The 112,770-nt window shown below is 42.3% G+C and overlaps 3 protein-coding genes across 14 annotated transcripts; all 3 read right to left on the bottom strand.

Moving 5' to 3' along the window:
• Positions 1–3,183: 3,183 nt before the first annotated feature.
• On the bottom strand, positions 3,184–38,247 carry IGSF5 (immunoglobulin superfamily member 5). Of its 6 annotated transcripts, none has more exons than XM_005511345.3 (9): positions 37,931–38,247; positions 35,006–35,129; positions 26,970–27,290; positions 25,622–25,930; positions 20,952–21,083; positions 20,399–20,423; positions 17,236–17,348; positions 15,550–15,626; positions 3,184–5,348 (listed from the first exon to the last, which is right to left on the bottom strand). In XM_005511345.3, the coding sequence occupies exons 2-9, from the start codon at positions 35,061–35,063 to the stop codon at positions 5,280–5,282; spliced, it is 1,104 nt and encodes a 367-aa protein (XP_005511402.1). In that variant the 5' UTR covers positions 35,064–35,129; positions 37,931–38,247; the 3' UTR covers positions 3,184–5,279. The 6 variants fall into 6 exon arrangements, with proteins under 6 accessions (XP_005511402.1, XP_064924224.1, XP_064924231.1 ...); XM_065068152.1 differs by having other exon boundaries at positions 4,268–5,348; positions 20,952–20,984; XM_065068159.1 differs by having other exon boundaries at positions 4,268–5,348; positions 20,952–20,984; positions 35,006–35,208; positions 37,931–38,208.
• Positions 38,248–47,685: 9,438 nt separating this feature from the next.
• B3GALT5 (beta-1,3-galactosyltransferase 5) lies at positions 47,686–82,096 on the bottom strand. 6 transcript variants are annotated; one of them, XM_065068202.1, is made up of 5 exons: positions 62,832–63,056; positions 59,832–60,106; positions 56,909–57,059; positions 53,518–53,674; positions 47,686–52,843 (listed from the first exon to the last, which is right to left on the bottom strand). In XM_065068202.1, exon 5 carries the CDS (start codon positions 52,841–52,843, stop codon positions 51,887–51,889), a length of 957 nt encoding a protein of 318 aa, XP_064924274.1. In that variant the 5' UTR covers positions 53,518–53,674; positions 56,909–57,059; positions 59,832–60,106; positions 62,832–63,056; the 3' UTR covers positions 47,686–51,886. The 6 variants fall into 6 exon arrangements, with proteins under 6 accessions (XP_064924274.1, XP_021155462.1, XP_021155460.1 ...); XM_021299789.2 differs by lacking the exon at positions 59,832–60,106 and adding an exon at positions 54,825–54,902 and having other exon boundaries at positions 51,161–52,843; positions 62,832–62,998; XM_021299787.2 differs by lacking the exons at positions 59,832–60,106; positions 62,832–63,056 and adding an exon at positions 81,941–82,096.
• Positions 82,097–84,034: 1,938 nt separating this feature from the next.
• SH3BGR (SH3 domain binding glutamate rich protein) lies at positions 84,035–112,292 on the bottom strand. 2 transcript variants are annotated; one of them, XM_013370075.3, is made up of 7 exons: positions 112,124–112,292; positions 106,236–106,421; positions 99,723–99,803; positions 92,561–92,686; positions 87,956–87,985; positions 85,810–85,938; positions 84,035–84,527 (listed from the first exon to the last, which is right to left on the bottom strand). In XM_013370075.3, the coding sequence occupies exons 1-6, from the start codon at positions 112,166–112,168 to the stop codon at positions 85,852–85,854; spliced, it is 555 nt and encodes a 184-aa protein (XP_013225529.2). In that variant the 5' UTR covers positions 112,169–112,292; the 3' UTR covers positions 84,035–84,527; positions 85,810–85,851. The 2 variants fall into 2 exon arrangements, with proteins under 2 accessions (XP_013225529.2, XP_013225530.2); XM_013370076.3 differs by lacking the exon at positions 99,723–99,803 and having other exon boundaries at positions 84,423–84,527; positions 112,124–112,288.
• Positions 112,293–112,770: the final 478 nt, after the last annotated feature.

Raw genomic sequence — 112,770 nt, 5'->3', positions numbered from 1 at the left:
GCTGAGATTGATCTGGTTGGCTTCTCTGACAAAAATATCTCAGTATTGTTTTCCCTGGATTTTGGCATTCTTTCCCCAAAACAAAAACAAACAGAGTGTTTTCCTGGAATACAGGATTTAAAAAAAAAAAAAATAATCACTTAGTGTAAGCCTCATTTGAGGGAATGATCATACCACAGTGGAAAATAAACAATATAAATAACATCTGTGTGATGTGAGTTCTGCTATGAGAGCTAACACCAAATGCCACTGGAAGCTCCCAGACACTAATTCTCTGAGCTCAAAAGGAATAGTCTGTTGCAATATTCCTCTGTGCCAGCAAATTTCCATATTCATTTAAATAACTATCTGTGCTAATCTAGCATAAAGCACCCGTGGTTTCCAGGATAACATAAAGGAGTTGTTAACAACATGCACCTCCCAAAGAACAAAGAGCAAGCTGAGGAACAGGTAAGAGAAAGCTGAATTCCTCAGGGCAGAAGGGCAGGAACTTTATTCAGAGCTGCAGACAAGGGCAAGTGCCAGATTTGGCACCTGGAATATGCCGAACTTTGCTGTACATTCAGAGTGGGGGACTATATGCTGGAGAGCAGCTCTGTGGAGAGGGATCTGGGGGTTCTGGTCGATGGCAAGCTGAACATGAGCCAGAAGTGTCCCTGGCAGCCAAGAGGGCCACCCATGTCCTGGGTGCATCCAGCACAGAGTTGCCAGCTGGGCCAGGGAGGTGACTGTCCCGCTCCGCTCTGCACTGGTGCGGCCTCACCTGGAGCACTGTGTGCAGTTCTGGGCAACACAGGATAAAAAGGATATAAAGCTGCTGGAGAGTGTCCAGAAGAGGGCTATGAAGTTGGGGAAGGGTTTGGAGGGGAAGCCATATGATGAGCGGCTAAATGATGGATGGAAATACACAGCTGTCAGTGTGTGTGCACAGGCTGGATAAAGTTTGCAGGTAAAGGTATTATGGTTTATTGGTTCAACTGGTGTTGCTGGAAGTATTAGGTAAACTTTCAGGTATGTAAGCCCTTATTTAGGTCTGAAAGAGAAGCAGCAGTTTTCAGAACTAGATACAAGCTGAGAACAAATGCTCAGATGTTAGTTAGGTATGTGGCAATTAGGCCTTTGTTTAAAGAAAAGATATTTGGTAGCTGTGGAGAGGAAAGGATGGTAAAGAGGGAGAAAACTGAGAAACAGTGGAAGTCAAAGTTAAATGAATCTGCTTATGACCTAGGGCAAAGAAAAGACAGGTAGTTTATAGCCTGGGGAACAAGAGCTGATCGTGGTGAGTAGGAGGAGAGTCTAATCATAAAAGTCATATCTACTGAGAGCGTGCTCTTCCACATCAAGTGGCTTTATGAATTTCAATTCTCAACCTCATCTTTAGAAAGGGTTTTTGGAAGCTGTTCTTAAAAGAAGTATTAAGATACCCAATATGTTTGGGGATAAATGTGCCCCTATTGGCAGTTAAGGTTTTTTGTTATAGCTTGACCATATGAGACCATTTCGGTGCATACTAATTGCTTCATTTTTATTACACAGTTACCATGGGGTCACTGGATTAATTATATTCTCTTTCTGGGAATTTGGGTGTGGGATTTCACGAAATTCAGGGAGAGAAGGTTGGGGTTGGGCCCCATTTTAGATGGATAAGTCCTGTTTGGTTGCAGAGGAAAAGGTAATAAGATGAGTTATCTGCAACACTTTGTGGGGACCATCCTGCAGTTTTACAGGAGCTTCTGCTGAGGAAGCTTCTGGGAATCTGTGTCCTTTCTGCCTCACACAGGGTCCTTTCGAGGAAAGAGGTAGGGAAGCCCATAACCAAAGATCTCCCATCTCTGTCACAGGGAGGTCCAGATACTTGAGAATGGTGTATTTTAGGTTAGCAGCACCATGTCTTACATATTGTACCAAATAAATATTGAACATAGAGGTTCTATTCAATCAGATCAGGAAGAAACTGAATGTTTCATCAATATGGTGAGTATCCTTGAGTAAGAGTTCATCTGTTGATTCTGCTCAGCTCACACAAACCTGAGGGTCTTGTTTACTGTAAAAAGAAACCTCCACATGGAGCCAGTGTATTTTTAAGTGACTTTGTGCTAAAGGTAGCCTGAATTTTCTGTGAAATATAAAACTGGTGATACAATTTCTGGAAATCTAACTGCAGAATGAAATACTTTTTATCTCCAATGTTTTTTTTTCTTGCATATACATGTCTGGAATCCAAATTAGAACATTTTGTAAAGAAATGCGGAAGGGTTTTATACTATCAAACTGTGCACAGTCTGTGAGTGGTAAAAAACTAGATGTTTCTAGATCACTAAAATGTCCCTCAAGTCATAATTATACATTGATATCCATGTGTACAAAAGATTGGTGTCTCCATAAAGTGCCTGAAATTCAATATTTTTAGTCTACTCTGTCTTCTGAAAGTGTCTGTATATTTTATGTTCCCTGTGTGCTAAAAATTGTCTCTGTATTTTATGTATTGTTGTTTGTAGAGCTGTATTTGCAAACATAAGTAACAGCTAGTACTGGAGATGATATACAGGCTGTATAACATACCTGCAGAAAACAAATCTGGAAGCATAGAAATGCTCCCAACTATAAATTTTGAGGACACCATAAGAATTTTCAACCTCATGCTAATGTTGTTGAAGAGTATACCATAGCTGTGTGGGATGCATTCTTGTAGCTGGCAGGAAGGAAAATAGCTCCAGACTCGGGTTAATGTGCACTCTTCCATGGTTGTGGTACGTAATTATGCAAAAAAACTTTGTATTTTCTAGTCAGTGGGATGAGCAGTAAGTGTGGTGTAATTTCTGTTGTTGCTGCATGTTGTCCACTGGCAATCATCTGCTGGCAAGTGGTCCCCGAGGTCAGTGTGGCACGCTGGAGAACTCCCGGCTCCCAGGCAAGACACACAGCTGGAGGGTGACCTGACTGCACACCTCTGATGTCCGACCGCCCCAGCTTGGAGCTGCCAGCAAGCTCCCACACGGTTCCCAGATTAGGGGTCTCACATCAGCTCGTTCACTCAACAGCAGCGCCAGGAGGTGCTTTTGCCCAACCACAGGGTGAAAACCAGCTTGGGAAGCACTGTTGGTGTCCTCTGAAGAGCCTCAAGCACCAGGTAGCACAGTGTGGAAATCAGAATAGGGATTCCCCAGAATGGAAGACGCCATATTGGTGACACAGGAGTTTATTTTTTGGCTCAGAGCATGTGTCCTTTTGCCCATGTTCTCAATATAGCCATTTTTTATTAATGTGGAAGGATATAGATTAATTAGAGAGAAGTTTTTCTTCAGTTCTAGGTTGGCTGCTGAATATAACACCAAATAATATTGAAGCAAAGCTTGAAATAAAGGGTTTTGAGATAAACACCACAGTAGAGTTTGTTTCCTTTTCAAAATACATTCTACTTAATCATCATTTTGTGCTGGGGAAAAAAACTGCCTTCAGGCCGTCTTTTGTACCACAGGGTTACTTTTCTGAGAGCCAAAAGACGTGCTAATCATGCATGTGCATAGAAAGCCAAAAGTCCCTGTTTTTCACTCCCAAGTCACAGGCTGCTGTATCCCTGGGCCTGTTTCTCTCATGCCATGGACATCCTTCTAATAAAGTGTATTTTTGTTTGCAGTTAGGTTACAATGAGCTGCAGCAGTAATAGGAGATGTCAGCAATACCAATACTTCGGTCAGAATAAGGTAGGTGTTTGTTTCTGTCAGTGGAGGGTTATTTCAAGGAAAAACACAAATATTCCACAATGTAAATTGCTTGTATTTTCTCTGTAAAACCCTATAGCTATCTACATACCATTCTGCTGGTACAATTACATTCAATGGGAATGAATTTTGAAGGTCCTCCTTAACCAAATAAAACAGAAAGAGTGTAGATGGCCAGCATTTGAAACAGCTATGTAAACAATTGCACGTGGCAGACCATGAATTGGCCTCAGCACTTATTCTGACAGACTGACTGAAAATGCGACTAGCAGTACAAAAATCTGTCACAATTCAACGAGATGCCAAATGCTAAATATGCAAAACAACTTATTTTTCCTGAGATCAGGTTTCAAATTTCTTATTTTTGTTGCACAGATTATCACTGAAAGTAATTCTATGTAGCAGCTTCTTTCAGCACTGAAAGAGTACCTGCATTGTTTCATACAAAAGATAGACATGCAAAACACTGAATAATTCAGAATTCTTTGAGTGGGTAGAAAGACGAGTACACTGAAAATAACTTGTTTTTCTGGAAGAAGTTTGCCTTTTTGTAAAAAACTAAGAAGATTGAACTTTTTATTATGAAATACAAAATTTTAGACAAAACATTTCAGCTAGAAATAATATTTTTTAGATTGGGAAGGCATGTATAGTGTCCGCATGTCAGATCTGCTCTACTGACTAGGTTGCCTAACTAAAGGGCGTTTGGTGTGGTCATTACCAACTCTGTCCCTGACGTCCATCATGAATACCAGCAGCTGCCATTGCTGAGACCCAAGCCATTTGGCTGTGAAACTTGGCCCACGAATAGAAGAGAGACAAACAGCATTCAGGCAATAACCTTAAAAGTCAGGAATTTCAGATGCACATTTTACAGCTTCAGATTTTCACATTTCAAACAAAACAGGATTTTTTTGGCACATGAGTGATTGGTTTTTACTTAACACTGGAACACTGGATTTAAGATAAATACCTTTAACAAAAGAATGTATGGAAATGAAACAAATTCATTTCTGATCCAAAGACAGTTTGGAAATTTCAGAATAACCCTCAGGAAAACTTCCCTTGATTTTATTACAGAACGGAAATTGAAAAATGTTGTGGATCTATAATCTTGAAATGATCAGCTGTACATAGAGTACATTAAAAAGTAATTCATATGGTATTAACCAGTATTAATTATTAACCATTTATTCTGAACTAATAAATGTCTTGCAGCTCTAGTCACAGGTCCTGCTGTGGATAACCTCACATTTCTGCCTGACAGGAGTTTTGCTGATTTTCTTGGGACCCAAAGCACATATTCTTGCTCTTGTAGAGTCCCATCAAATTCATTGTCTATGAAGTTAAGGCTGTCATTTATGTCCATTATGTTGCTGAGATAGCATATGCCTCATTATGAAGGTTGCAATTTTATTTCATTACGTGAGAAAAGAAATAAAAATAACTTAGAGCTTACACTGAGAGAACTGGTGTTAACCTTTCTCTGCTGCAGGAAGCCAGCCACATGTATAAAATGCAACAGATTAACAGAGAAATTTCCTGGAGAAGTCCATCCTAAACAAGTGTCATGTTTCTAATTTTCTTTGGGTTGATCGGATAATCAGTAGGTCTTTGAGGCTGCACCTATGGGAGAGAAAAAAGAAGTTACAGAACTAAAAGAAATCCTAGAAAAGCAGCACCACAAGGGTCCTCAGGAGGTCACCTGCCAACTTGTCACCCCCAAGCATCATACCAAAATGAAATCTATCATCAGCAACCCATTGAAAATCTAAATACAAAGGAAAATATGAATAGCAGAACAAACTAAAAGCTTTACATGCAGCACACTTGAGGCGGTTCTGGGAACACATTAGTTGGTCTTATGCTGTCTGAGAACTTCTTGTGAACTCTGAAGTCTGTATTCTTTTCAGTAAAATATGATGTTGGGCTTTCCCCCTCTGGGTCTCTTCAAGAAACTACCCATTAAGCTGCAATAAAAACTTAATATCTGACATTGCTTTCCTAATACATTACAAATTGCAACAATAAGTACAGGACCATTACAGGACCATTTTATTTACCTGAAAGACTGCTCTCAACATCTCAGTGTTTATCCAAGGCAGGCTTTTTTTTAAAGTTCCCATGACTGGCATGATTGCACTTCCACTGACAGCAGCCTGTTTTCAAACCAACCCCAGTGGGATCTGCGTAGGCCAAATGCTAAGCAGTTCTGAAAACCCTATCCTCATTTGAAATCAGTGTAATGCATTTTCAGTACTAATTGCTTATGCACTTTTACAAAATACCATTGCAGAGGAAACAACAAAGAAAAATTCTCAAATGCATCCAAGAAACATATGCTGTGGGTATTTAAAGGTAGCGGTGAGATCTCAGATAGATAATTACAAAGTAGCTCTAATGAATGAAAATTTCTTAAACCTGTATCTTCACATAGCTTCCTAAATGAAACACTACAATTGAATAGTTTGCTGTGGCCAGACCCAGTGTTGGTTTTATCTTCCTCCAGGTAGATGGTATCTGCTGGCTACTGTTCATCACGACTTCCCCACTTGGTCTCAAGCATTTGGAAATCAATGGACATTTCAATGTTCTTCCTAGTAGAATTTTTTATCAAGCCCAAACTCTTTCCCGACTATTGACCAATCTTTCTGTAGTTTGTTTCTGAAGCATTAATCATGTACAGTCTGTGTTGCCTTGGTATTCTTCAAGTATTAAACATCTTAAATAATGCATTTGGTACATATACATTATTGAATAAGCAACAGAGGAAAATGCTAGATAAAAAATGTGGACAACCTGTCTCTGGTGTTTAATGAGCCCCAGCACCTCAAGGAAAACCATGGGATAAATATAACTATCCTAGGAACATTTCGTATGACAGCTGCCTTCTGCTTTAAACACAACTCTCTCCTTCCCAGCCCCCACCCTGTTTTGTTGCTAGAACATACTGCTGTTTTCTAAATTTACCCTTCTTTACTGTTTATTTCTGCAGAGAAGAGAGGAGCTCTGGGAAGTAACAGGGTTGCCTGTCTCTGCTCAAGAGACGTTTTCCGAGATCTCTCTGCTGCACTTAGTTCCTTGCAGTCCAGAAATGGTCCAAAGACCTGACGGGTGCTCAACAGAGACATCACTCACTCATTTCCAGAGCACATCAGAAGTTTCCTATGGTTTGTGTTACCCTGGAGATTAATATATGATGAGATTTGCTCCATTTATGGCAGAACAGTTATTTGGCATTTCCTGATCCCTAAATTACAGGTCTGCTATGGCAGGCTTTCTCACTAGGGCAGAGGTTTTGAGAAGCCCTCTACTACTGCTCCCCCCACAAAAATAACAAATGTACAAGTAGAATGGAAAAACAAATCTGGAAAAGCTGAAGGCAAGCATTACGTTCATGGAAAGCATGTATTCCCAGATAATGTGGACTGTCCTTTGAGTATAAAGCACGTCAAACTGGTCAGCATATTGAGTAACCAGAAAGTTTCAGAAGGAGTCCAAGGGCACTTCACAGAACGCTGTCTCTGAAACTTCCTGAAAAAGGTAATTATTTGAATTCCATGCTTCGCAAAATACCAGGGTAGGAACATCTCTCAGATTTTTTTGCATGAAAATACTGTATTGCACCCAAATTTACTAAAGGAGAAAAGAAGCTAATCAGAAAGTTCATCAAGTAATATTGTCAAAAGAAACAGTGCTTATGGCTACTAGTAGGCAATACTACTGAAGATTTTTCTTTGTGTCTGATTTTGAATGGGAGGGAGTAAGAGGATTTGCACCAGCTGGATCTAGACTGCCCTATTCTTCCCTGACAGCACTGCAGAAAATGTAACCCAAGCAGGTCTATTTGTTTAAAAAATATTATCTGCATGAATGAACCATCCATTTCCTGCCCTATCACGCCATTTCTCCTCACCACCAAAGGAGGAACCGAGCAGCAAGTTTGCTCCTGGGATGGGGACTGTGTCCACGATGGCCAGATTCCCCTCTGCCTTGATGCATCTTTCATAGCTATTTGCTTTAGAACAAATGCCCTGGGTTACTTATATTTTATTCTTACTGTGCTCTGATATCAATTAATGAATAACTGGTTGAATTTCAAGCAACTCATGCTGTGTACTGGCCCATTTTCAGTGGAGCTTTCTCTAAAGTAGCACAGCCTCACTGAGACTGCAGTTCACTGGATGTAACTTCACTGAAATGGAGGATCAGTGACCTAAAACTCATTTTCTGATGCTATAGGAGATCTCAGATACAAGACATTGCAAATACAACACAAAGACGAGGAGGACTACCACAACCATTTCATATTTAAACCTTGATAAACTACAGCTGTTAGAGACTTTGCTTGGTTTTGACTTCAAAGTTGTTTCTTCTTCAGATTAATTCAGTGCTCTACTAGTCCTGCCAGTCATAGTCTGAGAAAAAGTAGTTTCATTATTCATTACGTTCTATACAATGAAAGGAAAAAACGGCTCTAGTGGCTTGCTGCACAGCCCAACATTACAGGAGAGACTTTCTAAGGTGGTCCCCTTTATCAATAAGGATATAATATTGTCTGCTGACAGTTTTAGATCTCTGTACTGTCAGCTTGGCATCTAGTTAAACACGGATATTTGACAGTCACATGTTTCAAAGTCTGCCTGTTGACTTGATTTATCTGCCCCGGATGCCTTTTTATAGGGATTCCTATAAAGGGACTACTACACTGGGAAAACCTTTGCATAGTTTGTTGGTTTGTCTGGGGAAACAGATGTCCAAATCTTGCCATCTCTTCCAGCTCTTCTGCCAGACAAAAAGAGAGCTAGCAATACATGGATGAATCAGAAGGTAAAATGAGGGTGTGTATCAGCTGATTTCAGGGTTTAATCCTTCAGTGATGTTTTGAATATGGATCTTCAGTCAATGAAAGAAGGACTTCTGCTATTACAAGCATGTTTTAGTCTTTTCTGCCACCTATATAATGTCAGTGATATGAATGATGAACACACATCTGGCTGGAGAGTTGGGCGGGGAATAACCTGATGAAATTTAACAAGGGAAAGTGTAGAGTCCTGCATCTGGGCAGGAACAACTCCAGGTTCCAGTATAGGTTGGGAAATTACATATTAGAGAGCAGTGTAGAGGAAAGGGACCTGGGGGTCCTGGTGGACAACAGGATGACCATGAGCCAGCACTGTGCCCTTGTGGCCAGGAAGGCCAATGGCATCCTGGGGTGTATTAGAAGGGGGGTGGTTAGTAGATCGAGAGAGGTCCTCCTTCCCCTCTACTCCGCCCTGGTGAGACCACATCTGGAATATTGTGTCCAGTTCTGGGCCCCTCAGTTCCAGAAGGACAGGGAACTGCTGGAGAGGGTCCAGCCTAGGGCAACGAAGATGATTAAGGGAGTGGAGCATCTCCCTTATGAAGAAAGGCTGAGGGAGCTGGGTCTCTTTAGTTTGGAGAAGAGGAGACTAAGGGGGGACCTCATTAATGTTTATAAATATATAAAGGGTGAGTGCCATGAGGATGGAGCCAGGCTCTTCTCGGTGGCAAACAATGATAGGACAAGGGGTAATGGGATCAAGCTGGAGCACAAGAGGTTCCGCTTAAATTTGAGAAAAAACTTCTTCTCAGTAAGGGTGACAGAGCACTGGAACAGGCTGCCCAGGGAGGTTGTGGAGTCTTCTTCTCTGGAGACATTCAAAACCCGCCTGGACATGTTCCTGTGCGACCTCACTTAGGCGTTCCTGCTCCAGCAGGAGGATTGGACTAGATGGTCTTTTGAGGTCCCTTCCAATCCCAAACATACTGTGATACTGTGATTATGAAACAGGTTTCTGATCTTTAAACTTATCTGAGAGATGGCAGTTCCTCAGACACTGATGCTGTGGAAATGTGTGATAAACTGAAGGTTTTGCCTACTATTAGCCAGGAAAAAAATAAAATAAAATCTAACTCTAATTGCATTAGAACAAATTGCTGAGATTAATGTGGTAGGAGTGCTTCCAAATGTATCTGCATGCATCAAAACTTTCATTTCTGGAACAGAAAATCAGAGAGACACAGCTTTCTGCTTCTGAAGGTTATTTTTCCCCCTGCCTTTAGTTTTTAATTCTCATTCTAAATTCACTTCATTTACAGGAAAACACCTGCCCAAAAGTTCTGGATACCCTAAAAATAATTCAGATACACCATTGCTTCAAATAGCAAACTACAGTCAATACCCATAGTCAACTTTTAGTACACTCAGCACATTTCCCTGTCCATCAATAGACAGACAGTCTGGAAATTCCTTCTCTTTTCTTTATGGGTTAATCCCACCCACAAAACTCCTCCCCTTCTTCCACAGACATCTTGAAAAACTACACTATAAACTGCACCTGTCTTTTCTATATCTGTATCATCAATATTTACGACTCTCTTGATCAAGATATGCTGACCAATGAATATCATAACATGACGTACTCTACAGTACATTTCATCAGTAGGGGTAAAATTATTTGCTGTCATCCATTTATATTTCTATTTTATTGACCTTTTGATTCAATTTTGATAGCTTAATTTTTCTTTTCAAACAATCCTCAGAGTCAGAGCAGTTATATACAGTGCAATAAATGCACGTACAATTCATCATTCATTTCCTTCCCAGTATAAAACCACAACCACAACTAAATAATATTTTGAGTTTATAGAGTGTCATTTGGAGTAGTTAAGAAGAAAAATAGATCCTTCCCCATTAGCGGAGCCGTGACTCACTCTGGACTAGAAAGGAGAAGTGTGGCTGTGGTGGCAAGTGCCAGCCTCATGCGGCTGTGCTGAAATCAGCTGAATCACACCAGGGGTGAATCTGGTCCACAGTGAATGACCATTTCCTCTTATGAAATGGTCTTTTGATTTGTCATGGAGACATTTATGGCATAGTAAATGGAATAATTCTGAAGCTTGTGTAGGTGACTGTCCATTTCTGCAAGATGCTGAGTCCTTAGAGCTCCTTTTGTACCAGTGGAACTTGAAAAAATGTAGTTCCTTGGAGGTGGAACTGAAGACCTAGCAGAACTGGCCCCATGGCCCTTGTTCAGGTTAAACTGCCTACAGGACTGCCCCAAAATCTGCTAGAGACAAGGTAAAGCATCCTCCTCATTGCACTTGGCTTTTGGAAGGAGCTCTGCCCAAGGGTCAGAGCATGAGAAATGGCCCCTTGGATGGGACCTTGATCCCTAACACTCATTTGGCCTGGAGCTCAGCCCTGGGACTAGGAGCAAGGATCACTCTCCTTCCTTCGCTGACAGTAACAAAATACGCAATTAAACAGAAGCCTGTAACTCTACTCTCCATTTGACCTTTTCTTGGCTAATGTAATCAGAATGAAGACCTTCCAGCACCCCTGACTAATGCTCCTGGCCTCCCTTCCAGTGCCTGGTAATTTTTTCCTCAGCTCAATAATGTAGTTCGATATTCATCATTTTTTAAATGCCTCACACACCTTTTTTTTTCCCCCCTTCTTCTTCACTGAGGTATTACTTTTCCCTAAGACGATTTGCCAGATCTCTTGTTCGTGTTGTGAATTGATCACTGTAATTTCTAGGCAACATTTATCTTCCATGAACATTTTGCATTAATTTCTGATTCAAAGAGCTCGAATGGCCAGTAGCTGACCTAAGCGATTTTTGGTTGTCACCTTTTTCAATGAGATTCAGCAGGTATTTCAGAATTTGTACCTGGTTAGCTCTGTGGGCAAGGACTTCTGAGTAAAGAAAACCTGTGATGCAAAGTCTCCCCTAATTTCTCAGATCATTTAAAATTGTAACTCTTTACATATGGAAAAGGAGGGAACAAATTTGAAGCTGATACCCTCAGAGACCCAGGAAGACTTCTTAGTGCCTCTGATCTGTGCTGAAATTTTCCATCCAGTTTTCTCCTGAGACTGGGAGGAATGGTCTGTGTAAAACATAAGATCATCTCTTTTCAGTCAAAATGCTAACTTGAAAAATCTTCATTCACTGCAATTGCCTTGCTTTGCATCTCATTCCCACATCCATGAGCTTCTTTAAATTTTAAAACTCTCTGTTCAAACTTGGCCCATACAGACCTATTTTCTAGCCTTGTGCTGTGGTTAATCCTAATCCCCCAAGGTGACAAGGAAGCCAAACACAGAAATCTCAACATCTTTCACTTCGCAATGGTGGAGAAGGCTTTAGGACTTCAATCTCTGTGACTCCACCAGTAGATGGTCTCTTTGTTCCCTCCCCACTCTGCTCCTGATAGAGGACTTTGGCTCTTCACTTCTTCCTCTTGACCTCCACAGAAGCACCGCAAGGACGTTTGCTTGTTTTTCTTGATTATCCAGGGAGAGAGAGGCAATTTGCTGCAGTCCACTCCTTTATGACCTCCTTCACTATGAAAAAATTCTCTGGATAACTTCTCTTCCTCCTGGTTTTTGTTTGGTTTTTGTTTGCATGTCGTTTGAGATTTGGAGGTTTTTTAACCCCCCTGTTTCTCCTTAAAAAGTCCAGAAGAATAAAGATGAAAAACTTTTGGAAATATTTCCAGTATTCAGGCAAGGAAAGCCAACTGAGAAACACAACTTTCGGTCCTTAGAAAATGCAGTGGCATTAAGGCAGGAGTTTTCTGAAGAAGTTTTTCTATTCAGCACTAATTAGCAAACACTTAAGTGGCTTGACATCCGATTTCTCCTACTCAACAATAAATATAACGAATGGCCACCACAAGTTTTATTTTGCAATATATTGGCAAAAGTGGTGATTGGACTTTATTAGAATGCATCCAGTAACACTGTCAGAAAACCTCTACTATGCAGTTAACAGAGAAGGTTATGAATGTAAAAGAAAAACACTTTTTTGTCTGGGAAATTTTTTACTACTTTGTGTGTAATGCCACGAATATAAATCACGGACTGAAAATCCACAATTTAAGGTAAACCTTCATCAACCTTTGTCAGCTCCTGCATATACATGGTGGGGATATCAATACATACTGAGAAGCTCTGTTCAAAAGGAGAAATAGTTTGTCTTCACAAGCCATTTTTAGATTTCTAAAAATTCCTCCAATATATGGAAAATAGTTATAAATAATTTTCACCTCTAGATTATTTCTTGGTATTTTTCAAAAACGTGCATGCATTTACTGATGCTGCCAGAAGCCGCTTTAGCAGACTAGTACCAAATATTGTCCAGGAACAACGGGTTTAACAGAAACAGTTCAACTTTATGCTGTGTGCCTCTGTGTGCAGGGGGCTTGCACTAGATGATCACAGAATCACAGAATGTTTGGGATTGGAAGGGACCTCGAAAGATCATCTAGTCCAATCCCCCTGCTGAAGCAGGAACGCCTAGATGAGGTTACGTAGGAAGGCGTCCAGGCAGGTCTTGAATGTCTCCAGAGTAGGAGACTCCACAACCCCCCTGGGCAGCCTGTTCCAGTGCTCTGTTACCCTCACTGAGAAGAAGTTTCTTCTCAAATTTAAGTGGAACCTTTTGTGTTCCAGTTTGCACCCATTATCCCTTGTCCTATCATTGGTCATCACTGAGAAGAGCCTGGCTCCATCCTCGTGACACTCACCCTTTATATATCTGTAAACATTAATGAGGTCACCCCTCAGTCTGCTTTTCTCCAAGCTAAAGAGACCCAGCTCCCTCAGCTTTTCCTCATAAGGGAGATGCTCCACTCCCTCAATCATCTCTGTTGCCCTGCACTGGACTCTCTCCAGCAGTTCCCTGTCCTTCTTGAACTGAGGAGCAATGATCTTTGAAGATCCCTTCCAACCAAAACTATTCTATGATTCTATAAACACTATTGTTCTCACGGTGGAGCTCTCTGAGAACACCCAAAGTGGATCCCTGTCAGATGACACCAAACAGCTGGATGCACCCTCAGTGCACAACCAGTGCACATCAACCATCCATGAGCACCCAGTCAGTAGGAAGCAGCTACAACTACCTAAAGTTATTGCTTTCTCCTAAGATGTCTACAGGGTGGATAGAGGGTCCTCAGCACAAGCTCTTTTGCTCCTCAGAGCAGACTGTGATGTGTCACATGTCTTGTGCATGTAAACATAGCTAATGCCTTATAATGCTGTACATAAGTGTATTGAACACGGTCTGAAATTGTTGCTCAGGGTTACAGATCCCCACTGAGCCCTCAGCTGTTTTGCACATGGTTTTCAGCTTTGCTTTAATAGTATTTTGTTTGATGAGTAATCAATGTCAAATATATTAACTGGCAGACACAAATAGATCAGTATGATTCCTATTATTTTAACTGTTATTATTTTGATAGTTATTTTAATCATTGATTGAGTACTTCCTAAATTTCATTGTGTGCCAAAAGAACTAGACGCACTCTGCTATGATTTATATGCAATGTCATCCCAAGACAGATTTCTGCACTGTACATGTTGAAACAGCTCTTCAAAAATAAATGAGTTATCACTGTGTTGGAGTGAACTTGGTATCACATCACTGCCACTTTCTCAAGAGAATATTGGCAAAAAACATCATGAAGGTGCTAAATGTATTTTACAAATATATGGCATAAATTAGGATCCACATTGCTGTTGAGCTAGAAAGTCAGGAAGCCCTACACCGCCCTTCAAAAGAGACAAGTAGAGGAATAAGCACTGAGCTCTGCTTCTTTGCTTGTTAGCCATGTGGAAAAGGGCCAAAGATTGAGGGTGGATGAAGTGTTAGCTCCAAGCTTTATCCCTTCCATCATTTACTGCTGGGATACCAAAGGTCTCTAAGATCAGTGTAAAGTACCTGACTGAAGCAAATTCTGCAATGTGGAAGTGTAATTGGAAAATAAAACTCAGAAATGATCCAGACAAAGTGCACATATATTACTATATCTATGCCGGATTTTGTTTGTTAAGGGAACTTCAAACCCTGTCTTCAGCAGTGCCTCTATGTTCCATCCACATCTCCTCCAGTCTGGCAACTGGGGAGAACAACAAAAATATTGCAGACTTCCATTTTGGCAAAAGTACCTTTATAACAGAATTATTACATGTCCAGAACAAAGCAAACCTCTACATTCTAAAGGTATAATCTATAATATATGCAGAGGTGAGTTCTCAAAAGCCAAGCCAGAGTTACTCTGACTGGCTTAATTAATGGTAATAAATGGGTTTGTGGATAGAGAGGAGGAGACTTTTTAATCCAAGGAATCATGAAAAGACAACTGGCTTTACCTTTGGGAAGTCTATCCTAGCCAGGGCTACCTAGCATGCTGGCCAGCAGAATTTGGAGAAGGAAAGATATGAAAAGCAATGAAAAGGAAAGTACAGACACTGACTGAAAACCTGTCAGAGTTCAACGAGCATTTGGACAGTGCTCTTAGTCATATGGTTTGGTTTTATGGGAGTCCTGTGGGGAACAGGTGGTGGGACTCAATGATGGGTCCATTCCAACTTGCGATATTCTATGATTCTATGGAGGGAAGTCTGTGACTTTGTAACTTTAGCCCGGGAGGTGGGGTGGAAGATACACCAGGGTTCTGAGGGCAACAGATGTGCAACAAAAGCTTTGTTAGATATTTCTTCTAAATATCAGGGGTGGTTGTTTCTCCCTCACCTCCCATCCCCTTAAAAAAATCCATCTGAATCAAAGGCTAACATCTAGGGCACCTATCCTTATAAATCAAACATTCAGGAATGCTGAAGGGTTCATTCCACTTACTCAATTACAGCTGTAATTGACCTACAAATATCTACCTCCACCAAAAATCTGTGTTTGGATATAGTACAATACATGCAATGTGAAAACAAACAAGCAAACAAACAAACAAACAAATAAATAAATAAATGTCAAGATTTCAGCGTTACTGTTACCTTTGATGCAGAACTGGTATGTAAATCTTCAGCACGGACAGTAAACTTTGGATACCTTGGGAGAAGAGAGTAAATTCCTGTAACAAGAATAGACAAGATTACTTTTATTTGGTGTCCACCATGGCATGAACCACAAGCCATCTGGTAATACAGCTAAATATGATTTAATATTGTCAGCCAAACTCTAGCTAACTCATTTGGTAACACTAGGTTTTTGTAGTGGGAGGAGGAGCTTACAGGGCTGACTTCTGTCAGAAGACACCAGGAGCTGCCCCCATGTCAGACAGAGCCTGTCTGCTAGCCAAAGTTGAGTCCAACAGTGATGCTGGTGGAACCTCTGTGATAACATGTTTAAGAAAGGGTAAAAAATCCTGTGCAACAGGAGCTGGGAAAGAGGAGTGAGAAAATGTGAGTGAAACAACCTTGCAGACACCAAGGTCAGTGAAAACAAGGGGGACAAAGTGCTCCAGGTGCTGGAGCAGAGGTTCCCCTGCAGCCTGTGGTGCAGACCATGGTGAGGCAGGTTGTCCACCTGCAGCCCATGGAAGCCCACAATGGAGCAGGGATCCATCTGCAGCCTGGGGAGGACCCCTGGCTGGAGCAGATGGATGTGCCCTGAAGGAAACTACAACCTGTAGAGAGCCCACATTGGTGCTTGTGGGGAGGAGATAGACCAGTTAGAAGTGAAGTTTAGCCTTGGAAGAAGGGGATGTATTTAGTCTTGTTTTTATTTTTCATCATCCTGCTCTGCGATTAATTAAAAATAAATTAAATTAACCTTCCCCAAATGAAGTCTGTTTTGCCTGTTACAGTAACTAGTGAGTGATATCTCTCTCCTTATTTTGACTCACAAGCTTCTCCATCTTATTTTCTCCCCCTGTCCTGTTGAGAAAGGAGTGATAGAATGACTTGGTGAGCACTTTGTGGCCAACACAATATCACATGCTCTTGATATCTTCCCACTGCACTTATTTCTTCAGAATTTATTTGTTAGAGAGAAGAGGATGTATGCCTGGATTATAGACTCTGAACAATAATTTCATGTCACTAAGTGTTTGATTAAATGTTTTGATAATAACATGGTGACAAATGCATGTGGTGGGTAAAAATACGGTGGAGATTTATATTTTCTTTTGAACACTCTTTGTGCTTAAGGACTAGAATTTATAATGCCATAGTCATTTATCAGTAAAATTATTGTTCACTAACTGTTTTTATTTCCTTCCTCCCTCCCTTCCTTCCTCCCTTCCTTCCTTCCTTCTTCCCTTCCTTACTTTCTTCCTTCCTTCCTTTTCCTTTCTCTTGTTTTTCATTCTGTTGATGGTAGTGGATTTCTTTTGTTTTTACAGAGCAACTGCAAAATATTGCCTAAATTAGCTATTGTAGAGGAATCTGGTACTCCCATCTCTAGACCTAGACGTATTGAAGAACAAAGGCATTTAAAAAAAAAAAAAAAGAGAGAGAGAGACTAAAATTAAATTCAACTGCAAAGAACTATTACATTTTCTCAATACCTTTGAAGGACCATACTCTAGAAATCCCAAAATATTCTTAAGAGGTTCAGGTCAGACACAAGTCCTTCACATAGCGTTGTGAAATCTTGTAATTCAGCAGCTTGACATGTTATCCAAAATGCCTACATTGAAAAGCAGTTTGACAATATATGATTCAAGAGTCTAGACTCACTTGGGTCTTCTTCTGTGTTCCACAGTTCCTCTGGAATGTATCCTTGATTTTCGCTACCATGCCTTTGCCTGTTTCCCAAGTTTCCATCTTTTTTCTTCTCAGCTGAAACTTTTCTAGAAACAAAAATTCTGGTCATTAGAACTTCATTATGACATGAGAAGTCTTGGGTGTAGGCTACAGAGAAAAAACTATATGTTTTACTTTTGAAAAAAATATGCACAAAATATATCTGAGCCTTCAAAAGGAATTATCTAGTGCAATTCTTGTCCCATGTAAGTATTACACGTGAAATTCAGTGAAGAAAGTTCCCATCTGCCACATTATCAGAAAGCAGACAAATAAATTATCAGTCTTTGAAAAGCAAAGATTCTGTTCCAGACCATAGGTTTTGTAGGAAATTAATTTTCATCTCTAGTTCTGAATTACAGAATATCTTGTGGCCCAATATGGGAACACCAGCTAGGTCAATTAGCTCATCATTTTTGTGATTTGAGCCCACACAATTGCAAAAGCAAAGCATGTTAGCTCACATCACCACAGATAGCTCCCAAGTGATTCATCTGTACATTTCAAAGTTAATCTTTCACTTTGAAGTTTACTTTAAAAGTGAGTGTAGCCACAGTGAAGTTGACAGAACTTCCTTGGTTAAAGTTAACACACCTCTGAAATTGCAGAACAGTGACCTGCAGAGCTGAACACTGAGAAAAGTGACATTTTACTCAAAAATCTAATGCTACAAGAGATGCTACTATTCATCTGTTCCTACAATGGACTCTTCTCCAGGATAGTCCCAGGTCTATCTTTGCCTAGGTTTCACGTGTGGCAAGCATGAATTGGCAGGATTATGACAAGCCAGGAATTTGTAAGGGAAGGGGGAAACATTTTGCTTGTGCAATATTTGTAGAAACTGCTGCATTTACATTTTGTGTTTAGTAGCAATTACTTTGCAGGTCCATAGAGCTTCAGCTGAGCATTACTGATGCACACATAAATTTGACAAGCCAGCTATGAGTATGTGGCTTTTTTTAGGAGATAATAAAGTTAGACACCACTAAGAAACCTGTCATGTTGCTAGAAGACAAAAGCAATTGTTTAGGAATACCACCTTCACGTAACATGATGCTTTACTGTCTATTTTATCTGATCCTTGGATCTCAGCAAACTCAATGTAGTAGCCAAGTTGAAAACAGCTACAAAAAAGTGTGGGAGGTACAGAATGATAGCCAGCAAAGTTAAAAATAAATGTGGGAAGCAAAACAATATATCCCTGGTCTCACTACTTCTTTGATGCTACTACAATGCAGCTTCCAAATTCTGGACAATTATAATCCTTTTTACTGCAGCTAGGTTCCCTCCAAGAACAAAAAAAATCAGAATCTACAAAACCTGTGATTTCAGTGCCATTGTTTACATATGCTAAAGCTCTGCAGAACGGTCAACACTGAGTTTCTAATGTAAAGCTAAGCCATAGGCCCTGGACTCATCCCACTGCTGAAGTACTTGCTTAAGCCTTTGCTTAACATTCAGCATTTGTTTACAGTTGATGGGAAAATAGGAACTTTATTGTACTGAGATCTAAACCCACACATTCTGCCATGAAGATATACACGTATTTGCCCAGATCAGATTCAAAGAAATAGGGAGAAAGTAACATTATGCCCTATTCTGGACCTGTTCAGGTTGTCCGAAAGGAAGCACCGTGCACACCTGTACTAGCAAGGCAGGGTCCTGGGAAGGACACGGACCTGGCCATATCTGTCCCCACTGCTGAGCTGATGCTTCCCTGCATGTTCAACTGATTTTGCCTTAGTAGGGTTGACCCTTGCAGAAGGCTTTTGTCAGAATCAAGTTAAAATCCAAGCCAAAAGGCTTTGTAGCACCTCATTCACAGCAAAACCGATACAGTAGTGGTATCTGTTTTTGGTCTCCCATTTCCTGCTGATTTAGTCCTACTTTATTTATATAGCTGCACTTGGTAAAATGAACAATCTAGCATCACAAACTAAGAAATCACATGGAATTTTACGGGTATGGCATGACATAATTATAATTATTTCCTCAGGAGAAAATAGTGTTTACCTAATGACCTCCTTTAGTTTTGTATCAATAAAAAGCTGCACAAATTAAAATCTGTCAACAGGCCTCTGTAAAATTTCTGCTCCAGAAGCCATTAATGAATCTGGATATCACTGAAGTGTGCAGCAAAGTGGTATAAGGTTTTGTAAACTCTTTAAGAGAGGGGGAGTTAAAAGCCCCACAAGTGTAGGCGAAGTATGAACTTAGAATGCTCACAAGTAGCTCAGATAAAATAACTCCAGGTAACCTCACTGACATGTCTGTCACAGCTGCACCGGTGCCAATAAGTAGGATCTTAATGCTGATAACCATCAGCTTATGATTTCTAACGTTTTCCAACTCAATGTGATAATGTATCAACAGCTTTGTACTCAAGCACATCTGAGCATCACTCGCTTACACGTTGACACTCATCATCAGGGCAGCTTTGTTTATTTATTCAATTTTCATCAGACTAACGCTGAGCAACCTTAAAAGAGCATAGGAGACGGTCTAATTTCATTGCCAATCCATCCGGATTCGTTTGCGAGCGGGCTTCTCGCCGGGAGGCGCGGCAGCCCTGGCGCTGCTGCCGGGCTGGCAGTGACCCCCTCTGGCAGCGAGGGACATCGCCCGCGGGCAGCAGCATGCAGGCAGCAGCAGGCAGGCATGGTAGCAGGCAGCTTGATGCAGGTAGAGCTCCTCCCCTTGCCTGCCCGAGACACTGGGGTGGGTACAGCAATTTTTAAGTATTGGCTTTGCTCGTCAGCTTCCGTAGGAGCATATTTTCAGTTTGTAATTGCTGTGCTTGCTGAACCAAGAGAGTCAGCGTTGGGAGGATTTTGGTTCTTTTCACCCAGTTGGTTGTGGGAACAGACCTCACAACTTGCTGCGAGCTGTGGCCCTCCCTTTTTGCCTCTATAGTCAGTCCCCTCTCCTGCATGCTGCCCCCACTTCCCCTGCCGTGCGTACAGAAATGGGCAAGGTCTCACAGCACCTGGGGGTGCTGGAAAACGGGGCATGGAATCTGGCACATGCCTGTCACCGTCCTGCAGCACCCTGAAAGAGCTGAGTAAAAACGAAAATTCTCCCACCTCATCCAGCTTACCTTATCTCATTTTCATACGTAGATCCTGAGGGAAAAAAAAAAAAAAAAAAAAAAAAAAAGTTTTAAATGCAGGAAAACAAAATGTGAACTACTACAGAGCTCCTTTTAGAGCATGCACTGCATGCCAGCTAACACGAGGGTATCTCTTCTCCCCACTCTCCTCCCCATTTACAAAATTGCACAACATCCCTGTAGAACACCTTACACAGAAGTTGGAAATGAGGCACACAGCACTGAACGTGTGCTTCAGCAAAGAACCTCAGCATGGGAACTGCACACCAGTGAAAGCTAATGTGCTCCTGAAAAACACTTGCCCTTTTTAGTTACTGTGAATAGCTGACACTGATTACTTTGGAACCAATTTACAAGAGGAACAGCAAGGTGAAGGCAAGGAGCATCTTAACCAGATCATAGTTAAAAGCAGGATCTATCTGCTCACACTTGTGTCTACAGGTCTTTGCACAGCACCAGAGGTGACATAACTAGGAGATTTATGAATTTATGAATTTAAGAAACTTTTTAAAGTGCAGATCAATTGTGAGGCTCCACTTACCTTTCTTCTTTAGGCAGCAGCAGCGTACAACAACTGCAATAATAATGATCAGAAGAACAATACCAACAACCGAAAGCACAACTGCAAGTACAATAACCCACGTGCTTCTGCTGTCTTCAATGTAATCATTTTCTGTTAAATTAAATGGAGAAATATTGTACTATCAGAGTGTCAAAACATCCTTTTCAGAATATTTACCTTTTTTGTGAGAGGCTATTAACTGCTTGTTGATTATTTAACAAGGAGTGTCTGTTTTCCAAATGACAGATTCTGTATTTATGGATGGTGCCCAAGAATTTAAAATGTTTCCATATGCAAATTCTTTATTGCAACTGTAACTTTTATGACAGCTACTTCTCTTCTGAAAACACAGGGTTGCAATTTTCCAACCTGAGGTTTATTTTGTAGGTGTGCTGGGCCTCCCAGCATCCTTTGGAGATGTTTGAGGTTGGGGAGAGAAGTTATGATTCTATTTAGATGTCTCTACTTCAGATTCTAAGTATCTTGCCTAGCTGCTTTTCTCAGTAGAAAGAAAATAGGTGTTTGGGTTATGATTCGTTTGGCCAAATGTGTGTGTGTCCCTTTTGATGAGACTAACAGCTCTGAAAAAGTGTCCATTTCTGCCCACAGACCACAGCAATAGTCTCAGGTGACTAGTACAAGTGGAGATCTCCAGCCTGTAGATGCAATTTTCTGATTAATTCCATCCTGGGATTTCTCTCACTGATTTCAACAGGTGTTTGATTTTGGAACATACTTGGTAGGGTATGTATTACCCACTTAAACAGCAGCAAAGAACAAAAACTGTAAAGAGTGGGAGTGTTTGGGAATACGTAGCTACTAACCCATCTTATTTACCATCCTTCTCACAACATTAACTTATTCCTCTGTCTTTGCTGTAATCTACAGTGTTAAATGAGGTGATTTAAAGATAATTCAGTGTCTTGCTGAAATCGGTTGCTATGACCAAACAGTTTTCCTACGGAGCTCCCGCGTGCACAGAATTTTTAAAATATAGCATATTTCCTACGTAGTTGGATGCACAAGAAAGATGTCAGTTCTGATTGTCACATTGTCCTGCCGATTGGTTTTGAACAAGTATTTCAGAATCACGTGATTCGGCTACCTGTTGAAAAGCAGCACCAAAACAATATTGACAGTTTCTTAGAAAAAAGCTTCCAATCCAAATTACAGGTGTAAGACACATCCAGACTTGACAAAACCCCTTCTGTCACGCTGGGTTTATAATTGTCATTTAGGCAAAAGCTTAAGCCTAGTATTAACGGAGATGCTAAACACACCTGCACAGGCCCATACCTCCAGACCGGCTGCCACACCAAGGTATTTCGCTCCCTGTCAGGTTCAGGTTACATACCAAGAGTATCATGTAAGGAGCTGAAGTGAGAAGGACAGGACACAACACAAACACTCCCAGCACTTCAGCATTGTAGTTTCTCTCCATTTTTGGAGGATCCAGAAAGAAAGTGGAGCTGGGACCAGAAGGTGTGAATGCAAAACCTGCCAGTTCAACACGCAAGTAGGGGTGCAAGAGAGGGGTACTAAGGCCATCAAATCACTTTTAGGCCTTTTAGTAAATCCACAGCAAGTTACGTGAGATGCTTAGCGTGGATAAAGCACTTTTCTCTATCTATAGAGCCCATCCTCTGTTGCTCTCTGGACCTCTGGGCCCTCCCAAAGCTGCTCCAAAATTTACCTGGGCTAAGTAATATCTGCAGATAAAAAAAAGATTTTCTGTGGCACACGCTGGTAAGCAAGGAGAAACCAGAGACTGGAAAAAGCTGCACATTGCTTCTTGGAGCTTTCTGGCTAACTTACAAAGCAAAGGAAGATCAGGCTCATCTCATCTCATCTTCTGCAGGTCACAGACCAATTAAGTCAACACTGATGCCCAAGAGAGCTTAGTCCCAGCTAAGGGACTGCCTTGAACCTCATTTCCCAATAAATTCTCTGTGAATACATCTGCCAGGATGACTCTATAGGAGTTCCCAAATCTCAATCAAACATTACTGTGAGTGAGTTAACTCTGAAGGAGGAGTGACTGACATAAACATGCATCACCTTGGATGGAAAGGTCTGAGATTAAGACTGATCTAGAAGTACAGGAAGGTAGGATGTTCATTGATCAGGAGAAGGCTGGCTGAAGAGAGCTCAGGTTTTTGTTTGCAGTTCTTGCAAATGGACAGGTATTACCTGTGAGGAACATGGAGGAATTTGATTCCTCAAGCTTTGAAGTGAGGGCTGAAATTGATGTTGCAGTAGTTTTGGGAAGGATTCCTTAGACGTTTGAAGCTAGTCATATTCTTTCCTGACAACAGCTAGCTAAGGCTGAGACTGTATATAAAAAGTCAGACAACCTTTGAGACTTCAAGTATGATATATATATATTATATATCTTCCTCTGTCATAAATGCCATGTCTTTGTTTCCTTCTAATAATTTAAGGACTTCATATTCTCACGTCCTGACAAATTTTCAGTGTCTGCTCCTGCACAATGATTTTTCCAAAGAGAAATGAATTATGGTCCTTTACAATCATTAATTACATACTAATTGTGCTTCATGACATCTGTTTTTTGCCTCTTCTGATTTACAATGAGTAGCTATGGAAACTGACGGTGGATACCTCAGTACTTCACAAATGAGTAGGCAGGGGAATTTATTAATTTCCTCAGGATAGTTCTATTTTGCTTAGTCAGTAATTAGGATCAATCTGACTACAAGGATGTCAAATTAAGAATGGTGAAATTACCTTTTTCAGCTGCATTAAAAAGCAAGTACTTCTGAAAGAGGCTTGTTAATAATGACTCATACTTAAAATACAAGGCACAGTTACTCAACCTCCTCAGTTGTTTGTGTGTCGAAACTTCTATACCAAACCCTTCATCAATCCACTATAAGAATGTCTTTCTATGTGCCATGTTCAACCGTTACAGAAGAAAAACCTGTTCATTAAGAGAAGCTGTCAGCATGATTATAGCAGTTCACGATGCTCACCACATCATGAAAAGAAACATAGGTTCAAAGACCTACTCTGAACAGAAGACAGCTGAGGATGCATAGACCTAAGGCAAAAAAAAACCTCCATATAATCTATACATTCCCTGTACCACAGGATCAGGCTAATAAAAGTGATATCACTGTAGGCTGGACTGTGTCACTGTAGGAGGCGGTGTACCTACACTTAGTAACCTCAGCTCCTCTCATGCTTCCAGTTTAGTTTGTCTTGAATCTCCTCCACCTGACAGATGAGACACTTGGCTAGTCCCAGCAGAGAAATGTTCCTAAGGACAGTCTGGTATTGTCTCCCTCGTCTGCATGAAACACTGCTTACCCACAGGGAGACACTTCCTCTTACTCAGTCTTATTTTGTTACAGTTTGGAAAACAAAAACATTTTCTGTAGGATTCGGTTAGATTGTGAGGCAGATCTATAGTGATAGTCCCGCTTGCTTTGTTCCATGCTGGCAGTACAAACCAGGTAACACCATCCTTTTCACAATGAACCTCTTAATACTGTGAATGTGTTAAATTATAGAATTTTATTTTCATAGGATGTCACTGAGGCCAAAAATCAGCAGCATTACAGAAAATGCTGACAACCTTAGCAAAAATATTTAGGGTTATAAAAGGTCCTGCTAACTGTTCTTGAGAGATATGACCTGCACCCCTGCTTGGATTAAAGCTACCCTGAATTTACTTAAATAAAAGGCAATAAAAAGCAACCAAATGCACCATCCAAAGAATTCTACATATGTTGCTGCAGGACTTTTTTTCCCTTCTTCTAAGATGTGAAAGAGACCATGACAGGAAGAGGAAAGCAGGGCCAATGGTTTGTTGATCTCAAGTAGACTTTGGGATAAGGCACACAAATATGAAGATTCTCTTGACGACCTGATTCTTGTTCTGTAATGGGTGAATATACCACATACGAAGACTTTCTTACAGCAGATAAGGGACACAGTACAGAAGTTCCTACTTTTAAATGCTGCCATCTGCAGTTAAGTGCCAGCCTCAGTGCAGTCCTGGGGATGTTACCACCATACTACAACAGCTCCATCACGTCAGGTCACCGCTCACATGGAGAACTTTCCATTTGCACCTGAAGTACTAGTACAGAATCTGTTTCAGGTTGTGTGTAGAAATGGGGAGTAAAACTCAGGCTTTTTTTCCAAGTCAGTGGTAAAACTGGTGTTGAATATTACGGAGAGGGGTCTGGCTTTGAGTAAACGAGGCCTAACACATCATGCTAATATGGCATGCATGGCCTAATCAGGGATATTTAAGATCTAAATTCATCAGATGTTTACTTGATCAAGGAACAAAGGCTGGTTTTCTTAGCAGTGAATCCATAGTAGGAGCCAGTGGCAGATGTACTGCTTCATTTGTCTTGCTCAGTCCTAAGTTGGACTTCATGGTTCATTAGACTTGTAGCAGTCCTCTCAAAGATGTGAATTTTACTCTACCTATGTATCGGGTTGTGGCTACTGGGCCTTAGTTCTATCACCTTTGCATATCTCGTGGTATTTATTTTGCAAATAAAAGACTTTTCAAAATAAAACAAAGCAAAACAAAACAAAAAGCACAGTTCTAAGTATAGGCATTACAGTACAGGCACTAAAATATAGGAAAAGTACAACAAACATTCACTTACCCATAGTAGAGTTGACAAAAATAACAGTTACAGTTGCATTCTGAGGGTTAGGGAGTGCTTCTATGTCAGCTAAACAAGTCAAAATCTCAGTGTCCACCGGAGTCAAAGTTAGGATGCTCAGGGCATTGTGGAGGCCATTAGATCCTTGACTTTGCTGGGTAACATACCTTGACTTATCAATGAAAGAGTCATTTGTCATCCAGGCAATGTCTGGAGCTGGAGCCCATTCTAAGGCTTCACAAACAATTTCAACTGTTTTGTTCTCTGTTACTGTTAAGGTGCTATTTTTGATGAATAAAGATCCATTAACTGTAGGAGGGAAAAGATGTTTTGTTCCTTCAGAATATTTGGCTGCATTGCTTTCCTGCTGATCATTTTAAATCTTATCTTGCTACCTAGAAATAGCTATGCCTTGAGATATTAAGTCAAAAACAATCATTATTAGCACAGATATACCATATGCATGAAATAAACATGCAGATATTACAACTTCATGGACACATTGTTTGGCATGTCTAAAGCACAAGTCTCAGGTTTCAGTACCTTTCCAATAAAAAGCAAGAAATTAGACTTTTTAGCAATCCTGATATATTTCCAACTGAAGGACAAAATAATGAAATAACAGTGTTTCTCTGTAAGTTTTAAGTATGGTTGGGTTTTATCAGGAAATGTTTACAGGTAGATGATGAGATGTTCTCATTGCATAAAGCATCTCCTTGACAAAGGCTAGTGTCATGTGGTTAGACCTTGCTTTACTGGCTGCATTCTGTCGCTATTGATGCTTCAGAGAGGAGAAGAGGTCTCATGTACAGGGGCATGATATGCAGGAACTTTTTGTTCTTTGGAAATGGAAGCTTGCAGCAGCAATTGTATGTAGAATATCACATCATATCTCAAGGGTTTACTTCTACGTACCATTAAATCAAACTCAAATAAGTTAGACACAGACCGATTCCTGAAGGAGAAAGGAGAGAGATGTGCTCTAAAGACAGCAGAAGGGTCATATAATAAGATGTGCATAGGGGTAATCCATACTGTTTCTAGCCAAAAGATAATTTTGGAGTGACTGCTTCTGGGCCTGATACAGCCTTCAGGCAATTCAGTGCAATCCAATGACAAATAAAAGATGTAACTGGAAAAAGCAAAGGCAGTCATAACCTTTGTTAATGGCACTCTGAATGTGACTCTGAAACCTGCTTTGAGAGTAAAATTAAGACAAGGAAGACAGGAGGAAAAGAATGGTAAATGAGAACATGTACTCCTTCACAGGGATAATTTGAGCAATCCATCAGAGGATTCCTTTAAGTGCAGTATAATAAAATAGCTTTCTATTGGTGGTTATACGCACCTTGAACAGAAAGAAATGCAAAGCTGCTCTCATTAGGTTGCTGGGTGCTGCATTCAATTTTTCCAGAATCACTCAGCTGGGTGTTGTGGATGATCAGCTCTGAGGTAAACCCATTGCTACTGGTATAATTTCGAGAGGTGAAGCGGTCTGATGTTTCAATGGCTCCCTGAGGATTGATGACAGTGAGGACAGGGTTTCCATTGAACAGCCAAATGAGAATTAGCCATCCTACTGACACAGTGCAATTAAACCGGGCATCTGAACCAGCAAGGACTGTTGCATTCTCAGGGCTATTTATGATAGAGTAACAAAAGCCAAGACCTGGAAGGAAGAAAAATATACAGTCTCTAAATACATATACAATACTGCCACCAAAGGCCTCTGACTTAATTTTTACTGCCAGCAATTTAAGACTAAAAAGCCAGGTGCTTTGGTTCAAATAGAGTACTGGGGTACTAAGCACTTAGTCATGTATCAGGAAAGGCTGCTGATTCAGTTAAACTGGCACTTCACCTCTGACAGCTGTCAGTACCTGATACTTTCAGGAAAAGATTCTTGCCTCTTGTTCCACAATTCCTGTCAGTAAGTAGTTAGAGGTATGTATGGTGAATGGGAATTACAACTGAGGAATGTTAATCCCACAGCAGTAAGCAGTGGTCAAATGCTACATTGTTATAACGGATCCCCAAGCCAATCATTAAAAACCCAAGAAGTACACACTTATGTAGTTTAAAAGATCTTAACCAGTTCAGAAATGGAGATGTATAACCTAATCTTTCAGCTCCGTCCTATATTACATGGTTTTCTTCAAAGATGCATTCAAATTTTGTCTCTGCTACTCCCATTCCGAAATCACCTGTCTCTCTTCAGTGATTCACTAAAAGGCTGACTCACCACAGAATCACAGAATCAGAGAATGTTTGGGACTGGAAGTGACCTCAAAAGATCATCTAGTCCAATTCCCCTGCCGGAGCAGGAACACCTAGATGAGGTTACACAGGAAGGTGTCCAGGCAGGTCTTGAATGTCTCCAGAGAAGGAGACTCCACAACCTCCCTGGGCAGCCTGTTCCAGTGCTCTGGCACCCTCACTGAGAAGAAGTTTCTTCTCAAATTTAAGTGGAACCTTTTGTGTTCCAGTTTGCACCCATTACGCTTTGTCCTATCATTGGTTGTCACCGAGAAGAGCCTAGCTCCATCATTGTGACACTAACCCTTTATATATCTGTGAACATTAATGAGGTGACCCCTCAGTCTCCTCTTCTCCAAGCTAAAGAGACCCAGCTCCCTCAGCCTTTCCTCATAAGGGAGATGCTCCACTCCCTTAATCATCTTCGTTGCCTTGCGCTGGACTTTCTGCAGCGGTTCCCTGTCCTTCTTGAACTGAGGGGCCCAGAACTGGACACAATATTCCAGATGTGGTCTCACCAGGGCAGAGTAGAGGGGAAGGAGAACCTCTCTCAATCTACTAACCACCCCCATTCTAATACACCCCAGAATTTTGCTGAAATAATAATTTTTCACTTTTAGATAGGAAAACACATATATTCTCTAAACTTCAAGTAAATAAAGGAGTGTGTAACTGGCCCCTTTTCTGTAACTCAGATTGCTACTGATTTTTTCCAGCCCCAGCATACACCCTTCTATGCTCTTTCCCCTATTCATCTGCCCCTTCCCCTATTTCTCACACATGCATCACATACCTACTTATCCACCTTCTCAGGCTTTCTGTTAACCAAAGCTGCTGTAATTCATGAGTTTTGCTTCCTCAAAAGGTAGTATGAATTTTCGCTGCTATCTTTCAGGACTAAAAGCTCCTTTCTCAAAAGGCATTTTTTTTTCTTTCCCTCCTCAGCAGACCCAGGACCTTCCATTGCCCTCAGAGGAATGAAGGAACAGTTGCTGCCCAGGCAGATGGTGGATCCCTTGCACATGGAAAAGCAGAATCACTCACTTCTACCAAGCAGAAAGTGAAGGAAGGACAAAAGCAGAGACAACCTTTTTCAAAGAAGCAGCTGTGACTTCAGTCCTTGAAATAGCTGGGGGAAATGGTGCTGTTTCGAAGGTGGGCAAATCTTAAACTGTTGTTCAGAGACAGGACATTGTATACCCTAGTCTTCATGAGGGACAAACCGTCACACTGTAAGAACATCCCAAATTAGTTGGTTGGTGTATTAGGGAACAGGACTTGAGAGAGCAGCTTACCGATGTCTTTCCTGTATTGGGGATCCCAAAATGGTACCCTGTCATGAGCCAGTCACTTTACTAAGTCACTGGACTGGAGGAGGAGGGAGGACTGCCATTGCACACCCTACTATCACTAAGGTCCATCTCAGGGAATCACCTGTGCTCTGCATGCATGCCACTGGGCACAGCTCTTCCTCATCTCCCCGAGCTGCTGTCATCTCTTCACCTGCCTCTAGGCCCAGGTCATCTCCTTTTTGTCCTAGTGCTCATCTGCAACTCACTGTGAGGGAGCTGCTCTTTGATGGAGGCACTGACAGGTTTCAATGGCAGGAGACCTCAGGAAGTCTCTAGCCCAACCATCTGCTCCAAGCAGAGCCATCTTCACAGTTGGGCAATTTGCACAGGGCCTTGTCAAATCAAGTTTGGAGTATCTCCAAAGATGGAGATTTCCAAGGTCCCTGCAGACCAAGCAGTTCTGCCAGTGAGATCCATCTCATCAGTAGGGTTTTCATCACTTACTGGGAAACATTCACGCTGAGGAAGCATCAGGACTGCCAGGGCTACCCTTAATGATTCAGGCCGCAGCCTGCATAATTACAGCAATTACATACTATAGTTCACAGCAATCTAATTAAAACCTCGTGTTTGCAAATTTGGCCTGAATATAAGTGTTTGATTATTTTTCAAGAGAAAGAAAGTCTGAAATGGCCATTACTCGCTTGCCACAAGTATTCAGGACAATGAAGTGATTTTTAAAGGTTTCATTCAATCTAGGTTTTCTACATTTTAGGCAGTTTATTCATTAGTGGATTAATTATAAATTACTGAAAAATTCATTTTTCATTCAGTCAACAACTGACATTAGAGGGGAGAATATGCTGTACTGTCTCACACAAAAGACATGTTTGATAGTTGTATAATTGGAACCAAAGCCCAATCTCAGTTACGACATTGCAACCAGAGCCTCAGTGAATGCACCCAGGGCATAGGGTCTGTAATCTCATTGCTCCATTGTCAACATCATTTTCTAATTCCCAGCTCACGCACAGTCCTAGGAAGTGTATATCTAACCAGGTTTGTGCCACGAATTGTTCTGTAATACAAATAGCTCCTCTCTTCCCTCCCACCTGCCACATGTATTTACAGACAAAAGCCTTTTCATTCTTTGTTTTGCAGGATTATACAAAGCTAGATTTCCCTGGTTCTTTGCATGATAGACTATGAGTTATCTCATGTTTACAAAAACCTTTACAAAAATTTTCCACTTTCTTGGTTTATGTTACCACTGCCATGCACCCTCATTCTCCAAAGTATATCTGTGTGTAAGCAATAAATCTTTAAACGAAAAGCAAACTTAACTTCCACTGATAGTTAGTAAATCCAGATAAGATATTATAAAACATATTTCTGTTCAACTTAAATGGCTCATTTTTTCCAGTAGTGTTTATTCAAAGCTCTCCTCAGACTTGTAAAGGTGAACCAAAATTATTTAAAACATGAAACAACCTGAAGATGAACTCAGCAATCAAATCATGTGCATGCCTTACTACATTGCTTTACATATAGTTAGCTCAACAAAATGCCTAAAAGCCATTTCCTCCCTTTTCTATTTGTCACTTTTTGAATGTTAGGAACTGGTCACATGCCTGTTGATGACATCATATACAGAGCTACGGGTTTTCTAATGAACATGCACTGATGAAGTGCATTTCAGTGAGACCATTTGTCACATAATATGTCCCTCTTCCCTGATGTTCAACATGCAGTTGGGGATCCTATAGGTGGGAGGAGGACTGAGGAGTGAGACATAGCTCAGCCTTGCCTCCCTTTACATCTCAGTAAAGCCCCAGCACAACTGAAAAAGAAGCTTCATGAGCCTTCTACACCAGCTGCCAAAACATTTTTGGTTGTTTAAACTTGGCTTCTTTATCTTTTTGCTCTTTATTTTTTATCCTGCAATAGCACGTGGAGTCCTGAACCAACAGTGCATTATTTTGTCCAACCCGTGTACAAACACTGATAAAGTGACTTGTGTAAGGTCAAAAAGGACATTCATGACAGAAATGGGATCTAAACCCAGTTACTAGTTCCTTAAGCCAGTGTTGTAAGTCCATTTGCTGGACCTTGTTTCTTGCACTAAGGAGAAAATTTTAGTGCTAGTTTCATTTGCATACTGCTTGAAAAAATATCTGGCAGATGGTTGCTTTTAGACAAATTAAGGCCTCAGGCTAGATTGTCATTGCATTTTAGAGGAATTACATGTTCAGCTCTGATCCACTGGTTTAACATCTGCTTTCCCACACACAACCAATACGAAATCCCACCTAGGCAAATATCATCTCTGCTATTAGGCTATCTTCGTATGTTGCACTGTCCCTTGTTTTTTGAAGAACAAAGTTATATGAGGACATTTATTTGAGGTACATCACCAAATGTTTATAAAGCAGTCACTAGTGAAAGTTCGACTAAAATTATAGGTATTTATGGTATTTCAGTTGCTCAGTCCTTCCCAACAGCATGCAGAGTACACACCAACTCCTTTATGAGTTGTTTGTTCCCTCCTCTGTCACACAAATCCACTGTCATATCATTGCAGTTTTGAAGAAATGAAAATGCATTTCATTTTCTGAATGGCGCCTGCACTGAAGGAACCTCACTTGCCAGAGAATTGCCCTGGTCCTTCGTCACTAATGTTTTTACTTCCATGCTTGAAATAACTCTAAAGGATCACTTTTTCATGCTGAAAGTTTCAGCAACAAGGGCATTGGGATGCTCCTACCTTCTTTTCCATCCCTCCTCTCCTTTGATGACTCTTTCTTTCCTCTTTTATGAGAGACCTATTTGGATACAGTGCAGTAAAGGGCAATATGGGCTTATCCTTTTGCCACAATTATTCCTTTTTTTCAGCCTCATTATTGTATTTCAAAATAGTATTCCACTCTGTATACATATTGTGTTTCCATAAACACTGCCTTTTATCTTTCAGTTTTTGCATCCAATCTCTGTCTTCCTCCCTTCCTTCTCTGCTATTTCTGTTTCAATTACTACATTTTTTCCTTACAGTGTGTTCTAAATTCCTTTTTCTTTTCACTCATTCTTTATTCTCTTGCTCACTCTACCCTGTCTTCTGTCTTCTCTGCCTCATTGTTGGCCCACTGCTTGAGCAACAGCTCTGCAATAAATTGTTTCGGATTTAGTTGGATTTTTCTTCAGCTCAAGTTTATTTCAAAAACCAATAGCCCTGCAGCTGAGCTTTTTGAACACCAAAATAGGTTAGAGCTTGTCAAAGCCTGCAGAGAATGACTAGTTTGTTTGCTTATGTTAACAGGAGTTTTTTGAATGCTTACAGGATGTTTCTGACAAGTAATACCAGTCTACTGGTACTTGGCAGCACACATTTCCACCCACCAGCACACAAACCTCCCCACAGCCCCCAAGTGTGTCTTCCCGTCTCTTCTCTCACTCACTGTTTGACAGCTCTCCCCTGTAGCCTCTCCTGGCTTTGTTGCTGGACCACTCCTCTGGTCCTGCACTGTTTCCTGTCTCCAGCAGTGAGGGTCCCCAGGCTGGGAGCACCACAGCAGCACCACCATGGATGTCCCAGCAGCAGGCTGAGACCCTGCACTGGTCTGCAAGGCTGTCACTGACAAAGGACGCCCAGTGCCCACCCAGAAGGATGGGTGTTCAAAGCAGCTGTGCCATGAAGCTGCTGCAGCAGCCCAGCCACACCGCCCACCCTCGCCGCTCCCGACACTGCAAGAGCAGCAATGCCCCTTTCAGGTGCAGCACTTGTCTCTCCACAACAGACTTTTTGTTGTCTGCTCTGGGGTGTGGGCACTCCCATGGCTGCACCACACAGAGCAGGCAGTGCCTGCTACCCCAGTACAGCCCACAAGCGGGGTAATAAAATGCTCATTGCAGGCATGTTTGATTGAAAGCATTAGTGAAGGGTAGCAGACATCTAAAACAGGTGGTACTCTGCTCTGGATGCTTAAGAAGACAGTATAAGAAACAGAAAAAAATAGGAGGGACAGGTGCCAAGCTCTTCTCTCTGGTGACCAGTGAGAGGACACGAGGGAATGTCAGGAAGATGTGCCAGGGGAGGTTTAGGTTGGACATGAGGAAAAGGTTCTTCCCCCAGAGGGTGGTGGAGCACCAGAACAGGCTCCCCAGGGAGGTGTCACGGCCCCAAACCTGACAGTGTTCAAGAAGAGACTGGACAACACCCCCAGACACATGGTGTGAACTGTGGGGTTGTCCTGTGCAGGGACAGGAGTTGGACTCGACGATCCTTGTGGGTCCCTTCCAACTCAGGACATTCTATGGTTCTGTGATTTCCTGTTACATCGTCTTATTGTCCAACAATAAGACATCTAGAGGCTGCCTGAGCCAGGGGTTGCATCTGTACCTGTAGATCTATATTCCATGCTATTTGTTTCTAGCTTTTTTCAGCTTCTTTACAATTTGGTAACCCTTATTTTATTACATACTGTGATGAAAAGTGTAGTCTTTGGTTTGCATTAAACCTTCCATCTGATAGTTTTACTGGTTGCCTCTAGTGTTTTTGTTATAACCATTATAACCATTTCTCCATTCAGCTCCACATAATTACTTTAATAAATCTTTACTGTTTCTTCCTTTTCAAAGGCAGAAAAGTATCCCAGTGAAGGCCTCCTCATACCTTTGATCACCTCTGTAATATTTTATACCATTTGCAGACCTAATGAGTGGAAGGGCTAACAAAACATTTAGTATTCAAGACACAAGCTTTATATGGATTCATATAATGCCAAGTTTCATTGTATTTCCCTTGCTGAAGAGCGTAAGCAGAGTATTTTTCTCTTTTTCAGCATTTTACCGTCTTTCCTAGAAATGTATTCTATTCCCCCACTAGATATCATCAGTTAAGCGATGCTTTGTGTTAAAAGTTTTCTGCTCCTTTATTACTCACACATTTGGCATTGTGACATTTTATGGCAAATCTTCATAGTCTCTTTTTGGATTCGGTTGCCCTAAGTAGTTCTGCACCACCTGCAAAGTCTGCCACCTCACAGTTCACTCCTCTTCACTAGGTTGTTTAAGAGCTTGTTGAATACCACATATCCCTGTGCAATTCCACTGGGAACACCATTCTGCTCAGAAAACACAATGTTTATTCCTGCATTGTGTTTCCTTTCACCAGTTATTAAGCCATGATAATACCTCCCCTCTCATCCCAATCAGCTCTCTCCTTTCAGAGCCTGTTAAAACCCCAGGTAGATCATAATTTAAATATATATATATATATATATATATATATATATGTATAAAAGAAATCAAGAAATCAACCTTGTCTCCAACTAGTTACTTTATATTCACATTTTCTTTGAAGCTCTGCCACCAAGATACCTTTTATCTGAATTGACTTTGAAACTCAGGCGTGTGAAATGTAAAGTGGAGGCAAACTAGCGAAATGATAATTTGCACATAGTTCTGGAAGCAAAATCAGCTTCTGATATTGAGTTCTCTACAAATGCTCCCTCAAAAGCAGTTCGGAACAGGCAAGAGGAAGATGAGAACAAGGAGAGGAAGAAATAAGTGGGACATCCCTCACTGCAAGTGAGAGAGGGCAGCCTCCCCACCTCCTCCCCACCCCATCCACTGCTCACTCCTGCACACTGAAGTCCACTCTAAGCCATTAGATCATTCAGGCTTGAAATGCAAACTTAACCATTTCAAACACTAAATAATTCCTCTCTGGGACTTACAGTTCAATCTAATATCACCAGTAACTGCTGTTTACACAGCTTTAACATCAGTTCACACATTTTGTTCACAATGGCTCATTTCACCGGTTATGAATGTGTCCTACCTGGCAGCGAGGCAGTTAAGATGAGAGGAAGTAAAATGAATTTCAGGAACCTCTCCATTGGAGCATTCTATCCTGGTCCCGAAGGCAGAAAGCCACCAGCAGTCACTGCATACTTGAGAAGAAGCTGAAGAACAGACTGTGTTGAGAAACTCAGTAATGAGCTGCTGCTTTGTGTCCTGTGATAAAATGTGACTTTATGTGACCTATATTACCAACAAGGGGAGAAGATTAAGTGAGGGAGGGTTTGGAAGGAGAGCAATATCTTTTCTCAAAACAACTGTTTCAAAAGAAGTAGAGGAACTTTCTTGAGCAGAGAAACCTCCCCCTGTGGACCTTACATCTTTCATGTGCTTAGTCCCTCCTGGCTCTTACAACATTACTGCTTCAGGATTCACTGTGTCAGGGGAGCTCCATCTGCATCATTAAACTTAATAATGAGCAGCTGGGAAAAATAATTCTCTAAGCTGCTTGAAATTTCATGTGTATTGTGGGTGCACCGTCTGTGCTGCTGGTGGCATCCTGGTAAACTAATGAACCCTCTGCTGCACCATTTATTGTCACACAGGGCAACTACGCAGGGTGCCAGCTGCTTCCCTGGAGTCAAGGGGAGCAGACCTGCATTCAGAGAGATTGTTACCTCCCCCCTGTCCTGGGAAACTGATGCCTCCTGCACCAGGCAGCCTCTGGGACAGGAAGTGTGAGAATATTTCAATGCACTGCTACACCCAAAAAGATAGTTTTGCCATTTTTCTGTGTGCTTAACTCCAAAACTAGGATTCCTGCTCATGTATTTCCAGGGAGAGCCTGGTACCATCATTGCTCTGGCAGTCCTGTCAGGCCCCTGTTGCACAGGGGTCACCCCAGTCAGGAGGAGCAGCTCCTGCCACCCTGTTCTCTCCATCCCACCTGCCTCGGGGCAAGGATGAGAAACACCATATCTCCTTCCAGCTCCCCAGACTGAGTGCTCAGAAGACCTTCTGCTGCAAAGGGGGACCCCAGAATTATTTCTCTGAACCTGAGAGTGCCTTTTACACCTCAGAATAAAACATCACCTGCACTTCACCATGGTCGGATATAAGATACAGAGCTTGGGTGGGAGCCATCACCTTACTTTTGCATTTTCTGCTTTTCCAATGCTTGTGATTCACTTGTGTGATGTTATTCTCCTCCCCCTCAAAATGTGTGGGAGAGAGTTTAACTGCACTACTTGGTTTACAAACTTCTTAACTAGGAAATTAAATCTTGCATTCATGAAAGTGGCACTGGCCAGAGGATGTGATTTTGTGGCCAGCCCATATTCCTTGTCAGGAAGGTGTTTTGGATTTTAGGGGTGCTCTTTGTGGCAGCTCTGCACAATGCATAAATATCAATATCACCACAGAGACACTCTGACTTTCCTGGAACAACCACACTTTTTTGACCACTCTTTTGCTAAAACCAAAACCACACCAAGGCACAAAACACAAAAGCCCTGGCTCGGCTGTTTTGCTCCCCTTAAGCAAGCAGTTCATTTTGCAGTTTTGTGAGAAGACCCTGCATTAATTCTGAGCAGGCCTTTTGTGAAAGCAGTAGTGGTGGGATGGCACAGGGGTGGGTGGCAGTGCCTCTCACAGAGTGCCCATGTAGGAGGAATGTCTCCTGCCAAAAATACCAATAAAAACAAACAAAAAGCATATTTTGCTGTCTTTCCAAACATGTTCAGCTGCTGCATCAAGCTATACTGGAGCTCTGTTCACCTCTTGGTGCTTTAAGGAGGAGGTCTTGCTAAGTTTACTGCAGCAGCTCCGACTGGACCAGCTCAGCTGCCAATTTGCTTTGCATTTTCCCATTTTGCAAGCTTCCAGTTTACCTTGCAAACTTAGGAGCCAGCCCTGTCAATTAATCAACATCTAAAGCTGAACCTGTGGGTTGATTTCTTCAACTGCCTGTTGGGAGAGGAGGTAGTTTGTAGGCTGTTTTGGGTTTGTCCAGTGCCTTTTGAAAGGTTTTGGGTTTTTTTCTCACTTCAGTGTTTCATGTGCAGAGTAGTCCCCAGCGGACAGCTGGGACAGGAAGGTCACCATGCACTGCCTGGAGGGATTTCTGCTTCCTCTGTCACTGCGATACCTTGCTGTATGTACACAAACCAGACAGTATTTTCTAAGAGTTGGTTTCATCTTTCGTATGAAGTGAAACAGTCCAAGTAAAGCACCAGGAAGCACGTCAAGAAGTCAGTACTGTGTCCTTTTCCAGGAAGCTGCGATCCCAGGCACATCTACAGGTCTGGGGAGAAACCTAGCTGCACCAAAGCAAGTTGAGCTGAGCAAAGCGTTATGGAGAAGAATAAACGTGCTAGAATCTTATGCCCAAATTCAGTCTAAAATCAATAAATTATTAGGGGTGACGCAAAGTGAAGAGGGAAACGAAGGGATCTATAATGTTTTGTTTTGCTTCGTTTCACAATGGACTTTCAAAGGAACAGGAAATACTACCCAGTCCCCAGACAAAACAGCGTACTTTGGCCAATGATGAATTAAACACCTGGGGTTTGGCCTCAGCTGCTTTTTACCTTTTCTGCAGGTGCACGGGGCGATGAGCATTGGAAGTGCTGCTGTGTGTGGCTCCGAGCCTGCTCCTTCCTGCATCCATGCCAGAGGCGAGGGGATAATATGGATAATATCACCCTGAAGGAGTGGCAGCTGGATCTGGCACAGCAACAGAGAGGGTCTCGGGTGGTTTAGGAACCCCATGATGCAGGGAACACCTGCCCCAAACACCAGGGAGCACAGCAGTAAATGGGGGGTCACAAAACCCCTCTGCTCACCCCACTGCAACTAGCCTAGGGCTGGCCTCCCTGCTGTAGCAGGAGCAGAGGAGAGGGTTAAATTATCTTTCAGCTGCCAGCTCCTTCTGCTGCAAAGCACGTAATGTCTCCGGAGGGGTTACCTGGATCGCTTCCCTGGGCGCCAAGAGAGGGTGTCTCCGACTGCTTTCCCTTTGACGACGAGCCTGCTCGCACCCTCCACCCCGAGGGACACCGGAGGAGGCCTCCGGCGGCGTTCAAAGCAAGGAGCTCCAGGCCAGCCCTCGCTGCCTCGGGAAACCTCCCTCAGGCGGCAAAGCGGCTGCCCAGGCACAGCGGCGGGGAAGAAGCGCGGGCTCTGCCGCCTCTCAGCTACCAGGCCCCGGGGCAGGCGCCCGCTCTGACATTGTCCCCGGGATGTGGTGAGGTAAGGCTTGCCTCTCCCCTTCCCCCCGCCCAAATACGTGTATCACTGTGTTAATATTTAACCGGTCCCGCAGGAGGAAGTAAGGCACAGTCGATGACACACACACACTCGTACAGGGAGCGAACTTCATGCCGTCCCAGCCCGAAAAGCTGGGCGGGTGACACTGCCTGACATCTTGACACCGGGAGAATGTGCCACGGCGCTTGGATGCAACACAGGGCATGGCGGGAGGCAGAGGATTTATTTTCCCTGCTTTGTAACTGCACAAGTGAGTGTGTTGGTGCCCTGTGCCAAGGCTGGGGCTTGTCCTGCCATTACAGAGCTGCAGCAAACATGGTAAAGAGCAGAAGCGCCCACCTGTGGGCTCCACAATGGCTGTGCCCTCACCTGAAGGCACTGTCACCCACAGCCGGGGGTGTCAGGGTCCATCGGCAACCCCTGGCAGGGTGAGGGGCTGAGCCAGGACCAGGGTACACCAGAGTCGTAGAATCACAAAATGTCCTGAGTTGAATGGGACCCGCAAGGATCATCAGGTCCAACTCCTATCCCTGCATGTGACAACCCCACAGTTCACACCGTGTGTCTGAGGGTGTTGTCCAGTCTCTTCTTGAACACTGTCAGGCTTGGGGCAGTGACACCTCCCTGGGGAGCCTGTTCCAGTGCTCCACCACCCTCTGGGGGAAGAACCTTTTCCTCATGTCCAACCTAAATATCCTCTGGCACATCTTCCTGACATTCCCTCGGGTTCTGTCGTTGGTCACCAGAGAGAAGAGCTCAGCGCCTCCTCCTCCCCTTGTGTCAGGACCTGAAGGACACAGGGCTAGATACAATGGTGCCAAGGGGCCCATCCAGAGAGCAGGGCCAGGAGCAGGGTCTGGGCAGGGGCTGGCAACCTTGGGGGGCTGACGTGGGGCCCTGGGCCACGGGCAGGGTGAGGGAGCCCCAGGGTCCTGCCAAAGCAGGAGTCAGGCCCTGTGGTGCCCTCACAGCCCTGTTAAAATGAGCCTTTAGAGTGAAGTGCAACTTCATAAGCAGATGGTGAGAAAACTGAAATTGGGTTTACATGTTTTAATGGAAAATACAGTTCCCAAGTGTTGGTGGGTTTTAATTATTAGAACAGAACAGAACAGAACAGAACAGAACAGAACAGAACAGAACAGAATAGAATAGAATAGAATAGAATAGAATAGAATAGAATAGAATAGAATAGAATAGAATAGAATAGAATAGAATCATTTCAGTTGGAAGAGAACCTCAGGATCATTGAGTCCAACCATAACCTAACCTAACTCTGACACTAAACTATGTCCCTAAGAACCTCATCTAAACACCTTTTAAACACCTCCTGGGATGGTGACTCCACCACTTCCCTGGGTAGCCTGTTCCAATGGCTGACAAAGCCATATATTTTCATATACTTTTTTATTTATTTTTCATATTCCTTTCCTTCTTTCAGTTTGTATTTTGGGGATTTTTTTTTTAACATTTTGTCAGGAAAATTTTCATTAAGCCATTTCATTTAATTCATAAATATTTTGTTTGTTTACTCAGTTAAATCATACCTTTTCCTGCCACTTCAACAGTCATGTGTGTTCACCAGAGCTGCCATGTTGCCTCATGAGAGATGTTCTTGCAAAGGCTGCAGCCTTCATCTTCCTCTGGGAGCTGCACTGCATCCTTCACACTATGCCATTGCTGGTCAGTGAGCTGATCTGATGTAACATGAGAGGAAATGGCCTCAGGTTGCACCAGGGGAGGTTTAGACTGGATATTAGGACAAATTTCTTCACTGAAAGGGTTGTCAGGCATTGAACAGGCTGCCCAGAGTAGTGGTTGAGTCACCATCCCTGGAGGTATTTAAAAGACGTGTAGATGAGGCTCTTAGGGACATGGTTTAGTGATGGACTTGACAGTGTTAGGTTAGTGGTTGAACCTGACGATCTTAAAGGTCTTTTCCAACCAAAATAATTCTGTGATTCTATCAGAAGTTTTTTTTATGCTGAGTCCATATGCTGGGAAGTCTTAATTATAAAGAAGGACCACATGACTTTCCTGAACTATTTTTCCTACTAAGCACAGCAACAGTTCTAACAAGTAGAAATTAATGCCACACTGACTCAAAATGAAAAGGTTCAGTTCAGCAAAGGGAAACGAAACATTCTGTTTGCAGAACTTTGATCAATTTCAAAAATTGAATGTCAAAACTTTGTTTGTTAGAAAAAAATATCACTCCAACTTGTTAAAAAATGGCTATGAAACCTGCAGGAAGTTTTTCTACCAGTTATAATTTATTCTTTCTGCTTCCTTGCTTTTCCAAACCTCTCATTTTTTTAAGTCTAAAATCTCACACACTTGTTCAGCCAACAGCTCCACTTTCATAGCAGTATTCTTGAGATATCTCCTATGTAGTTTGATTTCCATCCAAACAAAGCTAGAGGAAGAAAAGGGAGAAATCTAATAAGAAGATTCCATCTCTGTTTGCCCAACTATGAAAAGTGCAGAGGGTTAAAATGGATTGACTGGATTTTCAGCTTGAATTAATAAAGATAACTCTTTGTAAAAACACTTTGGAGAGGATAATAGATGCTTTTAAAATTCTTAAAAAAAAACTATAATTTGACACTACCAAGACTGTCTCTGTTGCCTTTGTAATTGCTCTTCAGGTAGATTTAAGCTTGTATTAGATCACCCCTTAACCTCTTCTCTGCATAACTAAAGCCTTACTCCCTCAGTGTCTCCTCACCAGTGCTGTGCTCTAGACCCTTGTCCACTTGATGTCCTGCCACTGGGCTCTCTCTACCTTCTCTACATTTTGCTTCAACTAAGGGCACAAAACCGCACATAGATTTCCAGATGTGTCTGGTAGAGGAGAATAATAGTTTCTCTGAATTTACTGGTAACACTTCTCTAATGTGATCTTCCACATGGTTTGCCATATTTGCGGTGAGAGGGAATTGTTGGCTTGTGTTCACCCCGGCCTTCATTTCATCCATGTCTCTTCATCGAGATTTCTACCCGCTGTCATTTAGGTGGTACCACTGCAGCTTGTACCTTGAGGTCATTGTACCCGGTGTACATAACTTTGTGCTTCTTCGTGCTGGATTTCATGATGTTTCTGTTGACCCAGTCCTCAAGTTTATCAATCAAAGTCCCTTTGGGTGTCATGTAGCTGCACCTGTGCTACAGCTGTTGTTATACCACTAGCTAATCACAGGCTGACCAGCTATCTCTTTACCACACTGGGGTCTGTCATGGTCTGGAGATTAGCCGTATCCTTAAACACCTACGCACACAGGGATGCATGCACTACTCTGCTGGCCCCCACCACAGGCATTTCATTCCTGTCCCCTCAGTGCAGAGGGGACTGGTTGAAGCCCACAGCAGGAACTGGGTACATTGTGGCCTAGACCATCCACCGTGTTTATCTCCTGCTCTGGATCTGACCCCAGTGAGAGTCATCAGGAGAGCACCTGTCACCTCCACCCACACACTAGCTGGCTTGGCTTCATCAGCTGAAATCCTCCTGGGTGAATCTGCTGCACAGTGACTGGATTCAAATGTCCTTTGTTTTCCCTGGGGCTGCTTAGGCAACCAACACATCTATTAATATTTTATTAATTATTTCTCACTGCCCTTGTTAGTTCTTTCTGTACTTTGACTTTTCCTAATGGACCATGATATGGTGGTGAAAACAACCATTGGCACTGGTTAGGATGCGCGTGGGATAAGACGTTACACAGCGTGGCAAAGTGTCCAAATCCCCAACCACTGAGAACATCGTGCATGTACAAGACTATCCATGCTCATGAGTGTTCAAAAGATCAGGTCCTAAGTTTACCAGTCTGATGCAAATGGAAAATCATCTTGTGAATCATCATCCTGTATACCAGGCAGATTCCTACCTCCCACTCCAGTTTCTCTAGACACTTCTTTCAAATTCTTCCTTTTTCTTCTGCCTCTGTGTAGGAGGATTTTTTACACTTTTTTTTTTCCCCCCAGCCCTTCCATACTCTTTTTTGCGCACCATCTCATTTCTTCTGTGTGGAGTGTAGACTGTACAGACTACTGGAGAGACCCTCAACATTTTTTGTTCTGGAGTGTGTTAGTCTGAAACATATGTCTGTACAGCTTGCTGTGCATACAAGAAGCTCCAAGTGAAATCATCTATCCAAGAGCTGTTTAGGGAAGCCTATTGTCATTGTCATCATGGCCATAATTTTGTTGTTTGTTGTTTTTGTTTTATTCACAGGAGAAGTAGACAAATTGTCATGATTGAAAATTAGGAGTATTTAGACACTCTTTGTTTATAAATTACTTTTAATGAGCGAGAATGTAGCAGGGGAAATTACAAGTCCCTTCACTTCTGTGCTGTATGTTAGCTTGTTTAGCTCATTCTAAGAAAATAAAATCAAAGGATGTAAGCATTAAAATAGCAGAGAGGATTCACTTACAAAAGCAACATTAAAGCTGATTTGAAGTCAGTGCTAGAAACACTAATAAAACTCTTCATTTCCATGTGGAAACTGGCTTGAAAGAGTTGTTTGAACACCACAAAGATTTTGAGAAATGGCTCCCTATTAAAAAATAAATGTTATTTTCTCTAGTAAAGAACAGGAGAACTGAAGCATACAGAAAAGACTAAGGTAGGGGATAAGCTAACTTAGTGACTGCATTAGCTGTCTCTATCTCAACACCTACGGGACACTTCCCTCTAGCAGCCAGTCAGGCCAAACTGATGCTAAGCCATAACTTCTCCAATTCTGCCTTCTTCTTTTTCCTCCTTCTATGCTCTTACACCTCTCCTCTACTGTTTGCCAAAATATTTGGAAGTCACGTTTCTCATTCAAAACAGATTTTATTTGTGTTAGCTATAGAAGTCAAGTGAGATACACAGATCCCTCTCCTTTCCTCACAAGCTTTCATTTTTAAAATCTTTTCATTTCTCTGTTAATATATTGGAGACTCATCATGATTATAGGTTTTATTTCACACTTCTCCTTAATCAGTACCCAAATGTACTAGAGGAAAAGCTCCAGAGATAACAGGGCCGTGCCATTTCCTCTTTCTTTTTTTTTTAGCCATTAAAGATACAAAAGCACATCTAGATGATGCATCACCTACCCTGATACAAGGGTCCAAGGCAGGCTTTTTTTTTTTTGTCACCCTTTGGTTAGGGCTGCTTCATTATTTTGACTACAGAGTAGTCTGAAAGATTGGGTTAGAACGAATGTGTTGTTCTGGACTGCAAAATTTAGCTGAGACAAATCCCACAAAGAGAAGATGTCTCATGTTGATCTAAGGAATCCTGGTTTATGTCCTTCCTGGGAAGACAGGCCACCATTGTTTTGACCTAAAAAATCATAAAGTGATGCTATCATGAATCTAGGCCTGGGTAAATTCTCAAAAACCTCATAACACCAATATAGCTCATCTGATATTTTTGTTTAGAGTCTTTTCTTCATTGTTCTCTTGCTGGTTATTATAAAGCCATAACTCTGTGAAGAATTGCTGTGGGCCCTTACTGAGGAAAGCTTTGGATACAATCTTCTTCCAGACTTCCACACACAGGAGTCCACAGGATTTAACACTTTATTTGAATTAATATCCCTGCAGTTTTTATTTGGTGTTAATAAATCTATACAACCGGAATGTAGTTCTGCAGTACTTCTTTCATGCCAGTAGTCTTTCTAAACTGCATTCCATGTTTCCCCTTTGACAGGTGTATTTCTCCTCTCCAGCACTGACATCAGTGAAGAGTTGTAGCTGATAAAATGAAAATGTCATAATTCAGGGAACATAGGTGAAGATAAGCATCATGAAGTCCAGGCAACAGTAAGTAAATAAGAAAGTTTAACACAGAATAAAAGAAGATGCAGCTTTGGTGCTGTTAGGAGGAGCGTAAATCTAAGAAGGAAATTTTTAGTGTTCTCTAATACATCAGTTCCCCTGGCAACATTTAGCTGTAGAAATATTTTGTCTTTGGTCCAAACAGTTAGCTTAATTGCTCTGGTTATCATTCAGTTTATTCTAAGGAACTTTTCGATGTGTGATAGCTTGCCAAGAAAATGTAAACATCGTTCTCTACACTCATTATAATTAGTATTACATTCTTCATTATTGCTTAGGGTCATGATTTTAGACTCCCTCATGAGCTTTATATGCGCAGCCAGATTCTTCAAGGAGTTCAGGCAAAGTGCAAATCTCTCCAGGGCTCCTTTGAAACTGGTGCACTCAACACCTATCAGCCAGTCCACAGTGAGTCCAGTTTTGGAAGTGTCAGATGAAGAATGCAAAACCTAGTCAGTGATACACACACACAAATTCTGTGCCCAGGGCTCCAAATCCCGCAAGACTTCCCTGATAATGCCAGGAAAACTACCAAGAGAGTATGAAATTTTACCCGTTTTCTTTCATTCCTGATGATTTTGCAAGGTTGCCAATTATGAGAAAAGCCAACGCTTACATCTCTGAAAATAGAATACTAATGAATATTCCCTAAGTGACCTGCAGGCATGATCCAAACCGACACTGCAATGATGAGAGAGCAGATTATTACCATAAAAATAGGCATTATATTGGAAGACCAGTGTCTGTTTTGCATTTTCATAAAATACATCCTTATGACTGACATCTTACTCCTTCCTTTGGGCATTCAGTTGAGATCACCAAGTAGAAATGGCAGGGTTTTTTTCTTAGAAATAAAAGTCTCCTCTGCATCATGCCTGTGATATTGAGTCTGTGACTGAAAGCTGCCCTTTTACAGTAAAAGAACATAATTCCCTGGCAGAGATTATTTCAGGTATTCAATTTCTCTTTATGTGGCAGTGTAATGGAAGTGCTAGTGAACACTGCTGCATTTTGGCTTTCTCTTATAAAGGAGCAGTAAACTTTATTTTTATATTCTGCCTTTTCCTTTGCAACACTTGTATAAAAAATAAGGTTCGCTAATAGCTTAGGGAACTGGTGAATGCTGAAAGATCTCAAGAATGTAGTAAAGACTAATACGTTTATAGGATAAAGTTTCAAGTCTCCTCCTGTATCCCATGCAGCACTTCCCTCATCAGAGCTGGAGAAGGCAGCACTGTGCAGTTACAGTGGCCTCTGGCAGCAAACAGCCTGCCACTTGAGTTACACCTGCAAGGCATGCAGGGCTTGGCCTCAGCATAAGGGGATGGGTTCCCCAAAATGGGCTGGGGGGGCGGTGAGCACAGAGGTGCACCTCACACCATCACACTCAGCACCGAGATCTCCCCACCAGCAGCGAGCGCTGCTATTCTTCCTCTTCCTGACCTCCACAGGAATGACTTGCATTCTTGCTCCCACTCTTGCCTCGCAGCTCAGCTCTTGCTTCTTTTTAATTCCCTTGTTGACCCTTTACTAGCAGAAGCACATGTAAAAGCTGCAGGTGCCTTTATGTACTGGAGTCAAACATTTACTTACAACTCCTGTTCCAGCAATAACAATTAAATTAAACATGAAGGGACTAGAGCTGCCTGGAAGATCTACAAGCTGGAGGAGTAAATCACACCACATAACTAATTTATGACATTCTACGCCTACAGCTGTATGCTGACGGTTTGTAATGGAGGCTGTGATTTCTAAATGCTTTTGGTGACGGAAGAATAGGAAGCTGATTACATAGGATTCTATCCCTGCACACAAAGTCATAAACTAAATGAGGTCAGGTTAGGTCAGCAGCTGAATGCAAAGGGTGTTGTGCACACGCTTCAGTGGAGAGATTCTGAGAAGGGACTTGGATTTTTTTCTTCCCACAAAAATAATGGATTTTTTGAATTTGCAAAACATAAGACAACAACAAGGTTGTTTCTCAACCATTGAAATTGTCCAATTATATTTTTCAGTGAAAATACACTTGAATGAACTTCTTAGGAGGATAGCCTTAAAACTGATGTATTTCTAGGCTTTGAAAAAGGTCTCTGTTTCCTCAGCCAGAACACACAAATTCAAGTCTCTATTTTCAGGTGGCATCTCCTATGTACTGTATATATCCAAGTTTTGTCACTCATCTGCTTTCATCTTTCTAGTGTAATAATATTTGTAGATACTTCTGGAAATATATTGGTGGAATGAACTAATGAATTTAAGTCCAGCTGCAAACAACCCAGCAAAATACACCAGAAAGATAAGCCAGGAATAAAAAAAAATGAAACAAAATATAAAGATGGTAAGGGAGACCTTCTCCTAATTACAGTTGGCTGCGGTGACATAGGCAAAACCACTTTTATAAGCTGTGGTTAAAATTGCCTTTAATCAACTCCCTTGTTATGGCTTTAACAATCTTGCACTTGACACTCTTGCCATTTGGAAAAAGAAAAATAAACAAAACATTCTGAATTCATATCACATCCTGTTTATAAATTTTCTTTTAAGGTGCCTTTGACTTAAAGGTATACCATGTCTAGACTGTTAATGGCAAGAGTGGCTAATGTAGCAGGATTGCATGCTTAATACTTAGGAAAGCACTCCCATTCCTGCTCTCTTTCTCTTTTATGGGGTTTATGCATTTGCCTTAGAAAGAGGAACCAACCAGCCAAATTTGGATGTATGTAGTAAGGCATGTTAGAGAATGGGAGAAAATTCAACAGATTCAGATTCAAAAAGGCCAGGTGCCAGGTGCTGCACTTGGGTCACAACAACACCAGGCAGTGCTACAGGCTTGGGGAAGAGTGACTGGAAAGCTGCTTGATGGAAATGGACCCGGAGGTATTGGCGGAACATGAGCCAGCAGTGTGCTCAGGTGGCCAAAAAGTCCAACAGCATCCTGGCTTGTATCAGGAATAGTGTGGCCAGCAGGACTAGGGAAGTGATTGTGCCACTGTACTCGGCACTGGTGAGGCTGCACCTTGAATCCTGTGTCCAGTTTTGGGCCCCTCACTACAGGAAAGATATTGAGGTGCTGGAGAGAATTCAGAGAAGGGCAGCAGAGCTCTGAAGAGTCTGGAGCACAAGTCTGATGAGGAGCAGCTGAGGGAACTGGGGCTGTTTGGCCTGGAGAAAAGGAGGCTGAGGGGAGACCTTATCGCTCTCTACAACTACCTGAAAGGAGGTTGTATCACAAACGGTTTTGGTCTCTTCTCCCAAGTAACAAACAACAGAACAAGAGGAAATGGCCTCAAGTTGCACCAGGGAAGGTTCAGGTTGGACATTAGGATAGATTTCTTCATGGAAAGGGTTGTCAGGCTTTGGAACAGGCTGTCCAGGGAAGTGGTGGAGTCACCATCCCTGGAGGTGTTTGAAAGATGTGTAGACGTGACACTTAGGGACCTGATTTAGGGGTGTATTTGGCAGTGTTAGATTTACCATTGGACTCGATCTTAAAGGTCTTTTCTAACCAAAGTGATTCTATTATTCTATTAATTTTAACCGGAAAAAAGAACAAGCCTCCTAACTGGACTACATCCCAAAATGTTAATACATTCACAACCAAAAAGATAAGTGAACACACAAAACTGTGGTAACAAAAGACTTTACTAAAATATCATACATTGAATAGCTAGCTCAACATTCTCATTCTCATGTTCTATGCAAATAATGCAAACATTGTCACACATTTTATATTAACATTATATAGTAACCCGCACAAATCCAAGAAGAGCAGCATTCCTGTCAGATTGATTACAGACAGTTAGCCCTTGTGTTCCGTTCGGCTTTTATGTAAGGCAAATGTTTCATTACAAAAATCTACTCCGTATTCTCGAAAGTGCTTGGAAGGGTTATACATGCTCAATAATACTGAATCAGATGAGATGTGTGATCGAATGCTTCAAGGATATTTTTGAAAATCGTAACCTAAACTAAGAATATGTTAGTTGATGAGTTAGAGTTGTGAAAAATGCATTCATTTTTCTGTATTCAAAAACTGATCTAGTGTTGGAAGAAACAGAGAATGCTGAAATGCATATATCTAAGCAACTCTAAGACACTATGAGCTCTGCTGATTTTTTGCACTCCTTTCTACTAAAGGAGAAGCAACGGAGTAACTTTTCAGAGTAACTTTTCAAAGCTATTCGTAAAAACCTGATTTAGTGATCATCTGACTCAGAAAGCCTAAAAATGTTAGGATAGTGCAGTATTTCTACAGATAAACTGTCCCAAAATAGCCTAAATTATTTTATCAGCCTATAAAAAATTTAAAAATAAGTATGTATACACGGCAGTATTGTGTTTACAGTCATATTTCTGGTCTTTCATAGGAAAATGCACATAATTTTGCAAAAGGCCCCTAAGACTCTTTGATTGAGTTAAACTCCATGATCTGAGGCCTAAAATGCAAAAGTTAATTTCATTTAGCTGATACATATAAACTGACTAGCATAGTGATTTTATTTAAATAAATTAATTTGCCTTACATGCAATCATCTACTTTTCTTAAATCACCTTTTCCAGCAGGATGACCTTATAATTTAAATAATTAATTATTCAAAGCATCCTACTGAATGGAGAGAATTATGAAATCAATTTCTTATTTATGCGAGTACAAAGAAAGTCATATGTTGAGGAAAATAATCTGCAGCAACATAAACGTTCACTTGGGAAGCTGATTTGCAAAAAGGAGAGGAGCAGGCTATCCAAACCCATAACATTTCAACCTGTACTAATTTGTTCCTCATCAGAGATTTAGCAGTGATAAGACAAATGCTTCACATAAGCAGGCTATTAGTTGCTTAAGAACATGTATTCAGGGAGGACAAAGTATTTTAAATGAAGGAATAAAGAGACCAGCATCTTGCAGAGGTCACTTGAGATTACAAATAGACTCCCTGGAAACAGTATCCAGAATGTGACGGTTTCTTAAAACACACCTGAGGACCTTTTTCTTAATGGCATGGTAGCTATGGATTCTGTCCCAAAAATATAGGGGTAGCATCTGCAAATGTGATTAAGAGAGAATAGCACTACCTTCCCAGCTAGTAGCTGTATTCAGATAATTAGGAACACTCTTGAACTAAAATAAAAGCCACAGTCAAGAAGTCTAGCAGGACCTGGCCCTCAAGGGTAACGTTTTTATAATGATACAAAACCACAAACTGCTCAGGTAAGACATATTTTAATGCCATTTACAAGTAGCCATCATTCAGGGAAGCAACCCAAAGTACTGTCTCCTACTGGGAGACTTTACCCTTTGGTCACCAAATCAGCCTGACAGACCAGCAGCCACGCCACCCCAGGAGCCTGGTGCCACCATACTTCTTGGATCTCAACACCTAGTGGAGGTGAACAAGTCAGCACACCCATGTGTAAATGAACAGCTGTTCTGCTGAGACACAGGTTCCCTGGGACTGCATGGTTGGACTGGTCCTGCCAGCTGGGACACGGGTGGCACCAGGCACAGAGGTGGAAGTGAGACCCAGGAGGGACTGAAGGATTATCTCACTGAGAACAAGAAGAAGTCAGAATAAACTTGAGGCTGCACTGTGTTGTCCCAGGTCACAGACCCTCTAATCCACAAGGAAGAAAGGGAGTTAGGAGAGGCTAGGAAGTATTCCTTTCTGCTCCACATTTTTCCATAAATGAAAGCAATAGCCCACTTGCATCTTGAGTACAATAGCAATGAATGACAAAAAGACATTTCTGCAGGTTGCATGGAAAGAATAATGGTCAAAATGCTGTTGCTAAGCTTTACCAATCTGACCCATCACACCTACTGAAGGCAGCAGCAAAAACAGATGTGCTACAGCAGGGCTTTGAGTCCAAGGGCAGATCCACCTGCAATGCTGGGATGGGAGGCGGGGAGATGTTGTCCAACCCAGACCTGGCTGCCCACCCTCTGGCACAGGGTACGCACTAGGGAAAGGCGAACACCTCCTTGGTCACCCATCCGACCACCTGGCTAGTCACATCCCTGCAAACACCATCTACACAGCTATTTCCTGAATGGGAAGCTTAAAATAAAGAAGATTATTCTTCTGCCAAACAAATGTACGTTATTTCTTTCATCATAAGTTGTCAAAAATAAGTGCGTGAGTTCAGTTTACTCTACATCAGAAGGAAATAAATAATATGTTATTACTGTTATTAAAAATTTTTCAGGATGAGGCAGTATTTCTGCTGAAGATATTTATCCTGCTCTTCAGACACAGACAAGTAAAAAGAAACACTCGGACAGTCCTCACAGATTCAGTAAAAAGAAAATAAACAATAAAATTAAATAACCCCAAAGTAATAAAATATCTTTCCTCCATGTTTTTTACCACATTCAGTGTATGTCCTCACCCTCAACCCTGGGGCAGTGTCTGGCCCTGGTTCCCCACACTGGGCCTGATCCTGACCCCCACCTGCCATCACCAGGGCCTGGTCACTGCTGGCTGGACCTCACACCTACCTTATCCCCATGATACTTCCTCAGGACCGGGACTCTTGGTTGGACTGCGCCACCATCTGTGGGTCTGTCCTGCTCCCTTGTGTGGGTGTGTGGGGCTGAGCCCTGCTGTCTGTCAGAGCCACTCGGCTCCCATCTCATCTTCCCCTAGGGAGCAGCACCACTGTTACTGCTCTCTGAAAAAAAAAATATTTCATACATAGTACAGGCATTCAATGCTTTTTTTTTGCTGGTAAAACTGACCTTTTCTGTGCATAAAAGCAAATAAAATTCCCATAGCCCAAATGTATTTTTCACAGCATCTATTGTAAAGACTCAATTCCTTATCTCTGAAAACCATCCTAGTGATTTCATGGGTCTCTTCTTGGTAATGAAACTAGAAATGAGTATCTCAGCCTGAAAGATTATTTGGGCACATTTTCACATCAGGTCTTGTTTGAAAGAGAAAAATCCTCCTATCTTCTCTGCTGTACACACAGTTCCTCATCAGTAAAAATGTCTTACTCAGATGTGCTGTTTAGCATACTGTAAATGAGTCTAGTTTAGCTTTGGAAAACCATTTACAGTAGCTTTCAAGCAATGAAAGTGATACACAAATGCAAAAGATGTCTCCAGGGTCTATTTTAATAGCAAGACCAGGACACTCTCCACTGAGCATGGATCTGGTTCTACCACATATCATTTTCAGCAGGAGGCACGTATAGGGAAATAGATGCAGTAGCCTTACACATTCACCAGGTGATCTGCAGTACCTAAGGTTGTCCCAAGAGCACTGCATGAGCAAATTCTCTCATTTCTGAAAAAAAAAAATGTGTAGACCAAAGGAGAGATCTGTGCCAGTACGCTGTTCTGCCCACATAGAGCTGGCAGGGCTGCAGTTCCCTGCGCCAGGAGGGGAGCGTCCTGACAGCTACAGACACCTTTTCTTAAATGCTTGCACAGATGGGTGCAAATGCAGTGATCTATCAAGGGAGACCAAGAAGAAAGTGCAAATTTTCTTCTCTGAACAAAAATACTTTGACATTTAGTTTGGCACTGCAGAAATGTTCCCAGTCCTGTAGCAGGAAGATTTGGAGACCCAGTCCATGGAGAGTGCAGATTTGTGGGTCTGCATCTTTCAGAAAAAAATACTTGTAACTTGATGCAAAGAACTGAGAGTGAATGGGAGAGAAAGGGGTTTGCATGTTCTTGGACAGAAATTAAGATATTAAAATAAGCATTAAAAAAGTCCTTAACATGATGAGTCTAGGGTTAACCGGGAGTTTTGCTGGAGTCATGAGCAGCCCTGTAAATGGAGAGCATTTCAGTTTGTTAATTCGAGCAGGGAAGGTGCTAGAGGACTCCTCCGTGATTTTCTCTCACTAAGTGATTCCAGTAGCTCAGCTGCTCAGATGGTTCTACTCCATGGCACATCACGATTTTCTTAAAGCGAGAAACAGAGAACCTAATCCTTTCTGGAAAAAATGTCTGTTCTGAATGAAGTTCCTCCAGATGAATTTTTAATTTGGCAAGGCACAGTCCTATGAACACATCCTCTAGTTTAATGAACGAAACACTCTCTGAGACATTATAGATCTGACTAGCAACATCAGTGGATAAAACATAGCCCGTCCCAGAACAAAATGGCGGGTAGGTCTTTCCCGGATACTCTTCTCTACTCACAAACCACTTACTCCCTCTTCTCCGTATGGGGTACTCGTGCAGTTTTAAAAAGCCTGTGAAGAATCTAGTGGCACTCTTTTTCCTTAGAAGAAGTTCAGTGAGGTAAAAAACATTGACAAACACATCCGTGTCTGTTTTCATCACAAAGCTGGCCTGGTAACAAAATCTGTGAATCCATTCCATTCCCATCATGGTCTTCAAAGTCAAATTGTAATATGTGTCTGTAAAATTCTTTTGAATAATGTCTTTGTACTTTTGGCTTTCAGCAGCAATGTCAGCCTGCTGGCTGAGATTCACAGTGCTTCCCAGAAGGAAATAAGTCACCAGGCGCTTGCCGGCAACTGTTCTTTCCTTCCCCCATGTTTGCCGGATCACCATCCTGGCATTGACCTGGTGGTATGAGGAGGCCACAAGCAGGACGAGGAAAGGCGGATTCTTATGGCAGTCTATATCCGGGAGCTGTGAGAAGTTTCCTCCAATTCTTCTAAAAGTCTCTATGGGGAATAGGTAATCTTGGCTAGTTTCACCGAATACACAGAATTCGGTCAAATAGTTGTAAAAGACCCAGAAGCTAGCACAGCTGAAACCTACAAGGCAAACAAACAGTCTGGATTTTCTGAAATCCATCTGAAAGAAACAAAAAGGAAACGTATATTTAAAAAAAAAAAAATCTAGTGCCTTTCAGTACCATATTCCAAATTCCCTGCATAGGGATTTAAAGCCAGGTCATCTCTAATTGAAAACTAGCTATTTCAGGGCACTTGCCCACATACATTTTTCTTGCTATCATTCCCACAAGATGCTTTGCTGGCAATCAAATTCATGCTCATGCTTACTTGAATCTGGAGCCCAAGCCAGCATATCTTCAGAAACCCACACAAGCAGGTCCACCGATACCCAGTCACCCTGGCCGATGCTTCTGATCTCCTCCCCATTTTCAGCATCTTACAAACCATGACTTTGACCCACCAGGGCTCTCACAGCCAGAGAGTGAAGAAGCAGTGGATATGTGCCCATGGCAGATGAGAGAGAATAACAATAGGATTTGGGGTTTTTTTTAAATACCATCTTTCTTCATTTTTTTGATAAGTGCCTGTGTCCAAGAGTCATTAAGTGCTGTCCAACTGGTAGACCCAGCCAGGTTCCCCCCATCTTCATCTTCTTTGTGTCCTGTGGGGCTCTTACACTGACCCAGAAAATTCTCCCAATCTTTTTGCTGGAGGGGCCATGAATCACATATTTGACTTTGGGTCAGCTGCTTGGAAAAAACAATAGAGAGTCAGATTATTTGGATGCTTTACCTTTTGCAGAGTTCAGGTGACTCTCTAGAGCATGCTGAGGTGAGAATGGGGTTGTCCATACCCCTTTCTGCTTTCTAGGTGAAAGAGGTCCAAACAATAACAAAATTCATCCTTTATCCTTGTAGCAGATTACTGTGCTGTGTATCTGGTTACAAATCTAGTAAAAATTTTGAGAGAGAGAAAAGTTATCAAAGCAAACCCCAAAAAGGTCACAATGCCAAAAAAAATTACATGACTCCATAAATTAACCTGGTGAGTACAATGCTTCACTTAGTTACTCATTCCATTAACCATGAGCCCACCAACTACTGTTTTAGAGCACTAAGATGGGGGAATTTTTACCAGGTGGAAGGGCATTCCCTTCCACTTGCCTCGTTTTTAACGAAAAATTGGATCTGGCTTCCCACCTGAAAATGCAGCAAAACAAGTCTACAATCCCCAGAGCTGTAAATTTCATGGAAATTTAATCTCTGCCTTCCAACGAGGAATGTTCTGCCTAGGCTCCCCAAAACAACGTTGGTGCCTTCCTTTTGCTCAAATTCCCCTTTCCAAGCAATGAAAAGGTTTTGTGTTGCAGGCTTAAGTTCATTTTAAAGTCTAGCCTGTTGTTTCTTGGACCCAATCCAGCTCATCGTACCTATAAGAATAGTCCCATTAACTTCAGTTGGTATTCTCAAAAGCATGAAACAAGTAGAACTGGAGTCCTGGTTTACTAAAATTCCTCCCACAGTGAAATGCATTTTTGCAATGATACACAAATGAATTTTGAAAATATTTCAAAAGTTCAGATTTTTTCTGACATTCATATTTAAATTGCTTTATCTTTAAACAGGGTATTCCTCAAATCTGTATTTTTCCTGTATGTGTAGCTCACAAGTAGCCTTGAGATTGACTAATATTTTGCTTTAATTAAATACAGATGTAAAATTGTGTAAGAATATACGCATGCATACATATATATATGTAAACACACACACAAAATAGTATATGAAAATCTACTCTGCATCTGTTTTCATGTTCTTCAGTGACCTGGGAAGAACCACATGAATATCCCAAAATTAGTATTTTCAGGAAAGGATGGTGTTCTGAGCTTGGCAACAGAGCTGCGGAAGGGGTTTGCTCCTGTTGTCGGCTGTCACAAGGGCCTGACATTTCTCTATCACAGGAATTCCAGAACATGCACAAATAAAAGCCCTTCAAATACTGAACTAGCGAAGTAATTGAGAGCAATTTTCTGTTAAAACCTATTAAAACCTTTTCAGAAACACTCAAGAGCAAGAAAACATAATATAACATAGTCTTTTTACCTGATTTCAACAGAATCAAACTAATGTGACTTGACCATATTTAGTTCTTTTTTCTGGGTTTGATCACTGGTAACATATCTTTAAAATAAAATAAAATAAAATAAAATAAAATAAAATAAAATAAAATAAAATAAAATAAAATAAAATAATATAAAGTCTCTGTTCTGAATGACTGAGAAAGCAGCCTCTCAACATATGTTCTGGCATGTGTTTACCATACTGCCTACCCAGAGCCAGACTGCCTTCTTTTGTCAGTCCATGTATGAAGAAGCCTATATTATACAGGTATGTAAACACACATGCTCATGCCAGGGCAATGCATACATGTATAAACTCACGTAAATTATAAAATGCATCTTCTAAATTTTGCAAATCACATGTATATACATGTACCATATCTCAGCAGGTCCCTGCCTACCACCAGTGGGTAGACAGTGGCTTTGACAAGAAGCATATACTTTCCAGAGCAAAGTCTCATTTGGATCTGATTGTGTGAAAGCTGGAAAGTACCAGCTTTTTTCATTGGCTTAATCACCAAAAGTAAATTTGGGTTTATCTGGAACTGGTCGGAGTCGTGGTGTTTTTTTCTTCAGTGAAACATTTGCAATTACCCACAGAGGTTTTTACAGAGGGGATTAGTGAGGAGAGCTTACAAGGACCCAGTTTGCACCAGTAGCACCTTGGTCATTCCCAGTTCGTTGTCTCAGCTCTCACCATATCCTCAGCTGCATATAGGAGGGATCCAACCAGAAAACACACTTTACCCCTCGGAGTTCATGAAGAGAAGATCTGTCCCAGATGCCTCTGAGGCCAGCAGGAGCCCGTGATGCAACAGGGAAAGACGCATTTGCATAGGTACAGCCTTGGTGTCCCAAGCACCTAAGCTTGGCAATACGTTATAAAGTTGGCATTTATTGAAAGAACACCAAGTGAAAGGGTGACAGAGAGACCAGTTTCCTCTCGCTGAGGCCATCTGTTCTTTTAAAACCATAAATTTTCTTCTTGTTATCAAGTGAATAGGGAAAACTTTGAAAGTTAAAAAGCAATTTATATTAACACAGGCAGGCCGGTTCCTTGGACCACTTTAGTTGGTATATCTGGAAATTAAATCACCCTGATATTGGCTGCTTACCCCTGGGATGCTAAGCACCTGTCCCATTCCTCACCCCACCTGCAAACAGCAGGTTTAGCTTCCTGGGTGAAGCAAATGCTCTGTCTCCCCCATTGCCTGGGAGAATGGCATATAGTATATAGTATATAGTGTATATACTATATAGTATATACTCTGTTTCACTGAAAATAAGCCAGCATCAGTATTAATTTTTGCTCCAAAAGATGCCTACTTTTTACATGTATAGCTGCCTGGACACTATTTAAAATGACTTTTTAAATGAACTGTAACTAGGGCTTATTTTTGGAGTAGCACTTATATTTCAAGCATCCTCAAAAATCCTGAAAAATCATGCTAGGGTTTATTTTGGGGAAAGGTCTTATTATCAGGGAAACAGGATAGTATATGGTATATACGAAGAATGTGTGGAAAATAGTGGCTTCTGCTATGTTTCAAGAGGACAACATGGCTATGACTGCATTTAGCAAAACCATCACCATCCAACCTAAAGTATCTTGCTCTACAGCAGAGGTATGAGCACAGGTTGCGTGTGACAAGGCCTGTGGTTTCTAGATTATCTCTCACTATATTTTTCCTCCTTTACCTGCAACTGACAAACAACACAGTCTGTGATTCAAGATTTCCAGCCTACGTGCATGTATCTCCACAGAATACTCCTGGGCATGTTAATATGAAGGAAGCACAAGTCTACAGGAGGTCATCCAGAAAGCAACAGAGACTTAGTAGCAGTGGATCCCTTTAGTAGGGGTCATTTTGAACAGCATCCAGTATTTTTGCATCAAAACAAATCTTTTCAGTTTTATAGCAAATCCTATTGTGTGATGTTATACTTTATTTTTCTCTCTGATCTGAGTCAGAAATTGCAGTTTGTAATGATCTCAAAGCTTTTTCCATCTCCTATTGTTCCAACTGCAAAATATTTAATTTATGTAGTGCATGGACAAAACATTACCTGCTTCGTGTCCTAGAGAGCAGTTTGTTTAAACTGACCGCCACAGTGTTTCACAGCTCTGCGCGGATCCAAACAAAGTTTGCACGAACACCTGGGACCCAAGCGACGTGGGCTACGGGAGCCTGCAGCCTGGTGCTTCTCCCACACGTGCCTGACATGAAAACATGAAGAAAACAAGAAGGTAGTCAAGGTCTGTGATCCAAAACAGTCAAAGTGCAGCCCTCTACTTTGCAACCCTCTATTTCCACCAGTGGTGTGAACATCCTCCTGTGTTCTGCCATGGTGAGCAGGCTGGCTCTAGGGTCTCTATTCACACCCCTGACCCTTGGCTAACTCGTCGTGTTGTGCAGCAACAAGGCCATGGTAACTTCATGATGGAGCCTAGTTATTCCATCAAAATTAATCTGACACCTCCTTTAGGTCTGTTAATGAGTGTAATTATCTAAACGGCACCAAGAGATCAAGGCTATATGCCATATAGTTCAGGAAAAGCAATCTGGCCCAAGGGAGGGAGAGGTAAGTAGGTCTAGAGTCCCCCTGAGAAACTGATTCAAAATATCAGTTTAAAGAAATAAAGTTTTCTTAATTTTTCTGGGGCAAATCTACAGTCATACCATGGAGTTCAGTGGATGATCAGCATTGGCTTTGCACTGAGGTTGCACATATCAGTCGGGTAATGACCTAAACCACAAACAACAAAAGTACAAAAGTGCTTTTGACCATCTGCAAGAGTCCCCACTTTGTAAAAAGCAGCTGGGACAAGACAGACCCCAAAGCAGCAATGTGATTTGAGTGTGTAAATAGGAGTTAAGACCTCAAATACTACATGTTTAAAGCTGACAGAGATATTCCCATTTTCCTTTCCTAATAATCTAAAGAAGCATGTGCCCTAAGTACTAATAATACCTGCTAACTTTTGACTTTCATCAGAATAGAGACTCTAAATTGCTTTCTCAGAAGCTCAGCAGGACACAAAGAGGGATTAAACACGCATAGATAATAAGAAAATGTCAAGTACAGCATGAAACATTTATTTTTCCTAAGTGCAAGCATTGGAAAGGAGCAGGGGCCACCTTGGAGCTCTCAAAAAAATGGTATCTCTGGTGAGACAGTGGGTTCAGCAGTGGGGGAGATGGGAGGGTAGCCAGGTTTCCCTCTTAGCCCAAATGCAGAAGTTGGGGAGGGATGACCAGGTTCCTCTGGCCCAGCAGCTTTCAGCTGTCCCCCCACTCCTGGAGCAGGACGGTGCCTGGCGCCTACCAGACCTTGTCAGGAGCAGTAGTGCCCACTCAGGTCCCACGCAGGACTACCGAAACAGTGAACATGGGGACAGACCACCCTGCTTGGTCTCCCAGGAGCACTGGCTGGCTCCTTCTGCCCCGTGAGCCCAGTGACAGTGTCCCATGGAGCCTCTTGAGCTGGTGGTGCCATTTCCAGCCTAAAGAACTGCACACAAACAGCTGATGAGGCTAAATGTCTCCTTCCTGGTGCTTCAAAATGCTACTTTTCGGAGTGGGAGTTTCGCAGTAACATGTATTAACAATGTCTTCACCCAAACCGAATGTCAAGACTGGCAGGCAAGAAGGGTGAAAGCCTGAAAGGGGTACAGGACAAGGAAATCACTTTTCCTGACACCGTTACTGTCAAACTGCAGAAAATCTTTTTCCCTCTGCTACATCTCACCAGCCTCTGCTATCAGCATTGTCTCTCCTTGTCAGCCTGTCAGCGAGTCAAAGCAAGACACTATTCTTCTGCTTCATATGTGCCAGCCTCTATCACTTAAACACTGAGTTGCTAGGCACTAGTGCTAGAGCCAAAAACTCTCCCTTTTTTCTTTTTTATTTTTTCCTTTTTTGTATCTTTGTTTTTATTTGTGTTTGGTTGGTTGGCTGGTTTTTGTCATTCTTTCTGCATTGCTATTGAGGGGCAGGTTGGCTTTCCCAGCTGCTCCCCAAACACCTCAGCGCTCCCCCAGTCTGCCATGATGGGGTGTGCATGGGGAGAGGAGCTGTGAGGGGTGGGTGTTTTTAAAGCCTGAAATAAGCCTCAGGCTCTCCAGAAAGGCCACAATGTTTCACAGCTGGGGAGATGACCCTGGGAAGTGGGTGAGCCTTTCACTCACAGTCACAGACCCATGGCAGGAGTCCCCATCTCCAAACCCTAAGCAATCAATGAGGTAACAGATAGAAAACAATCATTATTGTTACCGATTTGCAAATCTTAATGTGTTGCCTGGCTTATGCTCTGTCATTATGTTACTAATTCCCGTTTAGCTGATTAACCCTGTAACTTGAATAGCAGATTGAATCTTCTTGGTAGAAGGTTGAGCTGGAGTTGTTTTACCATTTTGGATTTTAGTAAGAAAACAAAAAAATTTGTTTGTTTGTTTGTTGTTTTTTTTAAAAAAAAATATGAAGAGGAGAAAAAAGTCAAGTTTTGAATAGTTCTAGCAGAAAAAAAAAAGTTTTAGAGTGATATGTTAAATTCTATATTAATATTAAACCCAATGAAATGCCATGCATTTAATACAATACAGATGTATACAGATATATGCATACAACTGTATTGTTTTAGCAGGGCTGATCAATACAGGCTAAACACTGGTATAGTTACAATAAGTAAAGAAACTTGTTTTCCAGCAATCAAACAAAAAACATGACTAAAGAAAAGATACTCTAAAACATAAATTGGTTAAAATTCAGTAACTGAATAAAAGTCCCTGAAAGTTTCACCTCCATGCCCCAGATCTCCCATCACGCTATGACAGAGTTTCAGAAAAGCCTCCTGACCCACTGTAACTCCTCAACTTTATCTCTTCAAAGAAAAATTTCCACCATTTCTTCCTCCAAATCATGTTTTCTGTACTACAAAGGGTAATTTACTGATGGTTAGCCAAAGCACCAGCATAAGCATATAAATATACCTTAACATGGCAGCTCTCTCAGAGGCAACACACAGGCACAACAGGACCTTTGCATGAAGCATTCATCCACTAAAAAGGTGCTTCTCTTTTATCACAAGGAAAAGAATAAATATTCACAGGTCTCATCCACTTGAAAACACCATCTTTCCACGTCAGGTAGAGAAGTGTCACCTCGGGTGTGGAAACTTCCATTACTGAAATGGTTGTGATGGCCCAGACCAGAGGTCCACACAGCCTCTGGATTCTGCCTCTGAGACAACCCGGGAGGCGGACGCCTGAAGGAGAATAAAGATCATGGTGACTGTATTCTCATAGTGGGAAGGCATTTGTGGCACAGGCATCTTCTAAATCAGAGGCTGCATCGTCCTCTTTATGTAAAAAATCATCAAGAGCCGTTAGCTCTTGATGCACCTTCTTCTCATTCACCCAACCATGACCACTTGCTCACGAGATTTGTTTGGAAAAGCCGCACAGCATCCTCACACCAAAACGCAGTTTTGCTCTCAAAACCAGCCAAAAGTTTGGCAGGAGGTGGAGCTGCTCCCATAATGTCACAGGAAAGAAGTGCTGTGTCTGAAGAGGCAAAAAGAAATGTAGTTCCAGGGACTTTAGCCAACTCAAGAAAGCTTGTTTCTATTTAAAAATATTATTTTGCTTTTCCAAGCTGCCTGCAAAATTCTTTTGATGAATCGTGGCCCTAAAAAGCCCACCAAAATGTCAGCATCAATATTTAGTAAGGTCAGATCCTTTTTTCCAGGAAGGAGAAAGATGTTGCAGTGGAGGTTGGAAAATGGGCTGTTAGGTAGGTACCCTTTGCAAAGTTCAGACTATCAATGCAGAGAAACTATACAGGAAACCCATACAGTCCCGTCCCTGGTGCAGTTGCTTTTTGTCCTTTTTAGGTGTATATTCGGACAGTTTTGACTTAATCCACTCCTATGTGTGACCCAAACACAGCTGGCAGGCACCCAGCAAAGAGGCATCTTCTCTTGCAGGCAGAGAAAAGAGCAGTGCCTCTGGGGTACTCTGTCCTTGTTATCCCAGAAGGACCTTTTCTTGTCTTTGTAGTTATTTTTTCCAAACATTCAGCCTAAAAGTCTCCTCTTCTTGTCTCTGTCTTCCCTTCAACTCCTGTGTGCTGAACATCCCTTTCTGGGTTTCACTTAGTGCTGATAAACTCCCTTTTTCTACTGCTCCTTCTATTCCTACAATATCCCCATCTTCCTTTTATCACTGATGCTAATGAGCGTATTTAACTTTTTAAAGAATTGCCTCATGAATCAGCAATTTCTCTACAATTACTACATTACTTGCTATATTCCAAACTCCAGATCTCACCAAAGATAAGCAATGGTCCACAATGGGATGAATCAGAGCAACCTTACCCTGTATAAAGCCATGTGGTTTATTGTGCTGAAGAGGAACAAAATCCAACTCACAGACACCCTCTTCATAAACAAATAAAGCAATGAGAAAAAATATCATTCAAGCTCTTGCTGTCAATGCTAGGATTCCAAAAGCCTGGTTCTCTGAGCTATAGAAGCACCATTCTTCAAAAATTGCATGTACATGTTTGTGTCGCTCAAAATTGCACCCTCTTTATTGCACCCTCATTTACAAGTAGTGCTACATGCTGGATTTTTCACCTAATGAAAAGGAAAACTTAACCTGGAAATGGTATTTCAGACAGGATAAGGGTCTTGCTCTTCTCTGTCAGAAGCAACATCAAGCTACATGACATAAGAAGTATAAGTGCAGTACAAAGAAGAGATAGGTATGTAGGATGGAAAAAAATGTTCAAAACAAGAAAAGTTGCCAATAAAGACCTTCCAATGTCACTCTTAAATCTATCATAAACAAACTGCTTCTCAACTCTGCCAATAATCACTGTAGGGAGGAGGACTTGTCAGGATTCTGCCTTTCAGATGTTTTATTCCCCTATTTTAATCTGGAGCAGCACTTGCACAGAGTAGGTAAGCCCGGTGCTCATGCCGTTCTGTGCCCTTTCGTTTCATGCTGCCTCTTGGCAGAGTCATTTTTTAGTGTTTGGGTCTTTATTCTTCCCCTAGCAATACAACAGTCGAATCAAGTTTTTGCATTTACGTGCTTATTAAAGAAGCAATCTGGTACTTGTGGAGGATAATGTTCCTGGACATCATATAATTTCCACCCAGGGCAGAGACAGCCCAGGGACAGTCACTCAGGCTCCCTTCACCGTCCCAGCCCTGTGCCAAATGCTAACTGGGAGGGACAGTGTCCAGCTCCCCTTTGATTAGCAGGGCTAAGGCAGAAAGTAGAGGAACAGAAATCCCACCGTGGGGCCCTCATGCTGGCAAATCTTTTGTAAATAACTACTTGGCTATAAAAGTGATGATTATACACAATAATGTTTGCAGGATCAGACCCAACAGCTGCTTTTTCAATTACTTACCTGTACTTCATGGATCTTCTTTTTAAGCATTTTATCCAAGGGCTCAGCAGACACGCAGGACAGCGAGAAAAACATTGGCCCATGTTTGTCCTCACTGACCCTCGTCTTTATTTGGGGACAAGATCACAGGCTGCCAAAATGTTTCCCCATGTTAAAACAGATGCTAAATCCTCTGGTAAACGAGGTTTCTTATTACCACCTTCTTAGCACCAAATCAGTCTGCCTCTCATGCCAAGCAGCACCATGCTCCTCACCGCCCGTTGTACCAGAGGATGGGCGCTGCCGTCTGGAGCCTGCAGCCGAACCCCACACTCCATGAGGATGAACACCTCTGGCTCTGGTGAGGGGCTTCCCTGGATAGGGAGGTCTGGACTTCGATCCTGCTTTTCGAAGCGGGGTCACACCTGCCGCCCCCTCTTACCTTACTCTCCTAACACACCCGCGGCGGTTGGCGAGTTTTGCAAAGTCGGCGTTGCGGGTCCAAGGGTGCATACCTAGGAGAACGGACTCCCCTGCCCCACGGCCATACCTGCAGCCGGATTTGGGGGAAGGACCGGGCACCTCCTCACCTCAGGCGCCGGCAGCGCATCCTCCGGCGGCTCTGGCCATGTTGCGCGGGGGCTGCAGCGGGCAAGCGGGCGGGCTGCCCCTTCCTACCGGGAGGCGCCGGCTACGGTGTGTGAAGCCTCCCTCGATCCCCCCGCCATCCCGAGAGAGGCGGTGCACGATCGTCTGTGTCTCCAGAGCGAGATGAGAGGGGAGGCAGCGATGCGGCAGCGGTAACCTGAGCTCCCTGCCTATCTCTTCCCTCTCTCCCTCCTCCCTCCCTCTCTCCCTCCTTCCCTCTCCATCCCTCCCTCCCTCCCTCCCGTAGGTAGGTAACAGACCAGCTGCACCGCTGCAGCTCCATCGGCAGGGAAGGGAAAGTTAGGAACTGTCCACAACTGTTTTTATTTTGCATATTTTGGATGGGAGGGGGGAGACCATGGCCTCCCAGGCACGGGAGCAGTGCTCATGGAGCTGGAAATCGTGTCAGAGCAGAGCCAGCCCTTCCCAGTGCTGGGAAAGTTCAGCTCCGTGCTCCCAATTAGGAGCGATGATGCTTTGATTGGCACAGTGGGAGAGAAATCTCCCTCTGCTAAAAAGGCTGCACTGAGGCACCCTCAGAGTCACAGGATTTTCCTTGATGAGGAATGGCAATCTGGTGAAAGGGGAAAAGGGCAAACACCTCCCTGCACTCATCCGTGGGCAGTGGCATCAGTGATGGGGCAGCATCAATCTCCCAGTCCTCAGTCTCTGCTCTCTGCCCCATCACTTCATCGCCCCTCTCCTCAGATGCCAGCATTAGCCTGACACTTTGCTGTTTGGGTACCAGCTCAGGTTCAGGACAGCACTCAGCCTTGGGCATAGTCAACCCTTTGCTTTAGGGCTGGTAAAAGTCCAGGCAAGGTGTCTGATCCCTTCCCAGGGCCACTTTCAAAACTTCTTGGTGCAAGTGGAGGAGTGCAGCATTTTTACCTCTGTATATACACAAACTATCTTCTGGTGATAGCTAATCAATGACAGATTCACATGGCAATTATTGAAGCAAATGGCTTGGGCAAATATATTTTTTTCCTAAGGGCTGCAAGCTCAAGCAGAAAAGAATACTTCCAAATAACTGTTGTGGATAAAGCAGCTCATTTAGTAGCAAAATACCCACCAACAATTGGGGGAGTTTGAATTTCTATCAAGGAATATTAACTTTGATTTGTCATTGTCATTTTCGAAACAGGTTGTTCTATTGCAGCATAAAAAACAAGCGACAGATCAATCACTATGGGCTGCTGGCAGCTCCCTTTCTCCTCCCCCTCCGCCCCGAGGCTAGAGATGAATAGATGTAGTAAAGCAGACATACAAGATGCTGTTTGCTTGTTCTACTTTGTGGGGGAAATACAAGAAGAGAGATCCAGATTCACTTCCAGATTTGCTGCAGAGAGCACTGCTCCAAAAAGTGTGGGGGTTTGGAGGATTTTCCTTTTATGGGGTTTTTTTGGTTGGTTGGTTGTTTTTTTAAAGGTAAAAAAGCAAACCCAAGTAGTTTTTGTTTCCTCTAAAGTGGAAGCATTAGCTAAGCCACCTAGAATGCCTTTGCCTCCCTCTGCATGCATGACTATCTCTTTTGTGTCCTCAGTTCCTAAAAAAACCTTTCCTTTAATTCTGGGAAACTGCTAACACTTTCTTTGTCACAGTCTGACCTACAAAGTCCGAGAGACACTGGACATAGCAAAGCTTCTGCAAGTAAATTTCCTGTTCTTCACCTGGACATGGGACATTTTCCCATGGAAAATGGGAAACCAAGGGAGGACTGGGGCTCACACCTCTGCCCACACAGGCCCGGCACATCACATCAGGAGAGTTCGGAAACAGGAATGCATTGCCATTTCATATAAACCCTGTTTCCACGCCCTTCAGCTGTGTCAGTGAAAGGTTACTGCTCCCAGCTTGCTACATGAATTTTAACAGTTTGCTTCTCGGCAGCTTGTAGCCTGCCCAGCTGTCATTAAAGCCAGGGAGACCTGAGTGTGTTCAGTTTCTGACAGGACCATATGCTGAAAAGCACACATTGCACCGGGAGATGACATAGGACAATGTCTGGGAGGGGCACAAGAAGAAGAAAAAGGAACTCTGAAATACCTAGCCTTCGTGCTGGGAAATAAAAAAGAAACCACAAAATCTGCTTCTCTATATTTCTGATTCCTCTGATTCAAGATTGCACTTGCCATCTAAGTCCACCCATACACCAGCAAAGCATTTAAGCAGAGTAATGTAAACATATGCCTATATTTCATTAGCAGTAAATTTAAGTCAACATATGTCTCCATGAAGCTGGGCCTCAGAAAGTCAGGGCCTAAACCAGTGTTGGAATGGAACTAAAATAATCAAGGCCTTCTCAAAGTGCACATAGCTTTAGCCTGTCACATCAAATGAAAATGATATACTTAAACTATAATCTTCATGTTCCCTTAGTCATCAGAAGAGGCTAGATCAAATTAAAAAAAGAGCATGGATGCTGCTCATCTGGCTGAGAAGGAGGGGGGGCTCATGGAGCAGGATAGTCAGCTTGAACCAAGGGGCATTTCTGCCTTCCAAACTGGAGTCACCTTTAAACTCGGCTCCCTCAGCACCCGTATTGGCATTGCTCCTTCATCCTTCAAGCAGGAAACTGTCAGCTTGAAGTACCGAATGCGTTGGTGGCTCTATATTGTCATCTCCCCTGACAAGTAACGCTGGTTGGATGTGGTCTCGCTAAGTGACAATATTTCCACATGTGAGATCTTTCAAGCATAAGGCAGGCAGAGATAAGGTCAGACTGCAAACACTCATCAAAATATGCCATTGTTTGGTCGGGGTTTGGGATTGCTGTGTTTTATTTTGTAGCACTACGAAAAATGTGAACAAGAGATCTGTCCTTGAGTTTTTCTGAATGCATGTGCTAATGAGACAGCTGTGGGGGAAGGCAGAGAAACACTTGCAGCTGAAGAAGCTAAGTGATTTCCAGGCTGCTTATTTGGTGTAGGTATAGGATGTTTTAACAGCTTTATTACCTGACTGCACTGGAAGTTTCAAGGCTATTCATTTCATTGCAAAATTAAATCCAATTTTCATATAGAATTTTTCAAGATTTTTCAACAGTGAATCTACATAGATTTATTTCAGTCAGGAAGAGCACTTTTTTTGAAATAACAGCATCATCCCTCCAATGGGCACAGTTTATGCTATGAAGGCATTAATAGCAGTGCAGATATATCTGAGGAAAATCATTAGCAATAAAACCTACTTGTATAGTAGCAAAATGGTTTCTACCCTCAGATTTACAGTATTATAATTTGTCGTGTTTTAACCCCAGCTAGCAACTAAGCACCCCGGTGGGATAGGAGACAGACTCGAAAGAGTAAAAGTAAGAATACTCGGGGGTTGAGGTGAAGACAGTTTAATAGGTAAAGCAAAAGCTGTAGGCACAAACAAAGCAAAACAAGGGATGAATTCACTACCTCCCATGGGCAGGCAGGTGTTCAGTCACCTCCAGGACAGCTGGGCTCCACCACATGTCATGGTTACTTGGGAATACAAACACCACCACTCCAAGCGTCTCTGCACTTCCCTATTCCCCCAAATTTACATGCTGAGTGTACTGTCCTGTGATTTGGAGGGTCCCTTTCATCAATTTGGATCAGCTGTCCCATCTGTGCTCCCTCCCAACTTCTTCTGTGCCTGGCATAGTGTGATAAGCTGAAAAGTCCTTGACTATTGAGCAACAACTAAAACATCAGAGTATTATCAACATTATTCTCATTCTAAATCCAAAACACAACACTATACCAGCTATTATACTAGGAAGAAAACTCTATCCCAGCTGAAACCAGAAAGTAATTCTACTGACTCAGAACCATAACTTTGGTGCAAGCTCTATTGGTAAACCAGGCACACCAGATACTTCACTATGTATGAAGCTTTATCTATACAACAGCATCCCTACTAGGGGAAAGATGGGAATAGTACTCACTTAATTATATCAGAATATGTAAAGTTCTACAATAACTTGTGCAAACAAGGCTTAAACACTTCTCAGCATCAGCAGCTAACAAAATAAGTGGGTAGCCAGTGCTGGGTACTATTTCCCACAGCTGACTCGTGCAGTGGTCAATGCTCCTGGGGCTGGTGTCTCACCCTACTTTAACCCGTAGGAGCACAGAAGGGTTTCTCCTGCTTAGCTCATAGAATCACAGAATGTCCTGAGTTGGAAGGGACCCACAAGGATCATTGAGTCCAACTCCCGTCCCTGCACAGGACAACCCCACAGTTCACACCATGTGTCTGAGGGCATTGTCCAGTCTCACTATGACATCAGCCAGCTCTTTAAGCACTCTTGGATGAATCCCACCAGGCCCCACCGACTTATAGGGATCTAGCACCCACCCTCTGTCCTATGTTTCCTCCTCACTTTAACTTACCCTACTCACTTCTCTATTGTGCTTAAATGAATCACCGGGTGGGGTTTTAAGATGTATGTAGGTAAACTTACTAACATTTTTTTAATCTGGATATGCTTGTCTAACCACAGCCCAAAGAGCAAAGACAGCTGAATTTGCCTGTCTTTGTGTCCCATTTCCACTCCCGCATGGTGCTGACGGGTACAGCTGCTCGTGGGTGCAGTTCTATGTGGTGGCACATACAGAGGGTTGGGACAGGGATGGAATGGGGTCAGGAAGGGACAAGAATGTTTCCTGCCTTCACAGGGTTGTGTTCAGCGCTACAGTGGCAGCAGCGCTACCAGCCTATTGCGCACCACTGAAAACAAAAAATATTAGGTGCATTTTAAAGAAAGTTTATGGAAAGCAATGCTCCCATTCAAAAAACACATGCACACAGTTAACATAACTCTAGGTGCTATAATCATTCAGTTGCTTCATATTCTTATTCACTGGGTATTGCACCTGGTTGGCAAACCTAAGTCATAGCACACTACATCCCAACAAGAAACCAACTGTGAAAATGCTGCACACCAAGCAGTCATACAAAAAAACCTCTTTGACAAATAAATTTCCATAAGAATTTCACGTGGAGGGAAAAATCCATAGCCATTCACACCCCAACTTTGCATACATGAATAAAGCTAATCAGTTAAAGGACATTCAAAAGTCAGTTAACGGAACTGCTTAAATACACCAATCAGGCTTCAAAAGCTTCTTTAATTGATTGTCACAAAGGATATGGTGTTCTTAATATTAGTTTTGTTTATGCATGCCTAATACCAACTTCTACCCTTTATTTGTAAGAAAGCATGCTAATAAGACATGAATAAAAGTTTATTCAGAAGTATGAATTAAAGTGTTCTGATTTTTTTTTAGTGTATGTTGCTAATGAGTTTTTGCTAGCTAAGCCAAACTCTTACAGTCTAACTATTTCTCTATGGGGCTACACACAGGGCTTGCAAACCATGAAGAGGAACTTCAATGAGTCCAGGAGTGTCCCCACCTCCTGCTGAAGCTGTGAATTTATTCCTTAACCATTTACAGCAGCACTAATTCAATGCAAGACCTGAGACCTGTGGACTGTGACCTTTCATTTCATCCTGTATAAAACCTCCAATTTATCTTCGGCATTTTGTCATCCTGGTCATCATTATTTCCAGTGCTAACTACCAGTGGAGCCTGGAGCAATCCATCTGCTGGGAAAAGGTGATGCTGCACGTTACAGCATCGTCTCCTAAGGATGGGAGCAGAAACGTACTCATAGCAGCAGAGTCCTGGTTTTCTTCTTCCTCAGAGGGTAGACACTGGGGGCTGGGTGGATGACAGCTGTGCCTGGTGGAGGGCAGAGCTGGTATGAACCCACAGCACCAGTTGTGGCTGACACCTGCAGGAAGAACCACAGCCATGTGTGGCTTAGAGGCACCCTCTGCTTGTTTCATTCGGGGAGCACAGATGCCCAGCTGGCCAAGCTAGAAGGCTGTTCATGCTGGCTGTCATCTGTCTCCTGGCCAGTATGTGCCAGTGGGCACCACCATTCAGAAAGGAACCCCAGCTTGACTTGGGGCCTGTGAGCAACATGAAAATCTGCTGCTTCTACTGATAAGTTGCCTGAATAGCTAACCATCCACACTGTACGGGTGTTTTGCCTTATTTCTTGCTATACTTTTGTTGACTGGGGATTGCATCCTGCCAAGGAGAGTTGCCTTGTTCCTCTGCCGGCAGACACAGACTGCCATTGAGATACCTTTCGAGGTTCTTTTGAATAAGTTTCCCCAAATTTCCCCACAGTCATCTGAAATTGTGAGCAGGTGAAGACAACGACTTCACACCTTTTGCATTGGTGCAGTGCCTGAGGCTACTGATGCTGACTGTGATGTGGGGGCTTTGGGCACTGTGAGTTTCCTTGCTACTGGGCTCTTTCCAGCTTTCCCAGGTTTCTTCCTGAAGACACTGAAGCCATCTCACTATAGCAAGCATGAGGTGAACTCCAGCTCCATGTGGCTTAATCATTCCCACCGTCTGAGGACAGACCCAGCGCTGCCACCACGGTGCTGCAGGTTTCGGCCACCAGTCATCCGCATCCCTGCCAGCCTCAGGCCTGGCATGGGATTAAAGGTTTGGCCTGTGAAGGTGACCTACACAGAACAGCCAGCCCACCCCTCAGTCCCCCCTTGCTAGGCTGAGTGATCTGAGTTGACTACATCCCTGTGTGCCAGGCTGTTTTCCAGGTCTGGGTCCCGTTAACTGCTGCCATCACTTCCATGTCCCCCATCACACATGAGACCAGAGTCCAACAGAGTACCCTGGACAAAAGTGCATCACTAGTGCCCTCAAATACCACTGGACCTTCCCACATCCCTCCTGGTACGGCATCTGGAAGCTGGACTTCAAGGCATTTAGCCATTAACTAAGACATGTGTCTTATTTAAATAAATTGTGTAGGTTATGAAATGCCGGAGCCATTGCTAAGGTGAAGCACAGCCACCCCTTGCTGCCTGCAGCATTTCTGGTCTCTCTGGGAAGGAGCCTTCAGCACATGTTGGTGGGAAGGAGCTGGAGGGCCAGGGGCTGGACACAACCCGAGGTCACCACGTCTGCCCCAGCAACCGGTGACCCGCTGGGGGCCCCAGAAATCTCTCTCACAGTGGGCACTGAGCACTGTCTTATGACAAATTATGATAATCAAATCACATGCTCCAGGGCTTTGGCCTGCAGCAACAAGGAAAACAGGATTTTTCAGCCCCCTGCCCACTGCACAATTAAATGAAAGCATGCAGAGGCTTTTCATTGTTTGCATCTCTTTGCCTTGTCCCCATTTTGAAAAAAAGAAAAAAAAAAAAAGTAAACACTCGCAATTGGTCACAGCACTCTGGGCCACGTCCGCTGCAAAGCCATGAATTGTGTGCCCAACTCATGCGCCCTCATTTCCAGACAGAAAGTGTTTTCTGTCCCCAACCCGATGACCTGACCTGGGGACAGGGAACAGATGGGGCAGACACTAAAGGTTTTCTTTTGTCCTGCACCAGAGTTTATGGCTCGGCCACCTGACCTTCTGCATGCCCACCACATGCCTTCTGGTCCCATCCTCAGTGGTACCATCTTGAGAAGCTCATTATTCCCCTCCTGCATGAAGATCCAAACAACAGGTTGTGGGGCACATCCACCCTGTGGGAAAATGCGGAGCTTCGCAGAAAGGCGTGCACACAGACTTGATACATCATGTCAATCTTCCTTCTTCTCCCGCCCTAGCACCATGTTGTCTTCTACCTGTCAGCAGTGAGGCAGTCAAGCAAAGCCCAGGAGACTGGCAGGGGTCACCATGAAGCTGCACAGGTGAGGGGGATGGAGCCCAGCCAGTGGGATACTGGTTGTAGGCTAATCATGGGGCAGCTGGTGCCTGGGACCACTTGTTGGATGGAGGGATGTGCTAGGGATGGGGTGAGCTGGGGAAGAGCTCACATCTCCTTGCATGGAACGGCGCCACCCAAACAAGGATGCTATCTGCAGAAAATAATGATTGAAAACCAGGTTTAATAAAACTCCCACTCCTTCCCTTCCAGCTTTATCTGCTCATAAATGTTTTCTCAGTGCTGACTGATCTGAGAGCCGTTATCTGGTGCACAGCCTGAGATGAAGGTTTTGATGGAGCTTGATTGCAGTGCCAGAAAACTGTTCAGTCAGTTATGGCTCTGACAAATGGATCCCTCTAAGCTGCTGAGTTTAATGTGTTTGGGTTTTTTTTAATTTATTGTCAGCATGTTCCTGTTCTGGGCTAGTGAGAGAGCAAAAGCCAAGAGGAAGGTATCCAAATAGCGTATTTTTGATCTGGCTCAAAAAAGGGAAAAGGAACAGGAAAGTTTCAGGTTATTTGGGTGAAAACCAGGTACACTAAACCTTCCAAATTTAAAAAATGAAATACTATTTTCTCCTCTTTTTCATAGAATCATAGAATGTCCTGCATTGGAAGGGTCCCACAGGGATCATCGAGTCCAATTCCTGTCCTTGCACAGGACAACCCCACAGTTCACACCGTGTGTCTGAGGGCTTGTCCAGTCTCTTGAACACTGTCAGGCTTGGGGCCGTGACACCTCCCTGGGGAGCCTGTTCCAGTGCTCCACCACCCTCTGGGGGAAGAACCTTTTCCTCATGTCCAACCTAAACCTCCCCTGGCACATCTTCCTGACATTCCCTCGTGACCTCTCACTGGTCACCAGAGAGAAGAGCTCAGCGCCTGCCTCTCCTCCTCCCCTTGTGAGGAAGATGTAGCCACCATGAGCTCTCCCCTCAGTCCTCTTCTCTTCTCCTCTTCTCTTCTCTTCTCTTCTCTTCTCTTCTCTTCTCTTCTCTTCTCTTCTCTTCTCTTCTCTTCTCTTCTCTTCTCTTCTCTTCTCTTCTCTTCTCTTCTCTTCTCTCCTCTACTCTTCTCTTCTCTTCTCTTCTCTTCTCTTCTCTTCTCTTCTCTTCTCCTCTTCTCTTCTCTTCTCTTCTCTTCTCTTCTCTTCTCTTCTCTTCTCTTCTCTTCTCTTCTCTTCTCTTCTCTTCTCTTCTCTTCTCTTCTCTTCTCTTCTCTTCTCTTCTCTTCTCTTCTCTTCTCCTCTCTTCTCCTCTCTTCTCCTCTCTTCTCCTCTCTTCTCCTCTCTTCTCCTCTCTTCCCTTCCCTTCCCTTCCCTTCCCTTCCCTTCCCTTCCCTTCCCTTCCCTTCCCTTCCCTTCCCTTCCCTTCCCTTCCCTTCCCTTCCCTTCCCTTCCCTTCCCTTCCCTTCCCTTCCCTTCCCTTCCCTTCCCTTCCCTTCCCTTCCCTTCCCTTCCCTTCCCTTCCCTTTCTCCTCTCCTCTCCTCTCCTCTCCTCTCCTCTCCTCTCCTCTCCTCTCCTCTCCTCTCCTCTCCTCTCCTCTCCTCTCCTCTCCTCTCCTCTCCTCTCCTCTCCTCTCCTCTCCTCTCCTCTCCTCTCCTCTCCTCTCCTCTCCTGTTGAAGGCAACAGAGCTTCATCATTTTAAGTCTATCGTAGTTGATACAGGCTGTGGTGCTAGCTCGTACCCAGGATTTTTAAAAAAGCATTTGGGGCACTATGGCACCAGCATGAATGGCTCCTACACCCTTTTTTCCTGGAGCAGAAGGCTCCAGATCCAGCTGAACACAAGCTAATGTGCTGTCAGGCATGGTGTTGATATAAAATGGGACTCAAGGGAAATCTGATACAATATTACGTTGAAAGAAAATGAAAATTCAAAAAAAATTCTCCTAAAAGCTCAACAGAAGTGAAACAATTCTTACATCATTCCTCTTTGAAACATTTCCACTTGGTTTCAAGATGAATTCCAAGAAGTGAAACATGTTTTTTACAAAAGAAAAAAAGGCCATTCGATGAACACTTATTTCTTCAAAAACCTGGAACTTGTCTATAATGCACTTCAATGTCAACATCTGAAATGAAATAAAATTATAACTATTTTACCATTTTGTTTCTCAGGGAAACCTTATTTATTGGTATAGACCTTTATCGACCCTCCTGCAACCCTTGTCTGCTACACTATTTTCTGTTACCTAAGAGTATTATTTGCTGTGATTTAGTAAACTGAGAAAACCCATCAGCTCTACAAATATTTATCAGTGTCTTTTAAATATTTATACTTTTAAAAACGTACAGGCTTTTTTCCTTGTTGTGTTTTTGCGTGGGTTTTTTTTTCAAGTGGATGACTGTGAGTACTGTTAGCTAGATGTCCGTCTTCCCCATGATGTCCTGGGTGAATTAGATAATTCACATTTTGTGTCTCCTATATGGACAGCTTGTCTGGCACGTGAGGTAGGGAACTCATGGATGAGGACCCAGCTTGTGGAGCAGGAGGTGTCACTCCTGGCTCCCAAATGTGGGAGGCAGCACCCCAGGATCACCGGGTGTTGCAGTGCTGCAGCCTCCGATGCCAACCAGCGCCCTGGATCTGTTCTTCACTCATTGCCAAAATATTCTTTTCACTGAAGGCACACCTGGTTGGGGATGGGGATTTCCCTTATATTTGTAGGCTATCCTGGCACTCGCAGCACTCACCTTTGATAAGGGGTGCCCCAAGTCTAGATAGCCAGTGGGACAGGGAGAAGACTCCGCTCAAAGGTCAAACCAAAAAGCCCTGCTGCTCGCCCTCTACCCCTCAATGGCAACCATGGAGCTGAGGTCTCTACACAGCCAGTATTTGTCAGAATGTGCATGTTTAGCTTCAGCTCTCTTCCACTCTGCCCCACAAAAGATCAGCTTGAAGACCAGGACATTGTGTGAATGTACACAGTGTCCAGCTGAGTATTTATTTATTTATTTCTCATTGCTCACCTGCCAGGTGACTTTTTACAAAAGGCAATTTTTTAATCAAAAGAGGATTATTTTATTTTTTTTTTAGCAGATATTTTCAATGCACTCTGCTTATAAGCATTTTATCTCGTCTTTAGTTTGTATTCCCACTCTCAAGCCTCCTTTTTCCAAGAGAACAAAAAAGTGTTGTGGGCACCCAGACATGGGGGTGTCAGCACCCCCACGAGCTCCTCTCATGCATGAGTCAGGCTGGGAAAACTGGCTGCCCACAAGTTTAAAGCTTACTAATCTTTAATACAGCACAATAAAACATAGATGAGCAACAAATGTACCTGTCCTTGTTGCCTCTTGCCCATCAAATCAACTCCTTGGTTTCTGAGATTCAGAAAATGGAATTGTAATTAAGAAATGAAAAAAAAATCTTTCTATCTGGAAGCAGTCCTTGTGCTAACCACTGCAAAACGTATCACATAGCATTTTACTGGGCAAATGAACATTGTCTGATTGGTTCAGCCCTCAGCTCCACAAAGCTCAACTCTGCCTGGTGAGGGCATTTACCTGCACCCGCTGCAGACACAGAGCCCCTCTGACACTATTAATTTAAAGTCTCAGTGTGATTAAGTCTGACAAACTCATGCTTTCCCCTTCTAGTCCCTGGGCTCAAGAAAGAGCCAGCACTAGGATTGCCACCAGCTGCCTTTCCAGAGCCAGCTCAAGAATGGAAGAGCTGTGGTGGGGCAGCTAGAATCATAGAATCATTTTGGTTGGAAGAGACCCTCAAGATCATCGAGTCCAACCATAACCTAACTCTGTCACTAAGCCATGTCCTAAGAAGTTCATCTACACATCTTTTAGACACTTCCAGGGATGGCGACTCAACCACTTCCCTGGGCAGCCTGTTTCAATGCCTGACAACCCCTTCCATGGAGAAATGTCTCCTAATATCCAATCTGAACCTCCCCTGGTGCCACTTAAGGCCATTTCCTCTTGTCCTATCATTGACTACTATCAGACAAACCCACACTTCTGCGTGGAGTACCCACAGCAGTCTGGCTGCCTACACACCCTGGGGTCTGTGCAGTCATCGAAGGGAAACTAAAAACTAATTAAATGCAACAAAACCGTGGCAGAATAGCAGTTTATTATGAAAGCATGATAGAAATGTGTACATCTGAATCATCAGTATTGGGCTTTAAATATTAAAACCATCAGATCTTCAATCAATAGTAGACTGCAGTATCTCTAGGTCAGTGTGAGGCTTCTACATAAAGCACTGAAATGAGATGCCTGCATTTTCATCCTCCCCCGATTTTCTCAGTACCTAGTGTTGTACTTGTTGTGCTCCTGGAAGTAATAGTGAAGACCTGTTACTGGTTAATATTAAAAAAGCTGATGCACTCACTTAGATGTCTAAGACAACTTTTAATGACCAAACATTTCAAAAATAGGTAGCTCATCAGCTTTAATTAGGTACATACTGCAGTTTTCTGCTATATTCTGGACATTAACCCATACCCTTTGCAATGTATTTAATACACACCACATTAATATGAAGTGACTTTTCAGGACCATCTGTTACTTCCTGCCCCACTCTGCAAGCTAGCTGTTTCACCCTCCATGCCTACCCTACAACAACCATCCATCTACTTTCTTATTTTCCTTGCCCCCCAAAAAATTTCACACGTTAGGCCATGAGCTTTCATGGTGTCATGATCAGCCACAAAACCAAGACAGAAAAAGAGCCCAGGGCAGCCCCAGCGAGTTACAAGTTCAGGATACAGCACCAGGCACCTGACCAACAGTTTCAGAGATAATTTATCTCTAAATAATGACACTGTGACAAATACAAATCAGTACTTAGGGAGCAGAAAATGGCTTTACACTTGCAGAGGCACTCGCTGTTTCAGCGCAGAAGGCTGAGGAAAGGACAGGGCAGCTGTTGCCCCTGGAGATGCTTCTTCCCATTCTGGGGAAGGACCTGATGTCCCAGTGCCACCGCACTGGTGACGGCTTCAAGTGAGTGAGAGGCACTCAATGCGTTTCTACAACGGGCTTTGCATCTAACTGGGAAACAAAAAATCTAGCCCAACAGCCCTTTAGAAGTTGCTGACCTTCATCCATGGCATGTCAATTAGCCCTGCTGCCAGCTTTTGGGACTTGTATGCACCCCACAGGCGTCTATTGGGTGGGCCTGTCTGTAACCCAAAGAGGCTTCATCACCTCCCAGGGGATTATATGAGCCCACACTTCTGAGTCCCGCCTGCTGATGCCAACAGGGATCAAATGTCTGCCAGGCTCTTGTGATGTTTCAATAGCAGCAGGCAAGACTTCAACATGCACCCTTAAGACACCATGCACCCTTAAGACACCATGCACCAAAATACCTATGTTTTTAGCATGAGTCACCAGAGAGAAGATGGTGATGCTGACATTAGGAATAGTAACAGCCAGGCAAAGATCACTACAGGTTAAAAATGTACTGCTAAGAGCAGGAGTGCAGAATACTTTGCTAAGGATATACAGCACTGGTTTAATTCATTCCCTTCAGCTACCTCTAATGCACTACAGACATCCCAAGGTAGTAGGTTTTCACCAGTGAAACCCTGGTTGATAACAGCAGCCGGTTTCTCAAGGGAAGTTCCCAGCTTCCTCGCAAAGTCCCACAAGATCTCAGTGGTGTCACCACAGAGAAAAGCCACGGAGCAAAGTGACCTGTCACGCCTTGCCTCACCAGATGTTTCCTCTCTTCTAGGTGAGAGACATTTCCAGATCCTGGAAATATTCCTGCTGTGACCCCGTTTCTCAGAGTGCCGGCAGTGTGTCCTGTATGTTCAGTATATGCTGTCACATAGTCATACTCTCTCCTTGCTTTACTTTTTGTGCAGCTCCTCATGACATGTAGTGACGATGTGCAGTGTGCATCTGCTGAAGAGACATTATTTCCCCTTCCTCTGGAGTAAGTTGCTTCTCCAGTTTTATGTTTTCTCTATTCCCAAGTACAAAACAACTAGCAATTTCCAACATTTTTTGGAATTTCAAATTTGGAAATTTGGAAATTTTGCTGGACTACACCAACCAAGGTCCTTTCACCTCCTCTTGTAAATCAGACAGTACAATACCCTCATACCTAGAATAGCTTTTCCATGGTCTCTTGGTGAGTATTCATCCTGTTTTTGAGCAAGGGTTCAAACATGACACAGTACCTGCCCCAAAGGAGGTGCCATTACCGTGCTTCGCAATGTTATTTGGTATTCCCTTCACTTCTGAAAATAGCTCCTTAGCAAATCTGCTCATCACATTTCCCTTTGCCACTGCTGCATCACATTACAGTTCCCTGTGGCTTTGAGACGAACCCGTGCACACAATCCAGAACCATGCTCACAAGCCTTTCTGCTCCTGTGCTAATCCCAGGAGTACAGGCTCCCGGCTTGTAGCAGAAATTCTTATTTGCTCCCAAAGCACACGATGCTGGTACTCTGTACCACCAAACTTTGTCTCAGTTCCGTCCTTTGGGGCCTTTTGCTTCTTTCTGGATGTGCCCGTTTGACAGAAAGTGAGTTGATCATTAGCGTCATGCTTCATATTTAAGAAGAGTCCGGATTTTCTGGCTAGGAGGATGGACAGACAGACAGAGACAGAGACCCATTCCAGTTTCTGTTCTGTTTTGGTGGAGTTCTGTTTGAGAGTTTCTTTATTTCAGCCTTTTCCATCCTGCCATTTTGCAGAGGTCTCTGGGCCTTTCTGCCTTTTTGTCTCTTCTCTCTCTGGGATCAGCTCTTCGGGACCAGGTGCTGCTGCCTGGGACTGGCTGCTCAGTGTGGATGGAGTTTGTGAGGAATTGCACTGAGTACCTTTTATTTTATATTCTATTAACCATTTTATATATGTTAGTAGTAGTGGTGTATTAATATTATTTTGTTATTTTATTAAACCGTGTTTATCTCAATCCATTAGTTTCTCCATTCCCTTTTGATTTTCTCCCCTGCTTGGGGGTGGAGGGGGCAAGTGAGCGAGCTGCCATTGTGGTTTGGAATTGCTAGCTGGGGTTAAACTGTGACACTGGGCCACCATCCTGTTCTCTGCACCGGCAATGCTTCCCAACTCCTCACCTCACAGGTGCCAAACTTCATAAACACACACATTCTGTGTTAAACACAGTCCCCAGCATCCATTCTTGGAGGCCTTTGCTACCTTGGGCACATCCCTGCCAGCCCATGGGTGGCTGCTCTGCCCGACCCTCCCTGTCTCCCTCCCTTCTTCCTCACCACCTTCCCCTCTCTCAGAGTTGGGCATCATCAGAGATACCCTTGTCACCTCCACCGGCCACCGGGAGATACATCATCCACCCTGCCATGGTTGGCACAGCAGGGTGACTCCTTACCCAGATTTTGGCCACCTGACCCCCCGAGGTCCTACCAGAGCCACTTCTTCTGGCTCTTGCATTTGTCCGTGGTGGGCCACACCAGCAGCTGCTCTGAAACTAGGCCAAGGCTGGCCAGAAGCTGAATACAATTTTCTTTTATTGCCTCCAGCTTTCATCAAAATCTGATTAGGAGTACATGGACGCCAGTCCCAGACCCATTTAAGCTGGCTGCAGCCAATATCAGGGCAGCACACCACATCATTAAAATCCAGCAATGTTGTAATCCCTATGGAAAAGTACTGGAGCACAGAGAAAGCCAAAATTCTTCCAACACACTGTATTCCATTACTGACTGTCGGGAATCACTCATGTGCAATGGTACCAGAAGATACTTCTTAGCCCAAAGGGGATTTTTGTCTCCATTTTCTTTCTCACTTTTCTTGCTTTTCCTTCCTTCCACCCAGACAAGGTAAGCAACACAACTGAGATGCTACTGCTAAGTCAGCTGTAAGGGCTAGAACAACAACCCTTTTTTGAGAGCCCAGGAGAAGCACCCACCAGCAGCCCAGCCCTTTCCAGCTGCCACCCCACAGCCCTGCTGCCTGACCCTCGCTGTGCCCAGCACATCAGCTGGGGCTGCTGCTGTGGGGATTGGGTCAGCCAGGAATTGTGTGCTCTGTATTCGGCAACTGCCCTCACTCCTGCCAATGCGCACTCCCAGCTCTGCTCTGTACCGGTATCTATCTTGAAGTCATTTCCCATGCTCACCAGGATGCCCCTGTCACAGAATCACAGGATTATTTTGGTTGGAAAAGACCTTTAAGATCATTGAGTCCAACAGCCCGTTCCACTGCTGCTTTTGCAGGACAGGCAGCGTGCAATTGCAGCAGAAGAGATCATGGAATCATAGAATCATTCCAGTTGGAAGAGACCCCTGAGATCATCGAGTCCAAATATAACCTAACTCTAGCACTAAAACATGTCCCTAAGATTAAATACTTCCAGCTCAAAAGGGAGAATGGACCTCAAGTGCCCAGTTTGAACCACCATCAAGTCATCTTAAACTACCGAGCGTTGCTGTCCAGAGCTGTTTGCAGCAGCGACAGGACAGTTTTTATTCTAACTCTGAAAGCAGCATGATTACAAGCTTCCAGGACAGAGTGCCCACCATGGGAGGATGGCTTCCTTGGGCTCCCCTCCACCCATGGGTACCTCCCAGATATCTTACAGGACCAAGGAGGTTGACCATTGCCAGGGGTCCCCTTCTTCTGCCCAAGGCGGGGACAGCAGAACTGGTTGGTGCATGGGGACTGGCTCCATTTCATAAGCTGGTGACTCAGAGAGTGGACATCACCCATGGCAGCACGAAGCCATGGGGCTCAGCACTGGGGATTCAGCAGTATGAAATGGGACTGACGACGAGCCCACCCTCCCAGGCAGGGTTTCTCACTGGTCTTTGCTCTGCTGAGCCACACTCAGGTGCAGTTGAGAAAATGAAGTATTATAAAAGTTCTTCCAGGTTCTTGCATTGTTTTGTGCCTCCAGGCTTCCTGCTCTGGGGTTACATTTTCCTGAAGAATCACACCACTGAAAATGTAGAGATGCTCATGTCTATCAGCAAAATCACAGCCAGCTAACAGGAAGGCACTGTGTGACATACTTTTCTACCTACATAAAGAAGCAGCTCAAGCAATTTTAGAAATATGTTCTTAACTTTTTTCAATGAACTAGGAAACCCAGATGAGTTATGTTCTGCCTCAAAATATATCACTTAGTAAATGTGTAAGCTGTATGAAGCTGACTTCAGTCCAATGACTGTAAACATATATGTATTTTGAAGGACAGCTTATGACACAGGTGTGTGTAGTTACATACTTAGTAAATTATGAGAGAATGGAGACACTGACACAGTTGATATTTTCTAAGAGGAATCCCCAAAGAGCGTTTTTGCATGAGCAATTCTGATCTAGGTCAGTGAGCAACAAAGAGGGAAAGGTGAACATTTTTTTCAGCCTTTTATTCTGTAGACTGCTTAATATTAGAGTTAGGTGAGAAAGCAGTGAAGACATACTGTAAATGAGAAGGTGATTTTGAAAGCTGTCAAATATCAATATGATGTGAGGAAAAAGTAAAAATTAACATCTTTAATGTGGAATAGACAACTCGGAAGCAAATACCTTATAAAGAAAGAAGATGCAATTATACTTTCATCTTTCTATCACTGCATTGATATTTTTATTTTATTCCCATAAATTTCCTGTAACTGTTTTCTCACTTTCATAGGGAAACTAAGAAGCAAGGAAGTTAATTTTATAGTCTGTGGTCAAAAATAGTTTTGGACAAGCTGGTATCAAAAATTCAACTTCTCTTCCTGGTTACAACTTTATTCCTCAAAAATCAAACATCCTGAAAGAGGAAGGTACCATTCCTCAAAGAAACCGTGGCCACTGTAAAGCAGTGTGTTCTCGGAGATCCATTCTTTTTCCCTCTCAGATAAGGACTCCACAGTTCCTTTCTACTTTTATCCCTGGAGGTATTTGAAAGATGTGTAGACGTGGCGCTTTGGGACCTGTTTTAGCAGTAGACTTGACAGTGTTAGGAGAAGAGCTGGACTTGATGATCTTAAGGGTATTTTCCAATCTAAGTGATTCAAAATATTTAGTGACAGAAAGTCATGACCACATGCAAAACCGTGGTTGGTATGTTCCAAAGCAGGGGAACACACAGCAGGTAGTCGACATCTGATTTGGACTCTAATGCCCTTGGCCTGTGGTATTCAGCATCTCATCCCACCTCTGCACCTTTATTTCCCCATTAGCGAAATGGAGACAGTAACTCATTAAGAGTGAGAGTCTCAGTTGAGAATTGCTGTTTCCTCTGTTTGCTGCCTGCATGGCAATGACTCTGCAAATGGAGGAACAGCAACCATTCTTCAAGGTATTTGACATCAAAACACACACTTCCAATCTGCCTTCTGAAGAAATTGTTATCTTGAATTTTCAGCTTCCCAGATTGTTTGTCAAGTGTATTTCCAGCCTTCTGAAGTAGTCAAAGGATGCAAATAAGCAGTCTTATCTCCTTTAACGCTGATATTCTCTCAGTAAACAGAAGACTATTAGCAAGTCTTATTATTTGGAAGGCAGGTAAACAGATGTGGCAGCTGGAAAGGTGACCAGAGACACTGACCGGAAGCCAGTGCTCTACTGGCAAAACTACTGAACAGTTTAATTTCTCTCCAATGAATTTCTCTTATAGTCTTCTTAGGAGAAAACCTCCTACACAATTTGTTGACTCAAAATTGCTTTCACGCAAGAGACAGCACAGCACAGGTCACCTTCTGGACCTGTTATTCAAAACCCTTTATTACCAGCAATAGAATGAAGCTCTTCATATTTATTTTCCTAGAAAACAAGCCATTGACTAGCCTCATCTATTTAGTTGCTTTGTGATGATACATGTAGTGGCTTCTTTTACACTTCAGCAGTCTGTCAAACTTGACACTCACTTTAAAATGTAAACAGCCACCATCCCATTATATATATGGATCTGTGTGAAACATAGCTTGAAGCCTTTCTATTTTTAGCTTGTTTCAGCATATTAGAAGTTCCTAGCATCAATCATCCAAGAAAATACTTTACATACCAAAGTGCCACAAAAAGCTGTGTGCTTTTTTGTGTCTAACTGTGGTGCACTGGAATAATTTTGCATCCTCAGTTTCTTGAAGCAAGTGAAATATCATGTACCGGGTGCATCCTTTTGACTAACTGCAGCTTCTTTCTCCCAGTAAAATACAAACTATGTAAAAACGCAGACAGTATGTTTTCAAATGCAAATAGTTCACATATTTGTGCTGCTGTGCTGTACTTAGAAAAGACTTAATTATTTTCCTAGTCGCACTAAGTTACTGCAGAAAGTATTAAGCTTATGTAAGCAGAATTAGTGTGATGGCTAAAATCAACAAGCAGTGGTCAGCTTTCAGTTTATCCTATGCATACTCACAACCTCCTTTTGTCTGGCAGAAAAGACGATCAGCAGATGCTGGAGAGCACTGTCCCAAGGCAGGCACCAAGGAGCTGTGCTGTGAGTAGGACCATCCACTGTCCCATTCGCTTTTTACCACACGCTGAGCACAACCTCAGTCACCAGCTGAAGACCAGGGGAGTGCGTCACTCCTCTACGGGAGGCTTAGCATTCCTCACATTCCTGGACGGGCTTTCCAGATTATACCCTCTCGAAAAGATGGTTGCCATATTTCTGCCTTAACAAGTAATACCTGAATACATGAGGTGTGGTGTTTTTGTTTAAAGCCCAAAGCCTGTGGCCCTGCCTGAGGTACTGACTACTCTCAGGCTCTTTGGTCTGCACATCAGCGGGGGCAAAAACAGAACCTGGGGTTCGTCATCTGTGTGAAGCTCAGGTAGCCCAAGGGATATGTCAAGGCTTCCACAACCATGCTGGCTGTTGCACAACACGTGCTCACTATGCTGGATTTACCACTTTTCCAGAGTCATTAACAGTTCTGCTTTCATTTTGTCTATCACACTCTCTAAAGTCTAGCCTTTTGCTCAAAATCACTGCAGCGATGACTGGCACCCCAATTCAGCTGCTGATGAGATGGGCAAGATTGCTCCCAGGAAGAGTAATCACCTGCAGGAACATAAGAAATGGTCAGATCAATGTCTCACCTTACCTGGTACCCAGACAGTAGAAAAGGGCAATGCTATTTAGGGACAGCAAGTCTGCTGTATTCGATGTCTTCTGCTCCCAGCATCCACAATCCATCGGATTAGGGACACTGGTGGACACATTACAGGCTGTAGTAACCCCTTATGAACCTCCTGTTCCTGACATTGCCCAATATCTTCTTGGGCATCTTGACACTGTCAGTGTCTGTAACATCCTGTGACAAGAAATTCCAGAAGTTTCTGACCCATCATATAAAAAAGTACTTTGTCCCTTTCAAGCTGATCTACTAATTTCATTGCATATACTAGCTGTGTATACTAATTTTCATTATAGTATTGCAGGATTTTTTGACTAACAGCTCTGCATTCATCTTATTCACTGGCTTCATGATTTTTGTAAATGCCTTGGCTTCCTTTCCAAATTGAAGAGAGTTTTCAGTCTCCTCACAGAACAGCTGTTTCATCCTCTCTAATTGTTGTCTTCTCTGTATCTCTATGCCACAACATCTTCGCTGATCAGCAGAGACCAGACTGCAGAAAGTGCTCAATCAACTCATCAAAGCTTCACACGGCAGCAAAGTTCATGTTGTCCTCCTGCAAGTGCTGAGCACTTTCTTGGGTCTTGGGGGCTCCTGCATATTGAGGTGATGATTCCGGTGAGCTGGAAGTGAGGACTTTAACCTCCTTCCCTCAGCTGGACCCGCCAGCTCTGAGCTCGGCATCACCTACGAGCATAAGAACAGCCCAAAGAGTGCTGCTTCCCCATCCATCCTCTCCCAACAACCGCAACTTTAGATGTAGCATGAGAAGAAAAATGCACCCATTCAGGAAACCTCCACAATTTTTTCTTTCACTTTATTTGTTCAGTTATTGTTCAAGCGCTCTCAGTATAGGAGATCTGAGCTTGAAAATCCAGACTGTTCTCGATCGGAGTTAAACATAAACTTGTGGTTCCTTTGGAGATTATTTTGTCTATGAAGCTATGGGTTACTTTGGCAATTAGCATTTTTCATCGTCTCCCTTTCTCTATAAGCAGTTTCTATAAATCTTATAAAAATTAATTGGGCAAGAGACTGAAATCCAAGCTCCTTCCTCCTCAGTGAACCTCTAACCAACAGTTACAGCATGAACATGGATTAATTTTTCCTGGCCCAGTGAATACGAATATATCCATGAAGACTGACAATGCTTCAGTAGAAGGGACTGGGAATCTGTTGCCTTCAATGTAGGTTCTGTATCTGCATGTTGGAGTCTTATACACAACACCAGAAACACCAGCAGGAAGATGAAGGAACAAGGTGAAGGGCTTTGCACAGCCTACAAGTGTAATGACAGAGAAAACTTAACTTTACGGATCTTAGCGCAGCTTGCTAAGGTTAAATTAACGCTCTTGCAGACAAAGAACAGATATGACAGAAAACACATTTATTTAAACTGCTGTACAATGGAAATCTCAATCATTTTCAAAAGCCAGCTGAGGGAGAAGTGACTCACATAGGTTGTATACAGGAAGCCTCTTTGCAGTTTTCAGTGCTGAATTTCTTTTTCTCTGCATACATCACTTGTGTGAGTGCAGTTATCTGTTGAGTGGCAGCGATGTGTTTGGCAATATATAAACATGGAGAAAGACATGGTTCCTGCCCTGAAGAGCTTACAAACTATATGTGACATGGACAATACTGTTCCAACATATAACAATCTACTGAAATATCATCAGTCAGATATATAACAAGCAACTGGAATACCAAATATATATATAAAGGCCACAGGTAGGTCAGAGTGGTGTCTTTGTTCTGTTATATATTTATATGTTCCTAAGTCTACAGGCATGAAAGGTAGCGATGATTTGCTTGAGAGAGTGATTTTATTTTCTTTGGCAGGGCTGCTCCAGCTTGTGCTTCCTGAACAAAAATAAGGAAAATTAGATTAGAACTCAGTACTCCTGTGATTTCACATGTCTGAACATGGGGCAACCTTGGGATGAACTAATTCCTGTGCAACAAAGGAACCCAGATTTGGGAGAGGTAGCGTGAAGGAAGTGACGGACTTTCTGTTCTGTTGAGACCCTGGGTCTCCACGGCAGCATACGGCTGGTGAAACCTATGGCAACTACTTCAGAGGCAGAGTTATGTGGCAATCACACAGGTTCTAGAAAGAGCATATCACACCCTGTGTCTGCAATGAGGAGGGAGTCCTGCCACCCATGGGAAAATCTACTGGAAACTACAACTTTCTTGTAGGTTAATGGTTTTTCCCTAGTAAGTGATAGTCTGATCTTTATTTCTGTGCAGAGGAGAAGAGACAGTAGGAAGATGAAGAAAACCTGAAAATAACATTCGAAACCACATGCTGACAAAACCTGAGCAATGCTGGATGCTCGTAAATCTACACAGGTACAAATTCTGCCTCCCAGAAGCTCCCTGTTTTGAGGTTTTAAAGCCATAATTGGACTAGTTTCTAAGGCAATCAGAGTGATTTTACAGTGTGTTTTATTTCTGATCGGGCTCCTCTCCACTCCAGGATATTTTTTTTTTAACATTTCAATTAAATTTGAGAGAGGTGTTCATTTGAGACATGAAAGTCCTAAAAGTTTGAGTGAAATCAGTAGCTGAGTAAGAAAAGAGAGGGACAAATTCTTATTCCAGATGAAAGAGATGCTGCCAAGAGTCTAACAGTTAAGCCTAACAGTTAAGTTTACTTTTGGTGCATCAGCTGGGCACTTTGTGCATGTATAGCGACCACTCAAGCAGCACACAGCAGGCTGGCTGCTCTTGGCACTGCTCCTGTTTTGGGGACACAGCAGAGAGGTGGGGGCTCCCATGGGGCAGTGCTAAGGAATATGCCGAAAGCAGATACCAGAAGCCTGGCAGTGAGGTGAAGGTTATAAGAGTGATGGGGAATGGATCAAAGGGCCTGGCAATACTTGGTGGATATCATGGATCACAGAGACAGCCGTGTAGAAAAGTCAGATTCACTGGTGCCATAAAAAGGAGGAGAAGTAACAAGCTCATTAAGGCAAACAGGTCCAACTCACTATTATGTGCCAAATGCATAATACCTTTTTTGGCTTTGATACGTTCTTTCCATTCTTGTCGTTGCATATAACAACAATATGTACAAAATTTTCCCATTTATGTTACTTTAAGAACATTTAGAAACTGTGCTGGATATCTTAATAGTTACCTGAAAACCTGTTCAAGAAAGAATGTGTCAAAGGGAAGTGTACTAAGACTCTTCTTGCTCCTCCACCTCTTCATTTTCTTCTCCCTCTTCCTGCTTTTCTTCTCCCTCTTCCTGATTTTCTTCTTCTTCCTTTTTTATAGAAAATAGTTGTATTTATCATGTACGAATTGAAGAAAAAATAACCAGTCTTGAAATGTAGAGCTCTGCTTTTGCAACTGCTATGTTTCTAGTAAATGCAATATTATTAGAGCTTAAAACATAGAACAGAGGAGCAATGTATAGAGCTTCTAATCTTAATATGCCAGGGCTCTAACTTTGTGGAGTTAATAGGCAAGTGCTGGACTATAAGAACTGTCTTCTTAGAGAGGCCAGAACAAGGTACATGGTTAAGCTGTAAAAAGATGTTCAAGATCTAAATGAGTATATGAAATATGTGTAAATATTACAAAAGTTTGCTATTTTTAATTATACGCTTTATTGGAGCAGTAAACAGGTCAAGATTCATGGCATAGGAACTAGATTCTTAAATAATCTAAAAATCATTTGGAGTCAGTGTTGCATCTGTTTCAGAAGTTCTTATTTCTCTCTTTCATGTAGGAGAAATGGCACAATCTAAAAGCAGTAGACCTTTGCTTCAGTCAGCCAAAGGAAGTTATCTGCAAGCTAGTGTTTAAGTAACACAGATGACAATCTGTGTTTATTATCTTCTAAAAGCTAGGAAATGAAGCTTTAAAGTGTAATCCTACTCTGAAAAACAACCAAAAATTGCCTTATAGGCTTCTCTGCTCACTCTCTTCCAGCAAACTCTCGTTCAAAGGCACTCCTTCTGTGTGTATAAGCAAGCTTTATCTCAAAACGTCATACTTTCGTGTACTATCTAGACTGAAAAAGTTATGGAATTTCTTCCTGGCATAATCAACCAATCAAAGAATACAGAATTTGTTTTCAGTCTGGACTGCAGTTAGTATAGGAGCAGCACAGACCTTAGGTTTTCCTCACAGACACACATTGTCTCTGTGAAAGTCACATCCGAGTCGCTCAAGTAAAATCCTTTTTAAACATGTGCATGGGAATGGACCTGTAGTAATCAGATTCTTGGTTTGAATCTTTGTTTTTAAGGGAAAACCATTGCACTGAAGGGTCATCCCTACAAAACCAGAAATGTGATAAGAATGTCGCAGAGGTCAGCTGGATTAGAAGAGGAATATCATCTCTTTCAGCATCTCCCCCCTGGAAAGGTGCCTTTCATGAGCGTTCTTTGAAACAGGGCCAGGCAAGCCCATAGACAAGCAACATCTCTCAGATACTAACAACTTCAGTTCAAAGTCCAAGTTAATTGCCTTTTACAGAAAAAAATGGGTATTTTTCTTGCTTGATGCAGTTGTTAGCAGTGCCAGGGTGCACTAACCAGTCATAGCCACCCCCGCCAGCCCCACCAGGAGCCCCCAGGCTTTGCCCATGGGACCAGAAGCTCCGTTTCAGCTGCCAGGTCCACAATGTGCAGCTCTGGCAATGGGTATGTGTATGTATACATATGTACACATGCATGAGTACACACATATACACGTACGCATTGCAGCTTGGCTATGGGAAGACGTGAATGTATCTTCTCATTAACTGCAGGTTGATAGTGGAAAATAGCCTAAAGTAATCATTAGTTTCACTGGGAGCGATGAAGAAATATTCGAAGCATAAACTGGCAATGCTGGCCAAAGCAGAAAAACCTATAAGGATTTGCACCTCGGTCTTACAAATTCTGGCAAGGAAAATATTTCCCATATAGGCAGAATTGCCTAAATTGTCAGAATGACTCTTTCACACTCACAAGACTAAAAATGTAACCAGTACAGTGTCCGTTAGCGATTGTCGAAGATACAGTTGCCTTGAGAGTCCTTGGAAAATTTGATTAAATAATCTGTTAAATAATTTTTCTTCCATTTACAGTTTTTAATGATTGAAGGCCTATCTTTGTTCCCAAACAATAAGACAATGATATGACCAATAATTACCTCCAGCAGAATAGAACACTAGTACATTTAGTTTCATGAATAAAAATTTACTAACTTTTGAGGGAAGAGATGAGACTGAAAAGGAATTAAATGAACACAAACAAAAGATGAAAGCAAAATGTTAAAATATACTATACCCCTGTTGCTTCATGTTCTTCCTTGCTTTCCTACATAAAAGATACAAAATAAAATGTTTAAAAGACAGAATATCCAAGGTCGTACAGGCAAAACACAGCAGAAATTAAGCACTGAATCCAGGAAAATTATGTGGAGTTCAGTAGACTTATTTTGAGATAATATCCTCCAGATTAACTCACAAAGCACATTTAAGCTAAGCTTTTACTTTGGAAAGGGGCTATAAAATCATTAAATACAGCTCCCTTTTTCTCAGTTACTTCAAATTAAATCTGTTCCATTGACAAACAAGCATTTGGGCAGGGATTTTGTTCGTTTTTTTTCAGGTGGGATTTTCTTTTTTTTTGGTAACTAACTGGTCTGCAAAATGAAAGTTAAAACAGAATTAGACAGAGACTTATCCATGCTATATATCATCAGTCAGAATCTGGCTTGCAATCTGTTAACTGTTGTTGGCTGGAACAGATGCCTTGGCTCAACAGTACCAGAGGACAAGAAATAATATAAACTAAGCTGGTTTTAGACTAGTTTGAGCAAAAGTGATGGAGAAAAAAGAGATAAAAGAGAAAAAATATAAATACACAGTGAATAGAATTTAATGTTCGACACCAAGCTGGCTATTGGAGAGAAGAGCTAATCTTACAGAAAATCCCAGAGAAAGGGCAAACGGAATAGTACCATGCAGAAGGCATGAGTGGTTGATAGGAGTTTGCAGAGAATGAGCTGAGATAAGGAAGTTGAGTTGCAGTGCCAGGGTTTGTACATGGCCTGGGGAATTACTGAGACAGGATCCAGACTTGCATTATAGTACAATATTTTAACAAATTTCTAAAATAATTCTGCCCTGAAGTGAGCCTGATCTGTACTGCAAACTGATTTAACTGGGACACTACTTACAAAATATCCTAAACCCCAGGCTAATATCTGAAGTTAAAATCAGATAGGAAAAATAAAGAAAAATTGTTACCGTCACACTTAGTGACCAGCAGAGCCCTTGCTCTGCCACATGCAGAGAAGGTCACAGTCTTTTCCTCAAAAACAAAGGGACAAAGCAAGAAAAAGGGACACTATGTCCAAATGAAATGGTTCCCCAGCATTCTCTATCAGAGGATGGGAATTAGGAATGAAAAAACGATTAGGAGGAAGTCAAGGATAAGCTTGATGAAGCGATTAAGGAAGGAAAGTGTGCAACAGGTTTAAGGTGAATAAAAATTCCATAATCTAAATAAATCCTAGTGCAGCTGTCCCTTGCTGACCCAGGCTGGACACTGTTCCTGTTACTTACTAATGGATCCGTGTGAGGGACTTTCTACTTCAACATCTGCTCCGGGCTGTCCTGGACGCTTGTGTGAACAAGGGTCTGGAGCTGTGGAAGCCCAGGCAGCCAACATGAGGTGTGTGAAGAACAACCTGTCACACTGTGCCCTCACACTGTGCCCTCATCCCTGCCCCTTCCAAAAGGCAGCTGCTGACTTAAGGTATTTTTTTCTCAGAAGGCTGAGGTCTCTCACTGGTTTCCTCAGGGTCGTGCCAGCCTGAGACAAAAAGCTGGAGCTTCTGGACTCCCGCATCCCCCAGTGAGGGCAGCAGAAGCAGCACGGGAGGGCTGCAGCCCCCACATTGACCACCGGCTGCCATTCCTGCTACTGGAATGCTACTGGAGGAGCCTTCCTGCTGGAGTAGCCTCCTGCTACTGGAGGAGCCTTCTGGAATCCAGGACCCTCCGTGAAGCTCCACAACTGAGACAGCCACAGTTTATTTTGTTATCTGTCTTCTGATCACTGACAAAGACTGAGATATCTTTAATTTGCCAAGATTCTTCTAGAATTTTTCCATAGCACTGGCATTTCTCTGGCAAATCACTGGAGAAAAGCTGTCTTTTTACACCCTGCATCAGAGAGTCGTTTTTAAGCTGGTTTGAAACTGAGTGCTAAATAAGGACAAAACTCCAATACTAGATTCCCACTAGTATATTAATGCAGAAGCAGAACATAAAACTATGATGTTTAAATTACGGCATTTTGATTGGAGGGTTTGTCAAAAGAGTAAGTTGATGCTCTAAAAGGGACCTGACTCTGTTCAAAAGATGCAACTTGTCTGGCTGCCAAACACAGTGGGCCACTGAGAAAAAGGTCACCCTTTCAGAACCCAATATACAGAAACCAGCTCCTAACAAGCTAGGATTAAAAAAGCCACGGGTTGGGGAGCACTTGGAAAACATGTATTCAGTCTGACCAAGCACTCAAACAGGATGTGCTGGGCTGTAGAATGAGAGGAAGAGAGGGAAATACTGAAAATACTGTGTTGATACTACATATATCTTTTAGGACCTAACATCCAGTGAAGATACTCCAATGGCAATCTGACATTCTTTAAATGTACTTAACTTCAGAAAGTCCTGGCCAGGAAATGTTATTCTCTTTTATAAGGATAAAACGAGATACAGAGACAAAAGGTGGAATTCATCTCACTGCAGCTGCCTCAAAGTCATTCTTCGCATCTAAACTTGTCTTTTGTGTGCTGTTTGTAGCCAATGAGAATACCAGAATTTCTACAGAATGATTCACACCATCCCAGCAGAAGTGATGACTGGGATGAACTGTGGCAAGGCAGACAGATGCCACATCACTGAAGTGATTTGTCCCGGGTGACATGGGAAATGGGTGGTGGAAGAGGGTGAAAAATGTTTTTTGTGCATCGCCAGCAGGAGCCACTGGTACCTCGCTGCCTGAAGTGGTGAGTACGAGTGAGACAGGAACAGAAACAGTGCTTTTATTCTTCCCCTAGGAGCCAATATACACTTGACACCATGAAGCTGAGTATCAGTTGGATGATTTCAGGAAGACTTTTCTCCTCCTTATGTAAGACCATTTTAACACTGCCAAGACTGTGCAGGTGAAAGAGGAGGATTTGTAAGACTAACCATGTTTTATGCCCTCATAACCACAGAAGAACCTTGCCTGCTGCTCTCTCCTCTGGCACTCCCCTCCCTGTAAAACTAAAGGAGAATATATTTTCCACTTAGAGCTCCCGCCCGTTCTGTGAGAAATGGAGCAAGGTGCTTGTTGCATAGGAGTGGTATTGCATTATGTCATTACAAAACCTCTCATACACAGCTGCTTGACACATTTGCAGACATGTTCCAGCATTCTGTTCTCATTTGAAGAACATTACAGCAGACTGCCAGCCAGAATGGCAAGTAACCTAATCCAGGCAAGGGATGCACTGCAGTTTTATGCCGGGCTTCTCTTCAGAGCTGAGGAAAAAGGCATGTGATGGCACTCACAAGCCAGCTGATATTTCTAGAGTCATGAAAAGTGCTTGGATATAATTTAAGGAGAAATTTCAGTTCCCACTGAGGTCTGTCTCTCCTCCTTGCCATTTTGAAATATTAAATGGGACTTGCCAGCATGTTAGACTTGCATGGGGCTGTGTAAAAGGGTGCTTTTCCAGCCTAACAATGTCTGGTTCAGTCATTGTTAAAATGGGTAACGGGAAAGGCTTACAGAGAGCTGCTTCCTCTGGCAAAACATCACAGCTAGATGGGAAAAACAAAATCATTTTGGTCGTTAGTGAAAGAGATTATGTATTTGTGACAAATATTCCACTGGGACCATCTGATCTCCAAACCACAGAAAAAAACAACAAGTGTAAGTGCTTGATCCAGCAGTAGGCCTGACTTTTTGGGAAGAGAGTCACCTGACACTGCAGCATCAAAATAAACCCATCTTTAAATGCCAAAGTGTCAGAGCAGCAGGAGAAATAAAGAAGCTGGATCCCTATCTCCAGACACAGGATCCATTTCTGCTTAGTCTCTATTGGGTCTAGAACCTCGCCAGTAACATAGACATCCCACTGAGGAAGAGACCAGCACATAACAGAATGAGCCCTTTTTGCAGGATCCATCTACCCTTCAACAACAAGGCTTTACTGATGTTGGCTAACTGCAGGATATTATACCACAGAATTAAAGGAACTCGGGTGGCTCCTTTCAAGAACCTTTGGCACTGCAGTTTGCGATCTGCCCATGCGACTGTAATATCAGACCGTGATGCAGCCAGAAAGGATAACAACGGTCTCCGTTTCTGCACTGCCCAGGGGTTCCTGCATGACCTGGAGAAGACACTGTCAGACCTGGCTTGCTGCAACAGCAGTCAATGCTGGTACGTGACAACAAACATTAACAGATAGATTTATGAGCACTGCAGATGATGGTCATGGATAGCAGCAAATTTTCCCACACAGACAGGACTCAGATGTCTAGTCCTAAATTACTCTCCATAACTAGAGTTTGGTTCCAAATGAACATAAATAAAACAAAACAAAACAAAAAAAAAGTGCTTGGTAACAAGAGGCAAAAAGAATATGCTAAATAAAGACAACTCCCGTTATTCAAGATTCAAAGATTCAGAGCAAATTTCCCTGGAGTTTTATCTAGGTTTCATATCACTATAATGTCAAATAAAATACACCCAAAAGACTAGCAGGACCACACTGCAAATCAGTCATCCCACCCTGAGGCACACTAGGAGGGGCTGTGGGTTTATGTTTCCTGCTCTTAGCACAGGTAAAACCCTCATATCACAAGGGGAAAAGGGAAAAATTACCTGTTGATCTTCTGATGGTGACTGAGCAGAGTGAGCCTCTTCATGAGCCCCTTCATGAGACCCTTCATCTGCCTTGTCTTCCGTGTGTGCTTCATTTTTGTCCGTGGCATCGGATTTTTCATTCTCCTGACAGCAAAGGAGAGGTCATTGTCAGTCTCATGGCACATAAACAACAACTTACTTCTATAAAACTCTTGACTGTACTGGGAGACATTTTTCTAATTTTGCTTCAGCACTCAAATGAATATGTACCCTTTTAGACATTTTCCTGTGAAAGGAACACTTGTTGGCATGTTGATCTACTGGTAAATGCATGGGTTTCGTGTAGGGAAAACATGAATTCAAGTACTTCTTCCTCTTCAGAGCATAGTAGATTCTCTAACTTTTCTGTGGAAAGTTTAACAGAAACTGATGCTCACTCTGGTGGCACATTCTGGCTTTAGAAAAAAAGAGAGACTTTTTTGCCAGCATGCATTCCAATTTAACTTTATCAAGAAGCTACAGAAAAATAGAATAGAGGATTTCATCCATAGTATTTTGGCTTGTTTAAAATCATTAGGAAACAATCGATCAAATCTATTTATTCCAGCACCATGAACAATCACATCCTAGAAGGCTCTTTATCTTAGGTCTTGTTGTACTTGCAGCCAGGTAGCTGTGAAAGGTCACAGTGGATCACACACTGTGTCAGATAAAAGGACACCTGTATGGCCTCAAGTGGAATAACAGAAACAGGATGAAGTGCAAAGTCACATTATTTGGGACAGGTAGTTCTGAGACAGAGATTAGAAACAGATATTTCTACTGCATTTTGGGAGCTTGTTAGTTGATTATCACCAAAGAAGAAAAAGATGGATGTATTTAAATAATCACAGAATAACTGAGCCATGAATGTGATGCGATAGTGACAAAGGTAATAAATGTGAACTTCAGACATATGAGGTGAGGTAGAGCTGGTAGAGCTGAAAGCAATTTTTAATGTCATTGTATAAGGCCAAGGTGAAACCTCCTCTGGGTCGCTCTGTACCGTTCCAGTCACTCAGGCTCAAGAAAGAGAAATTCAGACTGGAACAGGTGCCCTGGGAGGCTGCAGGAATATCTGAGGGAGTGGAGAGCTTGTCTTATGAAATGGTGACAAAAAAAGCTTCATTACTTTAATCTATTGAAAGTAATGCTGTGAGGGGATATGACGGCTCTCTAAAAATAGATCAGAGTAAACATCAGGGAGGGATAGGATGAGGAAGAGCACGGAGGTAGATGCAAAATGCATACAAACCAGCTGTAAACAAAATTTCTAATCAGCAGCATGAAATTTTTGAAGATCTTTCTAATAGAAAAGCAGAGGCTAAGGACTTAATTCATTAAAAAGGAATCTGACCACTTCTGAAAGGTGCTATCTGGTGTGGTTGCCTCCAGCAACAGAGAATTAGACTCAGGGGAAGTCCTGTGTTGTGTCATCCTAAATCCTACACTTTTCAGGCAGAGAAACATGTTCCTGATAGAAGACGAGTTCCCTTATCATCCCTGTGACCAAGTCCTTACAACTCATCCACCTGGCTGGTTTGGGCTTTTTCTCCTTTTCCATACTTTCATTTGTCTCTATGGCTAAACAAAAGCCCCCAGTCATGATCCCCTGTTCTTCAAGCTTCACAAGTCCTCCTCCAGCGTCCTCATCACATACGATTTCTTCAGCCAGTGTACCTGGCCTGCAGAAGCATGACACTAGCATAGCTACCTGGCTTTTAGCCTCAGAGCAGACTTGGGCGAGCGCTGACTTGGGGACCTTTGTCCCATGATGTGGTGTGCAATGTAAGTCACGCCCTCCTGCTGAGATGCTCTGCTGGATGGGCACAAAAATGATAGAAAGTCAGGAATGTTTGGAAGCAGATATCACAACAGAGTGAAGATGGACAAAATACTTCTGCAATTTTAGCTTTTTCCTGAAATTTCACTGTCTGTAAGGCTTGGTGTCCTTTTGGCTATTTTCTCCTGAAATAAAGGAAAATATGCTTTATAGGTAAAGAACTTGTAATGAAAAGAGAGTGAGCACATAGGTTCATAAGTTCCCCTTCCTCTCCCAGAGAATGACAACAACAATGACAAAAATTCAGCAGCCAGCATCACTCCCCCAGCAGCCCTTCCCAGCGCTGCCCTGCGCTCCTGGCAGCAAAAGCCTGTGCCTGCCGCCTGGTGAGCTGGAGCAGGAGGCTGATCAAGACCAAAGCTTTAGAAATAAAAACATTTCTATCTCACACAATTTGCACACTCCGTTACGCAGCTGCATTAGTGTTTTTGCCAGCATGTGGAGGATGCTTGGGGAGAGGAATGAGCAGCTGGCAGTGAGCAGAAGGAGCCAGCAGAAGGAGAAAAGACCATTTTTTCTGCAATTCTCATGTCAAGTACACATAAAACTGTGGGCTCACTGCACTCTGATGCTGGTGGCATTGATATTAAAAATAGATCTACATAGACATTTGTTTGGCTTAATTTACATCTTGCTTTTCTCTCACAAGCTACCAGAATATTTGAGGATTAAAATTTGTAGTAACACAGACATACATTGAAATTCTCTTGTGCAACATTGTGTTTATACATTGTTTCCTTAAGCAAATGATAGCTTCCTTACAGACACTTACTTTGTAGCAGTTCCTAAAATGAAAATTATAGTGTTCAAGAAAACTAAATTGGTTAGATATTTATTTTGTTTCTTAATGTATCTTAACATTTCTTTTTAAAATGCACATACTCAATATTTTTTGGCAGATGCATAAAATACATAAAAGTAAAGTGGCATTCTAATTAAAATATGCCTATTGTGTAAAACTATCTCAGACGAATCACATACTTACTCAGAGCATAAGGCAAATAGAAGTTGTGGCTGAAATAACTCAACTCTAGAAGCAACGTGTTATCAGCCAGGATACATGCACACACACAGATTCCTTGTTGATTATATGGAGAACTGTGATATTTGGAATAGCATTGTTACACTAGCCCTACAGAGCAACACAAAATTTGATTTTTTAAAATGATGTCCCATTCATAAAGTTTGGCTGAGGAGTTACTTTTCCTTTAAATAAAATGCACATATTGTAAATTAGTAGAAGACTTCTTCAACTAAAAGACTAAAGCTCAAGTATCTATGGATTTTGGGATGTCAGAATCATGAATATTAAGACCAAGAATACTAAGATTAAGGACTTAGGTATATACAAGATTTGAAAACGGATCCTCAGCTCAAATAAATCAGCTTCAGAGAGCAATTGCAAAATGATCTTGCTACAAGCTACTGTCTCTCTGGACTTCTGGGAAACAGAGACAGTATTCCACTGTAGTTAATAAAGTTGTCAAAAACCTTTTTGTTCCTCAAAATAAAAAGTAATTAGTTACCTGCATTCAAACCTTGCCAAGATACTCAGAAGGTATAATGATGCAGCATACTGTTTGACATCTTAGTTTAAGTAACAGACATCTCATCTGTAGAACAATTCACCTGTGTCATTTCAGGAAACCAGTGGTGCAGCCAAAGCTATTAACAGAACGTTCACACAAGACCAGTATTTTGGAATATTTTCAAGAATGTTGAGAACAGTCTTAGACTAAGCATAAACAATGATGGGAGCTTCAAAAAGAAATATACCCACCTTTGGGGGCAGTTGAGACTGACACACCTGACTGTACATACATGCGTATACTGTTGGCACATCACCATTCGTGCCCCTAATCCAAGATTAAATGAGATCATGCAGAAATCTGTCACTAACTTGAGTGATCTTTGGGTCAGGCACAAAGCGTAGCTGTCCTTTAAATCCCAGTGTGCCATGGAACACACTGAGAAGTTAGAAGTATTTAAGATCAGGTATTCCTTCAAGTGAGAAGGTTTTTAAAATTAATAGACTAAACCTATTAACACAAACACTACGCCCTCTTCTGCTCTTAGGCATAGAAAACTCCGCAACTCACCCCTGTTAAATGAGGTTGCAGAAAATATGATAGCTAGTACAATGAGGAGGCAACAGGAGAGAGAGGATGATGTGAGCTAATTGATCCTTTCTGAAATACCAAAAACAACAACTGATTTCCTATAGTGTTACTGAGTTTTATGGCCAAATAGCACCCTTTAGTGACAAAACCGTATTTGGTATATAGGAAAAAATAGTGTGAAGACCTTTGCCCAACTCCCACAGTGTTCTAAACAAACAGCATTTAGATCTTGGGTATTTACACCAAGATCTGCAGAAGTTTCCGTATGTCATCCAGGCATCTAAGTGTTTCACCGTATTGAATCCAAGAATACAGTGATGGCCACAGCAGCTGTCCATCTGTATGGTGGTACCTGACCAGACCTCTTAGCAGAGGTCCGAACACACCTGGCTGCAGGGAGGAGCAGGTCCCTATTTCGGGAGCTGCCTCTCAGCCTGTTTCCCAGCCAGCCTGATTAGCTTTGATGTCGATTTGCTATTTCTTACTAAAACGATTACAGAGTTTTTTTGTAAGTAATAGGATACTTAAATAAGTGCATAAAGACTATGTTGCATGTGTGCTGCAGATCTAAGAAGGATCTTCATATCTGTGTGTATTCAGAGCTTCTTTACATGTGTCTTACAGTTAGTCTGCTCTTTGATGTGTCCTGAACATGCCAGACTCAGCCTGTAAGTGCAGATCAGTTTGCACACTAGGCTCTGGCACTACCAGAGCTCCAATACCAGGCAGTAACACTTCAATGTAAACCCTGGTCAACCAGATCTGATCACATGTCATAGCCACCTAAACCAGAGAGAATCCAGGGCTACAAAAATGTGAATTTTCAAAACTGAAACATGTATTTTGCACTCAGCAGGCTAACATGGCAATGAATTTACCTAGAAGTATTTTGTTGGAAAGATATGATTTGTTGAGGTAGCAGCAAAAAGTTCCTCTGCTTGCTCTAGAAAATACTTCTAAAATAGCCCTGGGTCAGGATGCTAGTGGGTTGTGCTGTGAAACAGCTTCATGGTCATTAAAGAGCTTCTCTACTGCTAGTGCAATATGAGACAAAAGCTGCATGAAGTAGGAAGGAGAATCTCCTGAGGCAAGAGTATAAAACACATTGTTAGCTTCATATTATTTTTTATAATGACTCAGTGAGATAAAAAATACTAGAAAGCAAATGCTTACTGACCGCGCTGTGGTGTTTTCGTGCTTTATAGTTAGTGTATTTTATAAATTACCACCATGTTCCAAAAACAAAATACAATTATTTAAGAAGATATTAGTTGGAAGCCCTGTCATGTGTCATCATCACCATCTCTTCCACATCTGACTTATTATTCCAGATTCATGCTGCTGGAAATCAATGTCACGAGCCATCCTTTGTACTCCATGCTAAGGTTGAATTCACAGCCTAATGAAAGGAAAGCAGAAGCAGTGCAGCAAGGTTATTTGTATGACGAACCACAGCCAGACTGTCAGGCAGTGAAGATGCTGAGAAACTCCTCTGCAATAAATGCTAAAACACTTATATGTGTCTCTTGAATTCAGGAACAGATTCTAAAAGGGAGATGATGTAAATATACTTCTACTCTTTACATGGGTTTTTAAAAAACACTCTCACTTATTTCCATTTTCTGGACTGAAACAATCCTCACCAACACCAATGCAGCAGTTAATCAACATAAACTGTATTTGCTCGCTACCAATAGCACTAACAGTTATCTGCTCAGCAGAATGTATAGAACATATTATTTTCAACATTTACAAAGTTGTCAGGAAGTAGAAACTGTAATAGCCTCTGCTGACAGCTGGGAATGAATGAATTCTAAAAAATTGCTGCTTTGCTTCATAGACACACTATCTAACAGAACCTTGCATGAAGGAGCAGATAATACATGAAGTGGGAAGATGGAAAAATGCAATTTTCTTTATCTCATTGATTCTCCATATATCTTTTACGATGATTATAATATGTAATACGTGTAGTCCTTTAAGCCTTCCATGGCTTTGTGGATGTTAATTAAATGAATTCTCACAAGACCCTTGTGAGGTAGGCGAGTAATTTTTGTTTCCCTTGGTGGGAGATGGCACAGCTGAAGCAGAAAGTTTAAATCACTTGCTCCTTATCACACAGGGAATCAGCGTCAAAGACATTTATAGCAACCGTGGCTCTCCCCTGGGTATCTCTTCATCCGTAACTCGCAAAGCACTTAGCAAAGTCTCCTTTTTCACTCTGCTTTTCCAGAAGAGGAAAAACAGAGACATGTACAACAGTGTTTTACTCAATGTTGCCACACAGTTGGCAGCAGGGTTGGACCAGAAAGCAGATCTCATGCTCCAGGGCACTTCTTCAGCCAGGTCACCACAGTGCAGCAGAGATCTCTGCTATCGTTCTGGCTTATCACTCTCTTGATTCATTTCTTTTGTTGAATCACCCACATTAAAGATGGCAACATTTGGTTATCATGTAACCTGACGTTAGGATATGAGAGCTGTAATGCTCTCAGTTATAAAACTTCTAATTAGAAGGCGGCTCTGTTAAAGATGAAACACATTGCTTCTGCTGAAGGGGGAAAAAAAAAAAAAAAGACAAAGAAAAATCTTTTCCTTTTACCAGAAATACACTAGAACATTGTCAAAATACAGTGCATGGAGGACTTGCCAAAAGGACTTTGTGATGTTCTGGATAAGACTTTAAGCGATCTCCTCAAGGGACAGAGGGAGCAAAGCCCACAGTGCCGGTCTGTGTGTAACCACAGGGGCTGGAAGGGCCCCACACCCCAGCCCCATGGCTGGAAGCCAGTACACACCCTATTTGCTCAAGGTTTGATGCAGTCAGGGAGAAGAGAATGTTTCTTGTATAATAATTAAAACAACCTATACATTGCATTAGGAAATTTTGCATCATTTAAAGCTGAACATGATCAAATACTGCTTTGTCAACAACAACACAAAAAATCTTCAGCTGGAGGCATGGTAACAAGCCTGCAGTGATAGAAGGGAAGAGAGAAGTATTTTCTACTATTTACTGAACCAGCCACTTTTTTTTTTCCTTTAAGAACACTTGGCTGCACCAGCATCTAATGTAATGCTTGTCACTGCTCCTCATTTGACATGCTGAGTCACTACCTATCTCCATCTTTTATTAAAATCAAATAAATGGCCCCCGTGGAAGGATAGCAGTGCATACCTTTATGCCTGGAGGAGGAGCAAGACCCAGGAATGAATAAATAATATTTTCTTCTTTAGCAGAGAAAAAGGATTCAAAATCCTAAAAAAAAAAAAAGAACAAACAAACAATAGAGGATTGGTAACAAAAATCAAATCAAAAGCACAGGAGGAAGAGACTAGCCCAGGCAATTCTTTCTTGTATCGATGAGAATGACAATGCACTTGTACAAGCACCCACATTATCTAAGCCCCAGGAAGAAAATGCAAATAAAGGGAGTTTCGCACTGGCTGGCAAAATGCACAAATGGGCAAATCTCTCCAGAGACTTACACTTTAATTATGTCACATCCATGTCAGAATCAGATAAAATTAAGCATCTCATTTTAATGTGCCTCAGCTGTTCACACCAAAGCAAAGCTATTCCCATTTAAATGTTAAAATAAAACTTGCTGTAAGTAAGAATACAAAATAGATCCTCAAAACCCTGGATAGCTTCATAGCAAATAAAAGGCAATAGACTCCATAACAGCACACGTGAAATGATGAGGAAAATGTTTCTTTTAAAGAAAGGCACTCTGGTTAGAAAATGCAGTTACTTTTCAGACAAACATAGCAAACAACTATGTTGTTTCCTCTGACATGTAATTCTGTGATTCTGTGTGTATGTAAATCCAAAATATCTTGTTCACACGTGAACCAAAGTCATAAATCATTACATTAAATGCCCATTTTCTCTTCAGTGCTAATATAACTGAAAAGATGTCAGGGATGGCTCCTATCCTACCATCTAGAACTTGCATGGTCTTTACTGTATTCACCTGTACAGCTTCCCTATCAATTAAGGAAGCTCTGATATCACTAGCTTGTTACTGGGAAGTTCATAACTAACACCTTACATGGGTAAAAATCCACATGTTTTCAACACCTCAACAGAAACTCTGGTCATAAGTGACCAGCCCACAGCCAGACAGCAGCTCTGTGTAGGACAGAAGACTGAATGCATGTCTGCTGAATTCTAGACTACTGTCTTGACCATGTTATCATCCCCCCTCTCACCCCAAATAACTCCAAAAATAGAAGCCTGTAAATAATAAGGTGCTGACTCATCCTTGAGACTTGTTTGTAAAGCTGGGTTAGGACTTGAGCTGTTTTATTGTGCTGTTCTAGTATTTCGAGAGAAAAAATTATTGGCCAAGGCTAATCCTAGGGAAAAGCTGGAGCAGATGGTTTAGAAGTCACCTTAATATCAACAAGACTGGAATCAATGTCATTTCAGTCCAGTTTGGAAGAGGCAACATAGATTAACAGACAGGATAAGTGACAGCCCGTTTCACTGATTTATCTAAGGGACAGAAGAGCTTTCATGCAGACCTAGCTACAGGCAGTGGGGACTGCCCGGCCCTGGGAGAAGCCCCAGAGCACATTTTGCCCTGACCACATAGAACACCTGCTGCTGCTGCAGGCCACCCGTTTCTCAAAGCATCTCTTTGCTGTTTTCACGTTGCTGTAGGGTTCTTCTTCTCATCTAACTCAAGCCCGCCCTAAGTATTTAAGAAAGCCAGCGTCCAAAGTCTAATCCACAAATTTAGGAGCAATACAGCAAATGAGAACAGGACAATTTTCTGCAATTCGAAGGGCTGGAATTTGACATGGGCCTTTGGCAGGCCAGAGAAACATGGGAAACATGGTACAACATATCAATAGCTGGGAAACAAAGAGAAGACTGTAACAAGAAAGGGCCATGAACTGGACCCATTTTATACATCTTGTTAATTCCTCCTCAGAGGAAAATCAGCAGATGGCAAGTGCACTAAAAATCTCCAGAGACATGCAGCCTTGTAGACAATGAGACCCCAGGACACAAGCAAGACGTGTGAATGACCAGATGAACTCCTTATCAGAACAGGAGACAATTTTCTATCATATCAGGTATTCCTTGGTAATTGGTAATGTACAATGACATCCCACAGTAAATGTGGTATCTTGCAGTAATTGGAAGGTCACTTAACCTTGCTTACACTGAGGAGTAAGCTATTGTGTATTTAGCATGGGGTAAAAGCATGACTACAGTGACCATGGAATAGTTCTTGTATTGTGTATTTGCACTCTTACCTTCCTAATGGTGACTCATTCATACCTCCACTTGGTGAATGACCAAAGGTAGGTAGTAAGAAAAACTAGTAGGTAGTAAGAAAAACTAGTAGTTTTTCTTTATGATATGAGGGCATATGCACATATACTCTCTACACTATCATCCTTTGGATGACCACTGCAGAAATGCCAGACAGCCAAACAGTAAACTCCATTTGGACATCAGCAGGAAGTTCTTCTTCACGAGTGGTACGGTACCAGGTCAGAGCGCACAGAAAGGGCATGGAAACATCATCCTTGGGGACTTCTGAAACTCACATGGCCAAAGCCCCAAGCAACATACGCTAACTTTAAAGCTATCTCTGTTTTGAGTGGCAGGCAGACTACAGACCTCCAGAGGTCCCTATGATCTCCATATATTTGACTTTAGCAGCTATATGAAGCATCAAATGAAAGTCTTACCTAATAATACAGAGATTCTTTAAAAAAAAATATGTACATGGGTATTTTATTCTATGGATTTCAGTTTACAGAGGAAAACACAGATTTCATCTTACAGAGAAAACCAGAAGTTTACATTTCATTTCTTCCTCAGTTTTCTAGGGTTTTTTGTTAAGCAAAAGCAGAGACAAGAGCAACAGAGTGCTCAATATATTTAGAAAGTGACACAGATGCAGACGTCTGTCTAGACATGAGCAAAGAATCAGCTTAAGAAAAAGAGCAAATAAGAACATAATTGTCAACACTGATGGATTAGAACGGATACTTGACATTCATGCTATAGCCAGGCATACAAAATGAATCCATTTCTAATCTTTCTTCAAGTGGCAATACCAAAGATCTGAAAGAAAAATAAGATCCAAGCTATTTATAAGACAGACTTAAGCTTCTCTGACCTTGCAGAAAAGCTACTCACAGTTGGTATATTTTCATGAATGCATTTGTAAGAAACCTCCATTTTACCACAGAAGTTAGGAAGCAAAGCAGCCCTTCAGGGTCAGCCAGAAGATGTAGATACTTCTGTGTATCAGGGGAAGAGATTCGCAACAGGACTGTCATGTCAGTCTATCCCAGCACACGAAGTCTCCTCACCTGTCCCCAGTATCCCCTCTTTGCTTAACCCCATTCCAAAATTTCACTGAACTGCAGAACACGGGACTGGTGAAGATCTCAAAGGACCCTTTCTCCAAGGCAGGAACCACTACACTGTTCCCAATAGGTGTTTCTCTAATCCATTGGTAATGACCTTTAATGAGACAATCTCCTGAAAACTATATATTTTTTCCTGGTGTCTGACTTAAACCTTTGTTGCTGCATTTTTTGTCATTACATCTTGCACCAGCTCCAGTGGGTGTGGAGCAGAACATATTTTACAACATCTTGGAACTACAGGATAATTCAGGTGGGAAGAGACCTCAGGAGACCATCTAATCCAGTCTCCTGCTCAAATCAGGCTCAATACTGAATTCAGACCAGTAATTAATTCCTTTTCCTGCAGTCCTTAAAATATTTGAAGGTTGTCATGTCTCTCTCCAAATCCATCTTTCTCAGGATGAGGAAGGAAATCTTTTATCTTGAATTTTCATCTCCCAAGGCCAGAATGCTGCTAATGTGTATATACGTGCACATATCTGAATGGGAACTAAACATACAGGACAATAGATAGGAAGGAAAGTGAAGGAAAACAGTGATCTCAGAAAGGAGAATGAGCACAAATGAAATGTAACAAGTTTGGCCTTAAAAAAAGGGGTACTTGGGAATGAGGAAAGAAAACAAAAACTTGGGAAGGAGAAAAAGAAATTGTCTTACCAAAAAAAAAAAAAGGTGTAAAGAGCTTGAGTTGTTTCATGCAGCAAAATGAAGATTAATAGAGAATTTGATTCCCATGTATTAATACATTGGACTAGAGCTGTTTAAGCTAAAGGGTTATTTTGGCACATCAGGAAATGGGTATAAACTGGCTGCATATACCCAATTCAAAGGTTCCTAGATATCATGAGACTGAGGCCCTTGAAGACTGTACTAACAAAAGCAACACATTTTAAAGGGACTTTCATGAATTCAGGATACTGGACTGGAGCCTATGACTCAGACAGATCTTTGCAATACTCAGCCCTAATTCTAATGAAGTAGCTGAGGACGAAGGAACTGGGACACAGGAGAAGCATTAAGATGTAACATGTAAACCCTAAACAGCATAAAAGAATTCTAGACTTCAGAATGATGGGTCTGTTGGACCTGCACATGTTATGCAGAGAAGTACAATGCAAATTCCCAGCTTTATGTTACAGACATGTTACAGAAGACTTGGAGGAATTTTGCACCAGTCTGCCAGCCCCTGACTGTGTTCTCAATCAGCCCACATAATTCCACTCCACAGTCACTGTGCAGCTCTTTTACGGCACTCTCCCATCAGGAGAAAGGTAAGGCTTCTGTACAGGTATGGATATCCTTACCTTATTTATTTGGAAATAATGATGCTATAAATTGATCTTTGCTATGCACCCACTGGGATCACTAGCAATGAGCTTTGAGAGCTGGGTACACTAGAATTCTGGAGACTTTTAGAGTACTGGAAAATTTGATTTAGTTTTCAAATCAGTAGCTGCAACTGCTTTCTGGACCCGTTTGCACATGACTCCTTAACTGAAATAAATTTCAAGATGTAGATAGTTTACTCCCTGAAATAGCTTCAGACATGGAGTAAAACCAGTATATTTGTCATTTACTGGCAAGGCTGACCAGCTGCAACACTTTGTAAGGCAATTATTCTTTAATTCACTACATAACTCCTCCAGGGAATATCAGAAATATTTATTGCAACATTGGCTACCACAAAATCCAGAGTAAAATATATCAAATTATATGTTTTGTTGGTGCAGATTGGATGTTGAAATGCACATGAACTCTAACTTACCAAGTTCTCTTTTAAGATTCCTATGAGAAACTGAGTAAACAATTGCACTGCATTATTCATACAAGCAACTTTTGCTCTGAGAGTACTGAACTTAATTCTGAAAACTTAGTGGCATGTAAATCCCTTCTCTCTCAAAACAACCTTTGCAGTAGTTCACACTGGATTTGTGGAGTAACTTAAACCTGGGCTCACTATGTGATCTGCGTTTCAGAGTACTTTGCAAGTTCATTTCAGCAATCATATCAGAGTACTTTCCAGACTATCTATTTCCATGCACACTATGAGAAAAAAATTGTCTCAGATATCTCTTTTGATTCACAATCCTAATATTTATGCTGGTACAGTATTATCTATCACTGATTTGAACAAACTCTCTGAAGAGAAATAACCTGTTACAAGCATATATGAAAATAAAAAAGCATCTGATGAGTGTTACAATTTCTGTTATAAAGAGTTGGATATTTATTGAATAAGCAATATAATTTCAATAATTCAAACCACATAGCAAAACTATTCCAGTCAACTATAACTCCTATTTTTTTGTATAGCAAAATAGAAATAACCCCTGGTGCCTTAGACATCTACTTGACTTCCTAGCAGCCCAGTTGAGTCAAAGAATCACAAAATGGTTGGGGCTGGAAGGGATGTCTGGAGAGCATCTAGTCCACCCCACCTGCTAAAGCAGGTTCACCTGGAGCAGATCACACAGGAATGTGTCCAGGAGGGTTTTGATGTCTCCAGAGAAGGAAACTCCACAACCTCCCTGGGCAGCCTGTTCCAGTGCTCTGGCACTCTCAAAGTAAATAAGTTTTAGCTCATTGGAACCTCCTGTGCTCCAGTCTGTGCCTGTTGCTCCTCATCCTGTCACTGCGCATCACTGAAAGGAGTCTGGTCCCATCCTCTTGACACCCAGCCTTCTCCGGGCTGAACAGACCCAGCTCTCTCAGTCTTTCCTCATAAGAAAGATGCTCTAGACCCATAATCATCTTTGTAGCCTGCTGCTGGACTCCCTTGAGTAATCCCTCATGGTCCACATATGGCTACCCTGAGATTTGGTGTGAAGAAGCCATATTCACCCAGACAGCACTGCCTTTGGTCTCCAGGAGCTGAAGTGAAAGTGCAGGCACAGAGCCAGCAGCAGGACCACTTGTGAGTGAGCTACACAGCAGGAGGTAGGAGAATGTGAGAGGAAAACACTGAGCTCCTCACAGGCGGCAAACTCCACACCTTGCAGTGAGCTCTATGTCCTCCACAGGCTCTGGGTCTGCAGGGGAAAATCCATACGGTCTGTTCAGCAGAGTTTCTCTAGCCAGTTTTCCCTCCATGTATATTTTTCTCTTAAAACAGAATAATATTTTGGTTTACTGCTTTTCTGTGCCTAAAGAAATGTTTTGTAAGAATTGTTCTTTCAAAGTGAATCTCAAAGTGTTTTAAGGAGTTGAACACTTCCTACTAATGGAAAAGAGTCCCTTTCTGTGAAAGAAGACTCTCTGAAGATATTTGAATTTCCAAACAGCTCCTTACCCCACAGTACCGCTCCTCATTGAAGATCTGCGGAGGGAGGGGAATTCCATTTTGAGGCTTTTTTTCACCTGGGACATTCTCTCTCATCCACTTCCTGTTGTCTTCATCACCTGCTATGTCCATTTGCTGGAAGTCAATCTTGTTGGCCTCTAAAAAGCCCACTACTTCTTGCTGCTTCTTTTTGATCTGGTTAGCAAAGAGGAAAAACAAAATTCCTTCTTTTAAAAGAAAGCTGTTTTCTAAAAGCAGTTGCTATTACAAGCAGAACTAATGCAAGTATGTCAGGTTGGATCCACTACTCTAGTAGCCCCTAAACTCTTTGAAGCTGGGATTCAGCACTGCTTCTCAGCACCCAGAGCTCTGCCATTACTTCCCCCCACCCGCCTCCCAGCCTCTTTCTTTCCTCCCTGGAAGCAGAGATACCTTCATCTAAGAAACGAGGCTCAGCAGAAAGCCTCCTACTGTTCCTGGATCCGTGGGTGTGGTGTACAGATACTTAAGCCAATCCTGCCTAAAGTCAATGGAGGTCTGAGAATGTACGTAGTCTCCTCAACATGTAACAGTCCCATTTTTCCTACTTATTACATATGACATTTAGCTTGCTGTGAGCCCCATGTTTCTCTCTGTCCCTGTTCTTTAATGCAACCATAATTAAATAAGTGAAAGCTCAGTGGAAACCCAGTACAGCTTAAGTCCTGTGCTTGAATATTTCCAACATTACAGAGCGATGTTCCAGTTGGACCACAAAGAACATATTACATACAAATAAAGCATGCTATACACAGCTTCTGCGCCACCTAAAATTCAAGTATGGCCCTTGTTCGCTTTGATGCCAGTTCTGCATGGAACTAGGATGCGGGCATCAAGCTTACCACCTATCCCTTTACTCTGAAGATATACTACCCACTATAGTTCTCTACTAAAGGAATGCTCCTCCTAATTGACACGTAAAGAATGTTGCTGTTTTGTATGTGGCTGACTTGTCTAACAGCTGCAAGGCCAAACTTTAGCCCTGCAAGTACTGCAGCATTCGAAGCAAGCACTGTTTGGACTCATCTGTACAAATTCTATCAAACTGCTCTTTGGTCACAGAGAACTAAATTGCTCTCTAGCACAACCACGTTCCAGACATGACTCTCTTCTCCTCCCAGCTGTGCTACTCCATGCAGTGTCTATATAGCGCCCTAGATAGACAGTGGCCAGAATGATGTATCAAGGTCATTTTTACATATAAGCCATCATATGATTTGAAACCATGTCTTCCACAAGTTAGGCATCTGAACAACTGATTTTAAAGTGACACCGAGCTAGTGTAAATCAGTCTGAGACAGATAAAGAGACAGGAAATAATTCATGCATTACGTATTTCTATAATCTAATAAACTTGAAAAGATGAAGTAGAGTGATAGCCTACTATATTGGAAGAATGAATTTTTGTGATTAAGAATAAAACTTATTTTTCTTATTTAAATAAGGAAGTATCTATCTATGCAGCTATGGTTGCTTATAAAAAATAACAAACATAAAATGTTGCACATTTTTATGGTAACAACAGAGGTTTATGGTGAGATTAAAAAAGTACATCACTTTGAATGGAAACACTAACCCAAAGCATTCAAAAGCCGTGCAGCTGACAGACCTCAAAGGTGCTTAATTATGTATTTATTTTCACTTTTTAAACAGAGGACATTTTCTTAATGGCTATTTAGCTGCAGAGTCATTTGCAGAACACATTCAGGTGGCAGAAAGGATCATCTGAGGGACTTCACTGGAGGAAGTGGCAGGATAGTATTCATATAAATGGTTAATAAAATCTGCAGGAGCCGGTAGTAAGAGTTTCGCCACATGCTCTGAAAGCCAGTGTACTCAAGTGCTGTCAGCTGCAATTTCAGCGTCAGCTTGTCTCTTTGGACACAGGCACTGAAGTAGATATGGCTCCTGGAATAGCTCTTGCTCCAGACAGATAGTGCCTCTGAGGAGATAAAGCAAACTGAGCTACAGATTCTGTGCTCCCTTGCTTGCATTTGTAGCTATAAATTTTAGAATTAAACCCAGATAAACAATTTTTCTTCAGGCTGGGTTCATAATAAACAGAAGGTTCAGACACCACCAGGACTGAAAGCAAAAATCAGAAGAGGGTTGTGTGAAAGACGAATGCTAAGGAAAAAAAAAAAAGTTACATGTAATTATGACTATATAATTCTGATAACAACACTAAACTATGCAGAAGTACTATGTTTTCAGGCTTACAATTACTAGAGTTGAGGCAGAGCAAAAAGTTGGGACACATGTTAAGTATGAAACCATAGAGCAAGCCCCTGCTGTGGCTGGCACTAGGTAGCTGGTCAACCAAAAAAAATCTCTCCAGCAAACAGCACTCAGAAAGGGAAATCTTCAAGGACATAACAACCCAGAGGACATGCAAAGGTTTTCCCAGAATGGATGAGATTGCAGGAGCTTGTTTGTGCTTTCACTTGTCTCTTATGATAGGGGAAAAATTCTGATTACTTGGGCATATATTCCCTGAAAGTGGTGGTGAGCAGAACATATTCTCATCAACGTCATTTCCCCTTTCAACAAAGCTTAGGTTCCACCATCCCTAGCTTCTAGTCTGTTAAAATAAGAAAAAACTGTTTAAAATAAATATCATCTTGCTAGAGTGTAAGAGCTGCTGATACTATTAGTTTTACCTAACGCAGAATTAAATACTATTATCTAAACCTCATAACCCAGAGTGTTTGTGTTGATCAGCTGCCTATGGCAGAGGCAAACAGTACACAGTGAACAACTCACAGCAAGATGAACATTAATGTTGGTAGGCGGAGTTGCTGCAGCTCCTGGTTCTAACACCGCACAACCAACCTATTTCTGATAATTATTTATCACATATTTAACCTCTGATTTGATTGTAATTTGAGCTTGAGTTTATATATGGCTAGATTCAGAGTCATGGATGACAAACTCCTACTCTTTTTTTTAGAGGATATAACTGGAATGTTCTGCATTTTCCTCAGTCTTTCTTAGTCCTACAGATTTGAAGGTGGGAAAGTTCATAAAATGTCGTTAAAAAAAATATGGGAATAAAAGGATTTTAGAGGTGCCCTAACCATTAGCAACAGTAAGCAAGACTTTGGGAGACTTCCTCAGTGTAAGACATGAACCCCCTTTCTCCCATAACTCATGGTACCTTAGAACTATTTCTAAACACCTCTGTGGCTAATAACAAAATTATTTTTTTACTGCTTCTTTCAAGCCAAGCATTTAGTACTTTTTAGTGATATAAATGTCCCCACTTCTGCTTGCCTCAATGACTAGTTCAATATCAGGTAAGTTTGGAGCAGAAAGATAACAAAGCTGAAGTTATTTAAAATAAATTTCTGAATCACTGAGGGGGAAAAATACAGACTGAATATTTGACCTAGAGCCACAGCGAATTATATCATTCAAGCATTAACCAGAATTTTACTGGGTTCACTGCATTCACTTTTTAAAAAGTATTTATTAACATGATAACCAGCTGCAATTAGTAGGGTGACTGTGCAGTACATAGAATAGAAACACTTTTCATTCTTTACACCAGCGAAGGCTGGGCCCATCTTATTTTGAAATTCAAAATGGACAACATGCATTTGATGGAGAGCAGCCACAGTGAATAGAGCACCACTGCTACTAGGACAATTTAGACTTCCAATTTAAGCTCTTCAGGGATTAAATTCATTCTTCTCAGGAAAAGCTGTACAAGGCTGATAAAAAATTTGTTTTTAATAAGATTTTAGTGAAATATTGGGCTTTGTGCTGGCTCCTTGCATGAGTGAGTTTTGTTTTATGTATACAAAAACTCATTAAAGGTTCATTGAAAGGATACCTTCCATCCATTTTAATCAGTAAATGTGGAAAACTACTCCGGCCGCACATTGTGTTTACTTGGCATTGCAATTACATATCAGTAATCTGAACACATGCTGCCTTCTGAGATTGCTACAGCTATACATAGACCAAATACACCAGAGAGGAGGAAATACAGAGGCATATTGCTATGTAAAGATGCCATACCCTTCCTTCCCGTGTACGTCTAGGATCTGACTAACAGCTTTCGTGGGCTGCTAACGCACAGTGGAGATCGGCATTAACAAGCTTAAAACCTATTATAATTCACTGGCATTAGCTATCTCTCTTAGTGGTAATAAACCTCAGTAGCAATGCTTAACAGCCCAAAATGGCTAGGTAAAGCTGAACATTGCCCCATGTTCACTGCAGCACCCACATCCCTTCACTGTAGCCCAAGAGGAAAGCAGTGAGAGCTGCTGCCTGGGAGGAGACACACGGAATGTGTACAGCAAAGATCTTGGTTCGGCTGGTGCTAAATAGCTGATATGCTTAGTTTTAATTGCGTAAGTGATCTCTGAATGTCAGTGTCTAACCAAAGCACTCATACAACTGCCTTGCTGAACTACAGCCCTTGCACCTCGAGTGGCAGCAGCACATGCCTGTGGCACAGGAGATGATGGTGGCCCCAACACACACCCCACACCCACATCTGCACCGGGATTTTGGTCACGGTCACCACTTTTGCCAGAAAATGGATGAGTGGCAAAGGAGGTAGAGACAACTCTTTCCTGGACAGCCAAAGGAGACCAAAACAGGAGAACAAACAGGAGCAAAATGACTGCCAAAGCACTGCGTATGGCAATTTATAAAGCTACTTGAGCAGTAACTGCTAGATTACAAAATACCAAATTTGCAGTTTCCAACCCCCTCTTCATTTTTCCCTTTGCATCTCAGGTTTCATATTACAAAAAAAAAAAAAAAAAAAAAAGAAAGTAATGCTAAAATGTCAATAGCACATTTAGAGTGTTTGCTTAGCAATAGGCTGGCAAGACAAGGTGATGAGAGAACTGCAAACATCCTCAGCTATATTGCAATTTGAATTTCAGTGAGTGAGCCCCCCATTCATTTTCTAGAGATGATGGCCCCATGAACAGTGGGTATTTTCTGGACCTTTTCAATTCTGAAAGCTTCTCGAAGACACAGAGCTGGTGTCAGAGAGAGATGTCATTACAGCTATGTGCAAACCGCAGCCAGTTTGTTTAGCCATGTCACTGAGAGTGTGTGGCTGCCAAAGGAAAACTGCAATCTGAGCTCATCTGGGAATTGGATATAAAAGGAAACAGTCCCTTCCCAGTTCCCACCTCCCTCGGACTTCCAGCCTCCCTACTATTCACATGCCCTTCCCTTCATCTGATAGACTGTGCTGACAGCTACAGCAGTAGATCTCAACACTAAAACCATTAGCATAGAATTTCAAGAGACACATAACACACACACAAAACCCTCAAAACAAAACAAGGGAAAAACTAAACAAAACAAGCAGCACCAAAAACCTAGGGAAAGGGTGGGGGATAGGGAAGAAATTTATTTTCTGCATAGCCTTATTCAGCTTACTTTGTCTCCAGGCTGTTTCTTAGACACAGTTCCCCTTTTGCAGGAGCAGTGTCCTAAAGTCTCTATTAAAAACAAATACATAAATTTCTACTGCAAACAATCTACCTTAGCTTTTGTGCACATACAATATCCACTTTTTCCTTCTTCAGTGAATATATATTCCATATACTTTTTCAAACAGAAGTAAATCTATTAAATGACAGATCATTTATATGTAAATATCATACCTGTAGTAAAACCTCACACGCAAGCAAGCCTGCACTAACAGGAATTCTCTACAGCTTGAGCAGCTTTCAAGAATAAGGTGTGCAATGAAGATCAGAAGAAATCCAATGGATTTTGGGTTTTTTTCTGCATGCAAACTCAGGTTGTCCTGGGATTTTCTAGGCTAATTTACCAACCTGATCCCAGCAAGAGAGAGGAGTTATGTTAAATGAGACACCTACCGCTGTAGACCCCGAAGATGTGGCTACAAAGACTTTGATCACCATGTTAACAGTGATGAAAATGAATCAGCAGAGCACGCCTGCTATCCACAAGTCACCACAGTCCCAAGAGGAATGAAAGCGCTCTGCAGCTCCTGGGCTAACCCCGGTCCTAAATGAATGTCCCCCCGGACCACCCCCCCAGCAATCCAGCAGCTTTTGCCTCTCCCTGGAGCCCTGGGTTTTCCCACTCCATTGGCTCCTCAGTATTTTGGGACGAGGAGCCAGTAGAGGATTGGTTGGTAAGAGGAGCCATAGCAAGGGCTTTGCACCTGCCCCTGGCCTTATTGCATTAGATTGACAGGGTAACAGTCCAAAAAAGGCAAAGGAGAGTAGCGCACCAATGAGACAGGGCTGGAGAAATATTTGGGAGAGGGGGAAGGGACAAGTGAGAAGGGACAAGTGAGAAGGGACAAGGGACAGGGAGCAGGAAACTTAGTGCCGGGGGCGATCACAAAGCTGTCGGGATATGTTTAAGGTTGCATGGGCACTGGCACAGCTGCCTCCTGCTTGAAAGGGCTTGTGCCTTTTCCCTGGGCACAACAAGGTGGCTTCAGAGTTGTAGCTGCAAATTTTACATTATAAATGGGGAAGGAGGCAGGAGAGGG

This window comes from Columba livia, chromosome 1 (genome assembly GCF_036013475.1).
Source record: "Columba livia isolate bColLiv1 breed racing homer chromosome 1, bColLiv1.pat.W.v2, whole genome shotgun sequence".
NCBI classification, from domain to species: Eukaryota; Metazoa; Chordata; class Aves; order Columbiformes; family Columbidae; genus Columba; species Columba livia.
Note: the sequence above shows the minus strand (reverse complement) of the source record. Positions and strands in the feature narration are given on the sequence as shown.

Bases quoted from the DNA above. Each gene is read 5' to 3' on its own strand.
- B3GALT5 (XM_021299787.2), bottom strand. From the start codon at position 52,843: ATGGATTTCAGAAAATCCAGACTGTTTGTTTGCCTTGTAGGTTTCAGC.
- IGSF5 (XM_005511345.3), bottom strand. From the start codon at position 35,063: ATGGAGAGGTTCCTGAAATTCATTTTACTTCCTCTCATCTTAACTGCC. The intron at 21,084-25,621 runs GTAAGTGAATGT...TTAATTTAACAG, and splicing joins TTTTGTCAACTCTACTATGG to AAAATGATTACATTGAAGAC. The intron at 20,424-20,951 runs GTAAGTGGAGCC...TTTTTCCCTCAG, and splicing joins CTGCTGCCTAAAGAAGAAAG to GATCTACGTATGAAAATGAG.
- SH3BGR (XM_013370075.3), bottom strand. From the start codon at position 112,168: ATGGTGATCAAAGTCTTTGTAGCCACATCTTCGGGGTCTACAGCG. The intron at 106,422-112,123 runs GTAGGTGTCTCA...TTTGCTAACCAG, and splicing joins CATCTTCGGGGTCTACAGCG to ATCAAAAAGAAGCAGCAAGA. The intron at 85,939-87,955 runs GTATAGTATATT...TCTATAAAAAAG, and splicing joins AAGAACATGAAGCAACAGGG to GAAGAAGAAGAAAATCAGGA.